Source organism: Dama dama, chromosome X (assembly GCF_033118175.1).
Source record: "Dama dama isolate Ldn47 chromosome X, ASM3311817v1, whole genome shotgun sequence".
NCBI lineage: Eukaryota > Metazoa > Chordata > Mammalia > Artiodactyla > Cervidae > Dama > Dama dama.
The window spans coordinates 157,246,022-157,390,200 of record NC_083714.1 but is presented as its reverse complement, the minus strand read 5'-3'; the positions used below and the strand labels follow the sequence as shown (position 1 = coordinate 157,390,200).

The 144,179-nt window shown below is 45.1% G+C and overlaps 1 protein-coding gene across 1 annotated transcript; it reads left to right on the top strand.

Annotated features, from left to right (window-relative positions):
• The first annotated feature begins 65,899 nt into the window (after window positions 1-65,899).
• LOC133052981 (histone-lysine N-methyltransferase PRDM9-like) lies at window positions 65,900-128,487 on the top strand. Its single transcript, XM_061137737.1, has 16 exons — window positions 65,900-65,975; window positions 66,383-66,499; window positions 66,806-66,913; window positions 71,070-71,119; window positions 72,866-73,022; window positions 73,839-73,940; window positions 78,017-78,288; window positions 78,875-78,942; window positions 80,014-80,207; window positions 81,886-82,327; window positions 82,580-82,793; window positions 84,759-84,917; window positions 85,517-85,700; window positions 87,301-87,377; window positions 127,913-128,026; window positions 128,302-128,487. Exons 1-16 carry the CDS (start codon window positions 65,900-65,902, stop codon window positions 128,485-128,487), a joined length of 2,520 nt encoding a protein of 839 aa, XP_060993720.1.
• The last annotated feature ends 15,692 nt before the right edge of the window (window positions 128,488-144,179 follow it).

The window sequence follows — 144,179 nt, the reverse complement described above, 5'->3', positions numbered from 1 at the left end:
GGATGCCATGATCTTAGTTTTCTGAATGTTAAGCTTTAAGCCAACTTTTTCACTCTCTTCTTTCACTTTCAATAAGAGGCTCTTTCGTTCTTCTTCTCATTCTCCCATAAGGGTGGTGTCATCTGCATATCTGAGGTTATTGATATTGCTCCCGGCAATCTTGATTCCAGCTTGTGCTTCCTCCAGCCCAGCGTTTCTTATGATGTACTCTGCATATAAGTTAAATAAGCAGGGTGATAATATACAGCCTTGACGTACTCCTTTTTCTATTTGGAACCAGTCTTTTGTTCTATGTCCAGTTCTAACTCTTGCTTCCTGACCTGCATACAGGTTTCTCAAGGGACAGGTCAGGTGGCCTGGTACTCCCATCTCTTTCAGAGTTTTCCACAGTTTATTGTGACCCACACAGGCAAAGGCTTTGGCGTAGTCAATAAAACAGAAATAGATTTTTTTTTTCTGGAAGTTCTTGCTTTTTTGATGATCCAGTGGATGTTGGCAATTTGATCTCTGATTCCTCTGCCTTTTCTGAATCAGCTTAAACATCTGGAAGTTCACGGTTCGCGTATTGCTGAAGCCTGGCTTGGAGAATTTTAAGCACCACTTTACAAGCGTGTGAGATGAGTGCAATCATGGGGTAGTTTGAGCATTTTTTGGCATTGCTTTTCTTTGGGATTGGAATGAAAACTGACATTTCCAGTCCTGTGGCCACTGCTGAGTTTTCCAAATTTGCTGGCATACTGGGTGCAGCACTTTCACAGCATCATCTTTTAGGATTTGAAATAGCTCAAATGGAATTCCATAACTCCACTAGCTTTGTTCATAGTGATGCTTCCTAAAGCCCACTTGATTTCACATTCCAGGATGTCTGGCTCGAGGTGAGTGATCACAATATCATGATTATCTGGGTCATGAAGATCTTTTTTGTACAGTTCTTCTGTGTACTCTTGCCACCTCTTCTTAATGTCTTCTGCTTCTGTTAGGTCCCTACCATTTCTGTCCTTTATTGAGCCCATCTTTGCATAAAGTGTTCCCTTGGTATCTCTGATTTTCTTGAAGAGATCTCTAGTCTTTCCCATTCTATTGTTTTCCTCCATTTCTTTGCACTAATCACCGAGAAAGGCTTTCTTCTCTCTCCTTGCTCTTCTTTGGAACTCTGCATTCAAATGGGTATATGTTTCCTTTTCTCCTTTGCTTTTCACTTCCCTCTTTTCACAGCTATTTGTAAGGCCTCCTCAGACAGCCATTTTGATTTTTCGTATTTCTTTTATTTTTCTGTATTTTGGGGGATGGTCTTGATTTCTGTCTCCTTTACAATGCCATGAACCTCCATCCATAGTTTATCAGGCACTCTGTCCAACAGATCTAGTCCCTTAAATCTATTTCTCTCTTCCACTGTATAGTCACAAGGGATTTGATTCAGGTCATACCTGAATGATCTAGTGGTGTTCTCTATTTTATTCCATTTCACTCTGAGTTTGGCAATAAGGAGTTCATGATCTGAGCCATAGTTGGCTCCTGTTCTTGATTTTGCTGACTATATAGAGCTTCTCCATCTTTGGCTGCAAAGAATATAATCAACCTGATTTCGGTGTCGTCCATCTGTTGATGTCCATGTGTAGAGAGTTCTCTTGTGTTGTTGGAAGACGGTGTTTGCTATGACCAGTGCATTTTCTTGGCAGAACTCTATTAGCCTTTGAGGAATAGGCAGTACATCTACAACTGGAACACCACTCAACCATAAAACAGAGTGAAACAGGGATGCTGTCAGCAGCATGGGTGTGCTAAGTAATCATCACACCAGGTGAGGGAACTCAGAGACAGAAAGACAAATCTCATGAGAGATCACTTATGGGCACAATCTACAAATTCATACCAGTGACCTAATGTACAAAACGGACTTCACAGCCTGCAAAAATCAAATTATGAGTATCAAAAGAAAGAAAGAAGGGATAAAGAGTTTAGGATTTATATACACACTAAGATCTAACAAAGTGATAAGCAAATAGGACCTAGTGAAAAGAACAGGGAACTCTACTAAAGAGACTGTAATCATCTATATGAGGGGAAAAAATGGAAAAAGAATAGATTCCCTTCTATATAAAATCAAATTAAGTTACTGTACAGCTAAAACTAATAAAACAATGGAACTGAACCTGACTCCAATAGAAAATCAAAATTAAATTACAGAAAATCCATCTAGGGGTCCCCAAACAGTGGCGAGCCTACAGATTAGGTCTGTGATACACTATGATGTTAATATGACACCACCAAAGGTTTTCACCCAGCAGAACACAGAGCAGCATCCCATTCAAAGTTGCCTGACCTCATGTGAAAGTCACAAGATGAAGAGAAGAAAGACCACAGGTTAATCAGGGCAACAGCCTCAATTCAGAAGTTGGGAATCTCCAAGGGGCAAGACACACAGAGGTGAAGAGCAGACACGGGGTCTCTGGGCACAGGATCCAGACCCGTGTGGACGGGGTGTGACCCACACGGTACCCAAACCGTGCCTCTGGGGCCGCATGACTCTTGGTTAGGACACCAAGTCCCTATGGCTGGGCCCCAAAGGCAGAAATGATTGGGTTCCTGGAACGATCTCTCGTCCCAGAGAAGTCCCCCCTCTCCTGCCCTTCGGTTCTGTCTGATACTGTTTTGACAGCTCTCACAATAATGCTGAACACACTGCCTTGGTTCCAGTGGGCGCCATTCTTTGTTTTCCCACTGAGGTATTGAGAAAACACACCAGGCGTGGGTCTAGAAGATGGGGTCAGGTCTGGTGTATGCTGAGCAGGGATGGCCAACTGGAAGGCGATCACATAGCAACTTCACCTGCTGCCCAATTTTTTTTTGCCTGATCCTTGTACCCTGGAATCAATTAGCCTGGTGAACCTGCCTCCCTACTCAAACTGAATCTGCTGAAAAACTGGAATAATTACCAAGTAGCCCACCTGAGGAGTCTCCATGAGCTTCAGGGCAGGTGAGCCTGGAAGGAGGAAAGACTAAGAGCCCTAAGTCAGCACTGACCCCTGGGAGGGCCATGGAACCCCACTCAGAGGAGGGCACATTACCCAGAGAAGCCCACCTCAGCTCCAGACCCCAGACCTCTGAGCACTGACATTCAGACACAGGCATGGAGTTTTCCAGGATGGAGGCCAGGCCCAGTCCACACCCAGGTCTCCACATCCTCGTGCACACAGAACATGGTCAGGTGTCAATATTCTCATTGCAGAAAGCAAGCAGTCTTGTCTAAACATAATCAGTGCAGACAGGATTGAAAAGTCAAAGTATTCATCATTCAGACATGTCTGACTGTGACCACATTGACTGTAGCCATCTAGCCTCCTCTATCCATGGGATTCTGCAGGCAAGAATACTGGACTAGGTTACCATTCCCTTCTCCAGGGGATCTTCCCGATCCAGAGATGAACCCAGTTCTCCTGCACTGCATGCAGATTCTTTACCATCTAAGCCACCAGGGAAAATCCCAGACAAGACAGAGAGGTCTAAATCTACCATGCAGACAGAAGTTGGTCAGGTTTAAACTAGCTTAAAGTTGCTCTCCCTGGAAGCACAGGTCATACACAAGCAGGGTCTCTCATCCCTGGACAGGGGCCTCACCCTCATGTGGGAACTAGCAAATAACTTTCTTAAAGAAAAAATCACCACTGGGTCCCACATGTCACCCACATCAGGAAACCGAAAGAATCTTTGACATTAAACACTTTAACAGGCAAAACAAAACTGTTACCAGTATCTTTGGCCATGTGGTGGTCAGGATCCAGGGAAGATCCAGGGATTTCTTATAGTTGAGTCCATTGTCTTGTAAAGACAGATAGAAAGTTCCCTGATTCCTTCTTCCATGCTTCTAGCAGGAGGCAGCCACACTAGAGGCCTTCTAGAAAAGGATATTCTTGATCAGAATAAGAATTGTTGAAATGGAAAGCATACTAGTTAGTATTTGGAACCTAAACTACTCTTAAAAGCTTTGCCCCCAGATCTTTGCAGTTCCCACTGGTTCCTTTGTGTTCAGATTGTCAGGGTAGAAACAATCCATTGTTTCAAATTGGTTTCTTTTAATTATGTTATTTGCTATTATATGAATGAAAGGTCACACTTGGAAAAATACATAAGAAAATTCTTGCAAAAAAAATTGAGTCGAGGAGCCCATAAGCTGTATGAATTCTGCCTTCTAACAATTTAAATTTCAAAGACTGAGGGCAGGAGGAGAAGGGGATGACAGGGGACGAAATGCTTGCATAGCACCACCAACACAATAAACATGAGTCTGAGCAAACTCTGGCAGATGGTGAAGGACAGGGAAGCCCAGCATGCTGCAGTCTATGGGGTTGCAGAGAGTTGGACACGACTGAGCAACTGAACCACATCAAGCTTCAATTTTCTGCCTGGAGAAACCTGATAAAACAGGCACCCTGATTTTGTCACTTCTCTGTTTAAACTCTGCTAAAATGAAATTGATATTCATATAACATATAAGAGTTTCTGAGTTTTGAGATGTCACACCAAGGTAACAGGTGCTGGTGAGAATATAACGCTGCTGGTGGGCAAAACGTTCTTCAAATATAGCTCTGTTTCAAACTGGATTGAAATACAACACTACATGTGTACATGAAGTATGAACCAAGAGCCTAAATATAGCAGGCAATATGTAAAAACAAATTTGGTATCCCATATGTGAGAGTGAAAGCTACTGGTTTTTGAAGTAGTCATGTATGGATATTAGAGTAGGACCACAAATAAGTTAGAGCACTGAAGAACTAATGCTTTTGACCTGTGGTGCTAGAGAAGACTCTTGAGAGTCCCTGGGTCTGCGAGGAGATCAAACCAGTCAATCCTAAAGGAAATCAGTCCTGAACATTCATAGGAAAGACTGACGCTGAAATCAAAGCTCCAATCCTTTGGCTCCCCGATGTGAAGAGCTGACCCACTGGAAAACACCCTGATGCTGGGAAACACTGAAGGCAAATTGAGAAGGGGATGGCAGAGGAAGAGATGGTTGGATGGCATCACTGATTCAATGGACAGCAGTTTGAACAATCTCCAGGAGTTCTTGATGGGCAGGGATTCCTGGCGTGCTGCAGTCCATGGGGTCACAAAGAATCAGACACAACTTAGCAACTGAACAGCAACTACAACAACATGAGAGTGAATGTTTCTTGTCAGACCTGCAGCTGGTACGCACACATTGGTTTAGAACACTCCCCAACACAGATTGTCTCTAAGCTGATGAAGTGTGTCACAAGTGCATGAACCAAAAGGTAATGGATTCAGTCCAGGATGGAAGAGAATGTAACTTTGAACAGTCTGTGAAACTTACAGAGCCTGTAATCCACTCAATATTTCAAATAATAAAACATTCACCTGAAATTTAAAGCCTCTTGGAAAGTTGCATCCTATCTATGAAAACATTCTATAGATTTCTTTTCATAATCATTTTTCACAGTGATAACACTTTAACTCTTCAATTGCTGATATTATTACCAAAATGAACTTGTCCTCATGGGTGTGGGAGATGAAGTGGGTCCATTTTGATTGATCTCTGGTCAAGTGACTCTCACAATTTGTAATTATGTTCTATATCCACAATGTTTATTTTTACATCCATCGAAGTCTACTTCTCAGATCTTTATGTACACCAAACAATAGATACCTGGTGAGTTCAGATTATATTAAACACTCTTTCCATAAATTTTCCAATGTTCATTGAATCAGAACAAGGTGAAGCAGGGAGAAGTGTTGAAATTTTAAATGATCTCTAAGGACCCTAAAAAAAACAACAAAAAAACTTTGACAGAAATCCTAGCCATTACTAGTCTATAGAATAGAATCCCAATGTGTCTTTTTCATGAAACTCCAACAATTGACTAACTAGAGTTGCAACAAGTTGGAGTTATGTTTGATTTGAGTTGAAACACTATGGATGTGGGCATAGGAGGATATATAGGTGATACATACTTAAGGAGGTAACAAGTATGAATCCAAAAATGTATAAGGTATACTTTGTAAACAAAGGTAAAACATTTAACTAGTTTTCACTACCTCACCCTTCCAGACTTTGCCATCATCTACTGACCACTGTGGACTTGTTGGTTTAGTGCCATCAGATTAAAACTAGTCACATGCATCTTGCTTAGCTCTGTTCTCTTTGTTTGAAATTGTTTGTGTTTCTCTCTCCTAGTATGCTCTTATAAATGCCACTATCTGTATCACTTATTTTGTCTAGAACGTGGTCTCCTTCATTGTCCACTGTGTAACCATCCTCCGTGTATACAGATATTTGCATGTCTATGTATATAAATACCTATGTCTATATGTACCTATAATAGATATTATATCTCTATATAAATAGTTATGTCTATATGTACATAGTTATTTATACGCCTATGTATATAGAAATGCATGTCTCTATGAACATAGGTATTTGTACATCTATGTACCTAGAATGTACTTTTCTACGCATATAGACATTTGTATATCTACATACCTAGGCATTTATATCTCTCTCTGTATATTTACATATCTATGTACCTAGATATTTACATTTATGTACACTTATGTATATACAAATAGATGTCTTACCAGTATAAAAGGGCCTGTAGAAAAGGGAACGCTCCTACAAAACGACCTGACTTGGCAGCTGAACAACAACAAAAGAGAAAATACTCTCGGTTCACCGGCCACCAACATCACATGGTATATCAATGTTACTACAATATGAAATAAAGGTTACTTTAAAAAAATAATGCTTCGGGGGACTTCCCTGCAGTCCAGTGATTAAGATTCTGTGCTTCAAATGCAGAGGGTGAGGGTTTGACACTTGGTTGGGGAACTAAAAATCCAACATGCACATGGAACTGCCGGTAAATTTTTAAAATTATTAAAATAAATAAATAAGAATGTTCAGAAAGAACACACAAGCTTTTCGGTGATTCTTCAGGTACATTCCGAATTAAATTACAGTCTTGAGTTAAAACTTGGAAGTTTTCACTTTCAAGGTAATCACAACTGGGCATGAAAAGTCCTGACACCTTGTGGCCATTGCCTGCAATAGCAACCTTAAAACTTATGCTTATGAGAAAATTTCATACAAAGATGGGCTCAGTAAAGGACATCAATGGTATGGACCTAACAGAAGCAGAAGATATTAAGAAGGGCTGGCAAGAAAACACAGAAGAAATGTGCAAAAAAGATCTTCATGAACCAGATAATCACGATGGTGTGATCACTCATCTAGAGCCAGACATCCTGGAATGTGAAGTCAAGTGGGCCTTAGGAGACATCACTACAAACAAAGCTTGTAGAGGTGATGGAATTCCAGTTGAGCTATTTCAGATCCTAAATGATGATGCTGTGAAAGTGCTGCACTCAATCTGTCAGCAAATTTGGAAAACTCAACAGTGGCCACAGGACTGGAAAAGGTCAGGTTTCATTCCAATCCCAAGAAAAGGCTAGACCAAAGAATGCTCAAACTACTGCACAATTGCACTCATCTCATACACTAGCAAAATAATGCTCAAAATTCTCTAAGCCAGGCTAGACCAATACATGAACTGTGAACTTCCAGCTCTTAAAGCTGGTTTTAGAAAAGGCAGAGAAACCAGAGATCAAATTGCCAATATCCACTGGATCATCGAAAAAGCAAGAGAGTTCCAGAAAAAAATATCTATTTCTGCTTTATAGACTATGCCAAAGCCTATGACTGTGTGGGTCACAATAAACTGTGGAAAATTCCCAAAACATGGGAATAACAGACCACCTACCCTGCCTCTTGAGAAATCTGTATGCAGGTCAAGAAGCAACAGTCAGAACCAGACATGGAACAACAGACTGGTTCCAAATCGGGAAAGGAGCATATCAAGGCTATATATTGTCACCCTGCTTATTTAACTTCTATGCAGAGTACGTTATGAGAAATACCTTGCTGGATGAAGCACAAGCTAGATTCAAGATTGCCAGGAGAAATATCAGCAATGCAGATGGCACAACCCCTATTGCAGAAAGTGAAGAAGAACTAAAGAGCCTCCTGATGAAAGTGAAAGAGGAGAGTGAAAATGTTGGCTTAAAGCTCAACATTCAGAAAACTAAGATCATGGCATCTGGTCCCATCACTTCATGGCAAATAGACAGGGAAACAGTGGTTGACTTTATTTTGGGGGCTCCAAAATCACTGCAGATGGTGACTGCAGCCATGAAGTTAAAAGACACTTACTCCTTCGAAGATAAGTTATTACCAACCTACACAGTATATTAAAAAGCAGAGACTTACTTTGCTAACAATGGTCTGTCTAGTCAAGGCTATGGTTTTCCAGTGGTCAGGTATGGATGGGAGAGTTGGACTGTGAAGATAGCTGAGTGCTGAAGAATAGAAGCTTTTCAACTGCGGTGTTGGAGGAGACTTGAGAGTCCCTTGGACTGCAAGGGGATCCAAACAGTCCATTCTAAATGAGATCAGACCTGAGTGTTCATTGGAAAGACTGATGTTGAAGCTGAAACTCCAATGCTTTGGCCACATGATGTGAAGCGCTGACTCATTTGAAAAGACCCTGATGCTGAGAAAGATTAAGGGCAGGAGGAGAAGGGGATGACAGAGGATGAGAAGGTTGGATGGCATCACCGACTCAGTGGACACGAGTTTGGGTAAATTCCGGGAGTTACTGATAGGCAGGGAGGCCTGGCATGCTACAGTCCATGGGGATGCAAAGAGTGAGACACCACTGAGTACTGAATTGAGCTGATAAGGGGAAAGAATATGAAGAGGAATCGATATCTATATCTATATCAGGAATAGCTATCTATATGTATACCAGACCAGCTGGAATGTAAGGGATGCTCATGGTGACTGGTTCTGACTCTCAAGTCTTCAACCAACTGAAGCTTGGAGTCTCCCACAGCCCAAGACCCTTAATGAACATGCCTGTAAAGTTAAAGTGTTAGTCACTCACTCATGTCTGACTCTTTGCAACCCCATGGACCACCAGCCTCCTCTGTCCATGGGATTCTCCAGGCAAGAATCCTGGAGTGGACTGCCCCGCCCTCCTCTTGAGATCTTCCTCACTTAGGGGTTGAACCCGGGTCTTCTGCTATGCAGAGACTGTTTACCATCTGAGTCACCACATAAGCCAGAACATGCCTGTACTCATAGATTAAAGCTTACCCAACTTTGTGGTTTACAGAGACACTGCTCTGGAAAGCGCCATGGTGTTCTCCATAGTTCTGCAATTAATACACTTTTCCTTCCCATGAGCTTTGGCTGGGTTGTACCTTCTGGCTCTACACCCACCAAGAGGTAAACTCACTTTTCTGGTAACATTTCTCCATCCAGTCTCACAACTACCACTTCATACTAATTTTACAGTCAGTCGCTTTGCTTCCAATACATGGAAATCACATTAATTTTCTGTGAGCAAAGCTACCTAAGGGTCAGAAACAGTGTCCCGATTTTATCTTGTGAAGCCAGTAGGTGTCAAGCAAACTCAGCTCAGTGGATCCACAGTCCTCCAGATTGATGCCTCAGCTTACAGAAAACACTTGCAAGGCTTTGAGGTTCTACTTATACCTCATTTCTGAAGGCTTTTCATACCTACATTAAGTATACAGATGGCTCATCAGTGCCACTTCCACTTTCAGGCTAAAAATCCTCCAAGTTTTTTCTAACATCCTTATTCCATGCGTTGTGTTTAAATCTTTGACCATATGGTGTTTATCTTGTGTCTCATCCGAATGTAGTTAATTATACCGTTTCCCTTGAATAATGCAGTAGTAACCACATAAGAGTTCTTGCCAAAACTGGATTTGATAAGGTAGGGCACAGGTCGGCCTAGGATAAACTCCGGGAGCACGGTTACAGTCTGGTGAAGCCGATATACCAATTGAGGGCACTGGAAAGAAATATTCAGCCTGAGGACAACCCGCCCACTTGAGGATCCAGGCCTAAGAGGCCAGGCCTGAAAACAAAGAAACTAGCCAAGAGGCGCCTGCGCACTGGAGGCTTGACAGACACGCCCACAGAGCAGCCAGTCCCCGAGTGGTGGGGCGGGGCCTCCATCGTGCTCCCACCCTCCGGGCGCCTATTGGCCAGACTGCCTCAGTCACATCGCAGATTGGTCGCTTGTGCCTGACAGGGTACAGGCAGGCTGCTGGCCCTTCACTTCACCTCAGAGCCAAAGGACTGGACGTCGCTGAACCTCTAGCGCTCCTTGGGACAGGGTGGGCAGCGCGGCAGGACAGCGGGGAGGCTGACAGGAAGGCGTCCTGCGCAGTCCTCTTAAACCCTTAGCCTGATGGCTTCAGAGGCCCAAAATCCTGTCAACTTTGAGTAACCTGAGTCCTCATCTGAAGGGGGCTTGCGTCTCGTCAGCTTCAGGGATTAAAAATCCCTTCACCCGCAGAAACACCGAATCCCCTAGTGCTTCGACCCTCAAATACCTAGATTAACCCCAGTTCCCCTCAGCCTGAGGCACCCTAAAAATAGAACCCGCAGAGAGACTGAATTTCCTCAACCTTGCATACCCTGAATACCTCCGCCTGGGAGCTCTTAAAACGTCCTCCTCAAGACCCTAACTGTCCTGCCTGTCGGAGACCTAAAGTCCCTTAATAAGAAACCCCCGATTTCCTCAGCCTCACAGATGCCAAGTTTTCTCACCCTGCACATTCTACATTAGCCAAAAGATCCCCAGTCCCCTCTGTCTGAGGACCCGAGTTACTTCAGCCCTTGGGACCCAGATCTCCTCAAGCCGAGTGACTTCTCCCTTAGACATAGAACCTACGTTATGCCCAGATTTTTCTGAGTGTCCAGGAGGAGATCCTCAAAACCCTTCTTGGAGAAACATTCCCTCTGCTGCACTGGAACAGAGCCCTGATTTCAGCCTGACCCCAGTCCAGCAGTTAGGGGTTTCCGGGTCTCATCAAAAATCCCTCCGTCTCCTACAGACACTTCCCTCCCAGTGCCTTCCCTCAGAGGGGCTGAATTGTAGGGGAACCAAAGAAATCAAATCTAGTTCACATTAGGCTGATATGTCATATCCAGTCAGGATCCGTGCATCCCACCAGTACCCTCACCCTGACTTTCCCCTCACCTTCCTGCCCTGGACACTCCACCCAAGGCAGACAGACCAGGCTCTGGACACTGGTCTGGGCTCTCTCAGCACCTTCTTCTTCCACAGGCACCTTGGCCTTGAGCACTCCAATGGCCATGAGGACGAACAGGTCTCCAGAGGAGAGCACTGAAGGAGATGCCAGGAGAACAGAGTGCAAGCCCACGGTGAGAGGTGGAGGCGGCAAAGCTGGGCTCTAAGCCAGCTCTATAGGAAAGACATGGTGCTGGTACCTGAAGCACCACAGACTGCTTGCCTGGGCAGCTGAGTGAACTTCCCTGTGACTATACACAGGATGGGAATGCCTGGTCATGTCTGAGATGGTGGGGTGGAGATCGGACAAAATAGGACACTAGCTTCGTCAACTGCTCTGTGTCCAGGGAGAGTTAGGAAAATGTTCAGCGTTTGTTCAGTTAAGCTGGACACAGTCGGGAAGGAAAGTCTTCATCCCTGTCTCACACAGACCATCCAGTAGCTTCAGGCTACTCCCTGCACAAAAGGTGGAGGAGAAGCCTCAGCTCTAAGGTCTGACTTAGATTAGTAAATCACTGATGAAATCTATTATGTTCCTTAGGACAAAGGTGCTTTCAAAGACATCTCCGTATACTTCTCCAAGGAAGAATGGGAAGAGATGGGAAAATGGGAAATAATCCGATATAGGAATGTGAAAAGAAACTACGAAGTGCTGATTGCTATAGGTAACAGGAAGTGTGGGTGCCTGAGCCTGGGAAACATGAAGCAGGTCTTCACCCTCAGTGTTCACTTGGCCCGCTCTTAGGTGGCTCCATCTGCTCACAGTTCCCTTTGGTGTGGAGACTAACCTGGAGGAAATGTTTACAGTTTTGCACCAAAGGGAGGTTGACCCTGCAGTGCAGAGCTCACCTCTTGCCTTGTTCTAGACTCCCCCAGCCCATCCCACTGATTCCCTGACGTTGTGACACTTCCCATGGCTTCTGTGCTTTGTTTCTCCTTCTTAGGACAAATGTTTTGCTTCTTTCCAGGTTTCGGAGCCACTCGACCGGATTTCATGCCTCACCGCAGGCAGGTCATCAAGCCCCAGGTAGATGACACTGAGGATTCTGATGAAGAATGGACACCAAGGCAGCAAGGTGAGAGGCCGGGAGGATGTGGAGGTGTCTTCCTGAAACCAGCCTGGGCTTAGGTCTCAACTACATCTCAGCCATTAGCAAGGAAAACATAATTTTCAGCGTTCTGAAGTGGTTGTGGCCAAATATTTACATAAGCCTGAATGAAGATGAATGTATAGGTTTTCCAGTGTAATTCTCAAAAGTTTTATGGTTAAAATTTATCATTCTTTTTTAAAAAGAATTATTTTTGCTAAACATTCTTAGTGAAGGCAGTTAAAGGAACATTAGAAATGAATTCACCCAACAGATTTAACACTAATCTCATTGGTTATTGGATTAAATCTCTTTGAAAAGGAAATAATTAACATATTATGTCAAGATACATTATTTATGTATGTATATAAAACAAAACCCATGATCTTCTTACCCTAAGTTTAAACTAATTCTATATTTTTATTCTGGGAAAGGGTCGGAGAGAACTGTTTATTCTCCATGATCTTTCCCACATTTCAGTGACCAGAGATGACATCAGGTAGATAAAATGAAGTACACTTATTATAAAATAGAAGTGAGCACTCACTTCCTCTCTGCTGCTCAAAGAGTTTAGAAGAGTTAATCTGCTTAGACTGGAGAAAACAATTTAGATAGTTCTATGATTCTCCATCTGTGGATTTTTGTTCTCCCAGATTTTTAAAAATTATTTATTAATTTTGACTGCACTGGGTCTTCATTGCTGTCCATGGGCTTTCTCTGATTGCTGTGAGTGTTTTCTTGTTGCAGAGCACGTGCAGGCTCTATAGTTTGTGATACACAAGCTTAGCTGCCCGACAGAAAGTGGAATCTTCCTAGACCAGCCATCAAACCTGTGTCCTCTTCATTGGCAGGCAGATTCTCATCCACTGTGCACCAGGGAAGTCCCTCTCTTCCCCGAGGTTATTAAAAGTAGTGAAATGGACATGAAAAGCAAACATTTGGTTGTCTGCAAAGGTTTTGACATAAGGAGAGATTCATCATAGGGAATACATACGCCTCGGTTCACCATACGCCTGCACGTCTTTATTTACCTTTTTAACAATTTCTGAATGTATGGCATACTGTTGCTAACTATGTGCATGTTAGTTTTAGTGGCCATAGTGCTGATCGCTCAGTCATGTCTGACTCTGCGTACCCATAGACTGTAGCCCACCAGGCTCCTTTGTCCGTGGGATTCTCTAGGTAAGAATTCTGGAGTGGGTTGCCATCTCCTGCTCCAGGTGATCTTCCCAACCCAGGGACTGAGCCTGCATCTGTTGCATCTCCTGCATTGCAGGTGGATTTTTTACCACTGAGCCACCGGGGATATATATACACATTGTTGTGCAATAAATCTGTAGAAATGTTACATCTTGTGTAACTGAAGTCCTAACCCACTGAGTAACAATTCTCCAACCGCTCCTCCTCACAGCCCTTGGCAACCACGATTATATTTTCTGTTTCTATGGATTTGATTAATTTAGATACCTCATTGAAGTGAAATCAGGCAATATTTGTCTTTTTTGATTGGTTCATTTCACTTAGTATACCATCAAGGCCCATACATGATGTAGCATATGACAGAATTCGTTTTTAAGGCTTCAAAACATTCCATTGTGTGCATGTGGATATAAGAGCTATAAGATATATCTTATATATAATCTTTATCTTTTATCCACCAATGAACATTTAGATTGCTTACACATCTTGCTCATTGGGAATAATGCAGCAATGACCATACATGTGCCCACTATTTATTCAATAGCTTGCTTTCAGTTTGTTATGGAAATACACTTTTGAGTGGGATTGCTAGATCATACAGCAGTTCTAATTTTCTGTGGAAACTCCATACTGTTTTCTAGAAAGCTTGCAACATTTTACATTGCCAACAATAGTGTATAAGTGTTCCAATTTCTCCACATCCTTACCAAACTTGTTATTGTCTTCTTATACATATTGCCCATCACAGAAGGTTTCAGTTTGTATTTCCCTATTGATTAGTAATATTGAGCATCTTTTCATATGTTTGTTGGCCATTTGTGTATTTTCTCTGGAGAAATGTCTATTCAATTCCTTCTCTCATTGTTAGTCAGCTCAAACTGGCATAACAAAACAGACTGCATTCCTTAAACCACAGAAATTTGTTTTCTTACAATGTTGGATCATGGAAATTTGATATCAAGGTGCCATCATGGTGAATCAGGTTCTCTTCTGGGCATATAGGTAGCCTTCATACTGGTGTATGCTTATTAACTCCTTATCAGAGGCATATTTTACAAATATTTTCTACCATCCTGTAGGTGGCCTTCTCAACTCCGTTCAGTGTCCTTTGCTGCACAGAGGATTTAAGATTAATCTCATTTGTCTATTTGTACTTTGTTAGTAATACTTGTGCACTTGGTACCATATCTAAGAAATCATTGCTGTTTCAATGTCGTGAAACTTCACCCTTGTTTTCTTCTAAGAGTCTTATCAAGTCTTGCATTTAGGTCTTCAATCCATTCTGAATTGATTTTTCTTCAAGATGTATGATGTTCATTATTTTGCATATGGTTATTTTGTTTCCCCAGCACCATTCATTACAGGGATTAAACTTTCCCCATTATCTTGACACCCTAGATGAAGATCATTAGACCATGTATCCAAGAGTTTATTTCTGGCTGTCTATTCTGTGCCATTGATTGACATATCTGTCTTTATGCCAGCCAGCTTCCTCAGTGCCTCAGCAGGTGAAGAATCTGCCTTCAGTGCAGGAGACACAGGATATGCGGGTTCAATCCATGGGTTAAGAAGATCCCCTGAAGAAGGAAATGGCAACCCTGTCCAGTGTTCTTGCCTGAGAAATCCCCTGGACAGAGGAGCCTGGTGGGCTACAGTCCAAAAGGTCACAAAAAATCAAGAAGTCTGAGCGATTAAGCACACATTTTTTGCCAAATCTACACTCTTTTGGTTCCTGTACCTTTGTAGTATGTTCTGAAATCAGAGGCCTCCAGCTTTGTTGTTCTTTCTAAGATTACTTTGCCTATTTGGGGTGCTCTGAGATTCCGTGTTAACTGTTGGATGGATTTTCTATATCTGAAAAAAATTCCATTGGGATTTTAATAGGAATTGCATTGAATCTTTAAATTGCTTTGGGTAGTATGAACAGCTTAATAATATTAAGCCTCCAAATCCATAAACATTGGATGCCTATCTGTTTATTTATGTCAGATTCCTTTCAGCAATATTTCATAGTTTTCAACATATAAGTCTTTCATCTCCTTAAGTTTATTCCTAATTACTTCATTCTTTTCAATGCTATTATAAATAAGATTATTTGTCCAGTGGCTAAGACTCCACACTCCCAGTGCAGAGAAGTTGGGTTCAGTCCCTAGTCAGGGAACTAGATCACACATGCCACAACAAAGACCTGGTACAAACAAATAAATAAAGATATATATATATTTTAATGTAGCTGTTCAGTATAGCTTTAAAAAAATAAATAGGATTGTTTTCTTATTTTCCTTTGTGGAATGGTCATTCTTCATTCATGGAAATATATCTGAATGTTGATTTTGTACCATGCAACTTTCTGTGCAGGATTTGTGTGTGTGTGGATTTAAAGATTTTTCTGCACATTAAACCATGGCCCTGTGAACAGACATAATTTTACTTCTTTCTTTCCAAATGGAAGCCTTTTGTTGCCATTTCTAACCTAAAGCCCTGGCTAGGAGTTCTAATACTTTGGTGAACAGAAATGTTGATAACGGGCATCCTTGCGTTTTTTTCTTAATTGTTGAAGTTTTCAGCTTTTCACTGATGACTAGGATGTTAGAGGTAGACTTTCAATATATGACCTTTATTATATTGCAGTAACTTCCTCGTATCTCTACATTGATGTGTACTTTTGTCATGAAAGCTACTAAATTGATTAGATACTTTATGAACATCAGATGAGGCACAGATGAAGTTTCATAATCTTTTTTAATTTTAAGAAAATTATGTAATGCTCCCAGTGGAACCATGGGAGTTGATGATACAGAAATCATCTTCCATTCCTCCTTTGGTAATCATTGTCCTTGTCACTCTCTGGCTCAGGATTATGCGTCCTTAATTAGAATACTCAGAGTTTGGAAACATTTCCCAACCAAAACACTGATCCTCATCATTTTTTAGGTAAACCTTCTCGATGGCCTTCAGAGTGGAGCACAGTAAACACCAGAAGGTGAGTATTTCCCAAATCCTGTTGCCAAAATATCCTCCTCATGGATCCAGTCACAGGGGAGAATAGGAGAAAACACAGAAATCCTGGAGACGGCTGCCTTCCTGCCCTGAATCTTTAGCACACTGCCTGATATCATCACCATCTCTACAGTTAGTAAGAACAACAACCATAGTATCCTTTTTTATTGTTACATTATTTTCATAATATTTCAGACTTCAAGCATTTTATGTGAATGAACTTACTTAAACCTTCAATCAGTCCTACAGTACCTATAAGTAGGTATATAGCTATCACCATTATAGATCCCAAAAATGAGGTAAAAAACATTTGATTATATGTCTGAGATCACAGTATCACAGGTAGTGCATTCTAAACCAATGCACATTCCCTAAACCCCTTACACACTGTTTAAAACTTCCATAGTTCTATGAAGCTTATTCATACATCTTTATATCATTGATCTGAGTGATGTTTTCAACCTCAGTTCTTTTATGCTGTGCTAGGGAGGGATATGCTAAGACATCTGACTAAGGGAAGCTTAAGGACATGTTGGGCAGTTTGTAGAGTAGACAGTCCAAGATGAAGAAGCTTAAAGACATGCTGGGCAGTTTGTAGTGTGGACAGTCCAAGATGAAGAAGGAGACAGGATCCTGACCTCCGAGCCTCCCACTCCAATAAGATGAAGCAACTCGCAACCCTGAGAAGCCTCAGGTTTATGACTGAAAAGCAACAAATAAGAAAATAACAGAAGGACGTCACATAGATTACCCACTTTTGAGTAGAAAGTCATCATCTGGGCATCATTTCAAATGCTGATTCCTGTAGGAGCGAGGAACAGCTCCTCCTCTGAGCTCTAATAGGCAACTCTCCTGTTTGGAATCATTTGTTTAGCCTGCCCCTGGGTTGGGAGCTTTGAGATCCTAGCCCACACCCATTCATTCTCAGAAGTCCAGGTCCAGCTCAAAGCCCCTGAAGGCCCCCTGAATGTTTTGTGAATGAGTGACTCCACACTTAAGCATTCATCTAGGAGTAGAAAGGTCAAAGGATGCTGAAGATAGTATCTGTGAGGTAGACTTCAAATATAGATGCAGTTTAGGGTATAAATTGATACCAGGGATGTTCGCTCATGTTCTAACTGTATTAAATAGCTCACACAACAATTTGGTGAAGGTTATTACATTTCATGTCCCTATAATATTAGGAATTACCCTGTATACCAATGAATGGATCAGGAATCTGAGCAAAACCAGCTAGTCATACAGCCTTGTTCAAGGAGAACTGATGAGACCAGCTACTTTAATTCCAACCATTGTCTCTAGGACATGGCAACCTGCAACTTTCATCTCTTTTTCTTTATTGTCTAAATGTGTTTCTGCCGATCATCTTTTCTCCTCTTAATCTCACTGTTTTGTCACTTTATTTTCCACATGTGGTTTTTCCCCTCTGTAATTTTCCATACTTCCTCGTCCACCAAAGGGCCACAAATTAACAGAAACCCCCCGGATCTCTCTACAAGCCCTTACCATCTTCTTTCCCTGACCTCCAGCTATTCTCCCTGCCTTGCTCTCAATTTTATGCAGAAAGTTGAAGGGGAAGCTCCTTAAGATATGAATTCTAGTTTTGATTCACTATCCACCTAGGTCCTTTTGTTACACTCCAGTGTTCAGACAACACCCCCCCCCCCAAAAAAAAAAAAAAAAAAATCAGGTATTTCCAAGAATTGTCAAAGTATTAACTAAAGTCATGCATGTCAAAACACTTCATAAAATCCTAAAGACCTAAAGAAATGCATATTGTCTTTTACTCACATGGAAGAGAATGTCCAGGGCACCATTAAGTAAGGAATCTAGTTTGATGGAATTGCCGGGAGCAGCAAAATCACTGAAGACAAGTGGCTCCAAGCAGGCTCAGAAACCAGTGCCCCATCACAGAATAGCAAGGACCCCTGGACAGCACCCCAGACAAAAAGTCGGTAAGACAAAATTTGGAGAGTTCCTCTAATTAGTTCCTCTAATCCCTGTAGAAAAACTAATAAGTATGACCTAGGTGTGTGGCATGGACTTTGGGTAGGTGGGGGTTTAAGGTGGACTGATCTGAGACCTGAAGTTAGCACTGGGGCCTTGGGAAAATCTTATACATTTTCTGAGGTCCTGATTGCTATCTGTAAAGTGAAGATAAGGATACATACTCATACAGTGCTTGAAAGCCTTACATTAAATGCAAAAGTCTGACACCTACAAGTAGATTGATAAACCCAGCTGTGATGATGGGGACCATGCTTTGTTAGTGTTTATGCCCAGACCTCTGCTCAGTGCCTTACATGTCATGTGCCCTTATCATATATTTTCTGAGTAGATGTGTCGGTGAACTATTTCCTAAGTAGGAAGGTTGGAAAATTAAACCTACTAACGGGAAGTGCAGTACACTATCACTGAACTGGACACCTGTGGTCACTGGAGCCTCAGTCTCCTGAACCAGTAGTTAAAGGGAGAAGAAACAAAGTATAGAGGAGGGACTTCCTGGGGGTTAAGTGGTTAAGACTCCACGCTTCCACTGCAGGAGGTGTGGGTTCCATTCCTGGTCAGGGAACTAAGATCCCACAAGCCATGCAGCGTGGCCAAGAAATAAATAATGTAACATTAAAACATAATATTACAAAAGTAAAAGTTTGAAAAATACATGTAAGAAAGTTTTCACAAAGTGTATAGATGGACAGGTAGGAGATCTCACACTTTGTGATAAAACAGTGACTAACTCCCCAGATCCCGCCAGCCTTGCTGAGCTTCTGTTCTCCATCTTAGAACTCAGAAGAAAGGAGACTGGAGTGAGGAGGTACAGTCTACGGGAAAGAAAGGGCCACGTGTACCGAGAGGTCAGCGAGCCCCAGGATGACGACTACCTCTGTGAGTGACCCTGCTGGCCCACCCATGGAGAAGCGGCGAGGAGTCCTTGGCCCACTAACCTCACCCCACCATTTGGCCCCCGGCCATCCCCTTCCTCTATGACTTGGGGTGCAGGATCAAGGCCAAATGCCATGAATGCCTCAGTTCTTTCTGAAGGTCGTTACGACCAGCAACATCGCTCTACCTCCTCTCATTCCCTGTTCTCACCTCCAGATTGTGAGGAGTGTCAGAACTTCTTCACAGACAGCTGTGCTGCCCATGGGCCTCCAACATTTGTAAAGGACTGTGCAGTGGAAAAGGGGCATGCCAATCGCTCAGCCCTCACTCTGCCCCCTGGGTTAAGCATCAGACTGTCAGGCATCCCTGATGCTGGGCTTGGAGTGTGGAAGGAGGCATCAGATCTGCCGTTGGGCCTGCATTTTGGCCCCTATGAGGGCAAGATCACAGACGATGAAGAGGTCGCCAACAGTGGATACGCCTGGCTGGTGAGAAGCACCTGTTTCCCTATCCTCTGGCTTCTAATCACTTGTATGTGGTGGGGGCTACTTCATGTCTACATGCAAGGATGCAGATGGTGATAACACGGTAGGAAATGATACAGTCAGCCCTGTGTACTGTGTGCCCTGGGCGTGAACACAGGACTTCCATCTAAGGGTCAGAGGAGAGGTAGGAACATAGTCTACAGAAACTCAGGACTTCTATCTAAAGATCAGAGGAGAGGTGGGACCACAGTGTAGAGACACTCAGGACCTCTATCTAAAGGTCAGAGGAGAGATGGGAACACAGTGTACAGACACTCAGGACCTTTATCTGAAGATCAGAGGAGAGGTGGGACCACAGTGTAGAGACACTCAGGACCTCTATCTAAAGATCAGGGGAGAGGCGGGACCACAGCATAGAGACACTCAGGACCTCTACCTAAAGGTCAGAGGAGAGGTGGGAACACAGTGTACAGACACTCAGGACCTCTATCTGAAGATCAGAGGAGAGGTGGGACCACAGTGTAGAGACACTCAGGACCTCTATCTAAAGATCAGGGGAGAGGCGGGACCACAGCGTAGAGACACTCAGGACCTCTACCTAAAGGTCAGAGGAGAGGTGGGAACACAGTGTACAGACACTCAGGACCTCTATCTGAAGACCAGAGGAGAAGTGGGACCACAGTGTTGAGACACTCAGGACCTCTATCTAAAGATCAGGGGAAAGGTGGGAACACGGTGTAAAGACACTCAGGACCTCTATCTGAAGGTCAGAGGAGATGTGGGACCACAATGTACACACACACAGGACCTCTATCTAAAGGTCAGAGGAGAGGTGGGAACACAGTAGTACAGAAACACAGAAGTTACTCCTCCCTTGTGGAGCCCTTGCCTTCAATGAACCAAGAGACTCAGACTTGGAATGATGAGTAAGGGGCTTTCCGTGTGGTCCGACTGGCAGGTGAATCCATGCAGGCTGAAAAGCACCAATGACTACAGAGGAAAATAGCTCTTCTATATCTTCCTACCAAGAAAAAATAAAAGAAAGAGGAAAGCTTGTAACTCTTTCTCTGACACTCAGATCACCAAAGCAAGGAACTGCTACGAATATGTGGATGGAAAGGACACGTCTTGGGCCAACTGGATGAGGTGAGTGCAGTGAGTCTGCAGTGTGTAGACACTGAGACTCCCTCCATCCCACGCCCCTTTCCTTCTCAACCCGGCTCCCTCAACAGCTTTCACATCTTCTTTCCTCTTTTCCCTCCATATCATGCTCTTTCATTTCAAAAGACACTAGAAAGAAGGAAATAAAAGTATGGCATGTGCCATCAAGATACAAGTCTATATGCTGAACAAAACTGGTGGATTGAAAGCAACTTCAGGAGTCTAGATTCACCAGGGACACTTTAACTCATTTAATGGACACTTACCATGCACTTTATGTTTCAGTTTAGACAATGAACTTCGTTACTGAAGCAGATCACACAACCCATGTCCTTTTGGAGAACATACTGCAGACAGACATTAGCCGATTGATTTTAGGAAAAGTAACCTTAGTTTTTCTATCTTTGAGTAACTGCACAATGCCAGGATAAGCCAATACAGGAGACCTTGACTCTATGTTGGCAACAACCTCCTCAGGCGTGGTTCCAGTGAGAAGTGGGCCCTGAGGCCTTGGAAGGAATGGGAGGCAGGATGGTCCTGAGTGGGGCCATTGTCTGAGGGCCTCTCCTTTCATCAGGGTAGGCAGACAGGGAACAAACAATTACTGTTCCGTGTTTCAAGCTATATCAGAGCTGTCTCCAAGTTTTTGTGGGAGGGGGTGGGCAAGCGAATAGGACCCTGGATACACGTGGGGAGATGGGAGAAATCCTCAGGAGAGAAGGCAGGCTGGAGTGAGTGCTCAGGGTTGTGTGTTAGACAAGGATAAAATAACTTAATTCAGAGTTTAGAGGAGCTGGATATGACCAGCCTCAAGGACCGTCCAGGTGGAGATGAGTCTGGAACTGGGCTCTGGAAAAATGGCTAATTAGGTAAGGAGAGAAAAGCATGAGAATTCACATGGCCTGCCCGAAGGTGTGGACAGAAGGTCCACATGAGGGTCGGCCTCAGAGGCGGAAGGCAAGGAGCTGGGCATGGTCGGAGAGTGGAGGGCACTCATCACCTGAGGTTTCTTTCCCTTTCCCGGCCTCGCCCCCAGGTATGTGAACTGTGCCCGGGACGATGAGGAGCAGAACCTGGTGGCCTTCCAGTATCATGGGCAGATCTTCTACTGAACCTGCCAGGTGGTCAGGCCGGGCTGTGAGCTGCTGGTCTGTTACAGGGACGAGTATGGTCAGGACCTTGGCATCAAGAGGAACAGCCGAGGAAACATTGAGCTTGTGACCGGGAGAGGTGACTGTCAGCCCTCTTCCAGCACTGACCCCATCCTGGGAGACTCCGTGGTCCGATTTTGAAGCAGAGTCCGATCCAGTGTAAAGTCAGTTGAGTTGCAGTTAAAATGCCTCAGAATTTGATTCTTTTCATATGATTGTTAGGAGAAATTTTTATATTAAAAATGTTAGTTCTAATTTTTAATATTATGCAAAAAAAAAGTGTAACATCACCTTCTGCTGAAAAGCTTAGAAGCAAAAAGCAACATTTCTAGCACCTACCAGCTCTTTGCCCTTATCTTTTTTTTTTTTTTTTTAATTTTTATTATTATTATTTTTTTTTTTCCCAGTGGGTTTTGTCATACATTGATATGAATCAGCCATGGATTTACATTGCCCTTATCTTTTTCTTCCTCATTTCCTCCCATTTCTAAGCAACACATGCACAGGATGTGCATTCAGTTACTGTTCCAGTTTGTTGTCATGTGAGTTCATGCTCTGTGCCAGACGGGGCTCCACGCACCGAAACAGACAGAACCACTGCCCTAGGGCAGCAGGGGCTTCACACCAGACAGGGGCTGGTGATCTGAGCAAACCCAGCGCAGGAAACATGCCTCGGGTCAGCGTGAGCAGAGGGTGGGGTGTGGTGCAGGACGGTGCGGCGGGGTCTGTGCAGAGATAACACCCGTGGGGAAGGATTCTGGGCAGGGAAGCTGCCAGTGCAACAGCCCCAGGACCGGGAAGAGAGGCCATGCCAGGGTTCGTGGGAGGAAGCACAGAGGGAGAGGAAGGAGGCTGGACGGGACACGGAAGCCTCAGGGCCTGTGTCCACGTGCAGACCGCAGGGGTCCTCCTGGGTGACACAGAACAATCGCGAGGCTTTCAGCTGCAAGCATCATGTTCTCTGTGCTAAGATGAAGCTTTGGTTCATTTTGGGGACGAGACATCAGAGGGGAGTCCCCTCAGAAGTCAGTTCATTGCCAGACATGAGGGGAGAGTGGGCTGGCTAAAGATGCCTGGGAATGTGGATGTGAAGAGTTTGACTGGAGATGTATTTTTAAGTAGGGCTTCCTAGTGCATGTTAAATGGACTAAGACTGAATGAAATAAATGAGGTATGAGTACTGGTGAGGCTGGAGAAAGGATATGCCTTTATTTTATGATTTATGGGAAACTGAGACAGGAGCAATTTGTGAAACTGTTTGGGCCACAGGGGCCAGACACCTGTAGTCAGTGGGACCTGGGCCTCTTGGTCTCATCCAGTCTCAAACCCACTTCCTGCAGCAATCGGCACAAAGGCTGCTATTTGAACAAGGAGCCACAAAGTCAGATTTACCCACACCCGCTGTAACCACCCCCTGTGCTGCCTCCCATATGCAGAGAGCTCCAGGACAGGCGCCCCTAACTTAATAGACCCTTTCCCCTCACAGGGAGCCACTCAGGAGATTCCACCTAAGTCATCAAGTCTTATCCCTCAGTAGGGTAAATACCTGTGGCCACTGTGACATGACATTTCAGACACTTAGACGCAGGGAACGTCCCTGCAGATCCAACTCTATCAGGAGAGATGCTGCCTCTGATGCTGCTGGAATGTCCCTATCTGGGTGATATGTAGAAAAGGCCCCTGACACCAACTTCCTGGATTTCTGTAGATGTAGAGAATAAGAGTGGAGTGGAAACATGGACAATAAAGAGACATCCAATGGGAGACAAATCGTGCACTGTCAACACTTAGATAATTAGTGAGGCAGGCCTGACCATGGCAAACCAGCTACCTGACCAAAAGCTTCCTCTTTCAGCAGAACCGAAGCCCAAGATCCACCCATATGCCTCCTGCTCTCTGGCCTTCTCCTGTCAGAAATTCCTCAGCCAACACACCCAACGCAGGCACCCCTCTCAGACTCTCCTTAGACCATCTGAAAGAGACCTCCTCCAACCCGAGGATCCCTGCCCAGGCAATCAAAATCAGCGATACACAGACCCACACAGCCCTAGCGACAAACCTGAGGGTCAGGAGGCCAAGAAAAGGGCCCAACAATTGCTGAAAAGCATAAGGCTGAAGAGGATTTCAAGGGCCTCTGCCTACTCACCCCGAGGACAAATGGGGGGTTCTTGGGTGCATGAGAGAATGCAAGACAAGCCCAGCACAAGCCAGAAACTGAATCCAGAGGACACAGGCACATTGCTCATGGGGGCAGGGGTCTCGAGGATTATGAGGTTCACGTACGGAGAGTGTGGGCAAGTCTCCAAGGACAGGTCAAGTCTCAGCACACATGAGAGGACACACACAGGGGAGAAGCCCTATGTTTGCGGGGAGTGTGGGTGAATCTTCAGCGATAAGTCAGTCCTTATCACACATGAGAGGATACACACAGGGGAGAAGCCCTATGTTTGCGGGGAGTGTGGGGGAAACTTCAGTCAGAAGTCAGCCCTCATCAGAAACCAGAGGACACACACAGGGGAGTAGCCCTATGTTTGTAGGGAGTGTGAGTGAGTCATGACCAACAAACCACACCTTAGCCACAGGAGGATTACTGCAGCCATCCCATGCCTCAGCTCTAAGGGGGCCTCAGAGGAGGGCTGTAACCCGTTACTGTCACCAAGAGTATGAGGAGAGACTTCCCAGTTAGTCCAGGGGTCAAGACCCCAATGCAGAGACCCACGTTCAATACCTGATTGGGGAACTAGCTCCCACAGGCTGCAACTAAGACACAGCACAGCCGAATAAATAAATATATAATAAATATTTTAAAGAAAGAGTGTGATAAGCAAGAATTACTTGTTAAATAGACCTTCCACTTTCATGACAGGAGAGGAGGTAGATAAACAGCAGAGGGTTTCTTAAGTGTTCTGGAGATGTTCATGCCAATTGCCTTGGTGATTGATTGTATTCCTAATAAATTTTGTCTCCAAACAAATCTGAAGTCCAGACTATGTACTCATTCCCCCCTTATCACTGACAGGAGTGGAGTCCAGTCATAGCTGAGCCCCTGGGAAGGCATCATTCTGGAGCCAACTCAGTTAGGTCACTGGACAGTCAATCCTGGGTCCAGGGAGAGGAATCTCTGGGTCCAGGTTTGAGACAGACTCACCAGGGAAGGGATTCCCCGGCCTCCTGGGAAGTGTGGCTTCTCCTCCTTATAGTCCCTGACTCTCCTTTGGCCTCTCCTGGTGGCCCTCTGGTTCCCTCTGACTTCTGTAGCCGCAAAGGTGAAGGCCACGTGCACGTGTGTGTGTGTGCGTGCGTGTCTGGCTCAGCATGGGCCATCTGGTCTCTGCCGCTCCCTCAGGGTCATCACAGCATCTGGACTCCAGAGTCGACCACAGGGGTCCAGTTCTCAGCGCTGCCCTCAGCAGCTATGTGAGCTGGGGCAAGGTGCTCAACCTCTCTGTGTCTCTATTCTCATCTGTGATACGGGGTGGAAGCACCAGCCTTTTGGTCTGATGCGGAAGCACAGGCGGAATCTGGCAGAGGCTGGCTGAAAATGCAAGCCAACACCTTTGCTGTCCTTTGTGTTTTTTTCTTAATTTTTTAATTTTTTAATAGACGGATAATTGCTTTACAGAATTTCTTTCCTGCACGTCCTCCAGCCCCCACACCTTCCAGGTCTACAGAGCTAAAGGAGGAAGGGGCTGTTTAGGCAGTGGGGTGCCCTGATAGGGGCTGTGAGGTCAGGGGTGCTAAGGGAGGGCGACCTCCCTTCCCAGCCCTGCCGTTCCTGCTGAGCTGGGCAGCTCCAGGGCCCCTCCACAGACAGGCAGTGCCCACAGTCGTCCCCCCTGCCGAGAACAGAGCCTGGAGCCACGTTTGCAGGAAATCCCTGTCCGCCCCCATCCCCCCGCCACACAGAGGGTCCTTGAATCCCACACCGCGGTTTCTCTATGCGTTGGCCTAGTACCTGTGCACGTACGCTCTGGGCAACGCTGTCGCGCCTTGACTTTGTTAACCATGGAATAGTTCGTCCTTACACTTCCCTTTCCTGAGTGAAGTCTGATGGGCCCCAGGTTGAGCTGTGAGCAAAGCAGATGCACACACAGCACGGGTCCTGGTGTGACCGGGCTGCAAGAGGGGACAAGTTGGACACAAAGCCCCCCACCATGGGTGAGTGAGGGTGGGGAGAGCACCAGAAAGCCACGCTTGCTCAGACCCGGAAGTGAGCTCCGACACAGAGTGGGGGCAATGGGGTTCTTAAGGTCGACCACAGCCTCCCATCTGTGAATGACCTCTGCCCCGGCCTGATCCTTCCAGAATGGGTTCAGGAGGCTGAAGTCCGCCTGGCCACCAGAAGACACCAAGGGGAGAGTGGGCCACGGGGCGGGGGGTGGAGGGTGCGAAGTCCAGGACTCGGGGCAATGGCCCTCAGTCCCCTCCATGTGCCAGGCTTGTGAAGCGTCTCTACATGAACCGCGTCGGTGATAACCACCCACTATTATTTTCCGGTTTCTATGCTTTCTTAAAGGAACGTGTTTGTCTGTGGCTTGGTTTCCCTACAGGAAGGGAAGCCATGTAAACTCCCCATCTTCTTTGCCTTCAGGCCGGGGCCATGGGAGGGAGAGTTGGGGTGGTGTAGGCTGAGGGGCTTCAACTGAAAAATGGTGGGGATCCAGAAACCTGCAGGGGCGTCTCACCTGCACCTCCCACCAGAGCTGGGCCTGGAATCCCCTGGAACCCTGAGCAGGTCAAACCTTCTCCGTCCCCTCCTCTCCACTCCCCTCCCCCCAAAAAGCTGACTCTGGGGGCCAGCCCACAACACCCCCAAATCCCCCATCACCCACAGCCCCACATAGGCCCTCCCTCACAGAAGTGGGATGACCTGGGTGGTGGCACAGATGGTGTGTGACCCCAGAGCTGGGGATGTCAGCTGACCTTGAGCAAGGAGGCTGGTGCTTTACACAGCCTCCCAGCCCAGGGAGTTGCCAGCAGCCACAAGCCATGATCTGAAGCGGAGCTGGGAAATGGGGAGTGGGGTTGCGAGCTATCTGAGGTCCTATCCTATCCCCAGGACAGCGGCCAGGCCCCCCCTGACACCGTGACTGCCCTCCATGGGCACACAGGACGCCAGCAGTCACAGAACGGACAGCCAGCTGCCTCCGCTGCACGCTCCACCCTGACCACGGCGGCCCCGTGGCTGTACCAGCCCCACTTGCGCGCGGCTCTGCTTGGCTGCCAGGGCTCAGGAACCCTGGGTGAGTCGGTGAGGGCAGAGCTCCAGAGGCCAAGCCTGTCTTCAGCCACCAGACCTGCCCTGCTTACTGGACTCATGAGCCCAGCCAGTATCTGAAGCCAAGATGCCTTTGGGAGAATGACACCCAGATGCTGACCTCAGAGCTCAGACTCCTGAAAACTTACTAAACAGATTATTTATAGCCTTTTTTAAAATGGGATGTTGGCAGGAAGCAGGGAGGGGAATGACTCCCTTGGTGTTGCTGTGGTTTAGAATCCACCTGCAAATGGAGGAGACACGGGTTCAATCCCTGATCTGGGAAGACCCCACGTGCCGTGGAGCACCTAAGTCCGTTCACAACTACTGCAGCCCAAGAGCCTAGAGTCTCTGCTTCCAAAACAGAGCAGCCGCCACAGGGAGAAGTTCAGCGCAGAAACGAGAGAGCAGCCCCCACGCGCGACAGCAGGAGACAAGCCCGCACAGAAGCGAAGACCCCGCAAGTTGAAAATAAGTAAATAATCTTGCTTTAAGTAGGAGACCGCAGCATTCTCTGCTCATCCAGAGCCTAGGACTATGAGCTCCCAACAAAAGGGGCCACGTTCAATCCCTGGTCACGGCACTATTTCCCACATGCTGCAACTGAAGGCCCTGCATGCCACAGCTAAGACCCAGTGCAGCCAATTAAATGAATACTTAAAGTAAGAGGCGGTTCATCTGTCACCATAAAAAACTGTGACATTTTAGGAAAAGGAAATAAAATAAGATCTTATTTTGCAAGTGCTCATGGTTGATTGCAAAAATTTTCTCATAATATGCAGCTGTTTAAACAAAAAAGAAATTTTGAAAATACAGAAACTAAAACCCACCCATAAATGTGTGGGGAACATCAATTACTGCAGCATACGGCCACCACACACGGGAAGACACGTCCGTGTTTTTCCTCTACAACGAAGTTTTCACCCTCCACCCGCCTTCCCACCGGCCTCTGCTCTGCTCACCAAGAAGACTGTGCTTTGGCCTCGTGACTGGGGGGTTTCTGTTGAACTCAGGGAGGTGGAGGAGTCGGGCTGTGTGGTTGGGGGCACCGTCTGGCCTGCAGCGAGGAGAGAAGCGCGAGTGCTCCGCCTCTGGGCCCAGTAACTCCAGGGGCCTCAGGCGAGCCGCCTGGGAAGAAGCCTCTCAAACACCTTCCCTGCAGTCTCCACAGTTACAGCACATCCCACGTCTCAGGATTCAGCAGTGGGTTAACAAGACCTCTCTTGTTGGACAGAAAAGTGTTTCCACAGAGAATCTGCCTGGATCTTGGCCTCGGTTGGTACAGACGTAACAGGCAGTACGTTCAGGGCTCAGGGGAGTTAGTTCTGAAGCTCTCTGGGTTTAAGGATACAGCAATTCCTCACCTCCACCCCTTCCACGGTCATGGAGCCTTCTCTTCCAGAGGAAGGTGTTTGGCAACATCAGCCACAAAGACACATACTGAAGAGGAGATATCCCACGGCAGGCGGTGTTGGTGTTCCTGGGGGAGCAGAGGGGCCTTGGACACTCCATGCTGGACCCCTGCCCTACCAGGTTCTCCTCCTTCTCGCTGGGCATGCAGCTTTCACCTGCTGGGTGCCCGCCAGTGAGGGGCCCCCAAGACACCAAGCTGGGGTTGGCGATGGGCGAGCTGGATGCCAGGGAACCCGAGACCCTGCAGCAGGTCAGTGCACTGTGGACGAGGGCCGGCCTCACTGAACGGTTAGGCCCTGTGCACTCAGGACACACTCTCTGGAACCCAGGTGGAGGGCTGATGCTCCTGGTGCCCACCTGGGTCTCAGGAGGTGGAAGAGAGACCCTGTTGACCTTCCCACCTCCTGCCCAGAGAATGGCAAAGGCCAGTTCCCAAAAGTCAGAGCAGGGTGTGCAGAGTGAATCTTGGGTCTCACAGGGTCCTGGTGAAGAGGGGTTCACTGCTCCCTGGATCCCTCTTGGCTGGTTCTCCTTTTGTGTTGTCTTCATGCCAATTCTCACAAGGATGAGGCAGTCCAGGTGCCCACAGCATCACTTGCCCAGGTGCTGACAACCCTCCTTATTTATTATGGGCATGGAGACAAGGTGGCTGCTGTGATGCTCCCCTGGACCACAGAGGAGACCCCATAGGTTGTGTTTCTTCTACTCCTGAGACCCAGGAGGGCATTGGGGGCAGAGCACCTCCAGATGGGGTCTGGAGAGGGTGCACTGAATGGACAGGTCCTAACTGTCCAGTGTGGCTTCATGCGGTATGGACAAGAGGGGTTCTAACTGCTTTCTAAATATTTCAGACAACCACTGAGTTCCTTCTGGTTTTTGGTTTCAGATCTTTTTATATGGTCCATTTTCAGTGTCTTTATTGAATTTGCTACAATATTGCTTCCATTTTATGTTTTGATTTTTTGACTGCAATGCATGTGGGATTGTTACCAAGTCCAAGCTCGCTCTGCACAACTCACAACAGGGCGATAAATCAGAGGTGAGGTGATGAGGAAAGGAATGTGCCTTTACTTGGAAAGCTGGCAGACTGAGAAGATAACCAACTAATATCTCCAAGAAACCATCTTGTCAGCGTCTGGATGCCAGTGTCTTTCATAGAAACAGAGCTGGGAGGTGAGGAAATAAAGTAAAATGTCCACTAATCTGGCAAATATCTGGAATGGCCAGCCTATGAGGGAGATGTGTTACTTTCTCCCTGCTGTAGCCATCCACAGGTGGACAGGTCCTGGACAGAGGCAGAGGGGCGGGGTTTCCTGAGGCAGGCCTTTATGTATGGACAGTATCCCTGTAGCAAACAGGCCAACAGGAAGCTAAGGTTAAAGGAAAACATTCAACATGGAGTCAGATGTTGTTCTTCCCCGTAACAATTCACCAGTGTCAGCGTCCATTCTACAATCTTATGGGAAAAGGGGCGATGAGGTTTCTAATTGCCCCACTAGTTGCATCTTTTGGGGAGTGCCCACCACTGGTGCCAGTGTGCTGAATGTTGAGATTTCTCATTGATGTCCTTTGGAAAGTCTCTACTTCATATGGATAGACATAGTAATATTATAATACAGGTGTTGAGAGTTGTTTTATACAGTACAAATCTTTTAGGACTTCAAAACCAGGTGGCAGCATCTAACGTTATGGAACTTAGCACTTTTCTATGTGTGGGAAGATGCACCAGCCATCTCACTGAAATCATCCCCTTTGATACACACCTTACCGCCTGGGACCAGCATCCTGACTTCTCCTTCCTGAATTTCCTCGGGGATCATAGTGGGGAGTGGCTGAGTCTGATGGCTGATGGAAAGCATGTATTCTTTCCTTTCCTGAGGTTCCTCAGAGCTCACTGTGAGAAGTGGCTTCAGTTTGATGGCTTCTAGACAGTAGGAGGGGGAACCTGGGTCCCCATTGAGATCATCTCAGCAGAGAGAGCAAGCACATCCTGTGACTCCAGACAACCTTGCAACGTTCAGGGCTCAGCGTTCAGCCTGCAGGATCCACATTCGTCAGCTCAGCCACCATGCTCTGCACTTAGTTGCTATTTAGCCCTGAAACCTACACTGCAGGAGGCCCTCTAAATGTGGAGTCCTGTGTAGCAAACTCTCAGTCACACCCTCCAAGCCTGCCCCAGGTCCAGCTTTGCTGAGAGGGTCTCACTGGGACCCAGGTTCCCCCTCCTGCTCTCCCACATTCTGTACCTGAGTGGGGAGAAGGCAGGGGCTGGGGGCACAGTGCCTCCAAGCAGGTATGGCAGACATTCTCCCATCGCCCCTACTGGTCCATCCCTGGGAACACAGTCTAATGTCACTTTTAGCAGCAGAGGACATGTGTCCCCAGATCTGGCCCACTCTCTATGGGGTGTGAGCTGTGAGCATTAACACAGGAAACCCCGAGTGACCTGCTTAGGCTGGAAGGCTAGTTCCCGGGATGTGAGCTGAAGTCTGAAAGTAGCTTCTTTGGGATTAGCCTTCTCCAGACGTAGCTTGGGGGCAGCAAGAGTGCAATAATTGGCCGCACAGTGCCTCACGACAGCCCTGTGGAAACTGTGCACAAGAGTGACCAGGAGCCCACATTCACCCAGCAGATGGCTTCTGAGAGGTCCGTGACATACTGAAGCAACCACCGGCCTGTACTCACAGCAGAGAGACTCTAACAGGTCTGTGACAGACCAGAGTGACCACAATGGTACATTCATCCAGCAGATGGTCTCTGATAGGTCTGTGACAGACCAGAGTGACCAGGAGCCCACATTCACCCAGCAGGTGGCTTCTGAGAGGTCTGTGAAAGACTAAAGCAACCATGAGCCTGCACTCACAGCAGACAGACTCTGACAGGTCTGTGACAGACCAGAGTGACCACAAGCATGCATTCACCCAGCGGACAGACTCTGATAAGTCTGTGACAGACCAGAGTGACCACGACCCTGCACTCACCCAGTGGATGGCCTCTGAGAGGTCTGTGACAGAGCAGAGTGACCACAAGCATGCATTCACCCAGCAGACAACCCCTGACAGGTCTGTGACAGGCCAGAGTGACCACAAGCATGCATTCACCCAGCAGATGGACTCTGAGAGGTCTGTGACAGACGAGAGTGACCACAAGCCTGCATTCACAGAAAGAACAGCCTCTGAGAGGTCAGAGACAGGTCAGAGTGACCAAGCCTGCACTCACCCAGCAGTGAATTCTTGCCTGGAGAATCCCATGGACAGAAGAGCCTGGTGGGCTAAAGTCCATGGGGTCACAAAGAGTCAGACACAACTGAACACCTGAGCACACACACACATGAAACAGAAATGGACTCAAGGACAGAGGGAACAGACTGGCGCTCTCCAAGTAGGAGGGGGCGGTGCAGGGCCAGAGTGGGAGGCTGGGTCAGCAGATGTAGCCTTTGTAAGTAGAATGGTTAAAGAAGGCCCTGCTGCATAGCAGAGAACAATATTCAGTATCCAATGATAAACTGTAAAAGAATATTTTTAAAAAGAATGTATATGTGTGTATAAGTGTATCTCTGAGCTATGAGCAGAAATTAACACATTGTAAACCAGATATACTTGAAAAAAAAAAAAAATACTGATTAAAAAAAAAAAAAAAAAAAAAAACAGACCCTAGCCAATTACAATAGACACTCAACCCAGGAGCACCAAGTGCCGAGCAGTCAGAACATGGACCAACCAGTCAGAAGAGGGACCGACAGGAGACGGAGTCCCACGGTGGCCCACAGGCTGGCTGGGAGCCCTCGGCACCGTAAGCCTCAAGTGTTGCTGGAGGAAATGAGAACTCTACCCAAACGACTCCCTCTCCAGCTCAAAATAAAGCGGCTCTGCTTCCCCTGACCCCTTAACTGAAGGGGCCCCAGGACGCCCTGGCTTGGTGCTGGGACCAGGAATGTACTGGTCAGATCCCAATGCAGGGGAGGTCTGTGAGGGCAGCTCTGGAGCGGGCGGGCCAGGATGAGCACAGCAGCTCTGCCCATTCCTCAAAGGTCGGACAAAACAGAGCCCAGGAGGCCGGAAAGTGCCCTAATGGAGGGCAGGCCCCACGTTGGTGCCTCCGCTCTCTGGCTGAGGCCCAGCACTGACCGCCTGTGCCGGTCTGCAGATGTTCTGTACACGCACTGCCGGCTCAGCTGTTGAGCCCCAAGGAGAAGGCTTGTGATGGCAGCCATGCCCACAGGCACCAGTAGCACTGACCATCTGGCTCCCGGCCCAACAGCGAGGTCCAGCTGAGACCAGTGGGAACCTTGTCAGTGGTGCTCCAGGGTGGGCCCCGAGTCACCAGCAAATGGCAGTGTCGTGATGCAGGCCAGCAGGACTCAGCCTGGCGGGTTGCTAGAATCAGCGGGGACACACTGACCCATGAACACTCCAGGCCCTGGGTCAGGCAGAGACCCGAACAGGCAGACAACTGCAGAGAGCAGAGCCCACGGCACAGACAAGGAGCACCCGTCCCCGGTCAGGGAAGGGGCCCCAACTCAGGGGGCGCCCTTGGGATCCCCCAGCTTAAGCATAAAGTGGCTTCAGGCACAGGTGGGAGGAGCAGACTTGGAGCTGCTTTTAAGTCATGCAAGGCAGGACACGCAGATGAGTGAAGGCCAGAGGGAATGTACCATAGAAAACAGTGTGTCTGGGGAGCAGACAGGCTTGGGTGGAGCTGAGCCCATGGGGGCTGGGATTCCGGACTCAGAAACCCTGTACGCCTCTCTCCCGGCTCGGCCTCCTAGTCTACTTAACCCCGACTCTGCAGCTTGACGCCGCCTGTCCTGTGCATCTCCACACTCGGACCGTCCACTCATTCACAGATATTTGCTTAGCACCTGCCTCTGGCCAGGTCGTGTTCCAGGCACGGGACAGCCGTGAGGAGACAGACAATAACCCCAGTCCTTGGGGGTCAGAAACTCTAACAGAGGCCAGATGCACCACTTCTGGGGCTGAGCCCCGGCCTTGCCCTCCTCACCCGCCGGCCAGCCCTGCTGGAGCTCCGGGGCCTGATGCAGTTCTGTCTGAGCATGCCCCCTCCTCCAAGAAGGCGCCTCTCTGGACTCGCCGCCCGTCAGCCCCTGCCTCCCCGAGTCCTGTGTCCTTCTCAGCACAGACCACCATCGGAAACGGCCTCCCCACCATGCGTGACCTCAGTGTACCTGGTGATGTCACGTCCTCGGTGAAGGAAGGTCCCAGCTGCCCTCACGCCCTTTCTGCTGAGTTCCCAGCACAGATTCCCGTCACGACGGCCTGGAAGGACACTCCAGATGGGTGTGGGGCATGGGCTCGGTGGGGCCTGAGAGAGTGGCCCCTGGGCCGCTCCAGTGGTCAGGGTAGGCAGGGACCTCCCAGTAGTGGCTCGGACCGGCCGGCAGGCCGACCAGCTTCCTTCTCCCTGGGACCACGAGGGGGCGAGCCTCTCATCACTGCTCAGGGTCGTGGCTGCCAAGGAAGGGCTGTCAGTTCCACTGTCCTGAGCAACCTGTGAGCTGTTACACGTTTTACCTGTGTGATCTCAGCTCCCTCAGGCAGAACGCTCTGGGCTACACACTTGGAAGAATCTAGTGGAGTGGTTTCAGTTCAGTTCAGTCACTCAGTCGTGTCCAACTCTTTGCGACCCCATGGACTGCAGCACACCAGTCCTCCCTGTCCATCACCAACTCGCGGAGTTTACTCAAACCCATGTCCATTGAGTCAGTGAGGCCATCCAACCATCTCATCCTCTGTCGTCGCCTTCTCCTCCCGCCTTCAGTCTTTCCCATTATCAGTCAGGCATGACTGAGCAACTGAACTGAACTGATGCAACTGTGAATAAATGCAAGAGGAAGAATTCAAAGTCCTATCCCCTTTGTTTATCACACTGCCTCCTGACTGTGAACCCTTCTTTCTATGAGACCCTAGACTCCTCCAAGGGGCCGGCACAGGTCTTGAGGCATGAGCCTGCTGGGTTCTCCTCTCTGTCAGCTGAGAATTGGAGCCAGCTTTCTATTTCCTCCAGAGTCTGTCTCCATGTCCTTTTATTTAGCTTCAGCAGGCAGAGAAGGCCAAGATTATGGTCAGCAACAATACCACTGACCTGATCACCAGGTTAATCTGAATTAACACCACCATGCACAGCCTCCTAATTAGACTCACAAGCCTACTCCTCCTTAATAAATGATAACAGCCTCAATTTCTCACTAGGTTTCTCCCGCTCCCTATGGACGCCACCACTGATTTTAACTACATGATTATGACATCTTATACTAATAGTCAACACCACGTATTAAAAGAATCTCTACCAGAAAAAAATATTATCACTGCTAGTCATACTATAATTACTTAAATTATATCATTTACTGCCATAAAATTCATTCTTTTATATATTCTATTTAGAGCAACACTAGTTTCAACACTCATTATCATTACCCAAAGAGGAAATCAAGCAGAACACGTTAAGGCAGGTCTCTAATCATTTTATACCCTAGTAAGGTTTCTCCCCCTCTTAGGAATACTTGTCTATATTTAAAATACAGTAGGACCTTTAAATATTCTATTGCTGAGCTCAATCAGTATCCAACTCTTGATCCAACAGTTTCATATGGTTAGTATGCATAGTTGCCTTTATAGTAAAGATACCATTTTATGGCCTCCACCTTTGACTACCTAAAGCACATGAAGAGGCCCCTATTGCAGGCTTCATAGCTCTGGCTATGCTGCCAGCACTACTAAAATTTGGATGCTATGGTATACTACGAAATACGAATTACAATAGTTTGAAACACACCAACAGATTTCATAGGGTATCCACTCATTCTATTGTCCTTATGAGGCATAATTATAACCAGCTCCATTTGCTTATGCCAGACAGACCTAAAATCACTCACTGCATACTCTTCTGTCAGCCACATAGCACTTTGCTATCCTTACCCAAACACCTTGATGTTGTATAGGAGCCACAGCCCTAATAATTGCCCATAGTCTTACATCCTCTGTATTGTTCTGCCTGGCAAATTCAAATTACCAGGTCCATTGCCAAACAATAATCCTAGCCTAAAGCCTACAAATGTTCCTCCTACTAATGGCAACCTGGTGATTGCCAGCAAGTTAAACTAACCTAGCTCTACCCCCAACTATTAACTTGGTGGGAGAGTTATTTGTAGTAATATCCTTCTCGTGATCAAACATTGCAATTATTTTAATAGGAATTCATATAGTAATTGCTGCCCTATACTCTTTATATATAGTCATTGCAACACAGTGAGGAAAATACACACACCACATAAACTGTATCTCTCCATCTTTTACAGGAGAAAATGCTCTCATATCATTACCCATCCTACCTCTTCTACTCCTATCCTTAAACCCAAAAATCATTCTAGGCCCCCTGTACTGTATATATAGTTTAGAGAAAAACACTCGATTGTGAATCTAGTAAGAGAAGACAATACCTTCTTATTTACCACAGAAGTAGATAAGAATTGCTGATTCTATGCTCCCATGACTAACAGCATGGCTTTTTCAAACTTTTATCCATTGGTGTTAGGAACCAAATAATTGGTGCAACTCCAAATAAAAGTAATAAATTAAATTTCCTCTTTCACTCTAGCCTCACTATGTATATCATCGATCATAATAACAAGCACTAACATTTATAAAACCACCATGTACCCTCTATATGTAAGATTATCTCATATGCCTTCACCATTAGCTTAGTTCCAATAATAATATTCATGTATACAGGTCAAGAGATAATTATCTCAGAGTGGCACTGAATCACACTACAAACCCTTAAGCTATCATTCAGTTCTAAAATAGATTATTTCTCAATAACGTGTGCTGGTGGCCCTATTTGTCATATGATCAATTACAGACTTCTCTATATGATCCATTCCCTCAGACCCCAACATTAACTGATTCTTCAAACACTCCTTTTCCTTGTTACAATACGAATTCTTGTTACCACTAATAATGGCTTCCAATGACTTACTGGCTGAGAAGGAGCAGGGATTATGTCCTTCCTGCTCATTGGATGATGGTGTGGACGGCAGATGCAAACACGGCAGCACTACAGGCAATTTTGAATAACACATCCGTCGCTCAGCTGTGTCCGACTCTTTGCGACCCCATGGACTGTAGCCCACCAGGCCCCTCAGTCCATGGGGTGTTCCAGGCAAGAATTCTGGAGTGGGTTGCCATTTCCTTCCCCAGGGCCAAAACACCTCAGCCAAGCCCAAAGACTGACTAGAAAGAGGACGCAGAGTGCTGGCTTGTGCTGCGTGGATGTGGGGATGCAGGGCACGGGGGCGTGGATGTGAGAAAGCGGGGCCAGGGGCGTGTGGACCTGTTTTGTATAACCCCGTGCTGCTGCTGCTGCTGCTAAGTCACTTCAGTCGTGTCCGACTCTGTGCAACCCCATAGATCGCAGCCCACCAGGCTCCTCTGTCCCTGGGATTCTTCAGGCAACAACACTGAAGTGGGTTGCCATTTCCTTCTCCAATGCATGAAAGTGAAAAGTGAAAGTGAAGTCACTCCGTCGTGTCTGATTCTTCACGACCCCATGGACCACAGCCTACCAGGCTCCTCCATTCATGGGATTTTCCAGGCAAGAGTACTAGAGTGGGATGCCATTGCCTTCTTCGAACCCAACGCTGATACCGGTTATAAAACAATAGCGTGATTCTTACTTAACTTCAACGCATGCCACTTAAAACAATTTTTTATCCTCAGTTCAGTTCAGTTGCTCAGTCAGGTCCGACTCTGTGCAACCCCATAGACGGCAGCCCACCAGGCTCCTCCGTCCCCGGGATTCTTCGGGCAGCAACACTGGAGTGGGTTGCCTTTTCCTTCTCCAATGCATGAAAGTGAAAAGTTAAAGGGAAGTCACTCCGTCGTGTCTGACTCTTTGCGACCCCATGGACTGCAGCCTAGCAGGCTCCTCCGTCCATGGGATTTTCCAGGCAAGAGTACTGGAGTGGGGTGCCATTGCCTTCTCTGAACCCTATACTGATACCTGTTTTATTAAAACAATAGCATGATTCTTACTTAACTTCAACGCATGACACTTACAACAAATTTTTATCCTCAGTTCAGTTCAGTCGCTCAGTCATGGCCGACTTTTTGCAACCCCATGAACCGCAGCACGCCAGGCCTCCCTGTCCATCACCAATTCCTGGAGTTTACCCAAACTCATTTCCATTGAGCTGGTGATGCTATCCAACCATCTTATCCTTTGTCTTCCCCTTCTTCTCCTGCCTTCAATCTTTCCCAGCATCCGGGTCTTTTCAAATGAGCCAGTTTTTCCCAACAGGTGGCCAAAGTATTGGAGTTTCAGCATTAACAGCAATCCTTCCAATGAACACCCAGGACTGATCTCTTTTAAGATGGACTGGTTGGATCTCCTTGCAGTCCAAGGGACTCTTCAAGAGTCTTCTCCAACACCACAGTTCAAAAGCATCAATTCTGTTGTGCTCAGCTTTTTTTATAGTCCAACTCTCACATCCATATATGGCTACTGAAAAAACCACAGCCTTGACTAGATAAACCTTTATTGGCAAAGTAATGTCTCTGCCTTTTAATATGCTGTCTAGGTAGCTCATAACTTTCCTTCCAAGGATCAAGTGTCTTTTAACTCCTTGGCTGGAATCACTGTCTGTGGTGATTTTGCAAGCCAAAAAAGTAAAGTCAGCCACTGTGTCCACGGTTTTTCCATCTATTTGCCATGAAGTGATGGGACCAGATGCCATGATCTTAGTTTTCTGAATGTTGAGTTTTAAGCCAACTTTTTCACTCTCCTCTTTCACTTTCTTCAAGAGGCTCTTCAGTTCTTCTTCACTTTCTACCATACGGGTGATGTCATCTGCATATCTGAGGTTATTGATTTTTCTCCTGGCAATCTTGATTCCAGTTTGTGCTTCATCCAGCCCAGGGTTTCTCATGATGTACCCTGCATATAAGTTAAATAAGCAGGGTGACAATATACAGCCTTGACGTACTCCTTATCCTATTTGGAACCAGTCTATTGTTCCATGTCCAGTTCTAACTGTTGCTTCCTAACCTGCATACACATTTCTCAGGAGGCAGGTCAGGTGGTCTTGCATTCCTATCTCTTTGAAGAATTTTCCATACTTTGTTGTAATCCACACAGTCAAAAGTTTTGGCATAGTCAATAAAGCAGAAGTAAATGTTTTTCTGGAATTCTCTTGCTTTTTCAATGATCCAGTGGTTCTTGGCAATTTCATCTCTCGTTCCTCTGCCTTTTCTAAATCTAGCTTGAACATCTGGAAGTTCATGGTTCACGCTCTGTTGAAGCCTGGCTTGGGGAATTTTGAGCATTGCTTTGCAAGCATGTGAGATGAGTGCAATTGTGCAGTAGTTTGAGCATTCTTTGGAATTCTCTTTCTTTGGGATTGGAATGAAAACTGACCTTTTCTAGTCCTGTGGCCACTGCTAAGTTTTCCAAATTGGCTGGTATATTGAGTGCAGCACTTTCAAAAAATCATCTTTTAGGATTTGGAATAGCTCAACTGGAATTTCATCACCTTCACTAGCTTTGTTCATAGTGATGCTTCCTAAGGCCCACTTGATTTCACATTCCAGGATGTCTGGCTCTAGGTGAGTGATCACACCATAATGATTATCTGGGTCTGGAAGATCTTTTCTGTCCAGTTCTTCTGTGTATTCTTGCCACCTCTTCTTAATATCTTCTGCTTCCCTTAGGTTCCTACCATTTGTGTTCTTTATTGTGCCCATCTTTGCATGAACTGTTCCCTTGGTATCTCTAATTTTCTTAAAGAGAACTCTAGTCTTTCCCATTCTATTGTTTTCCTCTATTTGTTTGCACTAATCACTGAGAAAGGCTTTCTTACCTCTTCTTGCTCTTCTTTGGAACTCTGTATTCAAATGGGTATATCTTTCTTTTTCACCTTTGCCTTTTGCTTCTCTTCTTTTCAGAGATATTTGTAAGACTTCCTCAGACAACCATTTTGCCTTTTTGCATTTCTTTTCCTTGGAGATGGTCTTGATCACTGCCTCCTGTACAATGTCATGAAGCTCCATCCATAGTTATTCAGGCACTCTGTCTAGCAGATATAACCCCTTGAATCTATTTGTCCCTTCCACAATAGAGTCATAAGGGTTTTGATTTAGGTCATACCTGAACAGTCTAGTGGTTTTCCCTATTTTCTTCAATTTAAGTCTAGAAGGTCTTGTAGGTCTTCATAGAATCGTGCAATATCAGCTTCTTCAGCATTATTGGTCTGTGCATTGACTTGGATTACTGTGATATTGAATGGTGTGCCTTGAAAATGAACAGAGATCATTCTGTCATTTTTGAGATTACATCCAAGTACTGCATCAGACTTTTTTGTTGACAATCAGGGCTACTCCATTTCTTCTAAGGGATTCTTGCCCAAACGACAAAATGGTCATCTGAGTTAAATTCACCCATTTTAGTCCATTTTATTTCACTAATTCTTGAAATGTAAATGTTCACTCTTGCCATCTCCTGTTTGACCACTTCTAATTCTCCTTGATTCACGGACTTAACATTCCAGGTTCCTATGCAATATTGCTCTTTACAGCATCAGACTTTTCTTCTTTCACCAGTCACATCCACAACTGGGTGTTGCTTTTGCTTTGGCTCTGTCTCTTCATTCTTTCTGGAGTTAGTTCTCCACTGATCTCCAGGAGCATATTGGGTACGTACCGACCTGGGGAGATTATGTTTCAGTGTCCTATCTTTTTGCTTTTCATACTGTTCATGGGGTTCTCAAAGCAAGAATACTGAAGTAGTTTGTCATTCCCTTCTCCAGTGGCCCATGTTTGTCAGAAATCTCCACCAGGACCCGTTCGTCTTGGCTGGCTCTACACAGCATGGTTCATAGTTTCATTGAATTAGATAAGGCTGTGGCCCATGAGATCAGATTGGTTAGTTTTCTGTGATTGTGGTTTTCAGTCTGTCTGCCCTCTGATGGAAACACAATTTTCTGTTGAAGGCCGAGGTTGTGTTCCCTCTCTGTTTTTTGACCTGAGGCCAAACTATTGTGGAGGTGATGAAGATAATGGCGACCTCCTTCAAAAGATGCCATGCGGGCCCAGCTATAGTCAGTGTCCCCAACCCTGCAGCAGGCCGCCGCCAACCCACGCCTCCAGCAGAGACTCCTGGACACTCATGGGCACGTCTTGGTCAGTCTCCTGTGGGTCACTGCTCCTTTCTCCTGGGTCCTGGTGTGCACTAGGTTCTGTTGTGCCCTCCAAGAGTCTGTTTCCCCAGTCCTGTGGACGTCCTGGCAGCTCTGTGGTGGGTTAATGGTGAACTTCTCCAAGAGGGCTTCTTCCATACCCAGGTCTATTGCACCCAGAGTCCCTGGCCCTGCGGCAGTCCACTGCTGACCCGTGTCTCCTCAGGACACACCCAGACACAGTTCTGTCTCAGTCTCTGTGTGGCTGAGGTCCTGGTGTGCACAGGGTGCGTTTGAGCCCTCTGAGTGTCTCTGGCAGGTGTGGGGTTTGATTCTGAATGTGACTGTGCCACTCATACCATCTTTCTGGGGCTTCGCCTTTGCCCCTGGATGTGGGGTATTTCCTCAGAGTCACTCGAGTGTGACACAATTGCTGCTCCAGCATATGATAGAAACATCAGTCAGTCAGTTCCGTTGCTCAGTCGTGTCCGACTCTGTCAAACCCGTTGATGGATACCCACCAGGCTCCCCCATCCCTGGGATTCTCCAGGCAAGAACACTGGAGTGGGTTGCCATTTCCTTCTCCAATCAATGAATGTGAAAAGTGAAACTGAGTTTGCTCAGTCGTGTCCGAATCTTCACGCCCCCACGGACTGCAGCCTACCACGCTCCTCCAACCATGGGATTTTCCAGGCAAGAGTACTGGAGTGGGGTGCCATTGCCTTTGCCTCTAAATATTGAGCATTGAGCAAACTTTTTCACTCTCCTCTTTCAGTTTCATCAAGAGGCTCTTTAGTTCTTCTTCACTTTCTGCCATAAGGGTGGTGTCATCCGCATTTCTGAGGTTATTGATATTGCTCCCAGCAATCTCGATTCCAGCTTGTGCTTCCTCCAGCCCAGCGTTTCTCATGATGTATTCTGCATATAAGTTAAATAAGCAGGCTGACAATATACAGCCTTGACATGCTTCTTTCAAATTTGGAACCAGTCTGCTGTTCCATGTCCAGTTCTAACAGTTGTATCCTGACCTGCACACAGGTTTCTCAAGTGGCAGGTCAGGTGGTCTGGCATTCCCATCTCTTTCAGAAATTTCCACAATTTATTGTGATCCACAGTCAAAGGCTTTGGCATAGTCAATACAGCAGAAATAGATATTTTTCTGGAACTTTCTTGTTTTCAATGGTCCAGTGGATGTTGGAAATCTGGTCTCTGGTTCCTCTGCCTTTTCTAAAACCAGCTTGAACATCTTGATGTTCACAGTTCATGTATTATTGAAACTATTATAGCTACTACTGTGGGCAAGAATCCCTTAGAAGAAATGGAGTAGCCATCATAGTCAACAAGAGAGTCTGAAATGCAGTACTTGGATGCAGTCTCAACAATGACAGAAGGATTTCTGTTCATTTCTAAGGCAAACCAGTCAATATTACAGTAATCCAAGGCTATGCCCTGACCAGTATTGCTGAAGAAGCTGAAGTTGAACAGTTCTATGAAGACCTGCAAGACTAGAATGCAAGAGAAGCAAGTCAAGAAACTCCTGGAGTAACAGGCAAATTTGGCTTTGGAGTACAGAATGAAGCAAGGCAAAGGCTAATAGAGTTCTGCCAAGTGACTGCACTGGTAAAAGCAAACACCCTCTTTGGAAAAAAAGTGTACTAAAAACTCAACAATCAGAAAACTAAGGTCATGACAAATAGTCCCATCACTTCATGGCAAATAGATGTGAAAACAATGGAAACAGTGACAGAATTTATTTGGGGCCGGGGGGTGGAGGGTGGCTCTGCCAGGCTTCAGCAATACATAAACTGTGAACTTCCAGATGGTCAAGCTGGTTTTAGAAAAGACAGAGGAACCAGAGATCCAATTGCCAACATTTGCTGGATCATCAAAAAAGCAAGAGAGTTCCAGAAAAACATCTATTTCTGTTTTATTGACTATGTCAAAGCCTTTGACTGTGTGGATCACAATAAACTATTGAAAATTTTGAAAGAGATGGGAATACCAGACCACTTGACCTGCCTCCTGAGAAACCTGTATGCAGGTCAGGAAGCAACAGTTAGAACTGGACATAGAACAACAGCCTGGTTCCAAACATGAAATGGAGTACATCAAGGCTGTATATTATCACCCTGCTTATTTAATTTATATGCAGAGTACATCATGAGAAACCCTGGGCTGGAGGAAGCACAAGTTGGAATTGAGATTGCCAGGAGTAATAACTATAACCTCAGATATGCAGATGACATCACCCTTATGGCAGAAAGTGAAGTAGAACTAAAGAGCCTCTTGATGAAACTGAAAGAGGAGAGTGAAAAAGTTGGCTTAAATCTTAACATTCAGAAAACCAAGATCATGGCATCTGGTCCCATCACTTCTTGTCAAATAGATGGGGAAAGATTGGAAACAGTGACAGACTATTTTGGGGGACTCCAAAATCACTACAGATGGTGACTGCAGCCATGAAATTAAAAGATGCTTACTATTTGGGGAAAAAAAAAAAAAAAAAAACTATGACACATCTAGACAGCATATTAAAAAGCAGTGACATTACTTTGCCAACAAAGGTCCGTCTAGTCAAGACTGTGGTTTTTCCAGTGGTCATATATGGATGCAAGAGTTGGACTATAAAGAATGCTGAGGGCTGAAGAACAGATGCTTTTGAACTATGGTGTTGGAGAAGACTCTTGAAGAGTCCCGTGGACTGCAAGGAGATCCAACCAGTCCATCCTAAAGGAGATCAGCCCTGCATGTTCATTGGAAGGACTGATGCTAAAGCTGAAACTCCAATACTTTGGCCTCCTGATGTGTAGAGCTGACTTACTTGAAAAGACCCTGATGCTGGGTCAGATGAAGGTGGGAGGAGAGGGGGAAGACAGAGGATGAGATGGTGAGATGGCATCACTAACTCAATGGACCATGGGTTTGGATTGACTCCAGGAGTTGGTGATGGACAGGGAGGCCTGGTGTGCTGTAGTGTATCGGGTCACAAAGAGTCGGATGGGACTGAGCAACTGAACTGAACCAAATCACTGTTATTAACAGTCTCCTTCCTATCAATTTGAGCATTAGACCCCTGATTCCAATATGACCAATGAATACATTTACTCTCAAATATTTTCAATCCCTAACAATAAGCCCTATGCATATGACACATATCCTATCCACCCTATTATCAAGTGCTCTTCCACAAGCATAAGAAATGTGTCTGACTAGAGTTACTTTGAGAGAGTAAATAATAGGGATTTAAATCCTCTTGTATCTAGAGTCCTAATAGAAATTGAACAGACCCCTAAGAATCCAAAGTTCTTTGTGCTACCAAATTACACCACATTCTATAAGTAAGGTCAGCTAATTAAACTATTGGGCCTGTACCCCAAAAATGTTCATTTATACCCTTTCTGTACTAATAACTCCCATCATCTTTATCATTATCCTATCAACTATTTTCTCAGGATTTATTGTCATTATAATTATCTCCATTGATTACTTATCTGTTTGGCTTTGAAATAAATATATTAGGCATCATCCCCATCATAATAAATAAACTTTACCCAGGAGCAACAGAAGCATCAACTAAATACTTGACACAATCCACCACATCAATATTACTCATGATAACTGTCATTGTTTATTATTCTCAGGCCAATGGACTGTCACAAAACTATTTAATCCAACAGCATCCATATTACTAACAATAGCCTTATGAAAACTGGAAATATCTGCATTTCACATTGGAGTACCAGAAGGTATACTAGACATTTTACTAACATCTGGCTTCATTCTATGACCATGACAAAAACTTGTACCCATGTCTGTGCTATACCAAACTTAACCATCAATTAATTTAATAGTGTACTGTGTGCTGGGCTTAGTCGCTCAGCCGTGTCTGACTCTTTTTGACTCCAGGGACTGTATCCCACCAGACTCTTCTGCTGTGGGCATTCTCCAGGCAGGAACACTGGAGTTGGTTGCCATGCGCTCCTCCAGGGGATCTTCCCAAGCCAGGGATCAAACCCAGGTCTTCCACATTGCAGGCAGATTCTCTATCATCTGAAACACCAGGGAAGCCCAAGTTGATACAAGCTATATCCACATTATCCACTATAATTGGAGGCTGAGGATGGTGAAATCAGATGCAGTATGCAAAATCACAGCCTATTAATCAACGGCCCACATAGGATGTATAAACACCATCCTATTATGTAATCCCACTCTGACAGCACTAAACCTGGTTGCTGCTGCTGCTGCTAAGTCGCTTCAGTCGTGTCCGACTCTGCAATCCCATAGACGGCAACCCACCAGGCTCTGCCGTCTCTGGGATTCTCCAGGCAAGAACGCTGGAGTGGGTTGCCATTTCCTTCTCCAATGCATGAAAGTGAAAAGTAAAAGTGAAGTCACTCCATCGTGTCTGATTCTTCGCGACCCCATAGACCACAGCCTACTAGGCTCCTCCTTCCATGGGATTTTCCAGGCAAGAGTACTGGAGTAGGTTGCCATTGCCTTCTCCACTAAACCTGGTTATATTATCTTAACCTCCACCATATTCAGAATGTCCATAACCAACTCCACCACCACCACATTATCACTATCACATACATGCAACAAGATATCAATCATAACAACCCTTATCCTCATCATTCTATTATCAATAGGAGACCTTCCACCACTATTAGGATACAAACACAAGTGAATAATTATTGAAAAGATAACAACGACCAAAAAAAGCATCGTTTTACCAACAGTAATAGCAATCATGGCACTACTGTACTTCAACATATGACTCACACACTCCATGGCATTAAATTTATTCCTCTCCACAAATAACAGAGAAAACATGATGATTCTACTCTATGAAACAAATAACACTCCTATCCATAATAACTGCAATAGCCACAATATTTCCACCCATAACACCAATTCTCTCAGCGCTGGAATAGGAATTTAGGTTAACTAGACCAAGAGCCTTCAATGCCCTGTGTGTTGTATGCTTAGTCGCTCAGTAATGTCCAACTCTTAGCGATTGCATAGACTGTAGCGCACCAGAATCCTCTGTCCATGGGTTCTCCAGGTAAGAATCCTGGAGTGGATTGCCATTCCCTGCTCCAGGGGATCTTCCCGTTCCATGGATGGAACCCAGGTCTCCTGCATTGCAAGCAGGTTCTTTATTGTATTAAATACAGGAAAATTCCTGTACTACAAGGATGTTCCTTATACTTCAATGCCCTGAGCAAGTATAATTTACTTAATTCCTGTTCATAAGGTTTGCAAGATTATATCTTACATCAGTTGAATGCAAACAAGCCACCTCAAGCTGAACCCTCTCTAGATTGGTGGGCTATAACCCCATGATCTTTTAGTTAACTGGCCAAGTGATTTCAACCTACTTCTATTGCAAAAGGAAAATAGGGGAAAAAAAAAAAAAAAAAAGCGGTATAAGTCCCAGCAAATTGAACTGGCTTCTTTGAATTTGCAATTCAAAGTGAAATATTCATACAGGACTTAGTAAAAAGAAAAAGTGGATTAAACCCCTGTCTTTAGATTTTCGGTCTAAACCTTACTCAGCCATTCTACCTATGTTCATTAACTGCTTATCATTTTCAACTAACCATAAAGATATCAGTACTATATACTTACTATTTGGTGCTTGAGCCGGGAGGCAGGTTTGCAGTGAAAGAGAAAAAGGAGGAGTGAGTTTTTCTCATTTCTTTTCTGACAACAAAGAAGATAAAGAGAAGAGTGAGCAGGCCTGAACATTCCTAACTTTTCTTTTTCCTGTAACTGCTCCTCACGCTGAATGTCTGGGACTAAGTTTGCTTTTCTGTCCTAAACTCTGCAGAAGCTACACTTGGCAACTATGTTCCTTTGACTCTGTGCTAAATATATCCCCTCTCTGCTGTTTACCCTCAGAACACTCTTCCCCTTGTAGTTACATATCAGAAAGAAGGCCACAGGATCACCGAATGCCAGACTCAATTACTGGGTTATTGACATCAGTCTCCTACTGTCTTTGAAACAATGCAAAAGGAAGAAATCAAGACCCTATCCCCTTTGCTCCTCATCACTGATTCCTGACTGTGAGCTCTTGCCTTCTATAAGCCCCTAGCTTCCTCATGGGGGGCAGGGCACAGCTCTCGAGGCATAAGCCTACTGTGTTTCTCCTCTCTTCCAGCTAAGAATAAAAGCCACCTTTCTATTTCCTCCAAACCCGGTCTCCATATTTTTCGATCAGCATCAGTGGGCAAAGAAGGCCAAGATTTTGGCTGGCAACAGTAGGCACAGCCCCAAGGTTCTTAATCTGTGCTGGGTAGGGCCAACCTGGAACTCGACTTGGAGATGACCAAATTTATAATGCAATTGTAACAGCTCATGCATTTGTAATAATTTTCATTATAGTACTCCCTATGATGATTGGAGGCTTTGGTAACTGATTAGTTTCCCTAATAGCTGGAGCTAATGACATAGTTTTCCTTGAATAAATAAGCTTCTGACTTCTCCCTCCCTCTTTCCTCTTACTGCTTGCATCACCAATAGCTGAAGCAGGCACTGGCACAGGCTGAGCTATCTACACCTTTAGCCAGAAATCTAGCTCTTGCTGGAGCTTAAGTAGACTTTACTACTTTTTCTCTACACCTAACAGGCGTTTCTTCTATCTTAGTTGTTATCAATTTTATTACTACAACTATTAATATAAACCCCTGCCATATCCCAATGTCAAACGCTGTTATTCATTTGATTAGTCCTAGTCACAGCCATATTACTATCACTACCTGTATTGGCAGCTGGTATTTTTACTATGCTATTAACAGACTGAAATCTAAATCCTGAAGGAGGAGAGGACCCAATACTGTATCAACATTGATCTGATTTTTCCGACACTCTGAAGTATATCTTGATTTTGCCAGGATTTAGGATGATTTCACATATTGTAACCTATTACTTAGGGGAAAAGAAACTTTCAGGTGCATGGCAATGGCCTGAGCTATAGTGTCAACTGGATTCTTAGCATTTATTGTATGAGAACATCATATATTCACAGTAGGGATATATGTTGACACACAAGCCTATTTCACATCAGCCACTATAATTATCACCAGGCCAACAAGAGTAAAAATGTTCAGTTGATTAGCAATGCCTCATGACAGTAGCATTAAACGATACCCAGCTATAATGTGAGTCCTAGGTTTTATATTTCTTTTCACAGTCAGAGGGTTAACAGGAATTTTCCTGGCTAATTCATCTTCAGATATTTTCTTCATGAGATACACTATGTAGTTACATAGTTGCATTATGTACTTTCAGTGGGAGATTTGCTATTATAGGGGGCTTTCTGCACTGAATCTCATTATTCTCAGGCTATACCCAACTTGACTTGAGTAAAAACTCACTTCATAAATGTATTTGTAGATGTTAACAAAACCTTTTCCAAAAACACTTGCTAGGCCTGTTTGGAATACCACAACAGTATTCTGACCACCCAGATGCATACACAGTATGAAATACTATTTCATCTATAGGTCCATTCATTTCTTTAACCACAGTAATACCAATAATTCTCATTACCTGAGAAGCATTTACATCAAGACGAGGTCTTAACAGTAGACCAACCATATCACACACCCAAAGAACCTATGCACATCATTTGAAAATAAATAAGGAAGGAATCGAACCCCCGACTACTGATTTCAAGCCAAACTCATAACCATGATTTCTTTCTCTATTTATGAGATATTAGTAAAATATTGTATCACTTTGTTGAAGTTAAGTTATAGGTGAAAAATCTGTATATATCAATGGCATATCCTCTACAACTAGACTTTCAAGATGCGACATCAGCCATCACCGAAGAATTCTTACACTTGTTGATAACACATTAGTAATTGTTTTCTTAATCAGCTCACTAGTAGTTTATATTATCTCACTTATTCTGACAACAAAACTCACACACACTGGCACTATAGACACACAAGAAGTAGACTATCTGAAAAATCTTAGCAGCTATTATTTTCATCTTAATTGCCTTTTATACATAATAGGCAAAATTAACACTCCATGCCTTATGGCACCAAAGATATTGAAGCTACGAATATACAGATTATGAAGACTTGAATTTTGACTCCTATATAATTCCAATATCAGAGTTAAAGCCAGGGTATTCGGAAGTAGATGATTGAGTTGTTTTACCTATAGCGATAGTTAAATGTTAATTTCCACAGAAGATGTGCTACACTCATGAGCCGTGTCTTCTCCAGGACGAAAATCAGATGCGCTCCCAGGGCACCTATATCAAACAATTTTTCGACAACACTATTTCAGTTCAGTTCAGTCACTCAGTCATGCCTGACTCTTTGCAACCCCGTGGACCGCAGCACACCACGCCTCCCTGTCCATCACCAACTGCCAGAGTTCACCCAAACCCATGTCCATCAAGTTGGTGATGCCATCCAACCATCTCATTCTCTGTCGTCCCCTTATCCTCCTGCCCTCAATCCCTCCCAGCATCAGGGTCTTTTCAAATAAGTCAGCTCTTTGCATCAGGTGGCCAAAGTATAGGAGTTTCAGCTTCAACATCAGTCCTTCCAACGAACATCCAGGACTCATCTCCATTAGGATGGACTGTTGGATCTCCTTGTGGTCCAAGGGACTCTCAGGCATCTTCTCCAAAACCACAGTTCAAAAGCATCAATGCTTATGTGCTTGGTTTCCTTTATAATCCAATACTCACATCGATACATGACCACTGGAAAAAGAATACACTTGACTAGACAGACCTTTGTTGGCAAAGTAACATCTATGCTTTGTAATATGCTGTCTAGATTGTTCATAACGTTCCTTCCCAGGAGCAAGTGTGTTTTAATTTCATGGCTGCAATCAGCATCTGCAGTGATTTTGGAGCCCAGAAAAATAAAGTCAACCACTGTTTTCACTCTTTCCCCATCTATTTAACATGAAGTGATGGGCCTGGAGGCCATGATCTTAGTTTTCTGAATGTTAAGCTTTAAGCCAACTTTTTCATTCTCTTCTTTCACTTTCAATAAGAGGCTCTTTCGTTCTTCTTCTCATTCTCCCATAAGGGTGGTGTCATCTGCATATCTGAGGTTATTGATATTGCTCCCAGCAATCTTGATTCCAGCTTGTGCTTCCTCCAGCCCAGCGTTTCTTATGATGTACTCTGCATATAAGTTAAATAAGCAGGGTGATAATATACAGCCTTGACGTACTCCTTTTTCTATTTGGAACCAGTCTTTTGTTCTATGTCCACTTCTAACTCTTGCTTCCTGACCTGCATGCAGGTTTCTCAAGGGACAGGTCAGGTGGCCTGGTATTCCCATCTCTTTCAGAATTTTCCACAGTTTATTGTGACCCACACAGGCAAAGGCTTTGGCATACTCAATAAAACAGAAATAGATCTTCTCTGGAACTCGTTTGCTTTTTTGATGACCCCTAGGACGTTGGCAATTGGAACTCTGGTTCTTCTGCCTTTTGTAAATCCAGCTTGAACATCTGGAAATTGACGGTTCATGTCTTGCTGAAGCCTGGCTTGGAGAATTTTAAGCATCACTTTACTAGTGTGTGAGATGAGTGCAATCATGGGGTACTTTGAGCATTCTTTGGCATTGCCTTTCTTTGGGATTGGAATGAAAACTGACCTTTCCAGTCCTGTGGCTACTGCTGAGTTTTCCAAATTTGCTGGCATACTGAGTGCAACACTTTCACAGCATCATCTTCTAGGATTTGAAATAGCTCAAATGGAATTCCATAACTCCACTAGCTTTGTTCATAGTGATGCTTCCTAAGGCCCACTTGATTTCACATTCCTGGATGTCTGGCTCTATGTGAGTGATCATACTATCATGATTATTTGGGTCATGAAGATCTTTTCTATACAGTTCTTCTGTGTACTCTTGCCACCTCTTCTTAATATCTTCTGCTTCTGTTAGGTCCCTACCATTTCTGTCCTTTATTGAGCCCATCTTTGCTTAAAGTGTTCCCTTGGTATCTCTGATTTTCTTGAAGTGATCTCTAGTCTTTCCCATTCTATTGTTTTCCTCCATTTCTTTGCACTGATCACCGAGGAAGGCTTTCTTCTCTCTCCTTGCTCTTCTTTGGAACTCTGCATTCAGATGGGTATATCTTTCCTTTTCTCCTTTGCTTTCCAGTTCCCTCTTTTCACAGCTCTTTGTAAGGCCTCCTCAGACAGCCATTTTGATTTTTTGTATTTCTTTTATTTTTCTGTATTTTGGGGGATGGTCTTGATTTCTGTCTCCTCTACAATGAACCATGAACCTTCATCCATAGTTCATCAGGCACTCTGTCTATCAGATCTAGTTCCTTAAATATATTTCTCTCTTCCACTGTATAGTCATAAGGGATTTGATTTAGGTCATACCTGAATGATCTAGTGGTTTCCCTATTTTCTTCCATTTCACTCTGAATTTGGCAATAAGGAGTTCATGATGTGAGCCATAAATGGCTCCTGGTCTTGATTTTGCTGACTGTATAGAGCTTCTCCATCTTTGGCTGCAAAGAATATAATCAACCTGTTTTCGGTGCTGTCCATCTGTCGATGTCCATGTGTAGAGTCTTCTCTTGTGTTGTTGGAAGAGGGTGTTTGCTATGACCAGTTCATTTTATTGGCAGAACTCTATTAACCTTTGCCCTGCTTCATTCTGTACTCCAAGGCCAAATTTGCCTGTTGCTCCAGGCATTTCTTGAATTCATACTTTTGCATTCCAGTCCCCTTTAATGAAAAGGACATCTTTTTGGGTGTGTTAGTTCTAGAAGGCCTTGTATGTCTTCATAGAACCATTCAACTTCAGCTTCATCAGCATTACTGGTTGGGCCATAGACTTGGATTACTGTGACATTGAATGGTTTCCCTTGGAAACTAACAGGGATCATTCTGTTGTTTTTGAGATTGCATCCAATTACTGCATCTCAGACTCGTTTGTTGACTATGATGGCTACTCCACTTCTTCTAAGGGATTCCTGCCCACAGTAATATATATAATGGTCATCTGTGTTTAATTCACCCATTCCAGTCCACCTGAGTTTGCTGATTCCTAAAATTTCGATGTTTACTCTTGTCATCTCCTGTTTGACCACTTCCAATTTGCCTTGATTCATGGACTTAACATTCCAGGTTCCTATGCAATATTGCTCTTGAGAGCATCGAACCTTGCTTTGATCACCAGACCCATCCACAACTGGGTGTTGTTTTGGCTTTGGCTCCATCCCTTCGTTCTTTCTGGAGGTATTTCTCCACTGATCTCCAGTAACACATTCGGCACCTACCCACCTGGGGATTTCATTTTTCAGTGTCTTAACATTTTTTTTTCCTTTTCACACTGCTTATGGGGTTCTCAAGGCAAGAATACTGAAGTGGTTTGCCATTCCTTTCTCCAGTGGACCACATTCTAACCCTAACCCTAACCCACACATCGTAGTTCAGTTATTCCACAAATGTTAATGTTCACCCTTGCTATCTTCTTCTTGACACCTTCTAATTCACCTGGATTCATACACCTAACATTCCACGTTCCTATGCAATATTGCTCTTTACAGCATCAGACTTTACTTACACCACCATACACACCCAACAACTGTTTCCATTTTGACTTAGCCTTTCCATTCCTTCTGGATTTATTTCTTCACTCTTCTCCGGTAGCATATTGGGCAACTACCAACCAGGGGAATTCATTTTTCAGTGTCATAACTTTTTGTCTTTTCATACTGGACAACTGAATATTAAATGCCAGCTGAATTGCTAGGCAATTAATATTCAGGAGGATTCAGGTTTTTGTAGTTGCTCAGTTGCTAAGTCTTGTCTGACTCTTTGTGACCCCATGGACTGCAGCATGCCAGGCCTCCCTGTCCCTGACTATCTCTGGGAGTTTGCTCAAACTCATGTCTGTTGAGTGGGTAAAGCCGTCTCTTCCCGGCCTCAATCTTTCCCAGCATCAGGGTCTTTTCCAATAAGTCAACTCTTTGCATCAGGTGGCCAAAAGATTGGAGTTTCAGTCCGTCCAGTGAATATTCAGGATTGATTTCACAAGAACTTTCTCTTTAACACATACACATTTTTAGTACAGCTCATTAAAACAAACAAACAAAAAAACTCAACAAAAAAATCAGCCAAAGGTCTAAATGCATGTTTCTCTAAAGAGGTCATAGAGCCGGTGATAAAAGCACATGAAAAGATGCTCAGCATCACTAGTTCTTTGAGAAAGGCAAATCAAATCTACCATGAGGTATCACCCCACATTAGTCAGAATGGCAACATCAAAAACCTACAACAATAAATTCTGCAGAGGGTGTGGAAAGAAAGAAAGCCTCCTACACTGTTGGTGGGAATGTAAATTGGTACACCTATTAGATAGAACATTATGGAGGTTCTTTTAAAACAAAGCACAGAAGTACCCAGTGACCCAGAAATCCAATGCCTAGGAGTAGATTCAGAAAAAAAGCACGATTTTAAAGACACCTGCACTCCAAAGATCATGGCAGCACTAGGTACGACAGCCACGACAAGGGAGCAACTTAATTGTACAAGGACAGAAGAACTGACACAGAAAATGAGGTACATATACACAATGAAATATTGCTCAGACATAAAGAAGGATGAAATAATGCCATTTCCAGTTACAGGGAAGAAACTAGAGGTGATCAAACTAAGTGAAATAACTGAGAAAGGGAAAGACAGATGATAGAGAGTATCACTTCTGTGGAATCTAAAAATGGATACAAATGAGCATCATTACAAAATGCAAACAGATTCACAGACTCAGAAACTTACCCTTAACAAAATGGAAAGGTGACAGGTGGTGGGGGGAATAATTAGCTGGTCAGATCAATATTTACATGTCAAAACTGGTACGGTTTTTGTTGTTTAGTTGCTCAGTCATGTCCGACTCTTTCCAACCCCATGGACTGTAGCCTGCCAGGACAAAGGATATCCATGGGATTCTACAGGCAAGAATACTGGAATGGTTTGCCATTTCCATCTTCAGGGTATCTTCCCAACCCAGGGATCGAGCCCAGGTCTCCTGAAAGTCTCCTGCATTGCAGGTGGATTCTTTTACCACCAAGTGAGCAGGGAAGCCATAAAACAGGTGCTGAAGGGCTCTAAATAGTCACAAGTTTGACAGGGCTTTAAATGACATCTGCCCTCAAGAAATGTCCTGGGGTATTATTTCATCAGAAAAGAATTCCAAACAGGGCCAAGTTTCAAGAGGCAAGTTTCAAGAGATAAATTGTACTCACAAAGTATAAAATAATAAAGCACATGGATAGATAGTCCACCCCAATAATTATTAAATCACTGCCAATCAAAACTGCAATAAGGTATCACCTCACGCTGGTCACAGAGGCCATCATAAAAATGATCTACAAAGAATAAAGATAAATAAATAAATAAAATAAAACATCTGCAAAGAATATAAGGAAAATGAAATCCTCCTACAACCTTTTTGGGAATGTAAATGGTGAAGGCACTATGGAAAACAGCGTGGAGCTTCCAAGAAATACAAGACATAGAGGTATCCTACGACCCTGCAATCCCACTCATGGGCCTAGGTCCAGAGAATGTGAAGTGAAAGTCACTCAGTCGTGTTCAACACTTTGCAACACTATAGACTATACAGTCCATGGAATTCTCTAGGCCAGAACACTGGAGTGGGTAAACTTTCCCTTCTCCAGAGGATCTTCCCAACCCAGGGATCAAGTCCAGGTCTCCCGCATTGCACGCAGATTCTTTACCTGCTGAGCCACAAAGGAAGCCCGAGAATACTGGAGTGGGTAGCCCATCCCTTCTCCAGCGGATCTTCCTGTCCCAGGAACTGAACTGGGGTCTCCTGCATTGCAGGCGGATTCTTTACCAACTGAGCTATCAGGGAAGCATGGTCCACTGAAAATCACCATTCAAAATGACACGTGCACCTTGATTTTCAGGGCAGCACTATTTCAATAGGCAAGACATGGAATCCACCAAAAGGTCCAGTGGAAGAAAAGTGAAGACAAGGCGTACATCTACAACTGGAACACCACTCAACCATAAAACAGAGTGAAACAGGGATGCTGTCAGCAGCCTGGGTGTGCTAAGAAGTCATCACACCAGGTGAGGGAACTCAGACACAGAAGGACAAACATCATGAGATATCACTTACGGGCGCAGTCTATAAATTCATAACAATGACTAATGTACAAAACAGACTTCACAGCCTGCAAAGATCAAATTATGAGTATCAAAAGAAAGAAAGAAAGAAGGGATAAAGGGTTTAGGATCAATATACACACTAAGATCTAACAAATAGTTAAGCAAATAGGACCTAGTGAACAGAAGAAGGAACTCTACTAGAGAGACTGTAATAATCTCTATGAGGAAAAAATGGAAAAGCAATAGACTCCCTTCTATGTAAAATCAAATTAAGTTACTGTACAGCTAAAACTAATAAAACAATGGAAATCAGCCTGACTCCAATAGAAAATAAAAATTAAATTACAGAAGATCCATCTAGGGGACCCCAGACAGTGGCGACCCTACAGATTAGGTCTGTGATACACTATGATATTAATATGACACCGCCAAAGGATTTCACCCAGCAGAACAAAGAGCAGCAACCCATTCAAAGGTGCCGGGCCTCATGTGAATGTTCCAAGATGAAGAGAAGAAAGACCACAGGTTAATCAGGGCAACACCCTCAATTCAGATGTTGGGGATCTCCAAGGGGCAAGACACACAGAGGTGAAGAGCAGACACGGGGTCTCTGGGCACAGGATCCAGACCCGTGTGGACGGGGTGAGACCCACACAGTCCCCAAACCCTGCCTCTTGAGCTGCATGACTCTTGGTTAGGACAGCAGGTCCCTGATGGCTGGGCCCCAAAGGCAGAAACGAGTGGGTTCCTGGAACCCCCTGGGTTCCTGGAAGCTTCTCTCATCCCAGAGAAGTCGCCCTCTCCTGCCCTTTGGTTCTGCCTGATACTAACTGTTTTCACAGCTGTCACGATAATGCTGAACACACTGCCTTGGTTCCAGCAGGCTCCGTTCTTTATTTTCCCACTGAGGTGTTGAGAAAACACACCAGGCGTGGGGCTAGGAGACCAGGGTCTGGTCTGGTGTCTGCTGAGCAGGGACGGCTGATGGGAAAGCGATCACATAGCAACCTCACCTGCTGCCCGTTGGTTTTTTTGCCTGATCCTTGTACCCTGGAATCAATGAGCCAGGTGAACCTGCCTCCCTACTCAAACTGAATATGCTAGAAAACTGGAATAATTACCAAGTAGCTCACCCGAGGAGTCTCCATGAGCCTCAGGGCAGGTGACCCTTGCAGGAGGAAAGACCAAGAGCCCTACTGCAGCACTGACCCTAGGAGGGCCATGGAACGCCTCTCAGAGCAGGGCACATTACCCAGAGAAGCCCACCTCAGCTCCAGACCCCAGACCTCTGAGCACTGACATTCAGACACAGGCACGGAGTTTTCCAGGATGGAGGCCAGGCCCAGTGTGCACCCAGGTCTCCACATCCTCGTGCACACAGAACATGGTCAGGTGTCAATATTCTCATTGCAGAAATCAAGATGTCCTGTCTAAACATAATCATGCAGACAGGATTGAAAAGTCAAAGTATTCATCCTTCAGACATATCTGACTGTTTGTGACCACATGGATTGTAGCCCTCCAGCCTCCTCTGTCCATGGGATTCTGGAGGCAAGAATACTGGATTCAGTTGCTTTTCCCTTCTCCAGGGGATCTTCCCAATCCAGAGATGAACCCAGTTCTCCTGCACTGCATGCATATTCTTTACCATCTAAGCCACCAAGGAAGCCCCTAGACAAGACAGAGAGGTCTAAATCTACCATGCAGACAGAAGTTGGTCAGGTTTAAACTAACATAAAGTTGCTCTCCTGGAGGCACAAGTCTCTCATCATTGGACAGGGGCATCACCCTCAGGTGGGAACCGGCAAGTAACTTTCTTAAAGAAAAAATCATCACTGGGCCCCACATGCCACCCACATCAGGAAACCGAGAGAATCTTTGTCATTAAACACTTTAACAGGCAAAACAAAACTGTTACCAGTATCTTTGGCCATGTGGTGGTCAGGATCCAGGGAAGATCCAGGGATTTCTTAGAGTTGAGTCCAGTGTCTTGTAAAGACAGACAGAAAGTTCCCTGATTCCTTCTTCCATGCTTCCAGCAGGAGGCAGCCACACTGGAAGCCTTCTAGAAAAGGATATTCTGTATCAGAATAAGAATTGTTGAAATGGAAAGCATGCTAGTTAGTATTTGCCAACCTAAAATATTCTTAAAAACTTGGCGCCCAAATCTTTGTGGTTCCCACTGGTTCCTTTGTGTTCAGATTGTCAGGAGAGAAACGATCTGTTCTTTCAAATTGGTTTCTTCTAATTCTGTTTTTTGCTATTATATGAATGAAAGGTCACACTTGAAAAATACCTAAGAAAATTCTTGCAAGAAAAAATTGAGTCAAGGGGCTCATAAGCTGTATGAACTCTGCCTTCTAACAATTTCAATTTCAAAGACTGAGGGCAGGAGGAGAAGGGAATGACAGGGGGCGAAATGCTTGGAGAGCATCACCGACATAATGAACATGAGTTTGAGCAAACTCTGGTAGATGGTGAGGGATGGGAAGCCAGCATGCTGCAGTCTATGGGGTTGCAGAGAGTTGGACACGACTGAGCAACTGAACCACATCAAGCTTCAATTTTCTGCCTGGAGAAACCTGATAAAATAGGCACCCTGATTTTGTCACTTCTCTGTTTAAACTCTGCTAAAATGAAATTGATATTCATATGAACATGTTAGAGTTTCTGAGTTTTGAGATGTCACACCAAGGTAACAGGTGCTGGTGAGAATAGAACGCTGCTGGTGGGCAAAAGGTTTTTCAAACAAAGCTCTGTTTCAAACTGGATTGAAATACAACACTTCATGGGTACATGAAGTATGAACCAAGAGCCTAAATATAGCAGGCAATATGTAAAAACAAATTTGGTATCCCATATGTAAGAGTAAAAGCTACTGGTTTTTGCAGTAGTCATGTACGGATGTGAGAGTAGGACCACAAAGAAGGCAGAGCACTGAAGAACTAATGCTTTTGACCTGTGGTGCTAGAGAAGACTCTTGAGAGTCCCTGGGTCTGCGAGGAGATCAAACCAGCAATCCTAAAGGAACTCAGTCCTCAACATTCATAGGAAGGACTGACGATGAAACCAAAGCTCCAATCCTTTGGCCCCCTGATGTGAAGAGCTGACCCACTGGAAAAGACCCTGATGCTGGGAAAGGTTGAAGGCAAACGGAGAAGGGGATGGCAGAGGAAGAGATGGTTGGATGGCATCACTGATTCAACGGACAGCAGTTTAAACAATATCCAGGAGTTGGTGATGGGCAGGGATTCCTGGTGTGCTGCAGTCCATGGGGTCACAAAGAGTCAGACACAACTTAGCCACTGAGCAGCAACTACAACAACATGAGAGTGAATGTTTCTTGTCAGACCTGCAGCTGGTACGCACACATTGGTTTAGAACACTCCCCAACACAGATTGTCTCTAAGCTGATGAAGTGTGTCACAAGTGCATGAACCAAAAGGTAATGGATTCAGTCCAGGATGGAAGAGAATGAACAGTCTGTGAAACTTACAGAGCCTGTAATCCACTCAAGATTTCAAATAATAAAACATTCACCTGAAATTTAAAGCCTCTTGGAAAGTTGCATCCTATCTACGAAAACATTCCATAGAATTCTTTTCATAATCAATTTTCACAGTGATAACACTTTAACTCTTCAGTTGCTGATATTATTACCAAGATAAACTTGTCCTCATGGGTGTGGGAGATGAAGTGGATCCATTGTGTTTGATCTCTGGTCAAGTGACTCTCGCAATTTCTAATTATGTTCTATATCCACAATATTTATTTTTACATCCATCGAAGCCTACTTCTCAGATCTTTATGTACACCAAACAATAGATACCTGGTGAGTTCAGATTATATTAAACACTCTTTCCATAACTTTTCCAATGTCCATTGAATCAGAACAAGGTGAAGCAGGAAGAAGTGTTGAAATTTTAAATGATCTCTAAGGACCCTAAAAAAAAAAAAAAAACAATTAGACAGAAATCCTAACCATTACTGGTCTATAGAAAAGAATCCCAACGTGTCTTTTTCATGAAATTGCAACAGTTGACTAACTAGAGTTGCAACAAGTTGGAGTTATGCTTGATATGAGTTGAAACAGTTTGGATGTGGGCATATGAGGTTATATAGGTAATACATACTTAAGGAGGTAACAAGTATGAATCCAAAAATTTATAAGGTATACTTTGTAAACAAAGATGAAACATTTAACTAGTTTTCACTATCTCACCCTTCCAGAATTTGCCTTCATCTACTGACCCCCTGTGGACTTGTTGGTTTAGTGCCATCACATTAAAACTAGTCACATGCATCTTGCTTACCTGTGTTCTCTTTGTTTGAAATTGTTCATGTTTCTCTCTCCTAGTATGCTCTTATAAATGCTACTATCTGTATCACTTATTTTGTCTATAAGGTGGTCTCCTTCATTGTCCACTGTGTAACCATCCTCTGAGTATACAGATATTTACATGTCTATGTATATAGATGTCTGTGTCTATATGTATCTATAATAGATATTTATATCTGTATATACATAGTCATGTCTATATGTACATAAGTATTTATATGTCTATGTATATAAATATCTATGCCTCTGTGAACCTAGGTATTTATATATCTATGTACCTAGAATGTATATTTCTTTTTTTGTCCATTTATTTTTATTACTTGGAGGCTATTTACTTTATAATATAGTAATGGTTTTTGTCATATATTGACATGAATCAGCCATAGATTTACATGTTTTCCCTATCCTGATTCCCGCTCCCACCTCCCTCCCTCCCCACCCAATTGCTCTGGGTCTTCCCAGTGCACCAGGCCCGAGCACTTGTCTCATGCATCCAGCCTGGGCTGCTGATCTCTTTCACCCTAGATAATATACATGTTTCGATGCCATTCTCTTGAAACATCCCACCCTCGCCTTCTCCCACAGAGTCCAAAAGTCTGTTCTGTACATCTGTGTCTCTTTTTCTGTTTTGCATATAGGGTTATCGTTACCATCTTTCTAAATTCCATATATATGTGTTAGTATACTATATTGGTCTTTGTCTTTCTGGCTTACTTCACTCTGTATGATGGGCTCCAGTTTCATCCATCTCATTAGAACTGATTCAAATGAATTGTTTTTAATGGCTGAGTAATATTCCATGGTGTATATGTACCACAGCTTCCTTATCCATTCGTCTGCTGATGGGCATCTACATTGCTTCCATGTCCTGGCTATTATAAACAGTTCTGAGATGAACACTGGGGTGTATGTGTCTCTTTCAGATCTGGTTTCCACAGTGTATATGCCCAGAAGTGGGATTCCTGGGTCATATGGCAGTTCTAATTCCAGTTTCTTAAGAAATCTCCACACTGTTCTCCATAGCGGTTATACTAGTTTGCTTTCCCACCAACAGTGTAAGAGGGTTCCATTTCCAAGGGGATTTTAAAAAACAGCCTCTGAGGTTCCCAAATTTCATGTGCATCACCATCAATTGAAAATCTTGCTTAGAAAACATGAATTGCAGGGCCACAATTCAAAATTTTCTGATTAGTTGGGTTTGGGTGGGGCCCATGGTTTACAACAAATTGAATTCTTTTTTTTTTTTTTTCATTTATTTTTATTAGTGGAGGCTATAACTTTACAATATTGTAATGGTTTTTGTCATACATTGACATGAATCAGCCATGGATTTACATGTATTCCCCATCCCGATCCCCCCTCCCGCCTCCCACTCTACCCGATCCCTCTGGGTCTTCCCAGTGCAGCAGGCCCGAGCACTTGTCTCATGCATCCAGCCTGGTCTGGTGATCTGTTTCACCCTAGATTATATACATGTTTCGATGCTGTTCTCTCAAAACATCCCACCCTCGCCTTCTCCCACAGAGTCCAAAAGTCTGTTCTGTACATCTGTGTCTCTTTTTCTGTTTTGCATAGTTAGTTATGTCTATAGGTACATATATATTTATATGTTTAAGTATATAGATATTTATGTCTCTATGAACCTAGGTATTTATATATCTATGTACCTAGAATGTATATTTCTATGCACATAAACATTTGTATGTCTACATACCTAGACATTTATGTCTCTAACTGGACATTTACATATTTATGTACCTAGATATTTACATTTATGTACACTTATGTATATACAAATAGATGTCTTACCAGTATAACAGGGCCTGTAGAAAAGGGAACGCTCCTACAAAAAGACCTGACTCTGCAACTGAACAGCAACCAAAAAGAAAATACATTCGGTTCACCTGCCACCAACAACACATGGTATATCAATGTTACTACAATATGAAATATAGGTTACTTTAAAAAAAATAATGCTTAGGGGGACTTCCCTGCAGTCCAGTGGTGAAGGTTCTGTGCTTCAAATGCAGGGGCCAATGGTTCAACACTTGGTCGGGGAACTAAAAATCCCACATGCCACATGGCACCGCCAGTAAATGAAAAAAATTATTAAAATAAATAAATAATTGTGTTCAGAAAGAGCACACAAGCTTTTGGGTGTTTCTTCAGCTACATTCCATATTGAATTACAGTCTTGAGTTAAAACTTGAAAGTTTTCACTTTCAAGGTAGTCACAACTGGGCATGAAAAAGTCCTGACGCCTTGTGGCCATTCCCTGCAATAGCGACCTTAAAACTTATGCTTATGAGAACATTTCACGCAAAGATGCGCTCAGCAAAGGACATAAATGTTATGGACCTAACAGAAGCAGAAGATATTAAGAAGGGGTGCCAAGAAAACACAGAAGAACTGTACAAAAAAGATCTTCATCAACCAGATAATCACAATGGTGTGATCACTCATCTAGAGCCAGACATCCTGGAATGTGAAGTCAAGTGGGCCTTAGGAGACATCACTACAAACAAAGCTAGTAGAGGAGATGGAATTCCAGTTGAGCTATTTCAGATCCTAAAAGATGATGCTGTGAAAGTGCTGCACTCAATCTGTCAGCAAATTTGGAAAACTCATCAGTGGCCACAGGACTGGAAAAGGTCAGGTTTCATTCCAATCCCGAAGAAAGGCAATGCCAAAGAATGCACAAACTACTGCATGATTGCACTCATCTCATACACTAGCAAAATGATGTTCAAAATTCTCCGAGCCAGGCTTGAACAATACGTGAACTGTGAACGTGAAGATCTTCAAGCTGGTTTTAGAAAAGGCAGAGAACCCAGAGATCAAATTGCCAACATCCACTGGATCATTGAAAAAGCAAGAGAGTTCCAGAAAAAAATATATTACTGCTTCATAGTCTATGCCAAAGCCTTTGACTGTGTGGGTCACAATAAACTATGGAAAATTCCCAAAAGGTGGGGCTACCAGACCACCTGACCTGCCTCTTGAGAAATCTGTATGCAGGTCAAGAAGCAACAGTCAGAACCAGACATGGAATAACAGACTGGTTCCAAATCGGGAAAGGAGCATATCAAGGCTATATATTGTCACCCTGCTTATTTAACTTCTATGCAGAGTACATCATGAGAAATACCGGGCTGGATGAAGCACAAGCTAAATTCAAGATTGCCAGGAGAAATATCAGCAATGCAAATGACACAACCCTTATTGCAGAAAGTGAAGAAGAACTAAAGAGCCTCCTGATGAAAGTGAAAGAAGAGAATGAAAATGTTGACTTAAAGCTCAACATTCAGAAAACTAAGATCATGGCATCTGGTCCCATCACTTCATGGCAAATAGATGGGGAAACAGTGGCTGACTTTATTTCGGGGGGCTCCAAAATCACTGCAGATCATGACTGCAGCCATGAAATTAAAAGACACTTACTCCTTGGAAGCTAAGTTATTACCAACCTAGAAAGTATATTAAAGAGCAGAGACGTTACTTTGCTAACAAAGGTATGTCTAGTCTAGGCTATGGTTTTTCCAGTGGTCATGTATGGATGGGATAGTTGGACTATAAAGAAAACTGACTGCTGAAGAATGGATGCTTTTGAACTGTGGTGTTGGAGAAGACTCGAGAGTCCCTTGGACTGCAAGGGGATCCAACCAGTCCATTCTAAACGAGATCAGACGTGAGTGTTCATTGGAAAGACTGATGTTGAAGCTGAAACTCCAATGCTTTGGCCACAAGATGTGAAGTGCTTACTCATTTCAAAGTACCCTGATGCTGAGAAAGATTGAGGCCAGGAGGAGAAAGGGACAACAGAGGATGAGATGGTTGGATGGCATCACCGACTCAATGGACATGAGTTTCGGTAAACTCCGGGAGTTACCAATAGACAGGTAGGCCTGGCGTGCTACAGTCCATGGGGCTGCAAAGAGTCAGACAGGACTGAGTGACTGAATTGAACTGATAAGGGGAAAGAATATGAAGAAGAATAAATATATATATATCTATATCAAGAATAGATATCTATATGTATACCAGATCAGCTGGAATGTAAGGGATGCTGATGGTGACTGGCTCTGACTCTCAAGACTTCAATCGACTGAAGCTTGGAGTCTCCCACAGCCGAAGACGCTTAATGAACATGCCTGTAAGTTAAAGTGTTAGTCACTCACTCATGTCTGACTCTTTGCAACCCCATGGACCATCAGCCTCCTCTCTCCATGGGATTCTCCAGGCAAGAATCCTGGAGTGGACTGCCCCGCCCTCCCCTTGGGATCTTCCACACTTATGGGTTGATCCCGGGTCTTCTGCTATGCAGAGATTGTTGACCATCTGAGTCACCACAGAAGCCAGAACATGCCTGTACTCATAGATTAAAGCTTACCCAACTTTGTGGTTTACAGAGACACTGCTCTGGAAAGCGCCATGGTGTTCTCCATAGTTCTGCAAGTAATACACTTTTCCTTCCCATGAGCTTTGGCTGGGTTGCACCTTCTGGCTCTACACCCACCAAGAGATAAACTCGCTTTTCTGGTAACATTTCTCCATCCAGACTCCCAACCACCACTTGACACTAATTCTACAGTCAGTCGCTTTGCTTCCAATACATGGAAATCACATTAATTTTCTGTGAGCAAAGCTACCTAAGGGCCAGAAACAGTGTCCCCATTTTACCTTGTGAAGCCAGTAGGTGGCAGGCAAACTCAGCTCAGTGGATCCACAGTCCTCCAGATTGATGCCTCGGCTTACAGAAAACACTTGCAAGGCTTTGAGGTTTTATTTATACCTCATTTCTGAAGGCTTTTCATACCCACATTAAATATACAGATGGCTCATCAGTGCCACTTCTACTTTCAGGTTAAAAACCCTCCAAGTTTTTTCTAACATCCTTATTCCACGCGTTGTGTTTATATCTTCTATCACACGCTGTTTATCTTGTGTCTCATCAGAATGCAGTTAATTACACCGTTTCCCTTGAATAATGCAGTACTCACCACAAAGAGTTCTTGACAAAACTGGATTTGATAAGGTAGGGCACAGGTGGGCCTAGGATAAACTCTGGGAGCACGGTTACAGTCTGGTGGAGCCGATATACGAGTTGAGGGCACTGGAAAGAAACATTCAGCCTGAGGACCACCCGCCCACTTGAGGATCCAGGCCTACGAGGCCAGGCATGAAAACAAAGAAACCAGCCAAACTGCGCCTGCGCACTGGAGGAGTGACAGACACGCCCACAGAGCAGCCAATCCCCGAGCTGTGGGGCGGGGCCTCCATCACGCTCTGCACACCTCCAGGCGCCTATTGGCCAGACTGTCTCAGTCACATCACCGATTGGTCACTTGTGCCTGACAGGGTACAGGCAGGCTGCTGGCCCTTCACTTCACCTCAGCGCGGAAGGACTGGACTTCGCTTAACCTCTAGCTCTCTTGGGGACAGGGTGGGCAACGCGGCAGGACAGCTGGGAGGCTGACAGGAAAGCGCCCTGTGCAGCCCTCATAAACCGTTAGCCTAATGGCTTCAAATTCCAGGGTGGGAGGTCCGAAATCCTGTCAACTTTGAGTAACCTGAGTCCTATTCTGAAGGGGGCTTGCGTCTCGTCAGCTTAGGGATTACAAGTCCCTTCACCCACAGAAACACCAAACCCCTTAGTGCTGCGACCCTCAAATACCTAGATTAACCCCAGTTCCCCTCAGCCTGAGGCACCCTAAAAATACCACCCGCAGAGATACCAAATTTCCTCAACCTCACAGAACCTGAATCCCTCCGCCTGCGAGCTCTTGAAACTTCCTCCTCAAGAGCCTAACTGTCCTGCCTGTCAGAGACTTAAAGTCCCTTAATAAGAAACCCCCGATTTCCTCAGCCTCACAGATCCCAAGGTTTATCACCCTGCACATTCTACATTAGCCAGAAGATCCCCAGTCCCCTCTGTCTGAGGACCCGAGTTACTTCAGCCCTTGGGACCCAGATCTCCTCAAGCCGAGTGACTTCTCCCTTAGACGTAGAACCTACGTTATGCCCAGATTTTTCTGAATGTCCAGGAGGAGATCCTCAAAATCCTTATTGGAGAAACATTCCCTCTGCTGCACTGGAACAGAGCCCTGATTTCAGCCTGACCCCAGTCCAGCGGTTAGGGGTTTCCGGGTCTCCTCAAGAATCCCTCCGTCACCCACAGACACTTCCCTCCCAGTGCCTTCCCTCAGAGGGCCTGAACTGTAGGGGAACCAAAGAAACCAAATCTAGTTCACATTAGGCTGATCTGTCATATCTAGTCAGGATCCGTCCATCCCACCAGTACCCTCCCCTGACTTTCCCCTCACCTTCCTGCCCTGGACACTCCACCCAAGGCAGACAGACCAGTTTCTGGACACTGTTCTGAGCTATCTCAGCACCTTCTTCTTCCACAGGCACCTTGGCCTTGAGCACTCCAATGGCCATGAGGACCAATAGATCTCCAGAGGAGAGCACTGAGGGAGATGCCGGGAGAACAGAGTGGAAGCCCATGGTGAGAGGTGGAGGCGGCAAAGCTGGGCTCTAAGCCAGCTCTATAGGAAGGACACGGTGCTGGTACCTGAAGCACCACAGACTGCTTGCCTGGGCAGCTGAGTGAACTTCCCTGTGACTGTACACAGGATGGGAATGCCTGGTCCTGTCTGACATGGTGAGGGTGGAGTGGGAGAAAACAGGACACTAGCTTCGTCAACTGCTCTGTGTCCAGGGAGAGTTAGGAAAATGCTCAGTGTTTGTTCAGGTAAGCAGGACACAGTCGGGAAGGAAAGTCTTCATCCCTGTCTCACACAGACCATCCAGTAGCTTCAGGCTACTCCCTGCACAAAAGGTGGAGGAGAAGCCTCAGCTCTAAGGTCTGACTTAGATTAGTAAATCACTGATGAAATCTATTATGTTCCTTAGGACAAAGATGCTTTCAAAGACATCTCCGTATACTTCTCCAAGGAAGAATGGGAAGAGATGGGAAAATGGGAAATAATCCGATATAGGAATGTGAAAAGAAACTACGAAGCGCTGATTGCTATAGGTAACAGGAAGTGCTGGGTGCCTGTGAGCCTGGGAAACATGAAGCAGGTCTTCACCCTCAGTGTTCACTTGGCCCGCTCTTAGGTGGCTCCATCTGCTCACAGTTCCCTTTGGTGTGGAGACTAACCTGGAGGAAATGTTTACAGTTTTGCACCAAAGGGAGGTTGACCCTGCAGTGCAGAGCTCACCTCTTGCCTTGTTCTAGACTCCCCCAGCCCATCCCACTGATTCCCTGACGTTGTGACACTTCCCATGGCTTCTGTGCTTTGTTTCTCCTTCTTAGGACAAATGTTTTGCTTCTTTCCAGGTTTCGGAGCCACTCGACCGGATTTCATGCCTCACCGCAGGCAGGTCATCAAGCCCCAGGTAGATGACACTGAGGATTCTGATGAAGAATGGACACCAAGGCAGCAAGGTGAGAGGCCGGGAGGATTTGGAGGTGTCTTCCTGAAACCAGCCTGGGCTTAGGTCTCAACTACATCTCAGCCATTAGCAAGGAAAACATAATTTTCAGCATTCCGAAGTGGTTGTGGCCAAATATTTACATAAGCCTGAATGAAGATGAATGTATAAGTTTTCCCTTGTAATTCTCAAAAGTTTTATGGTTAAAATGTATGATTCTTTTTAAAAAACAATTATTTTTGCTAAGCATTCTTAGTGAAAGGCAGTTAAAGGAACCTTAGAAATAAGTTCACCAAACAGATTTAATACTAATCTCATTGGTTATTGGATCAAATCTCTTCGAAAAGGAAATAATTAACATATTATATCAAGATACATTATTTATGTATGTATATAAAACAAAACCCATGATCTTCTTACCCTAAGGATAAACTAATTCTATATTTTGATTCTGGGAAAGAATTGGAGAGAACTGTTTATTCTGCATGATCTTTCCCACATTTCACTGACCAGAGATGGCATCAGGTAAATAAAATGAAGTACACTTATTATAAAATAGAAGTGAGCACTCACTTCCTCTTCAGCTGCTCAAAGAGTTTAGAAGAGTTATTCTTCCTAGACTGGAGAAAACAATTTAGATAGTTCTATGATTCTCCATCTGTGGATTTCTGTTCTCCCAGATTTTTAAAAATTATTTATTAATTTTGGCTGCACTGGGTCTTTGCTGCTGTCCATGGGTTTCTCTGGTTGCAGTAAGTGTCTTCTCATTGCAGAGCATATACAGGCTCTGTAGTTTGTGACACACAGGCTTAGTTGCCCTGCAGAAAGTGGAATCTTCCTGGACCAGCCATCAGACCTGTGTCCTCTGCATTGGCAGGCAGATTCTCATCCACTGTGCACCAGGGAAGTCCCTCTGTTCCCTGAGGCTATTAAAAATAGGGAATTGGACATGAAAACCAAACATTTGGTTGTCTGTAAAGGTGTTAACATAAGGAGAGATTCTTTACAGGGAATACATACGCCTCGGTTCACCATACACCTGCACGTCTTTATTTACCTTTTTAACAATTTCTGAGTGTATGACACACTGTTGCTAACTATGTGCACGTTAGTGTTAGTGGCCATAGTGTTAATTGCTCAGTCATGTCTGACTCTGCGTACCCATAGACTGTAGCCCACCCGGCCTCTCTCTCCATGGGATTCTCTAGGCAAGAATCCTGGAGTGGGTTGCCATCTCCTTCTCCAGGTGATCTTCCCAACCCAGGGTTTGGGCTTGCATCTGTTGCATCTCCTGCATTGCAGGTGGATTTTTTACCGCTGAGCCACCGGGGATATATCCACATTGCTGTATAACAAATCTGTAGAAATATTACATCTTGCGTGACTGAAGCCCTAACCCACTGAGTGACAATTCTCCAATCCTTCCTCCTCACAGCCCTTGGCAACCACGGTTATATATTCTGTTTCCATGGATTTGATTAATTTAGATACCTCATAGAAGTGGAATCGGGCAATATTTGTCTTTTTTGATTGGTTCATTTCACTTAGTATAATATCATCAAGGCCCATCCATGACGGAGCATATGACAGAATTCTTTTTTAAGGCCTCAAAACATTCCGTTGTGTGCATGTGGATGTAATAGCTATAACATATATCTAATATATAATCTTTATCTTTTATCCAGCAATGAACATTTAGATTGCTTACACATCGTGCCCATTGGGAATAATGTGGCAGTGACCATACATCTGCCCACTATTTAGTCAATATCTTGCTTTCAATTCTTTATGGAAACACACTCTTGAGTGAGATTGCTAGATCATACAGCAGTTCTAATTTTCTGTCGAAACTCCATACTATTTTCTAGAAAGCTTGCAACATTTTACATTGCCAACTGTAGTGTATAAGGGTTCCAATTTATCCATATCCTTACCAAACTTGCTATTGTCTTCTTATACATATTGCCCATCACAGAAGGTTTCAGTTTGTATTTCCCTATTGATTAGTAATATTGAGCGTCTTTTGATATGTTTGTTGGCCATTTGTGTATTTTCTCTGGAGGAAGGTCTATTCAATTCCTTCTCTCACAGTTAGTCAGCTCAGACTGCCATAACACAACAGACTGCATTCCTTAAACCAGAGAAATTTGTTTTCTTAAGTGCTGGAACATGGAAATTTGATATCAAGGTGCCATCATGGTCAGTCAGTTTCTTTTCCTGGCTTATCGGTAACCTTCACACTGGTGTATGCTTATTAACCCCTTATCAGATGCATATTTTACAAATATGTTCTACCATCCTGGAGGTGGAATTTTCAACACTGTTCAGTGTCCTTTTGCTGCACAGAGATTTTAAGATTAATCTCATTTGTCTATTTATACTTTGTTACTAATACTTGTGCACCTGGTACCATATCTAAGAAATCACTGCTGATTCAATGTCATGAAGCTTTACCCTTGTTTTCTTCTAAGAGTCTTATCAAGTCTTGCATTTAGGTCTTCAATCCATTCTGAATTGATTTTTCTTCAAGATGTATGATGTTCATTATTTTGCATTTGGTTATTTTGTTTCCCCAGCACCGTTCATTACAGGGATTAAACTTTCCCCATTATCTTGACACCATAGATGAAGATCATTAGACCATGTATCCAAGAGTTTATTTCTGGCTGTCTATTCTGTGCCACTGATTGTCATATCTGTCTTTATGCCAGCCAGCTTCCTCAGTGGCTCAGCAGGTGAAGAATCTGCCTTCAGTGCAGGAGACACAGGAGATGCGGGTTCAATCCATGGGTTAAGACGACCCCCTGGAGAAGGAAATTGCAACCCTGTCCAGTATTCTTGCCTGAGAAATCCCCTGGACAGAGGAGCCTGGTGGGCTACAGTCCAAAAGGTCACAAAATGTCAAGAAGACTGAGTGACTAAGCACACATTTTTTGCCATATCTACACTCTTTTGGTTCCTGTACCTTTGTACTATGTTCTGAAATCAGAGGCCTCCAGCTTTGTTGCTCTTTCTAAGATTCTTTGCCTATTTGGGGTGCTCTGAGATTCCGTGTTAACTGTTGGATGGATTTTCTATATCTGAAAAAATTTCCATTCGGATTTTATTAGGAATTGCTTTGAATCTTTAAATTGCTTTGGGTAGTATGAACAGCTTAATAATATTAAGCCTCCAAATCCATAAACATGAGACACCTATCTATTTATTTATGTCAGATTCCTTTCTGCAATACTTTGTAGTTTTCAACATGTAAGTCTTTCATTTCCTTAAGTTTATTCCTAATTACTTCATTTTTTTCAATGCTATTACAAACAAGATTCTTTGTCCAGTGTCTAAGATTCCACACTCCCAGTGCAGAGAACTTGGGTTCAGTCCCTAGTCAGGGAACTAGATCACACATGCCGCAACAAAGACCTGGCACAAACAAATAAATAAAAATATGTATATATTTTTAATTTAGCTCTTGACTGTAGCTTTAAAAAAATAAAAAATAAATAGGATTGTTTTCTTATTTTCCTTTGCGGAATGGTCATTCTTCATGCATGGAAAGATATTTGAATGTTGATTTTGTACCATGCAACTTTCTGTGCAGGATTTTTGTGTGTGTGGATTTAAAGATTTTTCTGCACATAAAACCATGCCCCTGTGAGTAGACATAATTTTACTTCTTTCTTTCCAAATGGAAGCCTTTTTGTTTCCATTTCTAACCTAAAACCCTGGCTAGGACTTCTATATATTATGGTGAACAGAAATGTTGATAACGGGCATCCTTGCCTTTTTTTCTTGATCTTTTTCACTGATGACTATGATGTTAGAGGTAGATTTTCAATATATGACATTTATTATATTGCAGTCACTTCCTCCTATTTCTACATTGTTGAGTACTATTGTCATGAACGACTAGTAAATTTATTAGATACTCTACGGAACATCAGATGAGGCACAGATGAAGTTTCTGTTTTTTTTTTTTTTTTTTTTTAATTTTAAGAAAATTATGTAATGCTCCCAGTGGAAGCACAGAAGTTGATGATACAGAAATCATCTTCCATTCCTTCTTTGGTAATCATTGTCTTTGTCACTCTCTGGCTTAGAATTATGTATCCTTAGTTAGAATACCCAGAGTTTGGAAACATTTCCCAACCAAAACACTGCTTCTCATCATTTTTTAGGTAAACCTTGCTCGATGGCCTTGAGAGCGGAGCACAGTAAACACCAGAAGGTGAGTATTTCCCAAATCCTGTTGCCAAAATATCCTCCTCATCGATCCAGTCACAGGTGAGAATAGGAGGAAACACAGAGATACTGGAGACGGCTGCCTTCCTATCCTGGATCTTTAGCACACTGTCTGATATCATCACCACCTTTACAGTTAGTAAGAACAAAAGCAGTAGTAGGCAGTTCTGTTGTTACATTATTTTCATAATATTTCAGACTTTAAGCGTTATAGTAAGTTTAACTTACTTAAACCTTAAATCAACCCTACAGTACTTATAAGTAGGTATAGCTATCACCATTATAGATTCAAAAAATGAGGTAAAAAACATTTGATTATATGCCTGAGATCACAGTGTCACTGGTAGTGCAATCTAAACCAATGCACGTTCTCTAAACCGCTTACAAACTGATTAAAATTTCCATAGTTCTATGAAGCTTATTCATATATCTTTATATCATTCATCTGAGAGATGTTTTCAACCTCAGTTTTTTTGTGCTGTGCTAGGGAGGGATATGCTAAGACATCTGACTAAGGGAAGCTTAAGGACATGCTGGGCAGTTAGTAGAGTGGACAGTCCAAGATGAAGAAGGAGACAGGATCCCTACCTCAGAGCCTCCCACTCCAAAAAGAGGAAGCAACTCACAACCCTGAGAAGCCTCAGGTTTATGAGTGAAAAGCAACAAATAAGAAAATAACAGAAGGACGTCACATAGATTACCCACTTTTGAGTAGAAACGCATCATCTGGGCATCATTTCAAATGCTCATTCTTGCAGGAACAGCTCCTCCTCTGAGCTCTAATAGGCAACTCTCCTGTTTGGAATCATTTGTTTAGCCTGCCCCTGTGTTGTGAGCTTTGGGAGGCTAGCCCACACCCATTCATTCTCAGAAGTCCAGGCCCAGCTCAAAGCCCCTGAGGGCCCCCTGAATGTTTTGTGAATGAGTGACTCCACACTTAAGCATTCATCTAGGAGTAGAAAGGTCAAAGGATGCTGAAGATAGTATCTGTGAGGTAGACTTCAAATATAGATGCAGTTTAGGGAATAAATTGATACCAGGGATGTTCGCTCATGTTCTAACTGTATTAAATAGCTCACACAACAATTTGGTGAAGGTTATTAAATTTCATGTCCACTATAATATTAAGAATTAGCCTGTATACCAATTAATGGATCAGGAAACTGAGGAGAACCAGCTAGTCATACAGCCTTGTTCAAGGAGAACTGATGAGACCAGCTACTTTAATTCCAAACATTGTCTCTAGGACATGGCAACCTGCAACTTCATCTCTTTTCCTTTATTGTCTAAATGTGTTTCTGCCGATCGTCTTTTCTCTTCTTAATCTCACTGCATTGTCACCTTATTTTCCAGATGTGTTTTGTTCCCTCTGTAATTTTCCATACTTTCTCGTCCATCAAACGACCAGTAATTAATAGAAACCCCCCGGATCTCTCTACGAGCCCTTACCTTCTTCTTTCCCTGGCCTCCAGCTATTCTCTCTGCCTTGCTCTCACTTTTTTGCAGAAAGTTGCAGGGGAAGAATCTTAAGATGAATTCTAGTTTTGATTCACTATCCACCTAGGTCCTTTTGTTACTCTCCAGTGTTTAGACCACCCCCCTCCCCCCCCCCAAAAAAAATCAGGTATTTCCAAGAATTGTCAAAGTATTAACTAAAGTCATGCATGTGAAAACACTTCATAAAGTCCTAAAAAACTAAAGAAATGAATGTTGTCTTTTACTCACATGGAAGAGAATGTCCAGGGCACCATTAAGTAAGGAATCTAGTTTGATGGAATTGCCGGGAGCAGCAAAATCACTGAAAACAAGTGGCTCCAAGCAGGCTCAGAAACCAGTGCCCCATCACAGAAAAGCAAGGACCCCTGGACAGCACCCCAGAGAAAAAGTCGGTAAGAGAAACTTTGGGGAGTTCCTCTAATTAGTTCCTCTAATCCCTGAGGAAAAACTAATAAGTATGGCCTAGGTGTGTGGCATGGACTTTGGGTAGGTGGGGTTTAAGCTGGACTGGTCTGAGACATGAAGCTAGCACTGGGGCCTTGGGAAAATCTTATACATTTTCTGAGGTCCTGATTGCTGTCTTTAAAGTGAGGATAAGGATACATAACTCATACAGTGCTTGAAAGCCTTACATTAAATGCAAAAGTCTGACACCTAAAAGTAGTTCAATAAATCCAGCTGTGACAATGGGAACCGTGCTTTGTTAGTGTTTATGCCCAGACCTCTGCTCAGTGCCTTATGTGTCGTGTGCCCTTAACATATATTTTCTGAGTAGATGTGTTGGTGAACTATTTCCTAAGTTAGAAGGTTCGGAAGTTAAACCTACTAACGGGAAGTGCAGAACGCTATCACTGAACTGGGCAAATGTGGTCATTGGAGCCTCAGTCTCCTGAGCCAGTAGTTAAAGGGAAATTAAAAAAGGTATAGAGAAGGGACTTCCTGGGGGTGAAGTGGTTAAGACTCCACGCTTCCACTGCAGGAGGTGTGGGTTCCATTCCTGGTCAGGGGACTAAGATCCCACAAGCCAAGAAATAAATAATGGAACAATAAAGCATAAAATTACAAAAGTAAAAGTTTGAAAAATACATGTAAGAAAGTTTTTAAAAAGTGTATAGATGGACAAGTAGGAGAACTCACACTTTCTGATAAAACAGGGACTAATTCTCCAGACCCCACCAGCCTTGCTTAGCTTCTGTTCTCCATCTTAGAACTCAGAGGAAAGGAGACTGGAGTGAAGCGGTACAGTCTACGAGAAAGAAAGGGCCATGTGTACCAAGAGGTCAGCCAGCCCCAGGATGATGACTACCTCTGTGAGTGACCCTGCTGGCCCACTCATGGAGAAGGGGCTACGAGGCCTTGGTCCACTAACCTCACCCCACCATTTGGTCCCCCAGTCATCCCCTTCCTCTATGACTTGAGGTGCAGGATCGAGGACAAATGCCATTGTTGCAAGAAGGGGGACCCCTTCCAGGGCCCGAAACTGGGCTCTTGTCTAACACTCGGAACTGAATTGTCCAAGGAGACACATGCGGACAAAGCAAGAGATTTTATTGGGAAGGGCACCCAAGTGGAGAGCAGTAGGTAAGAGAACCCAGGAGAACTGCTCTGCCTCGTGGCTCACAGTCTCAGGTTTTATGGTGATGGGATTAGTTTCCGGGTGGTCTTTGGTGAATCATTTTAATTCAGAGTCTTTCCTGGTGGCACACGAATCTGTCAGCCAGGATGAATGCTAGCGAGAGGGATTCTGGGAAGTGGACAGACATGCGGTGTCTCCTTTTGATCTTTCCCGAACTCTTCCGGTTGGTGGTGGCTTATTAGTTCCGTATTCCTTATCAGGATCTCCTGTCATAAAACAACTCATGCAAATGTTTACTATGGTGCCTGACCAGGGTGGGTGGTTTCAATCAGTGTGCTTCCCCTAACAACTCCCCCCTGAGAGACTTTATACTCAAGATGCTTCTTGGGAATTGGGGCGGAGGTCTCTTTCTTCTGTAAATTTTTCCTGCTGTGCCTGGGCATGGGCCTGCCTAGCAGAGCAGAAGTCTCTCTCTACCTGATCTAAGTTGGGGTGTTCTACATCTGAAACCAGCTTTTACTCTTGTAATAATAGCAATTTAGTTTGAAACTGTTGGTGCCTCTCAGAGATGAAATAGACAGGGGCCAAACAGGAGACCTTCCAGGATGGTCATCACTGGTCCCCAGAAATAGGAGGCAACATTTGGAGTGAGGGCTGCAGGGTTTGTGACTTTTATTTTTTTTTGCTTGGCTGGTGGTGAAGGAACAGAGCTGTGCTCCAGGAATCATGTTTAGTCTAAAGTTACCATCTTCCACCTGGGTGGTGGCTCCAGTTCTGTAGAAGAATTCAAAAGACATTGTTATGCGTATTTCTTTGAGTAGGAACCAGGACCCTGTCTCAAGGCTGCACCACCATATGATTGTTTCTCCTGTTTCAGTATTCTCTCCCTTCCCTGATTTGCAATCATTTGAATCTACCCTTTGGAACTCAGGGAAGGTCAAGGAGGCTGAAAGAAGCCTATATCTTACAGATGAGAAATGGGGAACATACAGCAGATCTGTACTCCACAGCCACCACCCACAGAGTCCTGCTCAGTTTTAATTTAGGGAACAGGGCAACTATGACTGTGATAAGTTTTTGTCAAAATGGGGCATAGGGCCACCTCAGCTTGGAGAAGAGACACTGATTTGGAAGTATTCCTGAGTTCTAAGTCCTAGATCTGAGCCTTGTATGATTAAAATCTCAATCTTTTGGTCAGCCATTTTGTTGTAACAGACCCAATTAGTAGTAGCTGGAGGAGGGATAACTGGAATTTTAATAGACAAAATAAATCTCTTCTTTTTAAAAATAGGCCTGAAAAAAAAAATAAAAAAAATAAAAATAAAAATAGGCCTGAAACCCAGTCTAGTCCTGGCACTTCAGGGAGACTTTTAGCCAGGTGGCCAGTTGTCTAGTTTTATAAAAAGTAAGGTAGAAGTTATTAGCATCCAGCAGACATTGTTTTGAGAATGGTGGCATCTAAGCCTGACACGACTCAGAAAACTCAAGTGTTTAGCAATATAACGTCTAATCTGAAATTACACCCATAGCAACACCTCGTTATTTTCCAGGATGTCTGAACCATAGCTGAGTACTCTATTTTGATTTGTAGTCGTAAAATTTTCCATAATAGCCAAAGCAGATGTCACCACTACTGACGTCAGTGTTTCTCTAGGTATGAGAAGATGCAAGAATTGGGTCTCATAACATCTCTTGAAAACATCTAACTATGTGAAGGCCTGTTCTGCCAGTTTTTTTCAGAGCACCGAGTGCCTCATTCCTGATTTTCACCCTGAACTCCTTTCAGGGCTGTTGAAAGTCAGCAGTTGCACAGGCCGTGATTTAATCTCTGTAGATGTAGATGGCAAGTGTCAATCTTCAGTTGGCAGAGCCCCTTTTTGCTCATAAACTTGACCATGATTTTGAGGGGGGCATTTCATGACCATTTTATCCCATGGTGCTGAGAATGTCCATTTTCAGGTTTGGCAAAGATTTTGTTGACAGGCCACTCAATGTGCTGTTACTGCACTAGGCCATTAAACAGTATCCAAAATTCTCTGGACCACCTGTCTTACTAGCCTCTTGGTCCAGGAAGACATTCCCTCTTGTTGCCTTTTTTCATATCTAGAGTTACACTGTTATCATCATCGATCTCATAGGGAACTATATATTATTTTATCAGAGGCCTCAGGCACACATTTGGTGGTGTAAAAAACAGCAGTTTTGTAAAACAGGTGAAATACAAAGAGCATAGCCAGCAGTATTAGTAAAGTCACAAATAAGACTTAAGAGCTTCCATTAGATGTAGCCCAGTATATCCCAGGGCGTCTGACTTAGTCTACTCTGCACGAATCTTTATCTTGCATGGAAATTTTACATTGGCACCACCATCTATAAGGCACATAGCCCAGTTTTTTAGTGTTACTAGACTGATTATCCTTAGTATGATTTAATTGTTTCCAACACAGAGGAGACTTTAAACCTAAATTACCATAGCCTGGTGTTATCTGTATAAATCATTCTCATAATTGTGGGAGATTTTTTTTTTTTTTTGATAAAACTTTTCTTGTTGCTCTGATTAAGCCTGAGTAATAGAAAAAAGCTCAAATTTACGGCCAGAGTCAGAGCAGGCATTATTAATTGGCCCAGTGAGGGGATCCCATCTAGTAGCATCACAGTGACCTGAATATGACTATAATTTTTTTTTTTTTAAGTAAATTTTTTCAGGGCCAACCAGTTAGAATCTTATATTAGAGAAATTTACCAAGGTAACCCAGAATTGGATACAGGTAATTGGCCACAAGCCCAACAATTGGATTGATTAATAAAACTAGCATAGGATCAGGCCTATGATAGGAAAGCATTTGATTTATATGCAAAGGTCTAAGAAGTCAAGAAAACATTATAAATGATCATACGAAGCAGATCCTGCATCTTGGGCAAGCTGATAGGTCTCCAATCCTCAGCTCAAGCTGAGGCCCTTCCACCAGATTCCTGCGTCCAGGACCAGGGGACTAGAAAAATGGGAAGGATAGGAAGGGCTAGGGAGAGGAAAGAGAGAGGGAAGGGGAGAGGTCAACAAAGTCTCTTGCTCCTTACCAGTCGGGGCACTCTGGCCAGTTGTCCACATCAGGAGAAGACCAGGGACAAAAAAGTCCCAGTTGCAGCCACTGGGTCTGGCCCATTGGCAGGCAAGCTGGGCCCTGAGTACCCCGAGTGGTCAGGATATCAGTCTCAGCGAAGAAGAGTCCCACCAGAGTCGCCATTTGTTGCAAGAAGGGGGACCCCTTCCAGGGCCCAAAACTGGGCTCTTGTCTAACACTCGGAAATGAATTGTCCGAGGAGACAAATGCTGACAAAGCAAGAGATTTTGTTGGGAAAGGGCACCTGGGCGGGAAGCAGGAGGTAAGGGAACCCAGGAGAACTGCTCTGCCTCGTGGCTCACAGTCTAAAGTTTTATGGTGATGGATTAGTTTCCGGGTGGTCTTTGGCGAATCATTTTAATTCAGAGTCTTTCCTGGTGGCTGACACATCCCTCAGCCAAGGTGGATGCTAGCTAGAGGGATTCTGGGATGTGGACAGACATGCGGTGTCTCCTTTTGATCTTTCCCGAACTCTTCCAGTTGGTGGTGGCTTATTAGTTCCGTATTCCTTATCAGGATCTCCTGCCATAAAACAACTCATGTAAATGGTTACTATGGTGCCTGAACAGGGTGGGCGATCTCAAACAGTGTGCTTCCCCTAACACCATGAGTGCCCCAGTTCTTTCGAGGAGGTCGTTACGACCAGCAACTTCACTATAATTCTTCTCATCCCTGTACTCACCTCCAGATTGTGAGGAGTGTCAGAACTTCTTCATCGACAGCTGTGCTGCCCATGGGCCCCCAACCTTTGTAAAGGACTGTGCAGTGGAAAAGGGGCATGCCAACCGCTCAGCCCTCACTCTGCCCCCTGGATTAAGCATCAGACTGTCGGGCATACCTGATGCTGGGCTTGGAGTGTGGAACGAGGCGTCCGATCTGCCACTGGGCCTGCACTTTGGCCCCTATGAGGGCCAGATCACAGACGATGAAGAGGCCGCCAAGACTGGATACGCCTGGCAGGTGAGAGCACCCGTTTCCCTGTCCTCTGGCCTCTAACGGCTTGTGTGGTGGGGGGTACTTCATGTCTACATGCGAGGACGCACGTGGTGATAACATGGTCAGCAATGACACAGTCAGCCCTGGGTACTGTGTGCCCTGGGCGTCAACAGAAGACTTCCATCTAAAGGTCAGAGTAGAGGTGGGACCACAGTGTATAGACACTCAGGACCTCTATCTAAAGGTCAGAGGAGAGGTGGGACCACAGTGTAGAGACACTCAGGACCTCTATCTAAAGGTCAGAGCAGAGGTGTGACAATTGTGTACACACACTCAGGACCTCTATCTAAAGGTCTGAGGAGAGGTGGGAACACAGTAATACAGACACACAGAAGTGACTCCTCCCTTGTGGAGCCCTTGCCTTCAATGAACCAAGAGACTCAGACTTGGAATGATGAATAAGGGGCTTACTGTGTGGTCCGACTGGCAGGTGAATCCATGCAGGCTGAAAAGCTCCAATGACTACAGAGGGAAATAGCTCCTCTATATCTTCCTACCAAGAAAAAATAAAAGAAAGAGGAAAGCTTGTAACTCTTTCTCTGACACTCAGATCACCAAAGCAAGGAACTGCTACGAATATGTGGATGGAAAGGACACGTCTTGGGCCAACTGGATGAGGTGAGTGCAGTTAGTCTGCAGTGTGTAGACATTGAGACTCCCTCCATCCCACGCCCCTTTCCTTCTCAACCCGGCTCCCTCAACAGCATTAACATCTTCTTTCCTCTTTTCCCTCCATATCATGCTCTTTCATTTCAAAAGACACTAGAAAGAAGCAAATAAAAATATGGCATGTGCCGTCAAGATACAAGTCTATATGCTGAACAAAACTGGTGGACTTGAAAACAACTTGAGGAGTCTAGATTCACCAGGGACACTTTAACTCACTTAATGGACACTTACCATGCACTTTATGTTTCAGTTTAGACAATGAACTTCGTTACTGAAGCAGATCACACAACCCATGTCCTTTTGGAGAACATACTGCAGACAGACATTTGCCAATTGATTTTAGGAACAGTAACCTTAGGTTTTCTATCTTTGAGTAACTACACAGTGCCAGGATAAGCGAATACAGGAGACCTTGACTCTATGTTGACAACAACCTCCTCAGTCTTGGTTCCAGTGAGAAGTGAGCCCTGAGGCCTCGGAAGGAATGGGGGGCAGCATGGCCCTGAGCAGGGCCATTCTCTGAGGGCCTCTCCTTTCATCAGGGCAGGCAGACAGTGAACAAACAATTACTGTTCCATGTCTCAAGCTATATCAGAGCTCTCTCCAAGTTTCCATGGGAGGGTGTGGGCAAGCAAATAGAACCCTGGATACACGTGGGGAGATGGGAGATAGCCTTGGGAGAGAAGGCAGGCTGGGGTGAGTGCTGAGGGCTGTGTGTTAGCCAAGGAGCACCAAGTCCTGTGGATGAAAGAGAGCTTAATTCAAAGTTTAGAGGAGTTGGAGGTCACCAGCCTCAAGGACAGTCCAGGTGGAGATGAGTCTGGAACTGGGCTCTGGAAAAATGGCTAATTAGGTATGGAGAGAAAAGCATGGGAATTCACATGGCCTACCCGAAGGTGTGAACAGAAGGTCCACATGAGGAGCAGCCTCAGAGGCGGAAGGCAAGGAGCTGGGCATGGTCAGAGAGTGGAGGGCACTCATCACCTGAGGTTTCTTTCCCTTTCCTGGCCTCTACCCCAGGTATGTGAACTGTGCCCGGGACGATGAGGAGCAGAACCTGGTGGCCTTCCAGTATCACGGGCAGATCTTCTACCGAACCTGCCAGGTGGTCAGCCCGGGCTGTGAGCTGCTGGTCTGGTATGGGGATGAGTATGGTCAGGACCTTGGCATCAAGAGGAACAGCAGGGGTAAGAGTGAGCTCGCGACCGGGAGAGGTGAGTGTCAGCCCTCTTCCAGCACCGACCCCATCCTGGGAGCCTCCGTGGTCCGATTTCGAAGCAGAGTATGATCCAGTGTAAAGTCAGTTGAGTTGCAGTTAAAATGCCTCAGAATTTGATTCTTGTCATATGATTGTTAGGAAAAATTATTATATTAAAAATGCTAGTTCTAATTTTTAATATTTCATGCAAAAAAATGGGTAACATCACCTTCTGCTGAAAGGCTTAGAAGCAAAAAGCAACATTTCTAGCACCTACCAGCTTTCTGCCCTTTACCTATTTCTTCCTCATTTCCTCCCATTTCTAAGCAACACATGTACAGTGACGTGCATTCAGTTACTGGTCCAGTTTGCTGTCATGTCTGTTCATACTCTGTGCCAGAGGGGGCTCCACACACCAAAACAGACAGAACCACTGCCCAGGGGCAGCAGGGGCTTCACACCAGATAGGGGCTGGTGCTCTGAGCAACACCAGTGCAGGGAACATGCCTCGGGTCAGCGTGAGCAGAGGGTGGGGTGTGGTGCAGGACGCTGTGGCGGGGTCTGTGCACAGATAACACCCGTGGGGAAGGATTCCGGGCAGGGAAGCAGCCAGTGCTACAGCCCCAGGACCGGGAAGAGAGACCATGCCAGGGGTCGTTGGAGGAAGCACAGAGGGAGAGGAAGGAGGCTGGACGGGACACGGAAGCCTCAGGGCCTGTGTCCACCTGCAGGCACCAGGGGTTCTCCTGGGTGACACAGAACAACCACATGTCTTTCACCTGCAAGAATCATGTTCTCTGTGCTAAGATGATGCTTTGTTTGATTTTTGGGAAGAGACAGCAGGGGGGAGTCCACTCAGAGGTCAGTTCATTGCCAGACATGAGGGGAGATTGGGCTAGTTTAATATGTTTGGGAGTGCAGGTGTAAAGAGTCTGGCTGGAGATGTATTTTTAAATAGGGCTTCCTAGTGCACGTTAAATGGACTAAGACTGAATGAAATAAATGAGGTATGAGTACTGCTGAGGCTGGAGAAAGGATATGCCTTTATTTTATGACTTATTGGAAACAGAGAGAGGAGCAATTTGTGAACCAGTTTGGGCCACAGGGGCAAGAGACCTTCAGTCAGTGGGACCTGGGCCGCTCGGTCTCGTCCAGTCTCAAACCCACTTCCTGCAGCGATCGGCACAAAGGCTGCTCTTTGAACAAGGAGCCACAAAGTCAGATTTACCCAAACCTGCTGTAACCACCCACTGTGCTGCCTCCCATATGCAGAGAGCTCCATGCCAGGCGCCCCTAACTTAATAGACCCTTTCCCCTCTCATTGAGCTTCTCAGGACATTTCACCTAAGTCATCAAGTCTTATCCCTCAGTAGGGTAAATACCTGTGGCCACTGTGACATGACATTTCAGACACTTAGACGCAGGGAAATTCCCTACAGATCCACCTCTATCAGGAGAGATGCTGCCTCTGATGGTGCTCGAAGGTCCCTATCTGGGTGATATGTAGAAAAGGCCCCTGACACCAACTTCCTGGATTTCTGTAGATGTAGAGAATAAGAGTGGAGTGGAAACGTGGACAATAAAGAGACACCCAATGGGAGACAAATCGTGCACTGTCAACACTTAGATAATTAGTGAGGCAGGCCTGACCATGGCAAACCAGCTACCTGACCAAAAGCTTCCTCTTTCAGCAGAACCGAAGCCCAAGATCCACCCATGTGCCTCCTGCTCTCTGGCCTTCTCCAGTCAGAAATTTCTCAGCCAACACACCCAACGCAGTCACCCCTCTAAGAATCTCCTGAGACCATCTGAAAGAGACCTCCTCCAACTAGAGGATCCCTGCCCAGGCAATCAAAATCAGCGATACACAGACCCACAGAGCCCTAGCAACAAACCTGAGGGTCAGGAGGTCAAGGAGAGACCCCAACAATTGCTGAAAAGCATAAGGCTGAAGAGGATTTCAAGGGCCTCTGTCTACTCACCCGGAGGACAAATGGGGGGTTCTGGGGTGCATGAGAGAAAGACAGACGAGCCCAGCACAAGCCAGAAACTGAATCCAGAGGACACAGGCACATTGCTCACGGGGGCAGGGGTCTCGAGGATTATGAGGTTCACGTACGGAGAGTGTGGACAAGTGTCCAAGGACAGGTCAAGTCTCAGCACACACGAGAGGACACACACAGGGGAGAAGCCTTATGTTTGCGGGGAGTGTGGACGAAGCTTCCATCAGAAGTCCACCCTCATCAGACACCAGAGAACACACGCAGGGGAGAAGCCCTATGTTTGCGGAGAGTGTGGGTGATGCTACTGTCAGAAGTCAGCCCTCATCAGGCACCAGAAGACACACACAGGGGAGAAGCCCTATGTTTGTGGGGAGTGTGGGCGAAGCTTCAGTCAGAAGTCAGATTTCATCAGACACCAGAGGACACACACAGGGGAGAAGCCCTATGTTTGTGGGGAGTGTGGGCGAAGCTTCCATCGGAAGTACACCTTCATCAGACACCAGAGAACACACACAGGGGAGAAGCCCTATGTTTGTGGGGAGTGTGGGCGAAGCTTCACTCAGAAGTTCCATCTTATCTCACACCAGAGGACACACACAGGGGAGAAGCCCTATGTTTGTGGGGAATGTGGGCAAAGCTTCATTAAGAAATTCAACCTTATCAGACACCAGAAGACACACACAGGGGAGAAGCGCCATGTTTGCAGGGAGTGTGGGAGAAGCTTCATTCATAAGTCAAATCTCATCTCACACCAGAGGACACACACAGGGGAGAAGCCCTATGTTTGTAGGGAGTGTGAGTGAGTCATGACCAACAAACCACACCTTAGCCACAGGAGGATTACTGCAGACACCCCATGCCTCAGCTCTAAGGGGGCCTCAGAGGAGGCCTGTGACCCATTACTGTCCCCAAGAGTATGAGGAGAGAATTCCCACGTCGTCCAGGGGTCAAGACTCCAATGCAGAGACCCACGTTCAATACCTGATTGGGGAACTAGCTCCCACAGGCTGCAACTAAGACACAGCACAGCCGAATAAATAAATATATGATAAATATTTTAAAGAAAGAGTGTGAGAAGCAAGAATTACTTGTTAAATAGACCTTCCACTTTCGTGACAGGAGAGGAGGCAGATAAACAGCAGAAAGTTTCTTAAGTGTTCTGGAGATGTTCATGCCAATTGCCTTCGTGGTTTTTTAGTACTCCTCTTCTAATAAATTTTGTCTCCAAACAAATCTGAAGCCCAGACTATGTACTCATTTCCCCCGTGTCACTGACAGTAGAGGAGTCCAGTCGTAGCTGAACCCCTGGGAAGGCATAACTCTCGAGCCACGTCAGTTAGGTCACTGGACAGTCAATCCTGGTCCAGGGAGAGGAATGCAGAGTGGAGTCAGACTCACCAGGGAAGGGAATTCCTTGGCCTCCTGGGAATTGGGACCTCTCCTCCTTATAGACTCCGACTCTCCTTTGGCCTCTCCTGGTGGCCCTTTGTTTCCCTCTGACTTCTGTAGCCACAAAGGTGAAGGCCATGAGCACGTGTGTGTGCGTGTGCACGCGCCTGGCTCAGCATGGGCAATCTTGTCTCTGCTGCTCCCTCAGGGTCATCGCAGCATCTGAACTCCAGATGCGACCACAGGAGTCCAGTTCTCAGCCCTGCCCCCAGCAGCTGTGTGAGCTGGGGAAAGATGCTCAACCTCTCTGTGTCTCTACTCTCATCTGTGATATGAGGTGGGAGCACCAGCATTTTGGTCTGATGCGTAAGCACAGGCGTAATCTAGCAGAGGCTGGCTGAGAATGCAAGCCACACCTTTGCTTTCCTTTTTGTTTTTTCATTCAATCGTTTTTTTTTTTTTTTTTAATAGAAGGATAATTGCTTTACAGAATTTGTTTCCTGCCAGTCCTCCAGCCCCCACACTTTCCAGGTCTTCAGAGCTAGACGAGGAAGGGGCTGTTTAGGCAGTGGGCTGCCCTGATGAGGGGGTGTGAGGTAGGGGGTGCTAAGGGAGGCCAACCTCCCTTCACACCCCTGCCGTTCCTGCTGAGCTGGGCAGCCCCACGTCTCCTCCACAGACAGGCAGTGCCCACAGTCATCCCCCTGCAGAGAACAGAGCCTGGAGCCAGGTTTGCAGGAAATCCCTGTCCGCCCCCATCCCACCCCCACACGGAGGGTCCTTGAATCCCACACCGCGGCTTCTCTCTGCATGGGCCTCGTACCTGTGCCCGTGCGCTCTGGTCAATGCTGTCGTGACCTTGAAATTCTTAACCATGGAATAGTTCGTCCTTACATTTCCCTTTCATGAGTGAAGTCTGATGGGCCCCGGGTTGAGCTGTGAGCAGAGCAGATGCAGACACAGCACGGGTCCTGGGGTGACCAGGCTGCACAAGGGGACAAGGTGGACACAAAGCCCCCCCACCCTGGGTGAGTGTGGCTGGGGACAGCACCAGGAAGCCACGCTTGCTGAGACCCGGAACTGAGCTCCAACACAGAGTGGGGGTAATGGGGTTCTTAAGGTCGACCACACCCTCCCCTCTGTGAATAACCTCTGCCCCGGCCTGATCCTTCCAGAAGGGGTTCAGGAGCCTGAAGTCCGCCCGCCCACCAGAAGAAACCAAGGGGAGAGTGGGCCATGGGGAGGGGCCGGAGGGTGCGAAGTCCAAGACTCGGGACAACGGCCCTCAGTCCCCTCCGTGTGCCAGGCTTGTGAAGCGTCTCTACATGAACCGTGTCAGTGATAACCACCCACTATTATTTTCCGGTTTCTATGCTTTCTTAAAGGAACGCGTTTGTCTGTGGCTTGGTTTCCCTACAGGAAGGGAAGCCACATAAACTCCCCATCTTCTGTGGCTTCAGGCTGGGGCCACGAGAGGGAGAGTTAGGGGTGGTGTAGGCAGAGGGTCTTCAACTGAAAAACGGTGGGAATCCAGAAACCTGCAGGGGCGTCTCACCTGCACCTCCCACCAGAGCTGGGCCTGGAATCCCCTGGAACCCTGAGCAGGTCAAACCTTCTCCCTCTCCTCCCCTCTGCTCCCCTGCCTCCAAAAAGCTGACTCCTGGGGCCAGCCCACAACACCCCCAAATTCCCCATCACCCACAGCCCCACATAGGCCCTCCCTCACAGAAGTGGGATGGCCTGGGTGGTGGCACAGATGGTGTGTGACCGCAGAGCTGGGGTCTCAGCTGACCTTTAGCAAGGGGGTTGGTATTTTACACAGCCTCCCAGCCCAAGGAGCTGCCAGTAGCCAGAAGCCAGGATCTGAATCAGAGCTGGGAGATGAGGAGTGGGGATGCGAGCTCTCTGATGTCCCATCCTGTCCTGTCCCCAGGACAGCGGTCAGGCCCCACCTGACACCGTGACTGCCCTGCACGGGCACACAGGACACCAGCAATCATGGGACGGACAGCCAGCTGCCTCCGCCGCAAGCTCCACCCTGACCACGGCGGCCCCGTGGCTGTACCAGCCCCGCCGGCGCGCGGCTCTGCTTGGCTGCCAGGGCTCAGGAACCCTGGGTGAGTTGCTGAGGGCAGAGCTCCAGAGGCCAAGCCTGTCTTCAGCCACCAGACCTGCCCTGCTTACTGGACTCATGAGCCCAACCAGTATCTGAAGCCAAGATGCCTTTGGGAGACTGACATCACAGACGCTGACCTCAGAGCTCAGACTCCTGAAAACTTACTAAGCTGATTATTTTTAGGCTTTTTTTACAGGGAGATGTTGCCAGGAAGCGGGATGGGGAATGACTCCCTTGGTGGTACTGTGGTTAAAAATCCACCTGCCAATGCAGGAGACACGGGTTCAATCCATGATCTGGGAAGACCCCACGTGCCGTGGAGCAACTAAGTCCGTTCACAACTACTGCAGCCCAAGAGCCTAGAGTCTCTGCTTCCCACCCAGAGCAGCCCCCGAAGGGAGAAGTTCAGCACAGAAACGAGAGAGCAACCCCGACGCCTGACAGCCAGAGACAAGCCCGCACAGCAGCGAAGACCCAGCAAGCTGAAAATAAATATATAACCTTGCTTTAAGTAGGAGATCGCAGCATTCTCTGCTCATCCAGAACCTAGGACTCTGAGCTCCCAGCACAGGGAGCCACGTTCAATCCCTGGTCAGGGCATTATTTCCCACATGCTGCAACTGAAGGCCCTGCATGCCACAGCTAAGACCCAGCACAGCCAATTAAATGAATACTTAAAAGTAGGAGGCTGTTCATCTGTCACCATAGAAAACTACAACATTTTAGAAAAAGAAAAAAAATAAGAGCTTATTTTGCAAGTGCTCATGGTTGATTGCAAAATCTTCTCATAATATGCAGCTGTTTAAAAAAGAAGAAACTTAGAAAATACAGAAACTAAAACCCACCCATAAATGTGTGGGGAACACCAATTACTGCAGCATGCGGCCACCACACACGGGAACACACGTCCGTGTTTTTCTTCTACAAAGAAGCTTTCAGCCTCCACCCCTCTTCCCACCGGCTTCTGCTCTGCTCACCAAGAAGACTGTGCTTTGCACTCGTGACTGGGGGGTTTCTGTTGAACTCAGGGAGGTGGAGGAGTAGGGCTGTGTGGTTGGAGGCACCGTTTGGCCTGCAGTGAGGAGAGAAGCGCTAGTGCTCCACCTCTGGGTTCAGTAACTCCAGGGGCCTCGGGGAGCTGCCCGGGAAGAAGCCTCTCAAACACCTTCCCTGCTGCATCCACAGTTACAGCACGTCCCACGTCTTGGGGTTCAGCTGTGGGTTAACAAGACCTCTCTTGTTGGACAGAAAAGTGTTTCCACAGAGAATCTGCCTGGATCTCGGCCTTGGTTGGTACAGATGTAATAGGCAGTACGTTCAGGGCTCAGGGAAATCAGTTCTGAAGCTCTCTGGGTTTAGGGATACAGCACCTCCTCACGTCCACCCCTTCCATGGTCATGGAGCCTTCTCTTCCAGAGGAAGGCGTTTGGCAACATCAACCACAAAGACACATACTGAAGAGGAGAAAGGCCACGGCAGGCGGGGCTGGGTGTTCCTGGGGGAGCAGAGGGGCCTTGGACACTGCATGCTGGACCCCTGCCACACCGGCTTCTCCTCCTTCTCGCTGGGCATGCAGCTTTCACCTGCTGGGTGCCCGCCAGTGAGGGGCCCCCAAGACACCAAGCTGGGGTTGGCGATGGGCGAGCTGGATGCCAGGGAACCCGAGACCCTGCAGCAGGTCAGTGCACTGTGGACGAGGGCCGGCCTCACTGAACGGTTAGGCCCTGTGCATTCAGGACACCCTCTCTGGACCCCAGGTGGAGGGCTGATGCCCCCAGTGCCCACCTGGGTCTCAGGAGGTGGAAGAGAGACCCTGTTGACCTTCCCACCTCCTGCCCAGAGAATGACAAAGGCCAGTTCCCAAAAGTCAGAGCAGGGTGTGCAGAGTGAGTCTTGGGTCTCACAGGATCCCTGTGAAGAAGGGTTCACTGCTCCCTGGATCCCTCTTGGCTGGTCCTCCTTCTGTGTTGTCTAAACACCAAATCTCACAAGGACGAGGCAGTCCAGGTGCCCACAGCATCACTTGCCCAGGTGTTGACAACCCTCCTTATTTATTATGGGCAGGTAGACAGGGTGGCTGTTGTGACGCTCCCCTGCACCAGAGAGGAGACTCCCCAGCCTGTGTCTCTTCTACTCCTGAGACCCAGGTGGCACTGAGGGCAGAGCACCTCCACCGGGGTCTGGAGAGGGTGTCCTGAATGGACAGGGCCTGACTGTCCAGTGTGGCTTCAGAGAATACAGGCAAGAAGGGCACAAACACCTTTCTAAATATTTCAGACAACCACTGAGTTCCTTTTGGTTTTTGGTTTCAGATCTTTTTATATGGTCCATTTTCAGAGTCTTTATTGAATCTGTTACAATATAGCTTCCATTTTAGGTTTCAATTTTTTTACTGCAATGCCTGTGGGATTGTTACCAAGTCCAAGCTTGTTCTGCACGCCTCACAACAGGCCGATTATTCAGAGCCGAGATGCTGAGGCAAAGAATATGACTTTACTTGGAAAGCCAGCAGATTGAGAAGATAGCAGACTAATATCTCGAAGAAACCATCTTGTCAGGGTCTGGATGCCAGTGTCTTTTATAGAACACAGTGCTGGGAGGTAAGGAAATAAAGTAAAAAGGCCATTAATCTGGCAAATATCTCCTGGAATGGCCAGCCTTGGAGGGATATGTGTTACTTTCTCCCTCCTATAGCCATCCACAGGTAGACAGGTCCCGGACAGAGGCAGAGGGGCGGGGTTTCCTGAGGCACGCCATGATGTATGGACAGCATCCCTGTAGCAAACAGGCCAACAGGAAGCAAAGGTTAGAGTAAAGCATTCAACATGGAGTCAGATTTTATTCTTCCCCGTAAAAATTCCCCAGTGTCAGGGTCCACTCCACAATCTTATGGGAAGGGGGTGATGACTGTTCTAATTGCCCCACTAGTTGCATCTTTTGGGGAGTGCCCACCACTGGTGCTACTGTTCTAAATGTTGAGATTTGACTTTTGTTGTTCTTTGGAAGGTCTCTACTTCATATGTATAGACATAATAATATTATAATACAGGTGTTGAGTGTTGTTTTATTCAGTACAAAACTTTTAGGACTTCAAAACCAGGTGGCAGCATCTAAAGTTAAGGAACTTAGCACTTGTCTGTGTGTGGGAAGATGCAGCAGCCATCTCACTGAAATCATCCCCTTTGATACATACATTACCACCTGGGACCAGCATCCTGATTTCTCCTCCCTGAATTTTCTCGGGGATCACAGTGGGGAGTGGCTGCAGTCTGATGGCTGCTGGAAAGCAGGTATTCTTCTCTTTCCTGAGGTTCCTCAGAGCTCACCATGAGGAGTGGCTTCAGTTTGATAGCTTCTAGAGAGTAGGAGGGGGAACCTGGGTCCCCATTGAGATCATCTCAGCAGAGAGAGCAAGCACGTCCTGTGACTCCAGACAACCTTCAAACGTTCAGGGCTCAGCGTTCAGCCTGCAGGATCCACAGCCGTCAGCTCAGCCACCATGCTCTGCACTTAATTGCTATTTAGCCCTGAAACCTACACTGCAGGAGGCCCTCTAAATGTGGCATCCTGTTCAGCAACCTCTCGATCACACCCTCCAAGCCTGACCCAGGCCCAGCTCTGCTGAGAGGGTCTCACTGGGACCCAGGTTCCCCCTCCTGCTCTCCCACATTCTGTACCTGAGTGGGGAGAAGGCAGGGGCTGGGGCACAGTGCCTCCAAGCAGGTAGGGCAGACGTTCTCCAATCACCCCTTGTGGTCCATCCCTGGGAACACAGGCTAATATCAGTTTTAGCAGCAGAGGACATGTGTCCCCAGACATGGCCCACTCTCTAGGGGATGTGAGCACTAACACAGGAAACCGTAAGTGACCTGCTTAGGCTGGAAGACTAGTTCCTGGGATGTGAGCTAAAGTCTGAAAGTAGCTTCTCATTGGGATTAGCCTTCTCCAGACGTAGCTTGGGAGCAGCAAGAGCGCAACAAGTGGGCCCAGCTAGGGCAGCCACACGGTGCCTCTCGACAGCCCTGTGGAAACTGTTCACCAGAGTGACCAGGATCCCACATTCACCCAGCAGATGGCTTCTGAGAGCTCAGTGACAGAATAAAACAACCGTGAGCCTGCACTCACCAAGCAGATGGCCTCTGAAAGGTCTGTGAGAGGCCAGAGTGACCACGAGCCTGGACTCATCGGTGGACGGCCTCTGAGATGTCTGTGACAGACCAGAGTGACCACAAGCATGCATTCACCCAGCAGATGGCCTCTGAGAGGTCTGTGACAGACCAGAGTGATCACAAGCATGCATTCACCCAGCAGATGGCCTCTGAAAGGTCTTGGACAGACCAGAGTGACCACCAGACTGCACTCACCCAGGGGATGGCCTCTGAGAGGTCTGTGACAGGTCATAGTGACTACAAGCCTGCACTCACACGGCGGACAGCCTCTGAGAGGTCTGTGACAGACCAGAGTAACCACAAGTCTGCTCTCACCCAGCAGATGGCTTTTGAGAGGTCTGTTGCAGAGCAGGGTGACCACAAGCATGTATTCACCCAGCAGACAGTCGCTGAGAGGTCTGTGACAGGCTAGAGTGACCACGAGCTTGCACTCACACAGGGGATGGCTTTTGAGAGGTCTGGGACAGACCAGAGTGACCATAAGCATGCATTCACCCAGCAGATGGCCTCTGAGAGGTCTGTGACTGACCAGAGTGACCACAAGACTACACTCCTCCAGTGGATGGCCTTTGATAGGTCTGTGACAGGTCAGAATGACTAAAGCCTGCACTCACACGGCAGAGAGCCTCTGAGAGGTCTGTGACAGACCAGAGTGACCACAAGCCTGCACTTACCCAGCGGATGGCCTCTGACAGGTCTGTGACTGACCAGAGTGACCACAAGCATGCACTTACCCAGCGGATGGCCTCTGATAGGTCTGTGACTGACCAGAGTGACAACAAGACTACACTCACCCAGTGGATGGCCTCTGAGAGGGTTGTGACAGACCAGAGTGACCACAAGCCTGCACTCACCCAGCGGATGGCCTCTGATAGGTCGGTGACACACCAGAGTGACCACAAGAATGCATTCACCCAGCAGATGGTCTCTGAGAGGTCTGACACAGGTCAGAGTGACCACGAGCCTGGACTCACCCAGTGGATGGCCTCTGATAGGTCTGTGACAGACCAGAGTTACCACAAGCATGTTTTCACCCAGAAGATGGCCTCTGAGAGGTATGTGCCACGCCAGAGTTTCCTGAAGCATGAATTCACCCAGTGGATGGCCTCTGAGAGGTCTGTGACAGGCCATAGTGACCACAAGCCTGCACTCACAGGGCGGACGGCCTCTGAGAGGTCTGAGACAGGTCAGAGTGACCACGAGCCTGCACTCACCCAGCGGTGAATTCTTGCCTGGAAAATCCCATGGACAGAAGAGCCTGGTGGGCTACAGTCCATGGGGTTGCAAAGAATCAGACACAACTGAACACCTGAGCACACACACATATGAAACAGAAATGGACTCAGGGACAGAGGGAACAGACTGGCGCTCTCCGAGCAGGAGGGGGCTGTGGAGGGCCAGAGTGGGAGGCTGGGTCAGCAGATGTAGCTTTTGTAAGTAGAATGGTTAAAGAAGGCCCTGCTGCATAGCAGAGAACAATATTCAGTATCCGATGATAAACTGTAAAAGAATATTTTTAAAAAGAATGTATATATCTGTATAAGTGTATCCCTGAGCTGCACAGCAGAAATTAACACATTGTAAGCCAGCCATAATTCAAAGAAAAAAGAAAAAATACTGATTAAAAAAAAAAAAAAAAAAGAATAGACCCTAGCCAATTACAATAGACACTCAGCCCAGGAGCACCAAGTGCCAAGCAGTCAGAACATGGACCAACCATTCAGAAGAGGGGCCGACAGGAGACGGGGTCCCACGGCGGCCCACAGGCTGGCTGGGAGTCCTGGGCACCGTAAGTCACAAGTGTCGCTGGAGGAAATGAGAACTCTACCCAAACGACTCCCACTCCACCTCAAAACAAAATAGCTCTGCTTCCCCTGACCCCTTAACTGAAGGGGCCCCAGGACGCCCTGGCTTGGTGCTGGGACCAGGAATATACTGGTCAGACCCCACTGCAGGGGAGGTCTGTGAGGGCAGCTCTGGAGTAGGTGGGCCAGGATAAGCGCAGCAGCTCCGCCCATTCTTCGAAAGTCTGACAAAACAGAGCCCAGGAGGCCGGAAAGTGTCCTAATGGAGGGCAGGCCCATGTCGGTGCCTCCGCTCTCTGGCTGAGGCCCAGTGCTGAGCTCCTGTGCTGGCCTGCAGCGCGTTCTGCACACGCCCTGACGGCTCAGCTACGGAGCCCCAAGGAGAAGGCTTGTGATGGCAGCCAGGCCCACAGGCACCAGCAGCACTGACCTTCTGGCTCCCGGCCCAACAGCGAGGTCCAGCTGAGACCAGTGGGCACGTTGTCAGCAGTGCTCCAGGGTGGGCCATGTGTCACCAGTAAATGGCGGTGTTGTGATGTAGGCCAGCAGGACTCAGCCTGGTGGATGGCTAGAATCAGCAGGGACACACCGACCCATGAACACTCCCGGCCCTGGGTCAGGCAGAGACCCGAACAGGCAGACAACTGCAGAGAGCAGAGTCTACGGCACAGACAAGGTGCACCCTTCCCCGGGCAGGGAAGTGGCCCCATCTAAGGGGACGCCCTTGGGATCCCCCAGCTTAAGCATACAGAGGCTTCAGGCAAAGGTGGTAGGAGCAGACTTGGAGCCGCTTTTAAGTCATGCAGGACAGGACACGCAGGTGAGTGAAGGACAGAGGGAATGTGCCGGAGAAAACAGAGGGTCTGGGGAACAGACGGGCTTGGGTGGAGCTGAGCCAAATGGGGCTGGGAGTCCAGACTCAGAAACCCTGTACGCCTCTCTCCCGGCTCGGCCTCCTAGTCTACTTAACCCCCACTCTGCAGCCTGACGCCGCCTGTCCTGCGCATCTCCACACTCGGACCGTCCACTCATTCACAGATATTTGCTTAGCACCTGCCTCTGGCCAGGTCGTGTTCCAGGCACGGGACAGCCGTGAGGAGACAGACAATAACCCCAGTCCTTGGGGGTCAGAAACTCTACCAGAGGCCAGATGCACCACTTCTGGGGCCGAGCCCCGGCCTTGCCCTCCTCACCCGCCGGCCGGCCCTGATGGAGCTCCGGGCCCAGACGCAGTTCTGTCTGAGCATGCCCCCTCCTCCAAGAAGGCGCCTCTCTGGAGTCGCCGCCCATCAGCCCCTGCCTCCCCGAGTCGTGTGTCCTTCTCAGCACAGACCACCATCGGAAACGGACTCCCCGCCACCTGCGTGACCTCAGTGTACCTGGCGATGTCACGTCGCAGTGAAGGAACGTCCCAGCTGCCCTCAGGCACTTTCTGCTGAGTTCCCACCACAGATTCCCATCACGACGGCCTGGAAGGACTCTCCACATGGGTCTGGGGCAGGGCCTTGGTGGGGCCTGAGAGAGTGGCCCCCTGGGCCGCTCCAGTGGTCAGGATAGACAGGGACCTCCCAGCAGTGACTCGGACTGGCCGGCAGGCCGATCAGCTTCCTTCTCCCTGGGACCACGAAGGGGCAGGGTCTCATCACTGCTCAGGTTCCTGGCTGCCCAGGAAGGGCTGTCATTTCCACAGTCCTGAGCACCCTGTGAGCTGTTTTAAGTTTTACCTGTGTGATCTCAACTCCCTCAGGCAGAACGCTTTGGGCTACACACTTGGAAGAATCTACTGGAGTGGTTTCAGTTCAGTTCAGTCACTCAGTCGTGTCCAACACTTTGCGACCCCATAGACTGCAGCACACCAGGCCTCCCTGTCCATCACCAACTCCCGGAGTTGACTCAAACCCAGGCCCATTGAGTTGGCGATGTCATCCAACAATCTCGTCCTCTGTCATCCCCTTCTCCTCCCACCTTCAGTCTTTCCCATCATCAGTTAGACATGACTGAGCAACTGAACTGAACTGATGCAACTGTGAATAAATGCAAGAGGAAGAAATCAAAGTCCTATCCCCTTTGTTTATCACACTGCCTCCTGACTGTGAACCCTTCCTTCTATGAGCCCCTAGACTCCTCAAGGGGGGCAGGCAAAGGTCTTGAGGCATGAGCCTGCTGGGTTCCCCTCTCTGCCAGCTGAGAACTGAAGCCAGCTTTCTATTTCCTCCAGACTCAGTCTCCATGTTCTTTTATTCAGCTTCAGCAGGCAGAGAAGGCCAAGATTTTGGTCAGCAACAATACGACTGACCTGATCACCAGGTTAATCTGAATTAACACCACCACGCATGGCCTACTAATTAGACTCACAAGCCTACTCCTCCTTATTCAATGATAACAGCCTCAATTCCTCGTTAGTTTTCCCCCACTGCCTATGGACACCACCACTGATTTTAACTACATCATTATGACCCCTTATATAATTGTCAACACCACGTATTAAAAGAATCTCTACCAGAAAAAAAAAATATTAGCACTGCTAGTCATACTATAATTACTTTAATTATAACATTTACTGTCATAATATTAATTCTGTTATATATTCTATTTGGAGCAACACTAGTTTCAACACTCATTATCATTACCCAAAGAGGAAATCAAGCAGAACATCTTAATGAAGGTCTCTATTTATATTGTACCGTAGTAAGTTCTCTCGCCCTCTTAGGAATACTTGTCTATATTCAAAATACAGTAGGGCCTTTAAATATTCTAATGCTGAGCCCAATCAGTATCCAACTCTTGATCCAGTGGTTTCATATGGTTAGTATGCATAATTGCCTTTATAGTAAAAATACCATTTTGTGGCCTCCACCTTTGACTACCTAAAGCACATGAAGAGGCCCCTATTGCAGGCTCCATAGTTCTGGCTATGCTGCCAGCACTACTAAACCTTGGATGCTACGGTATACTACGAAATACAAATTACAATAATTTGAAACCCCCTAACAGACTTCATAGGGTATCCACTCATTATATTGTCCTTATGAGGCATAATTATAACCAGCTCCATTTGCTTATGCCAGACAGACCTAAAATCACTCACTGCATACTCTTCTGTCAGCCACATAGCACTTTGCTATCCTTACCCGAACACCTTGAAGTTGTATAGGAGCCACAGCCCTAATAATTGCGCATCCTCTGTTTTGTTCTGCCTGGCAAATTCAAATTACCAGGTCCATTGCCAAACAATAATCCCAGCCTAAAGCCTACAAATGTTCCTCCTACTAATCATAAGCAACCTGATGATTACAGCAAGTTAAACAAACCTAGCTCTACCCCCAACTATTAACTTGTTTGGAGAGCTATTTGTAGTAATATCCTTCTCGTGATCAAACATTGCAATTATTTTAATAGGAATTCATACAGTAATTGCTGCCCTATACGCTTTATATATACTCATTACAACACAGTGAGGCAAATACACACAGCACATAAACAGTATCTCTCCATCTTTTACATGAGAAAATGCTCTCATATCTTTCCCCATCCTACCTCTTCCACTCCTATCCTTAAACCCAAAAATCATTCTAGGCCCCCTATACTGTGTATATAGTTTAGAGAAAAGCACTTGATTGTGAATCTAGGAAGAAAAGACAATACCTTCTTAATTACCACAGAAGTAGATAAGAATTGCTGATTCTATACTCCCTTGACTAACAGCATGGCTTTTTCAAACTTTTATCCATTGGTGTTAGGAACCAAATAATTGGTGCAACTGCAAATAAATGTGATAAATTAAATTTCCTCTTTCACTCTAGACTCACTATTTATATCATCGATCATAATAACAAGCACTAACATTTATAAAAGCACCACATACACTCTATATGTAAGATGATCTCATATGCCTTCACCATTAGCTTAGTTCCAACAATAAAATTCATGTGTATGGGCCAAGAGATAATTATCTCAAACTGGCACTGAATCACACTACAAACCCTTAAGCTATCATTCAGTTCTAAAATAGATTATTTCTCAATAACGTGTGCCGGTGGCCCTATTTGTCATATGATCAATTATAGACTTCTCAACATGATCCGTTCACTCAGACCCCAACATTAACTGATTCTTCAAATACTTATTTTCCTTGTTACAATACTAATTCTTGTTACCACTAATAATGTCTTCCAATGACTTACTGGCTGAGAAGGAGAAGGGATTATGTCCTTCCTGCTCATTGGATGACGGTGTGGACGGCAGATGCAAACACAGTGGCACCACAGGCAATTTTGTATAACACCTCAGTTGCTCAGCTGTGTCTGACTCTTTGTGACCCCATGGACTGTAGCCCACCAGGCCCCTCAGTCCATGGGATGTTCCAGGCAAGATTCCTGGAGTGGGTTGCCATTTCCTTCCCCAGGGTCAAAACACCTCAGTGAAGCCCAACGACTGACTGGAAAGAGGAGGCAGACTGCTGGCTTGTGCTGCGTGGATGTGGGGATGCAGGGCACGGGGGCGTGGATGTGAGAAAGTGGGGCCAGGGGCGTGTGGACCTGTTTTGTGTAACTCCGTGCTGCTGCTGCTGCTAAGTCGCTTCAGTCGTGTCCGACTCTGTGCAACCCCATAGACGGCAGCCCACCAGGCTCCTCCGTCCCTGGGATGCTTCGGGCAACAACTTTGGAGTGGGTTGTCATTTCCTTCTCCAATGCATGAAAGTGAAAAGTGAAAGTGAAGTCACTTCGTCGTGTCTGATTCTTCGCGACCCCATGGACCACAGCCTACCAGGCTCCTCCATTCATGGGATTTTCCAGGCAAGAATACTAGAGTGGGATGCCATTGCCTTCTCCAAACCCTATGCTGACATAGGTTTTATTAAAATAACAACATGATTCTTACTTAACTTCAATGCATGACACTTACACAAGTTTTTATCCTCAGCTCAGTTCAGTTGCTCAGTTGTGTCCAATTTTTTGCGACCCCATGAACCTCAGCACGCCAGGCCTCCTCACCCATCACCAGCCCCTGGAATTTACCCAAACTCATGTCCATTGAGGCGGTGATGCCATCAAACCATCTCATCCTTTGCCGTCCCCTTCTCCTCCTGCCCCCAACCCCTCCCAGCATCAGGGTCTTTACCAATGAGTCAGCTCTTTGCAGCAGGTGGCCAAAGTTTTGGAGTTTCAGCTTCAACATCAGTCCTTCCAATGAACACTCAGGACTGATCTCCTTTAAGATTGACTGGTTGGATCTCCTTGCAGTCCAAGGGACTCTTCAAGAGTCTTCTCCAAATCACAGTTCAAAAGCATCAATTCTTCAGCGCTCAGCTTTCTTTATAATCCAACTCTCACATCCATACATGACTACTGAAAAAAAATTGCCTTGAGTAGATGGACCTTTTTGGCAAAGTGATGTCTCTGCTTTGTAATATGCTACCTTGGTTGTGCATAACTTTCCTTCCAAGGGGCAAGCGTCTTTTAATTTCCTGGCTGCAATCACCATCTGCAGTGATTTTGGAGCCCTGTTTCCACTGTTTCCCCAACTATTTGCCATGAAGTGATAGGACCAGATGCCATGATCTTAGTTTTCTGAATGTTAACCTTTAAGCCAATATTTTTACTCTCCTCTATCACTTTCATCAAGAGGATCTTCAGTTCTTCTTCTCATTCTGCCATAAGGGTGGTGTCATCTGCATATCTCAGGCTATTGATATTGCTCCCAGCAATCTTGACTCCAGCTTGTGCTTCCTCCAACCAGCGTTTCTTATGATGTACTCTGCATATAAGTTAAATAAGCAGGGTGATAATATACAGCCTTGACGTACTCCTTTTTCTATTTGGAACCAGTCTGTTGTTCTATGTCCAGTTCTAACTCTTGCTTCCTGACCTGCATACAGGTTTCTCAAGGGACAGGTCAGGTGGCCTGGTACTCCCATCTCTTTCAGAGTTTTCCACAGTTTATTGTGACCCACACAGGCAAAGGCTTTGGCGTAGTCAATAAAACAGAAATAGATTTTTTTTCTGGAAGTTCTTGCTTTTTTGATGATCCAGTGGATGTTGGCAATTTGATCTCTGATTCCTCTGCCTTTTCTGAATCAGCTTAAACATCTGGAAGTTCATGGTTCGCGTATTGCTGAAGCCTGGCTTGGAGAATTTTAAGCATCACTTTACAAGCGTGTGAGATGAGTGCAATCATGGGGTAGTTTGAGCATTCTTTGGCATTGCCTTTCTTTGGGATTGGAATGAAAACTGACATTTCCAGTCTTGTGGCCACTGCTGAGTTTTCCAAATTTGCTGGCATACTGGGTGCAGCACTTTCACAGCATCATCTTCTAGGATTTGAAATAGCTCAAATGGAATTCCATAACTCCACTAGCTTTGTTCATAGTGACGCTTCCTAAAGCCCACTTGATTTCACATTCCAGGATGTCTGGCTCTAGGTGAGTGATCACAATATCATGATTATCTGGGTCATGAAGATCTTTTTTGTACAATTCTTCTGTGTACTCTTGCCACCTCTTCATAATATCTTCTGCTTCTGTTAGGTCCCTACCATTTCTGTCCTTTATTGAGCCCATCTTTGCATAAAGTGTTCCCTTGGTATCTCTGATTTTCTTGAAGAGATCTCTAGTCTTTCCCATTCTATTGTTTTCCTCCATTTCTTTGCACTGATCACCGAGAAAGGCTTTCTTCTCTCTCCTTGCTCTTCTTTGGAACTCTGCATTCAAATGGGTATATGTTTCCTTTTCTCCTTTGCTTTTCACTTCCCTCTTTTCACAGCTATTTCTAAGGCCTCCTCAGACAGCCATTTTGATTTTTTGTATTTCTTTTATTTTTCTGTATTTTGGGGGATGGTTTTGATTTCTGTCTCCTTTACAATGCCATGAACCTCCATCCATAGTTTATCAGGCACTCTGTCCAACAGATCTAGTCCCTTAAATCTATTTCTCTCTTCCACTGTATAGTCACAAGGGATTTGACTCAGGTCATACCTGAATGATCTAGTGGTGTTCCCTATTTTCTTCCATTTCACTCTGAGTTTGGCAATAAGGAGTTCATGATCTGAGCCATAGTTGGCTCCTGTTCTTGATTTTGCTGACTGTATAGAGCTTCTTCATCTTTGGCTGCAAAGAATATAATCAACCTGATTTTGGTGTCGTCCATCTGTTGATGTCCATGTGTAGAGACTTCTCTTGTGTTGTTGGAAGACGGTGTTTGCTATGACCAGTGCATTTTCTTGGCAGAACTCTATTAGCCTTTGAGGAATAGGCAGTACATCTACAATTGGAACACCACTCAACCATAAAACAGAGTGAAACAGGGATGCTGTCAGCAGCATGGGTGTGCTAAGAAATCATCACACCAGGTGAGGGAACTCAGAGACAGAAAGACAAATCTCATGAGAGATCACTTATGGGCACAATCTATAAATTCATACCAGTGACCTAATGTACAAAACGGACTTCACAGCCTGCAAAAATCAAATTATGAGTATCAAAAGAAAGAAAGAAGGGATAAAGAGTTTAGGATTTATATACACACTAAGATCTAACAAACTGATAAGCAAATAGGACCTAGTGAAAAGAACAGGGAACTCTACTAAAGAGACTGTAATCATCTATATGAGGGGAAAAAATGGAAAAAGAATAGATTCCCTTCTATATAAAATCAAATTAAGTTACTGTACAGCTAAAACTAATAAAACAATGGAACTGAACCTGACTCCAATAGAAAATCAAAATTAAATTACAGAAAATCCATCTAGGGGTCCCCAAACAGTGGCGAGCCTACAGATTAGGTCTGTGATACACTATGATGTTAATATGACACCACCAAAGGTTTTCACCCAGCAGAACACAGAGCAGCATCCCATTCAAAGTTGCCTGACCTCATGTGAAAGTCACAAGATGAAGAGAAGAAAGACCACAGGTTAATCAGGGCAACAGCCTCAATTCAGAAGTTGGGAATCTCCAAGGGGCAAGACACACAGAGGTGAAGAGCAGACACGGGGTCTCTGGGCACAGGATCCAGACCCGTGTGGACGGGGTGAGACCCATACGGTACCCAAACCCTGCCTCTGGGGCTGCATGACTCTTGGTTAGGACACCAAGTCCCTGATGGCTGGGCCCCAAAGGCAGAAATGAGTGGGTTCCTGGAATGATCTCTCGTCCCAGAGAAGTCCCCCCTCTCCTGCCCTTCGGTTCTGTCTGATACTGTTTTGACAGCTGTCACGATAATGCTGAACACACTGCCTTGGTTCCAGTGGGCGCCATTCTTTGTTTTCCCACTGAGGTATTGAGAAAACACAACAGGCGTGGGTCTAGGAGATGGGGTCAGGTCTGGTGTATGCTGAGCAGGGATGGCCAACTGGAAGGCGATCACATAGCAACTTCACCTGCTGCCCAATTTTTTTTTGCCTGATCCTTGTACCCTGGAATCAATTAGCCTGGTGAACCTACCTCCCTACTCAATCTGAATCTGCTGAAAAACTGGAATAATTACCAAGTAGCCCACCTGAGGAGTCTCCATGAGCTTCAGGGCAGGTGAGCCTGGAAGGAGGAAAGACTAAGAGCCCTAAGTCAGCACTGACCCCTGGGAGGGCCATGGAACCCCACTCAGAGGAGGGCACATTACCCAGAGAAGCCCACCTCAGCTCCAGACCCCAGACCTCTGAGCACTGACATTCAGACACAGGCATGGAGTTTTCCAGGATGGAGGCCAGGCCCAGTCCACACCCAGGTCTCCACATCCTCGTGCACACAGAACATGGTCAGGTGTCAATATTCTCATTGCAGAAAGCAAGCAGTCTTGTCTAAACATAATCAGTGCAGACAGGATTGAAAAGTCAAAGTATTCATCATTCAGACATGTCTGACTGTGACCACATTGACTGTAGCCATCTAGCCTCCTCTATCCATGGGATTCTGCAGGCAAGAATACTGGACTAGGTTACCACTCCCTTCTCCAGGGGATCTTCCCGATCCAGAGATGAACCCAGTTCTCCTGCACTGCATGCAGATTCTTTACCATCTAAGCCACCAGGGAAAATCCCAGACAAGACAGAGAGGTCTAAATCTACCATGCAGACAGAAGTTGGTCAGGTTTAAACTAGCTTAAAGTTGCTCTCCCTGGAAGCACAGGTCATACACAAGCAGGGTCTCTCATCCCTGGACAGGGGCCTCACCCTCATGTGGGAACTAGCAAATAACTTTCTTAAAGAAAAAATCACCACTGGGTCCCACATGTCACCCACATCAGGAAACCGAAAGAATCTTTGACATTAAACACTTTAACAGGCAAAACAAAACTGTTACCAGTATCTTTGGCCATGTGGTGGTCAGGATCCAGGGAAGATCCAGGGATTTCTTATAGTTGAGTCCATTGTCTTGTAAAGACAGATAGAAAGTTCCCTGATTCCTTCTTCCATGCTTCTAGCAGGAGGCAGCCACACTAGAGGCCTTCTAGAAAAGGATATTCTTGATCAGAATAAGAATTGTTGAAATGGAAAGCATACTAGTTAGTATTTGGAACCTAAACTACTCTTAAAAGCTTTGCCCCCAGATCTTTGCAGTTCCCACTGGTTCCTTTGTGTTCAGATTGTCAGGGTAGAAACAATCCATTGCTTCAAATTGGTTTCTTTTAATTATGTTATTTGCTATTATATGAATGAAAGGTCACACTTGGAAAAATACATAAGAAAATTCTTGCAAAAAAATTGAGTCGAGGAGCCCATAAGCTGTATGAATTCTGCCTTCTAACAATTTAAATTTCAAAGACTGAGGGCAGGAGGAGAAGGGGATGACAGGGGACGAAATGCTTGCATAGCACCACCAACACAATATACATGAGTCTGAGCAAACTCTGGCAGATGGTGAAGGACAGGGAAGCCCAGCATGCTGCAGTCTATGGGGTTGCAGAGAGTTGGACACGACTGAGCAACTGAACCACATCAAGCTTCAATTTTCTGCCTGGAGAAACCTGATAAAACAGGCACCCTGATTTTGTCACTTCTCTGTTTAAACTCTGCTAAAATGAAATTGATATTCATATAACATATAAGAGTTTCTGAGTTTTGAGATGTCACACCAAGGTAAGAGGTGCTCGTGAGAATAGAACACTGCTGGTGGGCAAAACGTTCTTCAAATATAGCTCTGTTTCAAACTGGATTTAAATACAACACTACATGGGTACATGAAGTATGAACCAAGAGCCTAAATATAGCAGGCAATATGTAAAAACAAATTTGGTATCCCATATGTGAGAGTAAAAGCTACTGGTTTTTGCAGTAGTCATGTATGGATGTTAGAGTAGGACCACAAAGAAGGCAGAGCACTGAAGAACTAATGCTTTTGAACTGTGGTGCTAGAGAAGACTCTTGAGAGTCCCTGGGTCTGCGAGGAGATCAAACCAGTCAATCCTAAAGGAAATCAGTCCTGAACATTCATAGGAAAGACTGACGCTGAAATCAAAGCTCCAATCCTTTGACCCCCTGATGTGAAGAGCTGACCCACTGGAAAACACCCTGATGCTGGGAAAGACTGAAGGGAAAAGGAGAAGGGGATGACAGAGGAAGAGATGGCTGGATGGCTCACTGATTCAACGGACAGCAGTTTGAACAATCTCCAGGAGTTGGTGATGGGCAGGGATTACTGGCGTGCTGCAGTCCATGGGGTCACAAAGAGTCAGACACAACTTAGCCACTGAGCAGCAACTACAACAACATGAGAGTGAATGTTTCTTGTCAGACCTGCAGCTGGTACGCACACATTGGTTTAGAACACTCCCCAACACAGATTGTCTCTAAGCTGATGAAGTGTGTCACAAGTGCATGAACCAAAAGGTAATGGATTCAGTCCAGTATGGAAGAGAATGTAACTTTGAACAGTCTGTGAAACTTACAGAGTCTGTAATCCACTCAAGATTTCAAATAATAAAACATTCACCTGAAATTTAAAGCCTCTTGGAAAGTTGCATCCTATCTATGAAAACATTCTATAGATTTCTTTTCATAATCAATTTTCACAGTGATAACACTTTAACTCTTCAGTTGCTGATATTATTACCAAGATGAACTTGTCCTCATGGGTGTGGGAGATTACGTGGATCCATTGTGATTGATCTCTGGTCAAGTGACTCTCGCAATTTCTAATTATGTTCTATATCCACAATGTTTATTTTTACATCCATCAAAGTCTACTTCTCAGATCTTTATGTACACCAAACAATAGATACCTGGTGAGTTCAGATTATATTAAACACTCTTTCCATAACTTTTTCAATGTCCATTGAATCAGAACAAGGTGAAGCAGGAAGAAATGTTGAAATTTTAAATGATCTCTAAGGACCCTTAAAAAAACAACAAAAAAAACTTTAGACAGAAATCCTAACCATTACTAGTCTATATAAAAGAATCCCAATGTGTCTTTTTCATGAAACTCCAACAATTGACTAACTAGAGTTGCAATAAGTTGGAGTTATGCTTGATTTGAGTTGAAACACTATGGATGTGGGCATAGGAGGATACATAGGTGATACATACTTAAGGAGGTAACAAGTATGAATCCAAAAATGTATAAGGTATACTTTGTAAACAAAGGTAAAACATTTAACTAGTTTTCACTACCTCACCCTTCCAGACTTTGCCATCATCTACTGACCCCCTGTGGACTTGTTGGTTTAGTGCCATCACATTAAAACTAGTCACATGCATCTTGCTTAGCTCTGTTCTCTTTGTTTGAAATTGTTTGTGTTTCTCTCTCCTAGTATGCTCTTATAAATGCCACTATCTGTATCACTTATTTTGTCTATAACGTGGTCTCCTTCATTGTCCACTGTGTAACCATCCTCCATGTATACAGATATTTACATGTCTATGTATATAAATACCTATGTCTATATGTATCTATAATAGATATTTATATCTCTATATAAATAGTTATGTCTATATGTACATAGTTATTTATACGCCTATGTATATAGAAATGCATGTCTCTATGAACATGGGTATTTGTACATCTATGTACCTAGAATGTACTTTTCTATGCATATAGACATTTGTATATCTACGTACCTAGGCATTTATATCTCTCTCTGTATATTTACATATCTACGTACCTAGATATTTACATTTATGTACACTTATGTATATACAAATAGGTGTCTTACCAGTATAAAAGGGCCTGTAGAAAAGGGAACGATCCTACAAAACGACCTGACTTGGCAGCTGAACAACAACAAAATAGAAAATACTCTCGGTTCACCGGCCACCAACATCACATGGTATATCATTGTTACTACAATATGAAATAAAGGTTACTTTAAAAAAATAATGCTTCGGGGGACTTCCCTGCAGTCCAGTGATTAAGATTCTGTGCTTCAAATGCAGGGGGTGAGGGTTCGACACTTGGTTGGGGAACTAAAAATCCAACATGCACATGGACCTGCCAGTACATTTTTAAAATTATTAAAATAAATAAATAAGAATGTTCAGAAAGAACACACAAGCTTTTTGGTGATTCTTCAGGTACATTCCGTATTAAATTACAGTCTTGAGTTATAACTTGGAAGTTTTCACTTTCAAGGTAATCACAACTGGGCATGAAAAGTCCTGACACCTTGTGGCCATTGCCTGCAATAGCAACCTTAAAACTTATACTTATGAGAAAATTTCATGCAAAGATGGGCTCAGTAAAGGACATCAATGGTATGGACCTAACAGAAGCAGAAGATATTAAGAAGGGGTGGCAAGAAAACACAGAAGAAATGTGCAAAAAAGATCTTCATGAACCAGATAATCACGATGGTGTGATCACTCATCTAGAGCCAGACATCCTGGAATGTGAAGTCAAGTGGGCCTTAGGAGACATCACTACAAACAAAGCTTGTAGAGGTGATGGAATTCCAGTTGAGCTATTTCAGATCCTAAATGATGATGCTGTGAAAGTGCTGCACTCAATCTGTCAGCAAATTTGGAAAACTCAGCAGTGGCCACAGGACTGGAAAAGGTCAGGTTTCATTCCAATCCCAAGAAAAGGTTAGACCAAAGAATGCTCAAACTACTGCACAATTGCACTCATCTCATACACTAGCAAAATAATGCTCAAAATTCTCTAAGCCAGGCTTGACCAATACATGAACTGTGAACTTCCAGCTCTTAAAGCTGGTTTTAGAAAAGGCAGAGAAACCATAGATCAAATTGCCAACATCCACTGGATCATCGAAAAAGCAAGAGAGTTCCAGAAAAAAATATCTATTTCTGCTTTATAGACTATGCCAAAGGCTTTGACTGTGTGGGTCACAGTAATCTGTGGAAAATTCCCAAAACATGGGAATAACAGACCACCTGACCTGCCTCTTGAGAAATCTGTATGCAGGTCAAGAAGCAACAGTCAGAACCAGACATGGAACAACAGACTGGTTCCAAATCGGGAAAGGAGCATATCAAGGCTATATATTGTCACCCTGCTTATTTAACTTCTATGCAGAGTACGTTATGAGAAATACCGCGCTGGATGAAACACAAGCTAGATTCAAGATTGCCGGGAGAAATATCAGCAATGCAGATGGCACAACCCTTATTGCAGAAAGTGAAGAAGAACTAAAGAGCCTCCTGATGAAAGTGAAAGAGGAGAGTGAAAATGTTGGCTTAAAGCTCAACATTCAGAAAACTAAGATCATGGCATCTGGTCCCATCACTTCATGGCAAATAGACAGGGAAACAGTGGTTGACTTTATTTTGGGGGCTCCAAAATCACTGCAGATGGTGACTGCAGCCATGAAGTTAAAAGACACTTACTCCTTCGAAGATAAGTTATTACCAACCTACACAGTATATTAAAAAGCAGAGACTTACTTTGCTAACAATGGTCTGTCTAGTCAAGGCTATGGTTTTCCAGTGGTCAGGTATGGATGGGAGAGTTGGACTGTGAAGATAGCTGAGTGCTGAAGAATAGAAGCTTTTCAACTGCGGTGTTGGAGGAGACTCGAGAGTCCCTTGGACTGCAAGGGGATCCAACCAGTCCATTCTAAATGAGATCAGACCTGAGTGTTCATTGGAAAGACTGATGTTGAAGCTGAAACTCCAATGCTTTGGCCACATGATGTGAAGAGCTGACTCATTTGAAAAGACCCTGATGCTGAGAAAGATTAAGGGCAGGAGGAGAAGGGGATGACAGAGGATGAGAAGGTTGGATGGCATCACCGACTCAGTGGACACGAGTTTGGGTAAATTCCGGGAGTTACTGATAGACAGGGAGGCCTGGCGTGCTACAGTCCATGGGGATGCAAAGAGTGAGACACGACTGAGTACTGAATTGAACTGATAAGGGGAAAGAATATGAAGAGGAATCGATATCTATATCTATATCAGGAATAGCTATCTACATGTATACCAGACCAGCTGGAATGTAAGGGATGCTGATGGTGACTGGTTCTGACTCTCAAGTCTTCAACCAACTGAAGCTTGGAGTCTCCCACAGCCCAAGACCCTTAATGAACATGACTGTAAAGTTAAAGTGTTAGTCACTCATTCATGTCTGACTCTTTGCAACCCCATGGGCCACCAGCCTCCTCTGTCCATGGGATTCTCCAGGCAAGAATCCTGGAGTGGACTGCCCCGCCCTCCCCTTGGGATCTTCCTCACTTAGGGGTTGAACCCGGATCTTCTGCTATGCAGAGACTGTTGACCATCTGAGTCACCACAGAAGCCAGAACATGCCTGTACTCATAGATAAAAGCTTAAACAACTTTGTGGTTTACAGAGACACTGCTCTGGAAAGCTCCATGGTGTTCTCCATAGTTCTGCAAGTAATACACTTTTCCTTCCCATGAGCTTTGGCTGGGTTGTACCTTCTGGCTCTACACCCACCAAGAGGTAAACTCACTTTTCTGGTAAAATTTCTCCATCCAGTCTCACAACTACCACTTCATACTAATTTTACAGTCAGTCGCTTTGCTTCCAATACATGGAAATCACATTAAATTTCTGTGAGCAAAGCTACCTAAGGGCCAGAAACAGTGTCCCCATTTTATCTTGTGAAGCCAGTAGGTGTCAAGCAAACTCAGCTCAGTGGATCCACAGTCCTCCAGATTGATGCCTCGGCTTACAGAAAACACTTGCAAGGGTTTGAGGTTCTACTTATACCTCATTTCTGAAGGCTTTTCATACCTACATTAAGTATACAGATGGCTCATCAGTGCCACTTCCACTTTCAGGCTAAAAATCCTCCAAGATTTCTCTAACATCCTTATTCCATGCGTTGTGTTTAAATCTTTGACCATATGGTGTTTATCTTGTGTCTCATCCGAATGTAGTTAATTACACCGTTTCCCTTGAATAATGCAGTACTAACCACATAAGAGTTCTTGCCAAAACTGGATTTGATAAGGTAGGGCACAGGTCGGCCTAGGATAAACTCCGGGAGCACGGTTACAGTCTGGTGAAGCCGATATACCAATTGAGGGCACTGGAAAGAAATATTCAGCCTGAGGACAACCCGCCCACTTGAGGATCCAGGCCTAAGAGGCCAGGCCTGAAAACAAAGAAACTAGCCAAGAGGCGCCTGCGCACTGGAGGCTTGACAGACACGCCCACAGAGCAGCCAATCCCCGAGCGGAGGGGCGGGGCCTCCATCGCGCTCCCACCCTCCGGGCACCTATTGGCCAGACTGCCTCAGTCACAACGCCGATTGGTCGCTTGTGCCTGACAGGGTACAGGCAGGCTGCTGGCCCTTCACTTCACCTCAGAGCCGAAGGACTGGACGTCGCTGAACCTCTAGCGCTCCTTGGGACAGGGTGGGCAGCGCGGCAGGACAGCGGGGAGGCTGACAGGAACGCGTCCTGCGCAGTCCTCTTAAACCCTTAGCCTGATGGATTCAGAGGCCCAAAATCCTGTTAACTTTGAGTAACCTGAGTCCTCATCTGAAGGGGGCTTGCGTCTCGTCAGCTTCAGGGATTAAAAATCCCTTCACCCGCAGAAACACCGAATCCCCTAGTGCTTCGACCCTCAAATACCTAGATTAACCCCAGTTTCCCTCAGCCTGAGGCACCCTAAAAATAGAACCCGCAGAGAGACCAAATTTCCTCAACTTTGCAGACCCTGAATCCCTCTGCCTGGGAGCTCTTAAAACTTCCTCCTCAAGACCCTAACTGTCCTGCCTGTCGGAGACCTAAAGTCCCTTAATAAGAAACCGCCGATTTCCTCAGCCTCACAGATGCCAAGTTTTCTCACCCTGCACATTCTACATTAGCCAAACGATCCCCAGTCCCCTCTGTCTGAGGACCCGAGTTACTTCAGCCCTTGGGACCCAGATCTCCTAAAGCCGAGTGACTTCTTCCTTAGACGTAGAACCTACGTTATACCCAGATTTTTCTGAGTGTCCAGGAGCGGATCCTCAAAACGCTTATTGGAGAAACATTCCCTCTGCTGCACTGGAACAGAGCCCTGATTTCAGCCTGACCCCAGTCCAACAGTTAGGGGTTTCCGGTTCTCATCAAAAATCCTTCCGTCTCCTACAGACACTTCCCTCCCAGTGCCTTCCCTCAGAGGGGCTGAATTGTAGGGGAACCAAAGAAATCAAATCTAGTACACTTTAGGCTGATCTGTCATATCTAGTCAGGATCCGTCCATCCCACCAATACCCTCACCCGACTTTCCCCTCACCTTCCTGCCCTGGACACTCCACCCAAGGCAGACAGACCAGTTTCTGGACACTGGTCTGGGCTCTCTCAGCACCTTCTTCTTCCACAGGCACTTTGGTCTTCAGCACTCCAATGGCCATGAGGACCAACAGGTCTCCAGAGGAGAGCACTGAGGGAGATGCCGGGAGAACAGAGTGGAAGCCCACGGTGAGAGGTGGAGGCGGCAAAGCTGGGCTCTAAGCCAGCTCTATAGGAAAGACATGGTGCTGGTCCCTGAAGCACCACAGACTGCTTGCCTGGGCAGCTGAGTGAACTTCCCTGTGACCATACACAGGATGGGAATGCCTGGTCATGTCTGAGATGGTGGGGTGGAGATCGGACAAAATAGGACACTAGCTTCGTCAACTGCTCTGTGTCCAGGGAGAGTTAGGAAAATGTTCAGCGTTTGTTCAGGTAAGCAGGACACAGTCGGGAAGGAAAGTCTTCATCCCTGTCTCACACAGACCATCCAGTAGCTTCAGGCTACTCCCTGCACAAAAGGTGGAGGAGAAGCCTCAGCTCTAAGGTCTGACTTAGATTAGTAAATCACTGATGAAATCTATTATGTTCCTTAGGACAAAGATGCTTTCAAAGACATCTCCGTATACTTCTCCAAGGAAGAATGGGAAGAGATGGGAAAATGGGAAATAATCCGATATAGGAATGTGAAAAGAAACTACGAAGCACTGATTGCTATAGGTAACAGGAAGTGCTGGGTGCCTGAGCCTGGGAAACATGAAGCAGGTCTTCACCCTCAGTGTTCACTTGGCCCGCTCTTAGGTGGCTCCATCTGCTCACAGTTCCCTTTGGTGTGGAGACTAACCTGGAGGAAATGTTTACAGTTTTGCACCAAAGGGAGGTTGACCCTGCAGTGCAGAGCTCACCTCTTGCCTTGTTCTAGACTCCCCCAGCCCATCCCACTGATTCCCTGACTTTGTGACACTTCCCATGGCTTCTGTGCTTTGTTTCTCCTTCTTAGGACAAATGTTTTGCTTCTTTCCAGGGTTCAGAGCCACTCGACCGGATTTCATGCCTCACCGCAGGCAGGTCATCAAGCCCCAGGTAGATGACACTGAGGATTCTGATGAAGAATGGACACCAAGGCAGCAAGGTGAGAGGCCGGGAGGATGTGGAGGTGTCTTCCTGAAACCAGCCTGGGCTTAGGTCTCAACTACATCTCAGCCATTAGCAAGGAAAACATAATTTTCAGCGTTCTGAAGTGGTTGTGGCCAAATATTTACATAAGCATGAATGAAGATGAATGTATAGGTTTTCCAGTGTAATTCTCAAAAGTTTTATGGTTAAAATTTATCATTCTTTTTAAAAAGAATTATTTTTACTAAACATTCTTAGTGAAAGGCAGTTAAAGAAACCTTAGAAATAAATTCACCAAACAGGTTTAATACTAATCTCATTGGTTATTAGATTAAATCTCTTAGAAGAGGAAATGATTAACATATTATATCAAGATATATTATTTCTGTATGTATATAAAACAAAACCCATGATCTTCTTACCCTAAGGTTAAACTAATTCTTTATTTTGATTCTGGGAAAGGGTTGGAGAGAACTATTTATTCTCCATGATCTTTTCCACATTTCACTGATCAGAGATGGCATCAGGTAAATAAAATGAAGTACACTTATTATAAAATAGAAGTGAGCACTCAATTCCTCTTCAGCTGCTCAAAGAGTTTAGAAGAGTTAATCTGCTTAGACTGGAGAAAACAATTTAGATAGTTCTATGATTCTCCATCTGTGGATTTTTGTTCTCCCAGATTTTTAAAAATTATTTATTAATTTTGACTGCACTGGGTCTTCATTGCTGTCCATGGGCTTTCTCTGATTGCTGTGAGTGTTTTCTTGTTGCAGAGCACGTGCAGGCTCTATAGTTTGTGATACACAAGCTTAGCTGCCCGACAGAAAGTGGAATCTTCCTGGACCAGCCATCAAACCTGTGTCCTCTTCATTGGCAGGCAGATTCTCATCCACTGTGCACCAGGGAAGTCCCTCTCTTCCCTGAGGTTATTAAAAGTAGTGAAATGGACATGAAAAGCAAACATTTGGTTGTCTGCAAAGGTTTTGACATAAGGAGAGATTCATCATAGGGAATACATACGCCTCGGTTCACCATACGCCTGCACATCTTTATTTACCTTTTTAACAATTTCTTAATGTATGGCATACTGTTGCTAACTATGTGCACGTTAGTTTTAGTGGCCATAGTGCTGATCGCTCAGTCATGTCTGACTCTGCGTACCCATAGACTGTAGCCCACCAGGCTCCTTTGTCCGTGGGATTCTCTAGGTAAGAATCCTGGAGTGGGTTGCCATCTCCTGCTCCAGGTGATCTTCCCAACCCAGGGACTGAGCCTGCATCTGTTGCATCTCCTGCATTGCAGGTGGATTTTTTACCACTGAGCCACCGGAGATATATATACACATTGTTGTACAATAAATCTGTAGAAATGTTACATCTTGTGTAACTGAAGTCCTAACCCACTGAGTAACAATTCTCCAATCCTTCCTCCTCACAGCCCTTGGCAACCACGATTATATTTTCTGTTTCTATGGATTTGATTAATTTAGATACCTCATTGAAGTGAAATCAGGCAATATTTGTCTTTTTTGATTGGTTCATTTCACTTAGTATACCATCAAGGGCCATCCATGATGTAGCAATTGACAGAATTCATTTTTAAGGCTTCAAAACCTTCCATTGTGTGCATGTGGATATAAGAGCTATAAGATATATCTTATATATAATCTTTATCTTTTATCCACCAATGAACATTTAGATTGCTTACACATCTTGCTCATTGGGAATAATGCAGCAATGACAATACATGTGCCCATTATTTATTCAATAGCTTGCTTTCAGTTTTTTATGGAAATGCACTTTTGAGTGGGATTGCTAGATCATACAGCAGTTCTAATTTTCTGTGGAAACTCCATACTGTTTTCTAGAAAGCTTGCAACATTTTACATTGCCAACAATAGTGTATAAGTGTTCCAATTTCTCCACATCCTTACCAAGCTTGCTATTGTCTTCTTATACATATTGCCCATCACAGAAGGTTTCAGTTTGTATTTCCCTATTGATTAGTAATATTGAGCATCTTTTCATATGTTTGTTGGCCATTTGTGTATTTTCTCTGGAGAAATGTCTATTCAATTCCTTCTCTCACTGTTAGTCAGCTCAAACTGGCATAAGAAAACAGACTGCATTCCTTAAACCACAGAAATTTGTTTTCTTACAATGTTGGATCATGGAAATTTGATATCAAGGTGCCATCATGGTGAATCAGGTTCTCTTCTGGGCATATAGGTAGCCTTCATACTGGTGTATGCTTATTAACTCCTTATCAGAGGCATATTTTACAAATATTTTCTACCATCCTGTAGGTGGCCTTCTCAACTCCGTTCAGTGTCCTTTGCTGCACAGAGGTTTTAAGATTAATCTCATTTGTCTATTTGTACTTTGTTAGTAATACTTGTGCACTTGGTACCATATCTAAGAAATCATTGCTCTTTCAATGTCTTGAAGCTTCACCCTTGTTTTCTTCTAAGAGTCTTATCAAGTCTTGCATTTAGGTCTTCAATCCATTCTGAATTGATTTTTCTTCAAGATGTATGATGTTCATTATTTTGCATATGGTTATTTTGTTTCCCCAGCACCATTCACTACAGGGATTAAACTTTCCCCATTATCTTGACACCCTAGATGAAGATCATTAGACCATGTATCCAAGAGTTTATTTGTGGCTGTCTATTCTGTGCCATTGATTGACATATCTGTCTTTATGCCAGCCAGCTTCCTCAGTGCCTCAGCAGGTGAAGAATCTGCCTTCAGTGCAGGAGACACAGGATATGCGGGTTCAATCCATGGGTTAAGAAGATCTCCTGAAGAAGGAAATGGCAACCCTGTCCAGTGTTCTTGCCTGAGAAATCCCCTGGGCAGAGGAGCCTGGTGGGCTACAGTCCAAAAGGTCACAAAAAGTCAAGAAGACTGAGCGATTAAGCACACATTTTTTGCCAAATCTACACTCTTTTGGTTCCTGTACCTTTGTAGTATGTTCTGAAATCAGAGGCCTCCAGCTTTGCTGTTCTTTCTAAGATTACTTTGCCTATTTGGGGTGCTCTGAGATTCCGTGTTAACTGTTGGATGGATTTTCTATATCTGAAAAAATTCCATTGGGATTTTAATAGGTATTGCATTGAATCTTTAAATTGCTTTGGGTAGTATGAACAGCTTAATAATATTAAGCCTCCAAATCCATAAACATGGGATGCCTATCTGTTTATTTATGTCAGATTCCTTTCAGCAATATTTCATAGTTTTCAACATATAAGTCTTTCATCTCCTTAAGTTTATTCCTAATTACTTCATTCTTTTCAATGCTATTATAAATAAGATTATTTGTCCAGTGGCTAAGACTCCACACTCCCAGTGCAGAGAAGTTGGGTTCAGTCCCTAGTCAGGGAACTAGATCACACATGCCACAACAAAGACCTGGTACAAACAAATAAATAAAGATAAGTATATATATATATATATATATATATATATATATATATATATTTTTTTTTTTAATGTAGCTGTTCAGTATAGCTTTAAAAAAATAAATAGGATTGTTTTCTTATTTTCCTTTGTGGAATGGTCATTCTTCATGCATGGAAATATATCTGAATGTTGATTTTGTACCATGCAACTTTCTGTGCAGGATTTTTGTGTGTGTGGATTTAAAGATTTTTCTGCACATTAAACCATGGCCCTGTGAACAGACATAATTTTACTTCTTTCTTTCCAAATGGAAGCCTTTTGTTTCCATTTCTAACCTAAAGCCCTGGCTAGGAGTTCTAATACTTTGGTGAACAGAAATGTTGATAACGGGCATCCTTGCCTTTTTTTCTTAATTGTTGAAGTTTTCAGCTTTTCACTGATGACTAGGATGTTAGAGGTAGACTTTCAATATATGACCTTTATTATATTGCAGTAACTTCCTCGTATCTCTACATTGATGTGTACTTTTGTCATGAAAGCTACTAAATTGATTAGATACTTTATGAACATCAGATGAGGCACAGATGAAGTTTCATAATTTTTTTTTTAATTTTAAGAAAATTATGTAATGCTCCCAGTGGAACCATGGGAGTTGATGATACAGAAATCATCTTCCATTCCTCCTTTGGTAATCATTGTCCTTGTCACTCTCTGGCTCAGGATTATGCGTCCTTAATTAGAATACTCAGAGTTTGGAAACATTTCCCAACCAAAACACTGATCCTCATCATTTTTTAGGTAAACCTTCTCGATGGCCTTCAGAGTGGAGCATAGTAAACACCAGAAGGTGAGTATTTCCCAAATCCTATTGCCAAAATATCCTCCTCATGGATCCAGTCACAGGGGAGAATAGGAGAAAACACAGAGATCCTGGAGACGTCTGCCTTCCTGCCCTGAATCTTTAGCACACTGCCTGATATCATCACCATCTTTACAGTTAGTAAGAACAACAACCATAGTATCCTGTTCTATTGTTACATTATTTTCATAATATTTCAGACTTTAAGCATTTTATGTGAATAAACTTACTTAAACCTTCAATCAGTCCTACAGTACCTATAAGTAGGTATATAGCTATCACCATTATAGATCCAGAAAATGAGGTAAAATCATTTGATTGTATGCCTGAGGTCACAGTATCACTGGTAGTGCAATCTAAATCAAAGCACTTTCTCTAAACTCTTTTCAAACTGACTAAAACTTCCATAGTTCTATGAAGCTTATTCATACATTTTTTTTTTTATTATTTTTATTTTTTTTTCCAGTGGGTTTTCTCATACATTGATATGAATCAGCCATGGATTTACATGTATTCCCAATACCGATCCCCCCTCCCACCTCCCTCTCCACCCGATTCCTCTGGGTCTTCCCAGTGCACCAGGCCGGAGCACTTGTCTCGTGCATCCCACCTGGGCTGGTGATCTGTTTCACCATAGATAGTATACATGCTGTTCTTTTGAAATATCCCACCCTCACATTCTCCCACAAAGTTCAAAAATCTGTTCTGTATTTCTGTGTCTCTTTTTCTGTTCTGCATATAGGGTTATCGTTATCACCTTTCTAAATTCCATATACATGTGTCAGTATGCTGTAATGTTCTTTATCTTTCTGGCTTACTTCACTCTGTATAATGGGCTCCAGCTTCATCCATCTCATTAGGACTGGTTCAAATGAATTCTTTTTAATGGCTGAGTAATATTCCATGGTGTATATGTACCACAGCTTCCTTATCCATTCATCTGCTGGTGGGCATCTAGGTTGCTTCCTTGTCCTGGCTATTATAAACAGTGCTGCGATGAACATTGGGGTGCACGTGTCTCTTTCAGATATGGTTTCCTCAGTGTGTATGCCCAGAAGTGGGATTGCTGGGTCATATGGCAGTTCTATTTCCAGTTTTTTAAGAAATCTCCACACTGTTTTCCATAGCGGCTGTACTAGTTTGCATTCCCACCAACAGTGTAAGAGGGTTCCCTTTACTCCACACCCTCTCCAGCATTTATTGCTTGTAGACTTTTGGATAGCAGCCATCCTGACTGGCGTGTAATGGTACCTCATTGTGGTTTTGATTTGCATTTCTCTAATAATGAGTGATGTTGAGCATCTTTTCATGTGTTTGTTAGCCATCTGTATGTCTTCTTTGCAGAAATGTCTGTTTAGTTCTTTGGCCCATTTTTTGATTGGGTCATTTATTTTTCTGGAATTGAGCTGCAGGAGTTGCTTGTATATTTTTGAGATTAATCCTTTGTCTGTTTCTTCATTTGCTATTATTTTCTCCCAATCTGAGGGCTGTCTTTTCACCTTACTTATAGTTTCCTTTGTAGTGCAAAAGCTTTTAAGTTTCATTAGGTCCCATTTGTTTAGTTTTGCTTTTATTTCCAATATTCTGGGAGGTGGGTCATAGAGGATCTTGCTGTGATTTATGTCGAAGAGTGTTTTGCCTATGTTCTCCTCTAGGAGTTTTATAGTTTCTGGACTTACATTTAGATCTTTAATCCATTTTGAGTTTATTTTTGTGTATGGTGTTAGAAAGTGTTCTAGTTTCATTCTTTTACAAGTGGTTGACCAGTTTTCCCAGCACCACTGGTTAAACAGGTTGTCTTTTTTCCATTGTATATCCTTGCCTCCTTTGTCAAAGATAAGGTGTCCATAGGTTCGTGGATTTATCTCTGGGCTTTCTATTCTGTTCCATTGATCTATATTTCTGTCTTTGTGCCAGTACCATACTGTCTTGATGACTGTGGCTTTGTAGTATAGCCTGAAGTCAGGCAGGTTGATTCCTCCAGCTCCATTCTTCTTTCTCAAGATTACTTTGGCTATTCGAGGTTTTTTGTATTTCCATACAAATTGTGAAATTCTTTGGTCTAGTTCCGTGAAAAATACTGTTGGTAGCTTGATAGAGATTGCATTGAATCTATAGACTGCTTTGTGTAGAATAGCCATTGTGACAATATTAATTCTTCCAATCCATGAAGACGGTATGTTTCTCCATCTGTTTGTGTCCTCTTTGATTTCTTTCATCAGTGTTTTATAGTTTTCTATGTATAGGTCCTTTGTTTCTTTAGGTAGATATACTCCTAAGTATTTTATTCTTTTTGTTGCAATGGTGAATGGTATTGTTTCCTTAATTTCTCTGTCTGTTTTTTTCATTGTTAGTATATAGGAATGCAAGGGATTTCTGTGTGTTAATTTTATATCCTGCAACTTTACTATATTCATTGATTAGCTCTAGTAATTTTCTGGTAGAGTTTTTGGGTTTTCTATGTAGAAGATCATGTCATCTGCAAACAGTGAGAGTTTTACTTCTTCTTTTCCTATCTGGATTCCTTTTACTTCTTTTTCTGCTCTGATTGCTGTGGCCAGAACTTCCAACACTATGTTGAATAGTAGTGGTGAGAGTGGGCACCCTTGTCTTATTCCTGATTTCAGGGGAAATGCCTTCAATTTTTCACCATTGAGGGTGATGCTTGCTGTGGGTTTGTCATATATAGCTTTTATTATGTTGAGGTATGTTCCTTCTATTCCTGCTTTTTGGAGAGTTTTAATCATAAATGAGTGTTGAATTTTGTCAAAGGCTTTCTCTGCATCTATTGAGATAATCATATGGTTTTTATCTTTAAATTTGTTAAAGTGGTGTATTACCTTGATTGATTTGCGGATATTAAAGAATCCTTGCATTCCTGGGATAAAGCCCACTTGGTCATGGTGTATGATTTTTTTAATATGTTGTTGGATTCTGTTTGCTAGAATTTTGTTAAGGATTTTTTGCATCTATGTTCATCAGTGATATTGGCCTGTAGTTTTCTTTTTTTGTGGCATCTTTGTCTGGTTTTGGAATTAGGGTGATGGTGGCCTCATAGAATGAGTTTGGAAGCTTACCTTCTTCTGCAATTTTCTGGAAGAGTTTGAGTAAGATAGGTGTTAGCTCTTCTCTAAATTTTTGGTAGAATTCAGCTGTGAAGCCATCTGGTCCTGGGCTTTTGTTTGCTGAAAGATTTTTGATGACAGTTTCGATTTCCTTGCTTGTGATGGGTCTGTTAAGATCTTCTATTTCTTCCTGGTTCAGTTTTGGAAAGTTATACTTTTCTAAGAATTTGTCCATTTCATCCAAGTTGTCCATTTTATTGGCATAGAGCTGCTGGTAGTAGTCTCTTATGATCCTTTGTATTTCAGTGTTGTCTGTTGTGATCTCTCCATTTTCATTTCTAATTTTGTTAATTTGGTTTTTCTCTCTTTGTTTCTTAATGAGTCTTGATAATGGTTTTCAATTTTGTTTATTTTTTCAAAAAACCAGCTTTTAGCTTTGTTGATTTTTGCTATGGTCTCTTTAGTTTCTTTTGCATTTATTTCTGCCCTGATTTTTAAGGTTTCTTTCCTTCTGCTAACTCTGGGGTTTTTCATTTCTTCCTTCTCTAATTGCTTTAGGTGTAGAGTTAGGTTATTTAATTGGTTTTTTTCCTGTTTCTTGATGTAAGCCTGTAATGCTATGAACCTTCCCCTTAGCACTGCTTTTACAGTGTCCCATAGGTTTTGGGTTGTTGTGTTTTCATTTTCATTCATTTCTATACATATTTTGATTTCTTCTTTGATTTGTTGGTTATTCAGAAGCGTGTTATTTAGCCTCCATATGTTTGAAGTTTTAACAATTTTTTCCCTGTAATTGAGATCTAATCTTATTGCACTGTGGTCAGAAAAGATGACTGGAATGATTTCAATTTTTTTGAATTTTCCAAGATGAGGTTTATGGCCCAGGATGTGATCTATTCTGGAGAATGTTCTGTGTGCACTTGAGAAAAAGGTGAAGTTGATTGTTTTGGGGTGAAATGTCCTATAGATATCAATTAGGTCTAGCTGGTCCATTGTGTCATTTAAGGTTTGTGTTTCCTTGTTAATTTTCTGTTTAGTTGATCTATCCATAGTTGTGAGTGGGGTATTAAAGTCTCCCACTATTATTGTGTTACTATTAATTTCCTCTTTCATACTCGTTAGCGTTTGCCGTACATATTGCGGTGCTCCTATGTTGGGTGCATATATATTTATAATTGTTATATCTTCTTCTTGAATTGATTCTTTGATCATTATGTAGTGTCCTTCTTTGTCTCTTTTCACATCCTTTATTTGAAAGTCTATTTTGTCTGATATGAGTATTGCAACTCCTGCTTTCTTTTGGTCTCCATTTGCGTGAAATATTTTTTTCCAGCCCTTCACTTTTAGTCTGTATGTGTCTCTTGTTTTGAGGTGGGTCTCTTGTAGACAGCATATATAGGGGTCTTGTTTTTGTATCCATTCAGCCAATCTTTGTCTTTTGGTTGGGGCATTCAATCCATTTACATTTAAGGTAATTATTGATAGGTGTGGTCCCGTTGCCATTTACTATGTTGTTTTGGATTCACGTTTATACAACCTTTCTGCATTTCCTGTCTAGAGAAGATCCTTTAGCATTTGTTGAAGAGCTGGTTTGGTGGTGCTGAATTCTCTCAGCTTTTGCTTGTCTGTAAAGCTTTTGAATTCTCCTTCATATCTGCATGAGATCCTTGCTGGGTACAGTAATCTAGGTTGTAGGTTATTCTCTTTCATTACTTTAAGCATGTCCTGCCATTCCCTTCTGGCCTGGAGGGTTTCTATTGATAGATCAGCTGTTATCCTTATGGGAATCCCTTTGTATGTTATTTGTTGTTTCTCCCTTGCTGCTTTTAGTATTTGTTCTTTGTGTTTAATCTTTGTTAATTTGATTAATATGTGTCTTGAGGTGTTTTGCCTTGGGTTTATCCTGTTTGGGACTCTCTGGGTTTCTTGGACTTGGGTGGCAATTTCCTTCCCCATTTTAGGGAAGTTTTCAGCTATTATCTCCTCGAGTATTTTCTCATGGGCTTTCTTTTTGTCTTCTCTTCTGGGACTCCTATGATTTGAATGTTGGGGCATTTCACATTGTCCCAGAGGTCGCTGAGGTTGTCCTCATTTCTTTTCATCCTCATTTCTTTTTTCCTCTCTGCTTCATTTCTTTCCACTATTTTATCTTCTACCTCACTTATCCTATCTTCTGTCTCTGTTATTCTACTCTTGGTTCCCTCCAAAGTGTTTTTTATCTCATTCATTGTATTATTCATTTTTAATTGACTCTTTTTTATTTCTTTTAGGTCTTTATTAAACATTTCTTGCATCTTTTCAATCTTTGTTTCCAGGCTATTTATCTGTAACTCCATTTTGTTTTCAAGATTTTGGATCATTTTTATTATCATTATTCTAGATTCTTTTTCAGGTAGATTCCCTATCTCCTCCTCTGTTGTTTGACTTGGTGGGCATTTTTCATGTTCCTTTACCTGTTGGGTAGTTCTTTGCCTTTTCATCTTGTTTAGATTGCTGTGTCTGGAGTGGGCTTTCTGTATTTTGGAGGTCTGTGGTTCCTTTTTATTGTGGAGGTTTCACCCAGTGGGTGGGGTTGGATGATTGGCTTGTCGAGGTTTCCTGGTTAGGGAAGCTTGTGTCGGTGTTCTGGTGCATGGAATTTGATTTCTTCTCTTTGGAGAGCAATGCAGTGCCCAGTCATGAGTTTCAAGATGGGTCTGTGTGTTAGACGTGACTTTGGGCAGCCTGTATGTTGACGCTCAGGGCTATGTTCCTGCGTTGCTGGAGAATATGCATGGTATGTCTTGCTCTAAAACTTATTGGCTCTTGTGTGGTGGTTGGTTTCAGTGTAGGTATGGAGGCTTTTGGATGGTCCCTTATTACTTAAAGTTCCATGTAGTCAGGAGTTTTCTGGTGTTCTCAAGTTTTGGGCTTAAGTCTCCTGCCTCTGGATTTCAGTTTTATCCTTCCAGTAGTCTCAAGTCTTCTCCAACTATACAGCACTGATAATAAAACTTCTAGGTTAATGGCAAAAATATTCTCCCCCGTTAGGGACACCCAGAGAGGTTCACAGAGTTACATGAGAAGAGGAGAGGGAGGAGGGAGATAGAAATGAGCAGGAGGAGAAAAAGGGGGACTCAAGAGGAGAGAGACAGATATACACCGTTGTCTGTTCCTAGAGTGTTCTCTGTAGCCCAGACACCCACAGAGATTCACAGAATTGGATTGGGAAGAGAAGGGGAAAGGAGGAAATAGAGGTGTTCTGAGTTAGAAAAGAGAGAGTCAAGATTGGGAGAGAATAATCATCACACTCCTGAATAAAAATGGGAACTGAATATTGGATTCTTAAATGTTCACAATTTATATCATATACTGAATAACAAAAATTAAAAATCTAGAGTAGAGGTTAAACTCTTAAAAATACTATATTAAATCAAAAACCAAAACACAAAAAAACGTTTTAGAAATATATATGAATTTTGGTTTAAAAATAGGGCTTCTCTTCTTTTTTTTTTTTTTAAGGTTATAGTGTATTGAAAATGAAAATTAAGGAGTAGTAGAGGAGTACTAGAGGACTTTAAAAGAAATAAGAGAAAAAGAAAAATAGAAAATAGAAGAGAAAAAGGAAAAAAAAGAAGAAGAAATTTTCCCTAATTAAAAAAATCATAGAAATCTATGAAAATGAAAGTTAAGGAGTAATGGGGGAGTAATAGGGAACTTTAAAGGAAAATAAAAGAGAAAAAAGAAAAAAGTAAAAAAAAATTTTTTTTTTCTTACTTAAAAAAAAAAAAGTAAATCTATATCTAGGAATTTCTCTGGAGCTGTTGCGGTCAGTGTAGGTTCGGCTCAGTTTTGGATAGCTCCTCGTTCCAGCTTACACTTCTTGATATCTACAGGCCCCTTCTGGTGTAGTCAGTGTTATCTACAGGGATTTTAATGTGTTGCACCGGTCCCTTCTGAAGTGGTTCCCTTTGTTTATTTGGCTTCTGTTTGCCGGTCTCTTCAGAGCCTCATTTCCGCCCTGACACAGGCGGACGGAGGTGGACTCTTATTTAGGTAGCTAGTTCCGTGGCGCTGCAGGGAGCGGCTGGCACTGCGGGGAGGGGCTGGCGCTTCTTTCTCCATCTGCACTGCTCAGTCTCCCGGCTGCTCTATATGGAGCGCAGGGTTCCAGCCCTCGGGTGTTCCACAAAAGCGCGGAACAAAAAGCTACGCCTGCTCTTTGTGCCTTCCCCATCAGAGAGGTCCAGGCAGCCAGGGGCTTGGCGGGTGCACTCTCCCCAGGTGCGGCGCGCCCACTCCCTTCCACAGTCCCAGTCTCAGTTTCCGCCGGCGCCAGTTGGGTGAGTGCATCTTCTGCCCTCCGCGTCCCCAACCCCACCTGCGCCGTTTGGGTGCCTGCGCCCTGTGTCTCGCCGTGACCCTCCCAGCAGATGTCGACCATCCAGAATCTCAGGAGGTCTTTGATTAGAAACTGGAGGCCTGTTTGCAGTGCGGCAGGGGATGCGGTCCTTGGGGCCGAGCCTGCCCCTTTCCCCTCCCCCCTGCCTCCTGCCTCCGGCAGGGCTGTGCCGATCTGCAGCCTGAGAGCTCTTCTCTGGACTTTCTCGGTCCCTTTGTTCTGCGAACGGCTGGCAGTGTGTTTGGGCTGGTTAATTTTCTCTCTCTGTTTTACCCTCCCACAGTTCAAGTTGGCAACACACAAAAGCTCCCTCCAATTGTCCTCAGGGCACTTAGGCCCGGACCCTACCCCAAGCAATGCCACCCACTCCTCTCCGTTCCGCCCCCACTTGCTGGTGGCGGATGCGGGTGTCTGGGGTACTTTTCTGCTGGGAGTTGCTTTTAGGCTCGTAATCTGTGGGTTTTATTTATTGTTTCCCTCCCAGTCAGGTTGCCCTCTGAGATTCAAACACTTCCCCCAGGCCCGCCAGTGCGAGGGTTTCCTGGTGTCTGGAAACGTCCTCTATTAAGACTCCCTCCCCGGGACGGATCTCCATCCTTAGCTCTTTTGTCTCACTTTTTATCTTTTATCTTTTGTCCTACCTCCTTTAGAAGACAATGGGCTGCTTTTCTGGGCACCTGATGACCTCAGCTATCGATGAGAATTTGTTTTGTGAAGTTTGCTCTGCTTTCAGTTATGCTTTTGATGAATTTGTAGGAGAGAAAGTGGTCTCCCCGTCCTACTCCTCTGCCATCTTGGCTCCCTCAATATTTCATTTTAAAATATTTATAGGAAAAAGACATTTTAAGAGTCACACTAGGAAGTTTATGAATGACATCTGCTAATTTAAAGAAACTAAATGGAATTGCTTAGTCAGCAGTATTTTTTAAAATTTATTTATTTATTTATTTGTATTACTTGGAGGCTAATTACTTTGCAATATTGTAGTGGTTTTTGTCATACTTTGAAATGAATTAGCCATGGATTTACATGTATTCCCCATCCTGATCCCCCCTCCCACCTCCCTCTCTAACCGCTCCTTCTGGGTCTTCCCAGTGCACCCGGCCTGAGCACTTGTCTCATAAATCCAACATGGGCTGGTGATCTGTTTCACCCTAGATAATATACATATTTTGATGCTGTTCTCTTGAAACATCACACCCTCGCCTTCTCCCACAGAGTCCAAAATTCTGTTCTGTACATCTGTGTCTCTTTTTCTGTTTTGCATATAGGGTTATCATTATCATCTTTCTAAATTCCATATATATGTGTTAGTATACGGTATTGGTGTTTATCTTTCTGGCTTACTTCACTCTGTATAATGGGCTCCAGTTTCATCCATCTCATTAGAACTGATTCAGATGAATTCTTTTTAATGGCTGAGTAATATTCCATGGTGTATATGTACCACATCTTCCTTATCCATTCGTCTGCTGATGGACATTTGGTTGCTTCCATGTCCTGGCTATTATAAACAGTGCTGTGATGAACACTGGGGTGAACACATGTACAGTGATGTGCATTCAGTTACTGGTCCAGTTTGTTGTCATGTGAGTTCACACTCTGTGCCAGACGGGGCTCCACACACCGAAACAGACAGAACCACTGCCCTGGGGCAGCAGGGGCTTCATACCAGGCAGGGGCTGGTGCTGAGGAAAACCAGCACAGGGAACGTGCCTCGGGTCAGCGAGAGCAGAGGGTGGGGTGTGGTACAGGACGGTGTGGCAGGATCTGTTCAGAGATAACACCCGTGGGGAAGGATTCCAGGCAGGGGAGCAGCCAGTGCCTCCGAACCAGGGCCCAGAAGAGAGGCCATGACAGGTGTCTCGGGAGGAAGCACAGAGGGAGAGGAAGGAGGCTGGACAGGACATAGAAGCCTCAGGGCCTGTGTCCACATGCAGGTCCCAGGGGTCCTCCTGGGTGACACAGGACAACTGTGAGGCTTTCAGCTGCAAGCGGCATGTTCTCTGTGCTAAGACGACGCTTTGATTCACTTTTGGGAAGAGACAGCAGCGTGAAGTTCCCTCAGAGGGCAGTTCATTGCCAAACATGAGGGGAGAGTGGGCTGGCTGAACATGCTTGGGAGTGAGAGTGTGAAAAGTCTGGCTGGAGATGTATTTTTAAATAAGGCTTCCTAGTGCATGTTAAGTGGACTAAGACTGAATGAAATAAATCAGGTATGGATACTGGTGAGGCTGGAGAAAGGATATACCTTTATTTTATGATTTATGGGAAACTGAGAGAGGAGCAATTTATGAATCAGTTGGGGCAGCAGGAGTCAGAGACCTGTGGTCAGTGGGACCTGGACCGCTCGGTCTCATCCAGTCTCAAACCCACTTCCTGCAGAGATCGGCACAAAGGCTGCTCTTTGAACAAAAAGCCACAAAGTCACATTTACCCACACCTGCTGTAACCACCCCCTGTGCTGCCTCCCATATGCAGAGAGCTCCAGGCCAGGAGCTCCTAACTTAATAGACCCTTTCCCCTCACAGGGAGCCACTCAGGAGATTTCACCTAAGTCATCAAGTCTTATCCCTCAGTAGGGTAAATACCTGTGGCCACTGTGACGTGACATTTCAGATACTTACACGCAGGGAAATTCCCTGCAGATCCATCTCTATCAGGAGAGACACTGCCTCTGATTCTGCTGGAAGGTCCCTATCTGGGTGATATGTAGAAAAGGCCCTTGACACCAGCTTCCTGGATTTCTGTAGATATAGAGAATAAGAGTGGAATGGAAAAGTGGACTATAAACACACACTCGATGGGAGACAAATCGTGCACTGTCAACACTTAGATGATTAGCGGGGCTGGCCTGACCAAGGCAAACCAGCTACCTGACCAAAAGCTTCCTCTTTCAGCAGAACCGAAGCCCAAGATCCACCCATGTGCCTCCTGCTCTCTGGCCTTCTCTAGTCAGACATTCCTCAGCCAACACACCCAGCGCAGTCACCCATCTAAGACCCTCCTGAGACCATCTGAAACAAACCTCCTCCAGCCAGAGGATCCCTGCCCAGGCAATCAAAATCAGTGATATTCAGATCCACACAGCCCAAGTGACAAACCTGAGGGTCAGGATGCCAAGGACAGGCTCCCAAAATGGCTGAACAGCATAAGGCTGAAGAGGATTTCAAGGGCCTCTTCCTACTCACCCAGAGGACAAATGGGGGGTTCTGGGGTGCATGAGAGAATGAAAGATGAGCCCAGAACAAGCCAGAAACTGAATCCAGAGGACACAGGCACACTGCTCACGGGGGCAGGGGTCTCGGGGATTATGAGAGTCACGTACGGAGAGTGTGGGCAAGGCTCCAAGGACAGGTCAAGTCTCAGCACACACGAGAGGACACACACAGGGGAGAAGCCCTATGTTTGCGGGGAGTGTGAGCGAAGCTTCAGTCAGAAGTCAGCCCTCATCAGACACCAGAGGACACACACAGGGGAGAAGCCCTATATTTGTGGGGAGTGTGGGCGAAGCTTCAGTCAGAAGTCCCATCTCATTTCACACAAGAGGACACACGCAGGGGAGAATCCCTATGTTTGCAGGGAGTGTGGGCGAAGCTTCAGTCAGAAGTCGGTCCTCATCAGACACCAGAGGACACACACAGGGGAGAAGCCCTATGTTTGCGGGGAGTGTGGGCGAATATTCCATTGAAAGTCAGATTTATTCAGACACCTGGGGATACACAGAGTGGAGAAGCACTATGTTTGTGGGGAGTGTGGGTGAAGCTTCAGTGATAGGTCAGTCCTCATCACACATGCGAGGATATACACAGGGGAGAAGCCCTATGTTTGCAGGGAGTATGGGCGAAGCTTCAGTCAGAAGTCCGTCCTCATCAGACACCAGAGGACACACACAGGGGAAAAGACCTATGTTTGCAGGAAGTGTGGGTGAAGCTTCAGTCAGAAGTTCCATCTCATCTCAGACAAGAGGACACACACAGGGGAGAAGCACTATGTTTGTGGGGACTGCGGGCGAAGCTTCAGTCAGAAGTCCGTCCTCATCACCCACAAGAGGACACACACAGGGGAGAAGCCCTATGTTTACAGAGAGTGTGGGCGAAGCTTCAGTCAGAAGTCCCACCTCATCTTACACAAGAGGACATACACAGGGGTGAAGCCCTACGTTTGCGGGGAGTGTGGGTGAAGCTTCAGTCAGAAATCCGTCCTCATCAGAGACCAGAGGACACACACAAGGGAGAAGCCCTATGTCTGCAGGGAGTGTGAGTGAGTCGTGACCAAAAAACCACACCTTAGCCACACGAGGTTTACTGCAGCCACCCCATACCTCAGCTCTAAGGGGGCCTCAGAGGAGGTCTGTGACCCATTACTATCCCCAGGAGTATCACGAGAGACTTCCTATGCGGTCCAGTTGCCAAGACTCCAATGCAGAGACCCACGTTCAATACCTGATTGGGGAACTAGCTCCCACAGGCTGCAACTAAGGCACAGCACAGCTGAATAAATAAAAATATAATAAATATTTTAAAGAAAGAGTGTGATAAGCACAGAATTACTTGTTAAATAGACCTTCCACTTTCATGACAGGAGAGGAGGTAGATAAACTGCGGAGGGTTTCTTAAGTGTTCTGAAGATGTTCATGCCAATTGCCTTCATGGTTTTTTAGGTACTCCTCTTCTAATAAATTTTGTCTCCAAACAAATCTGAAGCCCAGACTATGTACTCATTTCCCCCTTATCACTGACAGTAGTGGAGTCCAGTCATAGCTGAACCCCTGGGAAGGCATCATTCTGGAGCCAAGTCAGTTAGGTCACTGGACAGTCAGTTCCTGGGTCCAGGGAGAGGAATCTAGGGTTTGAGACAGACTCACCAGGGAAGGTAATTCCCCAGCCTCCTGGGCACTGTGCCCTCTCCTCATAGATCACGACTCTCCTTTGGCCTCTCCTGGTTTCCCTCTGGTTCCCTCTGACTTCTGTAGCCACAAAGGTGAAGGCCACGTGTCTGTGTGTGTGTATGCACGCACGCCTGGCTCAGCATGGGGCCTCTGGTCTCTGCTGCTTCCTCGGGGTCATCACAGCATCTGGACACCAGATTCGACCACAGGGGTCCAGGTCTCAGCCCTGCCCTCAGCAGCTGTGTGAGCTGGGGCAAGATGCTCAAACTCTCTGTGTCTCTATTCTCATCTGTGATACGGGGTGGGAGCACCAGCATTTTGGCCTGATGTGAAAGCACAGGTGGAATCTGGCAGAGGCTGGCTGAGAACGCAAGCCCCACCTTTGCTTTCCTTTGTGTTTTTTTCTTCAATCTTTTTTATTTTTTAACAGAAGGATAATTGCTTTACATAATTTGTTTCCTGCATGTCCTTCACCCCCCACACTTTCCAGGTCTTCAGGGCTAGATGAGGAAGGGGCCGTTTAGGTACCCAGCTGCCCTGATGAGGGGGTGTGAGGTCATGAGTGCTAAGGGAGGGCTACCTCCCTTTGCAAACCTGCCGTTCCTGCTGAGCTGGGCAGCCCCAGGGCCCATCCACAGACAGGCAGTGCCCACAGTCGTCACCCCTGCTGAGAACAGAGCCTAGAGCTGCGTTTGGAGGAAATCACTGTCTGCCTCCATCCCACGCCCACACGGAGGGTCCTTCAATCCCACACCATGGCTTCTTTCTGCATGGGCCTCGTACCTGTGCCCGTTCACTCTGGGCAATGCTATCGCGACCTTGAAATTCTTAACCATGGAAAAGTTCATCCTTACACTTCCCTTCCATGAGTGAAGTCTGATTGGCCCTGGGGTGCGCTGTGAGCCGAGCAGATGCACACACAGCATGGGTCCTGGGGTGACCAGGCTGCACGAGGGGACAAGGTGGACACAAAGCCCCCCACCCCCACCCTGGGTGAGTGAGGGTGGGGACAGCACCAGAAAGCCACGCTTGCTCAGACCCGGAAGTGAGCTCCAACACAGAGTGGGGGCAATGGGGTTCTTAAGGTCGACCACAGCCTCCCCTCTGTGAATGAACTCTGCCCTGGCCTGATCCTTCCAGAAGGGGTTCAGAAGGCTGAAGTCTGCCCAGCCACCAGAAGACACCAAGGGGAGAGTGGGCCACGGGGCGGGGGGTGAAGGGTGCGAAGTCCAGGACTCGGGGCAACGGCCCTCAGTCCCCTCCATGTGCCAGGCTTGTGAAGCGTCTCTACATGAACCGTGTCAGTAATAACCACTGACTATTATTTTCCTGTTTCTGTCATGCTTTCTTAAAGGAATGTGTTTGTCTGTGGCTTGGTTTCCCTACAGGAAGGGAAGCCACGTAAACTCCCCATCTTCTGTGGCTTCAGGCTGGGGCCATTGGAGGGAGAGTTAGAGGTGGTGCAGGCAGAGGGGCCTCAGCTGAAAAACGGTGGGTACCCAGAAACCTGCAGGGGCTTCTCACCTGCACCTCCCACCAGAGCTGGGCCTGGAATCCCCTGGAACCCTGAGCAGGTCAAACCTTCTCCCTCCCCTCCCCTCAAAAAGCTGGCTCCTGGGGCCAGCCCACAACACCCCCAAATCCCCCATCACCCACAGCCCCACATAGGCCCTCCCTCACAGAAGTGGGAGGACCTGGGTGGTGGCACAGATGGTGTGTGACCCCAGAGCTGGGGGTCTCAGCTGACCTTGAGCCAGGGGGTTGGTGCTTTACACAGCCTCCCAGCCCAGGGAGCTGCCAGCAGCCACAAGCCATGATCTGAAGCGGTGCTAGGAGATGGGGAGTGGGGATGCGAGCTCTCTGAAGCCCCATCCTGTTCCCAGGACAGCGGCCAGGCCTCACCTGACACCGTGACTGCCCTGCACGGGCACACAGGACACCAGCAATCATGGGACGGACAGCCAGCTGCCTCCACCGCACGCTCCACCCTGACCACGGTAGCCCCGTGGCTGTACCAGCCCCGCCGGTGCGCAGCTCTGCTGGGCTGCTAGGGCTCACGGACCCTGGGTGAGTCGGTGAGGGCAGTGCTTGCTTGTTGGACCTGGAAAGTGTTTCCACAGAGAATCTGCCTGGATCTTGGCCTCGGTTGGTACAGAAGTAACCGGCAGTACGTTCAGGGCTCAGGGAAATCAGTTCTGAAGCTCTCTGGGTTTAGGGATACAGCACCTCCTCACCTCCACCCCTTCCACGGTCATGGAGCCTTCTCTTCCAGGGGAAGGTGTTTGGCAACATCAGCCACAAAGACACTAAAGAGGAGCAAGGCCACGGCAGGCGGAGCAGGGTGTTCCTAGGGCAGCAGACGGGCCTTGGACACTCCATGCTGGACCCCTGCCCCACCGGCTTCTCCTCCTTCTTGCTGGGCATGCAGCTTTCAAACCTGCTGGGTGCCCGCCAGTGAGGGACCCCAAAGACACAAAGCTGGGGTTGGCGATGGGGGAGCTGGATGCCAGGGTACCCGAGACCCTGCAGCAGGTCAGTGCACTGTGGACCCGGGCCGGCCTCACTGAACGGTTAGGCCCTGTGCGTTCAGGACGCCCTCTCTGGACCCCAGGTGGAGGTGCTGCTGCCTCTGGTGCCCACCTGGGTCTCAGGAGGTAGAAGAGAGACCGGGTTGTCCTTCCCACCTCCTACCCAGAGAATGACAAAGGCCAGTTCCCAAAAGTGGGAGCAGGGTGGGCAGAGTGAGTCTTGGGTCTCACAGGGTCCCTGAGAAGAGGGATTCACTGCTCCCTTGATCCCTCTTGACTGGTTCCCCTTCTGTGCTGTCTTCACACCAAATCTCACAAGTACGAGGCAGTCCAGGTGACCACAACATCACTCACCCAGGTGCTGACAAACCTCCTTATTTATTATGGGCAGAGAGACAGTGTGGCTGGTGTGACACTCCCCTGGACCACAGAGGAGAACCCCCAGGGTGTGTCCCTGCAACCTTCTGAGACCTAGGTGGGCCTTGGGGGCAGAGCACTTCCAGCTGGGGTCTGGAGAGGGTGTCCTGAATAGACAGGGCCTAAATGTCCAGTGTGGCTTCAGGGAGTAGGGGCAAGAGGGGCACTAAACCCTTTCTAAATATTTCAGACAACCACTGAGTTCCTTTTGGAGTTTGGTTTCAGATCTTTTTATATGGTCCATTTTCAGAGTCTTTATTGAATTTGTAACGATATCACTTCCATTTTTTGTTTTGAATTTTTGACTGCAAGGCATGTGGGATTGTTACCAAGTCCAAGCTCGCTCTGCATACCTCACAACAGGCCGATTAATCAGAGCCGAGGCGCTGAGGCAAGGAATATGACTTTACTTGGAAAGCCAGCAGATTGAGAAGATAGCAGACTAATATCTTAAAGAAACCATATTGTCAGGGTCTGGATGCCAGTGTCTTTTATAGAACACAGAGCTTGGAGGTGAGGAAATAAAGTAAAAAGGCCATTAATCTGGCAAACATCTCCTGGAATGGCCAGTCTCGGGAGGAGATGTGTTACTTTCTCCCTCCTGTAGCCATCCACAGGTGGACAGGTCCTGGACAGAGGCAGAGGGGCGGGGTTTCCTGAGGCAGGCCTTTATGTATGGACAGCATCCCTATAGAAAACAGAACAACAGGAAGCAAAGGTTAAAGTAAAACTTTCAACATGGACACAGATTTTGTTCTTCCCTGTAACAATTCCCCAGTGTCAGTGTCCATTCCACAATCTTATGGGAAAAGGGGTGATGAGTGCTCTAATTGCTCCACTAGTTGCATCTTTGGGGAGTGCCCACCACTGGTGCAAGTGTGCTGAATGTTGAGATTTGTCTTTGTTGTTCTTTGGAAAGTCTCTACTTCATATGTATAGACATAATAATATTACAATACAGGTGTTGAGAGTTTTATTCAGTACAAATCTTCTCGGACTTCAAAACCAGGGGGCAGCATCTAAAGTTAAGGAACTTAGCACTTTTCTATGTGTGGGAAGATGCACCAGCCATCTCACTGAAATCATCCCCTTTGATACACACCTTACCACCTGGGACCAGCATCCTGTCTTCTCCTTCCTGAGTTTCCTAGGGGATCACAGTGGGGAGTGGCTGCAGTCTGATGGCTGCTGGATAGCAGGTAATCTTTTCTTTCCTGAGTTTCCTCAGAGCTCACTGTGAGAATTGGCTTCAGTTTGATAGCTTCGAGTGAGTAGGAGGGGGAGCCTGGGTCCCCATTGAGATCATCTCAGCAGAGACAGCAAGCACGTCCTCCGACTCCAGACAACCTTCCAACATTCAGGGCTCAGCGTTCAGCCTGCAGGATCCACAGCCGTCAGCTCATCCACCATGCTCTGCACAAGGTTACGATTTAGCCCTGAAACCTACACTGCAGGAGGCCCTTTAATGTGGCGTCCTGTCCAGCAAACTCTCAGTCACACCCTCCAAGCCTGACCCAGGGCCAGCTTTGCTGAGAGGGTCTCACTGGGACCCAGGTTCCCCCTCCTGCTCTCCCACATTCCGTACATGAGTGGGGAGAAGGCGGGGGCTCGGAGCACAGTGCCTCCAAGCAGGTAGGGCAGACGTTCTCCCATCACCCCTTGTTGTCCATCCCTGGGAGCACAGTCTTATGTCACTTTTACCAGCAGAGGACATGTGTGCCCAGGTCCGGCGCACTCTCTAGGGGGTGTGAGCTGTGAGCACTAACACAGGAAACCCCGAGTGACCTGCTTAGGCTGGAAGACTAGTTCATGGGATGTGAACTGAAGTCTGAAAGTAGCTTCTCATTGGGATTAGCCTTCTCCAGACGTAGCTTGGGGGCAGCAAGAGTGCAATAAGTGGCCCCCAGCTGGGGCAGCCACACAGTGCCTCTCGACAGCCCTGTGGATACTGTGCACCAGAGTGACCATGAGCCCACATTCACCCTGCAGATGGCTTCTGAGAGGTCCGTGACAGACTAAAGCAACCATGAGCCTATACTCACAGCAGAAAGCCTCTGAGAGGTCTGTGACAGACCAGAGTGACCACAATCGTGCATTCACCCAGCAGATGGCCTCTGATAGGTCTGTGACAGACCAGAGTGACCACGAGCCTGCACTCACCCAGTGGATGGCCTCTGATAGGTCTGTGATGGACCAGAGTGACCACAAGCATGCATTCACCTAGCAAATGGCTTCTGACAGGTCTGTGACAAGCCAGAATGACACAAGCATGAATTCACCCAGTGGACAGCTTCTGGCAGGTGTGTGACAGACCAGAGTGACCACAAGCATGCACTCACAGGGCAGACAGCCTCTGAGAGGTCTGTGACAGGTCAGAGTGACTACAAGCCTGCACTCACCCAGCGGATGACCTCTGAGAGGTCTGTGACAGAGCAGAGTGACCATGAGCCTGCATTCATCCAGCGGTGAATTCTTGCCTGGAGAATCCCATGGACAGAAGAGCCTGGTAGGCTACAGTCCATGGGGTCACAAAGAATCAGACACAACTGAACACCTAAGCACACACACATGAAACAGAAATGCACTCGGGGACAGAGGGAACAGACTGGCACTCTCCGAGGAGGAGGGGGCAGTGGAGGGCCAGAGTAGGAGGCTGGGGTCCGCAGATGTAGCTTTTGTAAGTAGAATGGATAAAGAAGGCCCTGCTGCATGGCAGAGAACCATATTCAGTGTCCAATGATAAACTATAAAAGAATATTTTTAAAAAGAATGTATATGTGTGCATAAGTGCATCCCTGACATTTGCAGCAGAAATTAACACATTGTAAACCAGCTATACTTCAAAAAAAAAAAAAAAAAAAAAAAATACTGATTAAAAAAAAAACAACAGACCCTAGCCAATTACAAAAGACACTCAACCCAGGAGCACCAAGTCCTGAGCAGTCAGAACATGGACCAACCTGTCAGAAGAGGGGCCGACAGGAGACGGGGTCCCACAGTGGCCCACAGGCTGACTGTGGGCCCTGGGCGCCGTAAGCCACAAGTGTCGCTGGAGGAAATGCGAACTATACCCACACGACTCCCCCTCCAGCTCAAAACAAAGTGGCTCTGCTTCCCCTGACCCCTTAACTGAGGGTCCCCAGGACGCCCTGGCTTGGTTCTGGGACCAGGAATGTACTGGTCGGATCTCAATGCAGGGGAGGTCTGTGAGGGCAGCTCTGGAGCCGGTGGGCCAGGATGAGCGAAGCAGCTCCACCCATTCCTCGAAGGTCAGACAAAACAGAGCCCAGAAGGCCGGAAAGTGTCCTCATGGAGGGCAGGCCCCACGTTGGTGCCTCCGCTCTCTGGCTGAGGCCCAGCACTGGCGTCCTGTGCCAGTGTGCAGCGCTTTCTGCACACACCCTGATGGCTCAGCTGCTGAGCCCCATAGAGAAGGTCTTGAGGCATGAGCGTGCTGGGTTCCCTTCTCTGCCAGCTGAGCACTGAAGCCAGCTTTCTATTTCCTCCAGACTCAGTCTCCATGTTCTTTTATTCAGCTTCAGCAGGCAGAGAAGGCCAAGATTGTGTTCAGCAACAATACCACTGACCTGATCATCAGGTTAATCTGAATTAACACCACCACGCAAAGCCTACTAATTAGACTCACAAGCCTACTCCTCCTTAATCAATGATACCAGCCTCAATTTCTCATTAGTTTTCTCCCACTCCCTATGGGTCGCACCACTGATTATAACTACATGGTTATGATCCCTTATACTAACAGTCAACACCATGTATTAAAAGAATCTCTACCAGAAAAAAAAAAATATTATCAATGCTAGTCATACTCTAATTACTTTAATTATAACATTTACTGCCATAAAATTAATTCTTTTATATATTCTATTTGGAGCAACACTAGTTTCAACACTCATTATCATTACCCAAAGAGGAAATCAAACAGAACACCTTAAGGCAGGTCTCTATTTATTTTATACCCTAGTAAGTTCTCTCCCCTTCTTAGGAATACTGGTCTACATTCAAAATACAGTAGGGCCTTTAAATATTCTAATGCTGAGCCCAATCAGTATCCAACTCTTGATCCAATGGGTTCATATGGTTAGTATGCATAATTGCCTTTATAGTAAAAAATACAATCTTATGGCCTCCACCTTTGACTACCTAAAGCACATGAAGAGGCCCCTATTGCAGGCTTCATAGTTCTGGCTATGCTGCCAGCACTGCTAAACTTTGGATGCTGTGGTATACTACGAATAATGAATTACAATAATTTGAAACCCACTAACAGACTTCATAGGGTATCCACTCATTCTATTGTCCTTATGAGGCATAATTATAACCAGCTCAATTTGCTTATGCCAGACAGACCTAAAATCACGCACTGCATACTCTTCTGTCAGCCACATAGCACTTTGCTATCCTTACCCGAACACCTTGAAGTGGCATAGGAGCCACAGCCCTAATAATTACCCATAGTCTTACATCCTCTGTTTTGCTTGGCCTGGCAAATTCAAATTACCAAGTCCGTCGCCAAACAATAATCCTAGCTTAAAGCCTACAAATGTTCCTCCTACTAATAGCAACCTGGTGATTACCAGCAAGTTAAACAAACCTAGCTCTACTCCCAACTATTAACTTGATTGGAGAGTTATTTGTAGTAATATCCTTCTTGTGATCAAACATTGCAATTATTTTAATAGGAATTCATATAGTAATTGCTGCCCTATACTCTTTATATATAGTCATTGCAACACAGTGAGGAAAATACACACACCACATAAACTGTATCTCTCCATCTTTTACAGGAGAAAATGCTCTCATATCATTACCCATCCTACCTCTTCTACTCCTATCCTTAAACCCAAAAATCATTCTAGGCCCCCTGTACTGTATATATAGTTTAGAGAAAAACACTCGATTGTGAATCTAGTAAGAGAAGACAATACCTTCTTATTTACCACAGAAGTAGATAAGAATTGCTGACTCTATGCTCCCATGACTAACAGCATGGCTTTTTCAAACTTTTATCCATTGGTGTTAGGAACCAAATAAATGGTGCAACTCCAAATAAAAGTAATAAATTAAATTTCCTCTTTCACTCTAGCCTCACTATGTATATCATCGATCATAATAACAAGCACTAACATTTATAAAACCACCACGTACCCTCTATATGCAAGACTATCTCATATACCTTCACCATTAGCTTAGTTCCAACAATAATATTCATGTATACAGGCCAAGAGATAATTATCTCAAACTGGCACTGAGTCACACTATAAACCCTTAAGCTATCATTCAGTTCTAAAATAGATTATTTCTCAATAATGTGTGCTGGTGGCCCTATTTGTCATATGATCAACTATGCACTTCTCAATATGATCCATTCACTCAGACCCCAACATTTACTGATTCTTCAAACACTCCTTTTCCTTGTTACAATACTAACTCTTGTTACCACTAATAATGTCTTCCAATGACTTATTTGCTGAGAGGGAGCCGGGATTATATCCTTCCTGCTCATTGGATGATGGTGTGGATGGCAGATGCAAACACAGCAGCACCACAGGCAATTTTGTATAACACCTCAGTCGCTCAGCTGTGTCCGACTCTTTGCGACCCCATGGACTGTAGCCCACCAGGCCCCTCAGTCCATGGGATGTTCCAGGCAAGAATCTTGGAGTCGGTTGCCATTTCCTTCCCCAGGGCCAAAACACCTCAGCGAAGCCCAAAGACTATCGGGAAAGAGGAGGCAGACTGCTGGCTTGCGCGGCGTGGATGTTGGGATGCAGGGCACGGGGGCGTGGATGTGAGAAAGCGGGGCCAGGGGGGTGTGGACCTGTTTTGTGTAACCCCGTACTGCTGCTGCTGCTGCTGCTAAGTCGCTTCAGTCGTGTCCGACTCTGTGCAACCCCATAGATCGCAGCCCACCAGGCTCCTCCGTCCCTGGGATTCTTCGGGCAACAACTCTGGAGTGGGTTGTCATTTCCTTCTCCAATGCATGAAAGTGAAAAGTGAAAGTGAAGTCACTCCATCGTGTCTGATTCTTCGTGACCCCATGGACCACAGTCTACCAGGCCCCTCCATTCATGGGATTTTCCAGGCAAGAGTCCTAGAGTGGGGTGCCATTGCCTTCTCCAAACCCTACGCTGAAACAGGTTTTATTAAAACAACAGCATGATTCTTACTTAACTTCAATGCAAGACACTTGCAACAAGTTTTTATCCTCAGCTCAGTTCAGTTGCTCAGTCGTGTCCAACTTTTTGCGACCCCATGAACCTCAGGAAGCCAGGCCTCCTGGTCCATCACCAACTCCCGGAGTTTAACCAAACTCGTGTCCATTGAGTTGGTGGTGTCATCCAACCATCTCATCCTTTGCCGTCCCCTTCTCATCCTGCCCCCAATCCCTCCCAGCATCAGGGTCTTTTCCAATGGGTCAGCTCTTTGCATCAAGTGGCCAAAGTATTGGAGTTTCAGCTTCAACATCAGTCCTTCAAATGAACACCCAGGACTGATCTCCTTTAAGATGGACTGGTTGGATCTCCTTGCAGTCCAATGGACTCTTCAAGAGTCTTCTCCAACACCACAGTTCAAAAGCATCAATTCTTTGGCGCTCAACTTTCATTATAGTCCAACTCTCACATCCATACATGACTACTGAAAAAAACATAGCCTTGACTAGACAGAATTTTGTTGGCAAAGCAATGTCTCTGCTTTGTAATATGCTGTCTTGGTTGTGCATAACATTTCTTCCAAGAAGCAAGCGTCTTTTAATTTCATGGCTGCAATCACCATCCTCAGTAATTTTGGAACCCTGTTTCCACTGTTTCCCCAACTATTTGCCATGAAGGGATAGGACCAGATTCCATGATCTTAGTCTCCTGAATGTTGAGTTTTAAGTCAACTTTTTCACTCTCCTCTTTCACTTTCATCAAGAGCCTCTTTAGTTCTACTTCATTTCCTGCCATAAGGGTGGTGTCATCTGCATATCTGAGGTTATTGATATTTCTCCCAATAATCTTGATTCCAGTTTGTACTTCCTTGACCCCAAAATTTCTCATGATGTACTCTGCCTATAAGTTAAATAAGCAGGCTGACAATATATAGCCTTGACATACTTCTTTTCCTATTTGGAACCAGTCTGTTGTTCCATATCCAGTTCTAACAATTGCTTCCTGACCTGCATACAGGTTTCTCAAGAGTCAGGTCAGGTAGTCTGGTATTCCCATCTCTTTCAGAATTTTTCACAGTTTATTGTGATCCACACAGTCAAAGGCTTTGGTATAGTCAATAAAGCAGGAATAAATGTTTTTCTGGAACTCTCTTGCTCAACTTAATTCAAATTTACCTATATTAGGTTTACTAATAGCTGCAACAGGATAATTTGCAAATTTGGGCTACACCCATAATTACCCTCAGCAATTGAGGCCTCACATCATTCTCAGCCCTACTCCACTCAAGCACAATAGTAGTAGGAGATATGTTCGTACTCATTCACCTCTAGCCTCTGACAGAAAGGTATAAATGTACCCCATCACTTACGTTATGCCTAGGGTCTATCACAACATTTATAGCAATATGTGCCATTACCCAGAATTATATCAAAATAAATCATTGCTTTCTCCACCTCCAACCAATTAGGCCTCATGATAGTAAAAATTGGCATCAACCAACTCTACACAGCATTCCTCTTTCTCCAAAAAAATGCTTTTGCCTTTTTCAAAGCCATTCTATTTCTGTAATCCAGATGCTTCACAACCTAAATGATGAACAAGATATTCAAAAAATAGGAGGTCTGTTTAGAGCTATGCCTTTAACTACAACCGCCCTTATCATTGGCAGCTTAGCATTGACAGGAATGCCTTTCCTCACTGGATTCTACTCTAAAGGCCTAAATATTGAAACTGTGAATATGCCTTATACCAATGCCTGATCCCCTGCACAAACTGCCACCTCACTGACAGCCGTCTACAGCATCCTCACTATCTTCATCCTACTAGGAGGGCCTCACTTTTCTACTCTGATTATCATTAACAAGAACAACCCCCTCTAATCAATTAAATGCTTACTAGTTGGAAGTATTTTTGCTGGCTTTATTATCTCCAACAATATTTCCCCAACAGCAATTCCACAAATAACCATACCTTGCTACCTCAAAAGAACTGCCCTGGCCCTGAATATTCTAGGCTTCATCTTGGCACTCAAAACTAGCAGTAACACAAAACCTCAAGTTCAACTATTCAAATGTATTCAAGGATCCTTTTCCACTATCATACACGGCCTGACCCCTTATTTAAATTTAACCAGCCAAAAGTCAGCATCCCCCTTCTAGATTGAAACTGATGAGGGGATATTTTGCCAAAAACCACCTCCGCCAATCAAATACAAATGTCTATATTGGTATCAGATCAAAAGGGGCTAATCACACTGTATTTCTTCTTTCCTTATCACCTTACTCAACAGCATAATTTAAATTTACACCAGTAATTTCTGTAATAATTAATTATGACCAACTAGTAACATGGTTGGTTCCCCTTCTCTACAAGCTCATTTATTGCAGCACTTACTATAGTCCACTTACTATCTCTCCATGAAACCGGATCAAATAACTCAGTAGGAATTTCACCTGATATAGACAAGATCCCATTTCAGCTATATTATACATTGAAAGACATCTTGGGTGCCTTGCTACTAGTTCTGGGGTTAAAAATACTAGTCCTATTTTCACCTGACCTACTAGGAGACCCAGATAGCTACACCCTGGCAAACCTCTCAACACACCTTCACACATCAAGCCAAAATGATACTTCTTATTCACATATGCAGTCCTACAATCAAGCCCTAATAAACTAGGCAGAATTTTAGCCCGAATCTTTTCTATCCTAATCTAAGTATTAATGCCATTACTTCATACATGCAAACAACAAAGCAAGACATTCTGACCGTTCAGCCAGTGCCTATTCTGAATTCTAGTAGTGAACCTCTTAACACTGGCATGAATTGGAGGATAACCAGTAGAACATTCCTTTATCATCACTGGACAACTAGTAACTATTAAATGTTTTTTCTTATCCCACTATCAATGCCAGTAACTAGCATTACCTAAAATAATCTAAAATGAAGTGAAGCCTTTTCTAAATCCAGCTCGAACATCCGGAATTTCATGGTTCATGCTCTGTTGAAGCCCGGCTTGGAGAATTTTGAGCATTACTTTGCCAGCATGTGAGATAAGTGCAGTTGTACTGTAGTTTGAGCATTCTTTGGCATTGTCTTTCTTTGGGATTGGAATGAAAACTGACCTTTTCCAATCTTGTGGCCACTCCTACGTTTTATAAATTGGCTGGAACATTGAGCACAGCACTTTCACAGCATCATCTTTAAAGATTTGAAATAGCTTAAATGGAATTTCATCACCTCCACTAGCTCTGTTCATAGTGATGCTTCCTAAGGCCCACTTGATTTCACATTCCAGGATGTCTGGCTCTAGGTGAGTGATCACACCATCATGATTATCTTGGTCGGGAAGACCTTTTTTGTACAGTTCTTCTCTATATTCTTGCCATCTCTTCTTAATATCTTCTGCTTCTGTTAGGTCCCTACCATTCCTGTCCTTTATTGTGCCCATCTTTGCATGAAATGTTCCCTTGGTATCTCTAATTTTCTTGAAGAGATCTCTAATCTTTCCCATTCTATTGTTTTCCTCTATTTCTTTGTACTGATCACTGAGAAAGGCTTTCTTATCTCTCCTTGCTCTTCTTTGGAAATCTGCATTCAAATGGATATCTCTTTCTTTTTCTCCTTTGCCTTTCACATGTCTTCTTTTCAGAGCTATTTGTAAGGCCTCCTGAGACATCCATTTTGACTTTGGCATTTCTTTTTCTTGGGGATGGTCTTGATCACTGCCTCCTCTACAATGTCACAAATCTCCATCCATAGTTATTCAGGCACTCTCTCTAGAGACATAATCTATTTGTCACTTCCACTATATATTCAAAAGGGTTTTGATTTAGGTCATACGTGAATGGTCTAGTGGTTTTTCCGATTTTCTTCTATTTAAGTCTGAATTTGGCAATAAGGGGTTCATGTTCTGAGCCACAGTCAGCCCCCTAGTCTTCTTTTTGCTGACTGTATAGAGCTTCTCCATCTTTGGCTGCAAAGAATATAATAAACCTGATTTCGGTATTGACCATCTGGTGATGTCCATGTGTAGAGTCTTCTCTTGTGTTGTTGGAAGAGGGTGTTTGCTATGATGAATGCATTCTTTTGGCAAAACTATTTTAGGGTTTGCCCTGCTTCATTCTGTACTCCAAGGCTAAATTTGCCCATTACTCCAGGTATTTCTTGATTTCCTACTTTTGCTTTTCAGTCTCCTTTAATGAAAAGGACACCTTTTTGTGGTGTTAGTTCTTGAAGGTCTTGTAGGTCTTCATAGAACCATTCAATTTCAGCTTCTTCAGCCTTATTGCTCGGGGCATAGACTTGGATTACTGTCTATGGAACAGTAATGGTTCGCCTTGGAAATGAACAGAGATCATTCTGTCATTTTTGAGATTGCATCCAAGTACCGCTTTGGGCTCTTTTGTTGACTATCAGGGCTACTCCACTTCTTCTAAGGAATTCTTGCCCAAAAGACATAATGGTCATCTGAATTATATTCACCCATTCTCGTCCATTTTATTTCGCTGATTGCTGAAATATCAATATTCACTCTTGCCATCTCCTGTTTGACCACTTCTAATTTGCCTTGATTCATGGACCTAACATTCCAGGTTCCTATGATATATTGTTCTTTACAGCATCGGACTTTACTTCCATCACCAGTCACATCCATAACGGGGTGTTGCTTTTGCTTTGGCTCTGTCTCTTCATTCTTTCTCGAGTTATTTCTCAACTGATCTCTAGAAGCATATTGGGCACCTACTGACCTGGGGAGCTTATGTTTCAGTGTCCTTTCTTTTTGCCTTTTCATACTGCTCATGGGGTTCTCAAAGTAAGAATATTGAAGTGGTTTGCAATTCCCTTCTCCAGTGACCCATGTTTTGTCAGAAATCTCCACCAACGGGTCTCCAAGACCCGTTCGTCTTGGCTGCCTCTACACAGCATGGTTCATAGTTTCACTGAGTTAGATAAGGCTGTGGTCCATTTGATCAGATTGGTTAGTTTTCTGTGATTGTGGTTTTCAGTCTGTCTTCCCTCTGATGGAAATACAATTTTCTGTTGGAGGCCGAGGTTGTGTTCCCTCTGTTTTGTGACCTGAGGCCAAACTATGGTGGAGGTGATGAAGATAATGGTGACCTCATTCAAAAGATGCCATGCGGGCCCTACTACAGTCAGTGTCCCCAACCCTGCAGCAGGCCACCACCAACCCACGCCTACAGCAGAGACTCCTGGACACTCACGGGCAAGTCTTGGTCAGTCTCCTGTGGGTCACTGCTCCTTTCTCCTGGGTCCTGGTGTGCATTAGGTTCTGTTGTGCCCTCCAAGAGTCTGCTTCCCCAGTCCTGTGGACGTCCTGGTGGCTCTGTGGTGGGTTAATGGTGAACTTCTCCCAGAGGGCTTATGCCATACCCAGGTCTACTGCACCCAGAGTCCCTGTTCCTGCGGCAGTCCACTGCTGACCCGTATCTCCTCAGGACACACCCAGACACAGTTCTGTCTCAGTCTCTGTGTGGCTGAGGTCCTAGTGTGCACAGGGTGCGTTTGAGCCTCTGAGTGTCTCTGGCAGGTGTGGGGTTTGATTCTGAATGTGACTGTGCCCCTCATACCATCTTTCTGGGGCTTCTCCTTTGCCCCTGGACGTGGGGTATCTCCTCAGAGTCACTCGAATGTGATGCAATTGCTTCTCCAGCATATGACAGAAACATCAGTCAATCAGTTCAGTTGCTCAGTCGTATCCAACTCTTTGTGACCCCCATGGACTGCAGCACACCAGACCTCCCTATCCATCACCAACTCCCGGAGTTTACTCAAATTCATGTCCATTGAATCGGTGATGACATCCAACCATCTCATCCTCTGTCGTCCCCTTCTGCTCCTGCCTTCAATCTTTCCCAGCATCAGGGTCTTTTCCAATGAGTCAGCTCTTCACATCAGGTGGCCAAAGTATTGGAGTTTCAGCTTCAACATCAGTCCTTCCAATGAACACCCAAGACTGATCTCTTTTCGGATGGACTGGTTGGATCTCCTTGCAGTCCAAGGGACTCTCAAGCATCTTCTCCAACACCACAGTTCAAAAGCACCAATTCTTCTGTGCTCAGCTTTCTTTATAGTCCAATACTCACATTCATACATGACCACTGGAAAAACCATAGCCATGACTAGATGGAACTTTGTTGGCAAAGTAATATGTCTGCTTTTTATATGCTGTCTTGTTTGCTCATAACTTTTCTTCCAAATAGTAAGAGTCTTTTAATTTCATGGCTGCAATCACCATCTCCAGTGATTTTGGAGCCCCCAAAAATAAAGTCAGCCACTGTTTCCACTGTTTCCCCATTTGCCATGAAGTGATGGGACCGGATGCCATGATCTTAGATTTCTGAATGTTGAGTTTTAAACCAACTTTTTCACTCTCCTCTTTCACTTTCATCAAGAGGCTCTTCAGTTCTTCTCTTTGTGCCATAAGGGTGATGTCATCTGCATATCTGAGGTTATTGATATTTCTCCTGGCAATCTTGATTCCAGCTTGTGTTTCCTCCAGCCCAGCATTTCTCATGATGTACTCTACATATAAGTTAAATAAGCAGGGTGACAATATACAGCCTCGACATACTCCTTTTCCTATTTGGAACCAGTCTGTTGTTCTATGTCCAGTTCTACCTGTTGTTTCCTGACTTGCATACAGGTTTCTCAAGAGGCACATCAGTGGTCTGGTATTCCGATCTCTTTCAGAATTTTCCACACTTTATTGTGACCCACATAGTCAAAGGCTTTGGCATAGTCAATAAGCAGAAACACATGTTTTCTGGAACTCTCTTACTTTTTTCATGACCCAGCAGATGTTGGCAATGTGATCTCTAGTTGCTCTGCCTTTTCTAAAACCAGCTTTAACATCTGGAAGTTCACTGTTCACCAATTGTTAAGCCTGTTTTCGAGAATTTTAAGCATTACTTTGCAAGCATATAAGATGTGTGCAGTTGTGGGTTAGTTTGAGCAGTCTTTAGCATTGCCATTCTTTGGGATTGGAATGAAAACTGACGTTTTCCAGTCCTGTGGCCACTGCTGAGTTTTCCAAATTTGCTGGCATATTGAGTGCAGCACTTTCACAGCATCATCTTTTAGGATTTGAAATAGCTCAAGTGGAATTTCATCACCTCCACTAGCTTTGTTCGTAGGGATGCTTCCTAAGGCCCACTTGACTTTACATTCCAGGATGTCTGGCTCTAGGTGAGTGATCACACCATCATGATTATCTGGGTCATGAAGATCTATTTTGTACAGTTCTTCTGTGTATTCTTGCCTCCTCTTCTTAATATCTTCTGCTTCTCTTAGGTTCCTACCATTTCTGTCCTTTATTGAACTCATCTTTGCATAAAATGTTCCCTTGGTATCTCTGATTTTCTTGAAGAGATCTCCAGTCTTTCCCATTCTATTGTTTTCCTCTACTTCTTTGCACTGGTTGCTGAGGAACGCTTTCTTATCTCTCCTTGCTATCCTTTGGAGCTCTGCATCAAATGCAAATATCTTTCCTTTTCTCCTTTGCTTTTCACTTCCGTCTTTCACAGCTATTTGTAAGGCCTCCTCAGACAGCCATTTCACTTTTTTGTATTTCTTTTTCTTTTCTGTATTTTTGGGGATGATCTTGATTAGTGTCTCCTCTACAATGCCATGAACCTCCATCCATAGTTCATCAGGCACTCTGTCTATCAGATCTAGTCCCTTAAATCTATTTCTCTCATCCACTGTATAGTCATAAGGGATTTGATTTCGGTCATACCTGAATGATCTAGTGGTTTTCTCCACTTTCTTCAATTTCACTCTGAATTTGGCAATAAGGAGTTCGTGATCTAAGTCACAGTCAGCTTCCAGTCTTGTTTTTGCTGACTGTATAGAGCTTCTCCATCTTTGGCTGCAAAGAATATAATCAATCTGATTTCGGTGTCATACATCTGTTGATGTCCATGTGTAGAGCCTTCTCTCGTGTTTTTGGAAGACAGTGTTTGCTATGACCAGTGCATTCTCTTGGAAGAACTCTACTAGACTTTGCCCTGCTTCATTCTGTACTCTAGGGCCAAATTTGGCTGTTACTCCAGGTATTTCTTGGCTTCCTACTTTTGCATCCCAGTCCCCTATAATGAAAAGGACATCTTTTTTGGGTGTTAGTTCTAGAAGGTCTTGTAGGTCTTCATAGAACTGTTCAACTTCAGCTTCTTCATCATTACTGATTGGGCCATAGACTTGGCTTACTGTGATATTGAATGGTTCACCTTGGAAACGAACAGGGATCATTCTGTTGTTTTTGAGATTGCACCCAATTACTGTATCTCAGATTCCTTTGTTGACTATGATGGCTACTCCACTTCTGCTAAGGGATTCCTGCCCGCAGTAGTAGATATAATGGTCATCTGAGTTAAATTCACCCATTCCAGTTCACCTTAACTTGCTGATTCCTAGAATGTCAATGTTCACTCTTGTCATCTCCTCTTTGACCACTTTCAATTTGCCTTGATTCATGGACCTAACATTCCAGGTTCCTATGCAATATTGCTCTTACAGCATCAAACCTTGCTTCTATCACCAGTCCCATCCACAACTGGGTGTTGTTTTAGCTTTGGCTCCATCCCTTCATTTTTTCTGGAGTTATTTCTCCACTGATCTCCAGTAGCATATTGGGTACCTACCCACCTGGGGAGTTCATCTTTCAGTGTGTTATCTTTTTGCCTTTTCATACTATTCATGGGGTTCTCAAGGCAAGAATACTGAAGTGGTTTGTCATTCCCTTCTCCAGTGGACCACATTCTAAACCTAACACTAACCCATCCAACTTAGGTCGCTTATTCTTCAAATGTCAACGTTCACTCTTGCTATCTTCTTCTTGACAACTTCTAATTTACCTGGATTCACAGACCTAACAGTCCAGGTTCCAATGCAATATTGCTCTTTACAGAATCAGACTTTACTTATACCACCAGACACACCCCCAACTGTTTCTGTTTTTACTTAGCCTTTTCATTCCTTCTGGATTTATTTCTTCATTCTTCTCCAGTAG

What these genes read in the sequence shown, in the direction of transcription:
- LOC133052981 (XM_061137737.1), top strand. Translation starts at nt 65,900, where the DNA reads ATGAGGACCAATAGATCTCCAGAGGAGAGCACTGAGGGAGATGCCGGG. An exon ending in CCAGGATGATGACTACCTCT is followed by an intron (nt 73,941 to 78,016) that starts GTGAGTGACCCT and finishes ACTCACCTCCAG; the next exon opens with ATTGTGAGGAGTGTCAGAAC. An exon ending in TACGGAGAGTGTGGACAAGT is followed by an intron (nt 82,328 to 82,579) that starts GTCCAAGGACAG and finishes GTGTGGGCGAAG; the next exon opens with CTTCAGTCAGAAGTCAGATT.